Below are 124,741 nucleotides of genomic sequence, written 5' to 3'. Positions count from 1 at the left end.
TGCGCTCTATTTGCACACATTTCTTGAAGCTTTAAATTGTAGCACATCCTCACCAGTTCTTTCTCTGCTCTGTAATAGTGAGGCCTTCTTGGCCTCTTGGTTCTTTTTTTCCCATTTCTCGCTACTCCCTCTCTTGCTTTCTCTTGCTCTGTTAGAAGCATTTGCAAAATCTCCGCACTCCCAAGCTTTTCCCACACTGGCAACAAAAGGAAAGTGTCAGCACAAACCCTTTTAGTTGTGCAATGTAAACAGTTGTTGTATGGTTTCCAAAACAGCAAAAATTTTAAAAGATACTGTACAAGTTTGTAAAGCAGTCCCTTAGAGGTTTTTCTTCAGGTCTTGGGGGATTCTTGTGTTGATAAGTCTTGTCTAGCTTTCTTCCGATGTTTCTGCAAGCTTGATTTGCTACTGTGCTAAATTTGATTAGCAGGGAGAGTCCAAGTAACTAATTAAGCATGTGGTTCTGGGTAGGTTATGATGAGCCTGGGCTAGTGTTTTAACTTTTACTGGCAGCTTTTAACAGTGGATAACACCCCCAGTTTGTGTGGTGGAACAGCACCTTTTTTTTTAAAAAAAAAAAAAAAAAAAGAGAGGGAAGAAGATAAGACTGGCATAATTTGGTGCCTGGTTTCCTGCTGTTCATGTGGCTGGAGGTGCACAGCCGCTCCTCAGGAGTGACAAGGAAGGCGGCCCTGACTTGAATGACTGTTAAGAGGTTACTTTGTGTAACTAATGTGTGCGTTTTACATTCAGATTCAGGTTGCAGACATGCTCCAAATTTTCTATGCAGTTAATTCAGTGAATCTAAGAAGGTTGGAGAGGTAACAATGTTTCTTCCTACTAATTTGCACTTTCAAGGTACTGTCTCCTTGTACTTTACACATAACTGTAGTACTTTTAAATCACATTGATTAAGGTTCTGCTGTTAAGTAAAGCCTTTTAAGGTTTTCATTGACATCAAAAAGCCTTTATGAGGCCTTACTAAAGGCGGAAAAAAAGCCCCGAGCTTTTAACTGAAGAGACAATGTCTTGCTAAGATTTGTCAAGATAACAAACTTGCACTGGTTTTGTGATTTAATTCCTCTCATGATCAAAATGCAGCGCGTACTTTGTAATGAGACCATACAATGCTTATTTTTCAATAAACTCTCTTTTCTGTTAGTAACTCAGAGTTAATCCAGGGTGGTGAATAACAGACCATGCAACGGGATGATTTTGAGGTGCTTACCTATGGCAAAATCTTCAACAGATGCAGCAGAACTGGCACACTATGGATGTGAGTTAAGTATCATGGCTGGGAAGGAAAGTAGCTGTTTGGGGCGTTGTGGGTTACCGTGCTTTTCTTCTTGAACATGCTGTAACTTGGGAGAAACGGGAGAACTTGGAAAACGTGTTTGCTGAAATGAAGGGCTGCTAGCTGTCTGACAGGCCTATTGGAAGGAACACGCAGTCTCGTACTTCTCGGGAACCTGTAGTGTGCTCTCTGGTTGCATAGCGCATATGGGCTGGGTACACTGATGCTCCAGGCTGGAGTCTTGGCCAGATCGTTGGTGTTCAGGTGACTCCTGGATGAATGATTTGTTCTGTAGTTGCTAAGTCTTTATGTTTTTGCGTAGTTCAGGGATGTCCGGCTTTCAGTACTCCTCTGAACTCGTTTCAGGAGTCATGCATCTTTTTTCTTGCCAAAGTATAAGACAAGAGCTTCTAGCATGGATTGAGATAGCATGGAGATAACTAGGACTACCTAGAAAATATACAATATGGTAACTCGTGGACTAGATGAACATAAAGAGGCAGCAGCTTGTATGTGCCCAGAGCAAAATAAGGAGGGGACAGCCTGGCCACTTTGACCCTGGTCACTTGCATAAACAGAATGGCAATCTGAGACAAGATGAAAAGCTGTGTGACTGGAAAACTTCCAGATTATTTTGGTTCACAGATGTGGTCATGGTAAATATTATTGTGATGTAATTTGTTCAACTTAAAACTGCTCTTGATCCCAAAAAGGAATAACATCAGGTAACTCAACAGTTATTTTAATACAAGAAGTTATGTTCTGTGAACATATTTTTTTAAATGAAAATATGTCTGTTTGTATACTGATATTAATTACTTACTTTGAAAGGTCTCAAGTGTTTTCAGGACTTTGTGCCGTACCCTTTGCTCTTCAGATTAGAGACTCTATTTTCAGCACACCAGTTGCTGACAGTACGTTGTGCCAGTACATTGTCAGCATTCAGTGAAAGTAATAAGTTAAGTAGAACGGTGTATTTCCATAGAGAGATGAATAGGAGGCTCTCTAGGCATACCCAGAAGGCATAGCCAGAAGTGATTTTGATTTAATTGTTTGTAATTTATGGAAAAGGAAAGTGCTTAGCAATATCACAGAACTTCTGCAGGCACAGAAAGTGGTGCAGATGTGTGGATGGATGACCGAGCAGGCCTTTACTTGGGTTGAGGTAACTCTTAGCTGTGTCCCAGGGTCATACAGCCTTGCAGCTGGAGGTATTACGATTAGGTGAGATCTAGACCTCAAATCGTAACCATTGGAATGTAACAGCTTCTTTTCTACAGAGCAGACTTCACAACCCTAATAACTTGTTTGAGTCCTAATATCGGGCATAATAATTCCATATTATTATTTGGCTAAGGAATCTTTATATTCTGATCTATACCAGCCTACTCTCTCTGGACATTATTAAATAGCTTCTTTGTTCATGCTATTAAAAAGAAAATGGTTCCTTTCTGAAGTTTTCCCTGTAGGAGATCGATGTTTCATTTTGTACCCATCATGTTTAGAACTCTTTGAGATAAGAGGCTCTGCCCGTTTCACCGTGCATCCTCCTACACCTGGAGGTGGAGTGATAGGTTGATGACATGGAAAGCCATGAGAAATGAGTGTGCTTTGCTCTGCTGCCCATGACATAAGAGGTGATACTAAGCTGGCAACAAGGGAAAAAAAAGTGACTTTCCTGGGACAATGGTGTTGTAGCTCTTCTAGATCCAACAGCAGGCAGGAAGCTCCAAACCCAGCTCTGGTGGTTCTTCCTTCTAATGTGAAGCTGTTGCTAAACAGAGTTAGTCCTGTGTGAAGTCACTTGCTGTACATCAGGGTGAGGAGAGACCATAATTAATTCCTACTGCTGTATGTACTTTTTTCTTTATCCTGGGCTTATGACAACTGGTTTGACAGCGGAACGGAAATACTAAATGATCAGACTATAACGTTCACATGAACATGATTCGTTTCTGTGACTTCATTCTTCTATTTGGAGAAAGAGATTGCTGCCCTCCCTTACTTACTGACACAGTTGCCAAAATAACCGCTCTTACTAACTGGCAGCTTTAAAAGCCAGCCTGCAGCTGACTTTGAAACAGAAGGTCAGCAGACGGAGCAACAGACTTCAATTCAGAGCTTTAATGGGAGCCATTGACCACAGCAAAAGGCCCTGACTGGAGTGTCTAGAGTGCGCTTTGCACAGGCCAAAAAGTCACTTTCATACTCTTTGAACCTTTTGTATAAACCTATATATTTTTCACTCTGTGGATTTCAAGATGAATGTGCAGCCGTGTGCTAGATGTGGCTATGGGGTTTACCCTGCTGAGAAGATTAACTGTATAGATCAGGTCAGTTCTCTTTCTTTATTATTCTGGACTATAATAAATGTATGGATTGCCACTTTTAACACAGTGCAAATCTCCAAAAATTCTTTACTCATAACTGGGTTCAGAACTGAAATTGGTTTAAATAGACATATATTTGAAGAAGAATTCTTCATATTCATGAAAAGAATGTTAAGGATCAATACTGAGATTTAATACTCAACAGAATAATAATGGAATACAAATAATGTCTTTTGGTTTCTGTTTTCTGGTATTTCCAGACATGGCATAAAGCCTGTTTTCACTGTGAAGTATGCAAGATGATGTTAACAGTAAACAACTTTGTTAGTCATGAGAAAAAGCCTTACTGTCAAGTGTAAGTATATTTCCATTTACTTTTCTTTTTTTTCTATTTTCTTTTTATTTTTTTAAAACAAAAGTTTAAAATGCCAAGTCATTTTAATGTAATAGAAGATCACATTTTGGACACAGCCTGGTCCTATGTATGTTGTGCAATTATGTATTATTGGTGATTTTGTTCATATTTTGGATTTATGTGAATCACAAATGATGGGAAGCTCTTGTTACTGTACATAATGCTTCCTCATTTGTCCAGTGTGTTAAAAGATGCTAAAGTTCCCTTTCAGTATTGTGGGAAGAAAATAAACCCAACCATAAAATTCAGTGCTTTCCAAATGAATATTTAAGAGTTAATAAGGTTGAGCTAATCATCAGGAAAATGTATAAAATGCAGATTTTGGAGTTGGTTGTTGTAGGAAGGTTTATTTTATAATGATCAATTCCTGTCAAATTTGTCAGCAGAAAAAGGAGAGATGACAGTTGGTTTTTATTCTATTATTCTCTTTTGTTATTAGAAACACAGCATTGATATGACGATCATTAAAATTAATTTTGCTCTAGGCACCTACTCCATACAATAATAACTTCAATGTAATCTGAGATCTGTGTATGAGTGGGGGAAAAGTTATGTATAGAGGGGTGGAGGCTGGTATTGTGTTTTTGAGTGCTCAAAGAGAACCTTTATGATGGGCTGTCTGGTGCATTCCTGATATCCTTTTACACTTTCCTTTTTCAGGCATAATCCAAAAAACAATGCATTCACAAGCATATTTGAGACACCAGTAAATATGAATGCAAAAAAACTGTCAGAAGTGGTAAGTGAGGTAAGAAACTTGAAGCCAAATGTATTTAGGTTTGGTTTACATGTTGATATCATACTCATGTCTTGTTTTAGAAATGTATTCTTTACATAATGTAGATATGTATTCTTTACTTACCCTCCTGTTTTCTTTTAGAGCAGTAAAATTTCAGCTCGTGTTTGAATCACAATTTTTAAAATGCATTCACTCATAAGAAAGCAAGGTTTGATCTGAATTTTTTCTACTTTTAGATAGAAAAAGGGAGAGCACTTTCTTACCTGCCATATCTGATAATCTACATGGAAGCATTGTTCACATAAGCTGCAGGAGGTATTTTCCAGAGCTATGTAAACCTAGTAGCGAAATCAGGGGGGTTTATAGAGTCAATTGAAACAAGAATACTTGCTTATCCTCTCTTCTGAAACTGACACTAAAGGGCATGAATGAATTCTGTCTCAGTAGGATCTAGGCAAAAGTTCTCGTAAATACTTTGTCAAGTATTTCTGACAAACTTGAGATGGCATTTGGCTTTTGTGAGAAAATATGAAGTCCAGGGAACTTTACGTAGTTTTGCTGAAGATGTTTTGCCAGAGCATTTGGCATGGAATGGCTTTCCATGCCCTTTCAACTGCATCAGTCCTCTAAAAGGCTGCTGTGCCCCGGCAAACCTCCAGGGGTGCTCAAAGTCTTCTTTCTTTTCAAATGGCATTCTTTTCTCTCTTGCATTGTTTTCCTCCAGATACTTTTTAAATTTTTTTTTTTTTTCAAACTTGCATTTCTGAGAACTTAATGAAATGAGAGACTCAGTAGCGGCCAATAATTGATAGATAGCTCACTCCTATGTGTAATACTGTTTTCTTGAATGTCGTGTCTTTTGAAACTCTAAAATCACAGAATCACAGTAGTACTAATTGTGTGACTATATTTAGTAAGTAAACCAATGTGTTTGAATGTGATTAACCATCATTAAAATAAAAGAAGGAAGTTGTATTTCTTAGATTATAGTGTATTAAATTCATTCTGATGTTCTGTATTAGCTGTACAAAGTTAATGTACATTAATAGCCTTTATCAGACACTGTATCTTTTATTATTCTTGTACAGTATTCTTTTGCATCAGTTTTTGCAATATCACGGGCAGTAACTATTTCAGCAATGACTATTGCACTTACTTTAAACTGTGTGTGACAGATCTGGTCAGGAATGAGTCTGGGATTACTGCGGGTTCTATTTCTGGTTTTAGGCAGTGATATGAGACTCTGATACTTCCAGTGCATGTGAATATGCACGCCAGACAAATTATAGCTCAAAGATCACTTTCCCTTGTTTTGTACACCTAAGGCACCTTCTGTCCTTTTCAATCATATAATGAGATTCTGTTCCAGAGAGAAAATTGCTAAGGGTAGTGAAGAAGCTGATTCTGCAGTACATACTTAAAGGGAGTACTTCTGTAGAAATTTTGAGTGCAAGAAAACTTTTTCTTTGGCAAATGTGTAAAATATTGCTAACTCGGGAAAAGGTTTCAATAGCTATTGTAGTTCGTTGGAGTTTTTCAGGTAAGTTTATTTTTTATGTAGAAAATGTAACACTTTTCTTCGATCCTAACATGATCTCCTCACATAAGTTATGTTGAGATACTGACTGAAATGCAGAGATAAAAATTCAGCTCGCTCCCTCTACACAAAATTTCTATGTGAGCAGACAAATCATGCATGTCTCTGTACCTCTGTTCTTAATTTATGAAATGGGAATAATACACATGCTCAGTGTTTTTTCTGTCCAGTCAGTTTAGATTTTGCACTCTTTAGGACAGGGACTGTTATTTTTTGAGTCTCTAGAGTGAGTTGTATAACAGAACTGTGATTTCACTTGGATTCCTGTATGCTGTCATGATAAAAGTAAAAGCAGGAAAATGATGACCCAGGACTAAATCTAGTAGTCATTTAAATTTACACAGTCATGATACTTCATGGACACTGTGCAGGGAAGTAGAAGAGTAGAGTATTGCCCAGCAGGTAATAGTTACTTCGTCTAATGCTGCATTGGTATGTTCTGCTTAAGATTTCTTAGGGATTTCAATCTTCAGAGATTATTTCCCCAAATGTATTATCTAAACACTGAATGATTCTTTCAGAACTTCGTGCCAGATTTCAGGTATTATATTCTGCTCCTTTACAGATGTGCAGCTCCAGTAATAGCAGAAATCTTAGGTAGAAGCTGGATGTGGATTAGAGGTTTGACCTTAGGGCTAAATGCAATCTTCCATGAAAGCTCCTTTGCCAAGAACGGGTGGCATGGAGGAAGTGCTTAGGTAGTTTTTGCATGGCCGAGAGCTACAGGCTACATGACCTTTTTGTACATAAGCAGGGTGTAAGTGGTGTTTGTTGGCGAGGAAGAGAAGATGGAGAGTTTTGTAAGTTCTCAGGAGGTGGTTGGTATGTTCTTCTGGGCTGTGGAGATTTGGTGGATCAGGTGTGTTTGTAATAGTCTCTCGGTTTCTGCATAGATATATATACATATGTGTCTTCAGGGTGAATTTATTAGTTGGCACTGAAAAATAAGCTGGTCTGTAGCAGCTGGAGATATAACACAGAGACACAGACAAACATTATGACAGAGTAAAGTATCTTAAACTGAGTTGTGTTGATGCTGCCACCCACAGAATTGGTTCTGTGCAGTCACGTTGTTACTCTTGTGTACATATTGATGATTTTTGCAGTGAGGCAGATGGAGGAAATGACATAACTGAAAGCTAACCCAGCAAAAGCCTACATAGTAATTCTCTGATCTAATTTGCCCCATGGCTGCCTGTCCGATGGTGTCAGTGTTTGATAGACAAGAAGGATCACCCAGCAGGGCTAAAGTTGTTTTTGGAAGAAGCCTTCCTTTAAACTGGCTTAAGGTGCAGACAAAACTAGCAGGCACTGAAGTGGATTTGTCATGGCGGGAACTGTACTGCCTTTGTTGGTTTGTCTTGCATACATCTGTTTTTGTTGCTGCAGTTTATGCAGACTCCATATCACTGTGGACTAAGAGACTGTTCACCTTGTTTGTCTCACTTCTTGTGCTTCTCCTAAGAGGGAGTGTGTTAGTCTGTACTAATAAACTACTAATACCAAATCCTTTATTATATTTTTAGATAAAATATCGAGAAGAGGGTGAACAATTAAAATCAGTCTTTCAGTGGGATGTAAGGTCCAGAGAAATGGAAGCTGCCTATAAAGCCCAACAACTGGCCACCCAGGTAAGAAATATCCCTCAAGTCTCCAAGCAACTGGCCTGCAGGAAACTAAGGACTGGCCTTGGCATTCCTAACTGTTAGGGTTTTACTTGCAGCATTTCAAAGCTAAAAAACCCATTACTTCTCATTTGGCTAAACTTTTCAAGGCAGAATAACTTGATTATAGCTTAGGGTGCAAGAATGAGAAGGTGAGGAAGGAAGAATGTATCTATACAGTTAGCTGTCTGGACTGCTACGTGTACAGCCATAGTCAATGTGTCTTTTTTCCACTGGCACTGAAAGTTCAGAACAAGTGGTCTGATTCCCAGGGGGATGTTGTTTGAGTCTCACTCCAGGATCCTAGATCCTGACATCTTGATGTCAGTTTTTGTTATACAAGCTCTGCCCTGGCATTATGAAGGTATGTGGAATGTTCACTTGTATGTCTGCAGAGAGTAAATTTCACTTCCACAGCATTGTGCGTGTTTTCTTTTTTTCTGTCAGATCAGCTGTTTGTGTATTAAAACAAGGGCGAAGATTGATAGTTATTTAATTTTTGTTTTGTAGAATACTTACTATGCTGCCTATGAGGAGGGAAAATCATGGTACTCGGGAACCATCCCAGATCCTGAGATGGTCAAGATAACACAGGCACAGAAGACTCTGAGTGATGTAAGTGGGCTGATGTTTGGAATAGTTTATTTTCATGGGCTATAATATTCTGAAGGCTTACCAGTGCATCAAAGCCAACCTTTGGTAAGCTGTTACTAAAGGAGAACCTGACATGTTTATTTCTGTCAGTAACAATATTTAACCGTGTAAGTGGTTAAAGTCGCATAAAGATGCTATTGCCCATCCTGGAAATCATATATTTATATGTTTATGTAACTGAGAAGCACTTCAACTACTGACCGTTGTTGTCGGAGGTGACCTTGGTTATATCCTGATCTAGCAGGCAGTGCTGTTTCCCTCAGCAGAGTAGAACTCATGATGGAAAACCTGTCTTATTTGCTATGGAGTAGACCTTTCATTGACTGTATTTCCATGACTCAAGAAAATAACTTTTGAATTATGGCTGATTGTATATGCCCAAACAATGGGTTAGTGACTCAGTCAAAATAGCCAATTAACAGTGGATAATTAATATGAATGATGAGCATTTTCTGTTGTATGTAGGAAATGTTTCTACCTAAAAAATGTATAAGGTATAAGTTCTTTAATTTGATTACTTTTAAATAAAGTGATACGTACTTTTAGGAAGCAGGCATTAAAAGAGGAATCACATTAAACTACAGTGGGTTCTTCTGTAACAACAACCCAAAAAATGTTCATCTTCTAGTTTCAATATATGGAAGAATATGAGCCACGGAGAGGCAAAGGCAGCTTTCCCGCTATGATCACTCCAGGTTATCAGGTTGCTAAGAGAGCCACCCAACTAAGCAGTAATGTAAGTCTCAGGTGTTTTTTAATTGTCTGTTAGTCTTCTTAGGCAGTAGGTTCCACAAAGTCTATTTGTTGTGCTGTTAATCCTACTGAGTTAGAAAACTTTGACATGATGCAGGAAACAGGGTTAAGAAACTACTTGGGTTGGGAAGACAATCATAAGGATAAATGACAATACACGTATTTCCTGAAAGATGTAGCAACTTTTGCTGTAATTTACCACAACCTGAAGAAGATTGTGAATAATTCTAAAATGTTTGTTTAATTAATTACCTTTATTTTCACCTCATGGTATTATTAATCTATTCACATCTGAAGATTTTTGCTTTCTTTATTATTTGAAGTTAAATATGTTCAATATTGAATTTGATTAATATACCAGCTACTTTGAATATATGCACAGAAAATCACTTATTTATAAAAATAACAATTCAACTGAAAAAAATCAAGTAAAAAGAAATCATGTAGAAATGATTTTAAAGGATTGCATTGTTTTCTGGAAACACTGCATTGTCATTGCAGTATGATCTTAGCGTTTTGGGCCATTAATGAGTATTGTCATAATACTGTAATCAAATGTATGGCTCACATAAGTCTAGTGTCATTTGAAAATTTGTTTATCTGGGGCCATTTCTGTCTGCTTCTGACATGCACTTTAAGGAAACAAGACCTCAGGTATACTGATAGCTTGACTGTACAGTGGGCAGTGTCATGACTGCTGTTGGTCATTTTCTCTTGAAGCCTTCTGATAGAAAAAAGATATTTGCTGCTTATTATTTGTAGTATGTATTTTATATGTTTTCTCCCTCAGGTAGAATATAAGCGGGGACATGAAGAGAGAGTTTCGAAGTTCACCTCTGTTGTAGACACTCCAGAAATACTTCATGCCAAGGCTGGAGGACAGCTTTCAAGTGATGTAAGTGAAATAAAATAGGCTGACTTGATTTTGACTCTGTTCTTGGGACATTCATAAATCACTTCAACAGATGAGCATAAAGAAAAATAAAAAACTAGTATTTGAAAGGCAGACTCTTGAAATGTGCATTAACTTGAAATATTCTTGATACATTTTACCAGTAAGTAGTTAATACTTCCAATTATAAAGACTATATTAAGTTCTAGGTCATTTTAGGGACTAGCTGGCTGCCAGAACTGATGGCAGAGAACTGTTCTATACCCAGGAGGTGGGTGCCGTGCAAAGTAAAGAAGAAAGCTGCCTGACAGGCATCTTGCAGGCAACTTTAGTATTTTCTTTAAACAACTGTGATCCATCCTATACCTTAAATGAGACACAGAGGTCCTGCAAAAGATAGGTTGTGTAGTTAAAGGCTACATTGTAAAGATTCAAGCTTCATGTTTCATCTTCCTTTTGGGAGATGACAACCATTGAGTGCTTGACTTTGCAACTTTAAGAATTGATTATGTGTGCAATCAAGATGCATTTGATTTAATTGCTCCTGAACTGTCTTGGATTTTTACAGTTGAAGTACACAGAAGACTTTGAGGAACGGAAAGGGAAAGGCAGCTTTCCAGCTATGATCACTCCAGCTTATCAAATAGCCAAGAGAGCGAATGAATTAGCCAGTGATGTAAGTGTCCAAAGCAAAGTCTCTTTTCGGGAACACAATAATAAATTCTCACACAAAGTTTGGATTTAACTGCTTATTAGCAGAAATTCTGTGAGCGTTGTGGAGAGAGTCCAGTGCAGGGCAACAAAAATGATTAAGGGAGTGGAACATCTCCCTTATGAGGAAAGGCTGAGGGAGCTGGGTCTCTTTAGCTTGGAAGAGACTGAGGGGTGACCTTATTAATGTTTACAAATATATAAAGAATGAGTGTCACGAGGATGGAGCCAGGCTCTTCTTGGTGTCAGTCAATGGTAGGACAAGGGGTAATGGGTTCAATGGAACACAAGAGGTTCCACTTAAATTTGAGAAGAAATTTCTTCTTAGTAAGGGTAACAGAACACTGGAACAGGCTGCCCAGGGGGTTGTGAAGTCTCCTGCTCTGGAGACATTCAAAAGCCACCTGGACACATTCCTGTGTAGCCTCATCTAAGTGTTCCTGCTCCGGCGGGGGGATTGGACTGGATGATCTTTCGAGGTCCCTTCCAATCCCTAACATTCTGTGTTTCTGTGATTCTGTTATGCTAGCAGTACACTTCATACACAGATTTTCAAGTGACTGTCTTTTGCAGGGACAAAGTCGAGTTCTATGCACATAGAGAAAATTAGGCATTTTATTAGCAAATCAACACTGTGGATTTTTGTGGGCAAAAGCCTCCCCTGTACCAAGCCTTCTCTTACATACAATTGAAAAAGAAGAAAATAAGGAGTCAGGTAGAGGACTTTGATTTCATTCTGCCCAACCCAGTATGAGTTAGAGGGGCTGAAGTGCAGTTCTAATGTACACAGCCACAATATTTCTGGGTGACCTTGTATCAGGGGAGGACTGTGTTTGTAGAGCTCTGCTTTGCCATGACTTTCCATGCTCCCAGTGGGTCCTTACAGTTCATTCTCCTATTCTTTCTTATGTGTTGTTGCAGGATAAAGGCTTTTAAGAAAGTAACTTCTCGAATAGCAATTATATATATGAAGTATATACATATAAACACATGCATACATTTGACATAATTATAGATTTATACAATATACCTTTCTATTCCACTCATTTTGCTCTTCTTATTGTTGGGGGGTTTTTGTTTTGTTTTGTTTGTTTGTTTTTTTAACTCCTTGGTCTACTGATCTTTATTGGCTTTCTTTTCCTCTCCAAACAAAATAAAACCACAACACACATGTATTCTTTAAAAAACATTGTAACAGAACATCAGTATTGCTTCAAAATGTACAGTTGATTGTATTTTGTCATTGGAGACTGAAAGGAAAGCTCTTTTTGTTGGAGAACATATTGTGCTATCTCAATGGAAGTGAATTTATAACATTATTAAGAGTCATGGAGGAAATTAAGAAGTCTGTAATTTTGAAGGCAAAAGCAACTGATTCTAAAACATTTAAACATTTTTGTTTGCCTTTGATCTGTGGAAAAACCCTCATTCTTGTCAGCAAACACACATGGTGATTAAAGGGCAGCATCAGGTTATAGGTTATTGACTTCAGCAAAGATATTGCAAATCTTGGTCTAAACTTGAAGGTTGAGTGCCTAAAATTCCCTTGATCATTTGGGCTATCACATCTTTAAGAAACAAACCCATTTATTAATAGTGGTCAGATGACTCTGGTAAAAGAAGTGCTCTGTGGTAACCATGAATTTACATTACAATCAGTTCGATTTTTTTAACCTTCTGGAGCATAAAGGGTTAACCATGGACAACAGGGGGTGCTGAACATGCTGAACTAAAGGCCTGGTTGAAATGGCAGGTCCCATGTTCCTAGTGCATTATTAAAAAGTACACCACTATTTTTGGTTTTGTATCTTCAAGTGACATGTTTTACTTGTCTAGAATGGTGGCAATGGAAATTTTGACAATCCTTAATTATCAACATATGCGTGTCATTGATGATTATTTATTATGCAACATCTGTGTACCAGACCAAACTCATCCGGATGATTCTTTTCCTTTTCTTTTTTTCCTGTTAGGTAAAGTATCATCAAAGATATGAAAAGGAGATCAAGGGAAAAGCCAGCTATACAGCTGGAACAGATGTTACTTTAGCAAGAGAAAATGTCGATCAACATGGCCAGGTATGCAACATCTCAAAAATACCCATGCTGATGATCATGGCTATGGCTGATTGCTCAAGACTTTAGAAACTGCAGTGAGGCCTGTTTTCCCTTTGCTTTCCTGTATGAGAAGGCAAGATCTCAAAAGAAAAGATGGTGTGCAACAGCACCATGCTCTGAATGTGTAATATATTTGGCATTGGCACTTACAAGATGAGACTGCAAAGTGCGAGCACTGTCACTGCATGATCCTTATGGTAGGGTCACTTCAAAAGGTGAGCCCTACCTTGGCAAATTTTATCTGTGTACATGTATGCACTGTACATTTCTACTGTGGTGGTGTTATGCATCTCACTGAAATGTGTTTTCTTGTGGAAACTCCCATTTCATGAGAAAGAAAATGTAAATTCAGTTAGGAGAAAAAGTGAAAGGTCTGTGAAATGGTAGAAAGCTAATAGGTAGTTACACATCTTTTCCCTGCCAGTGTTTTTAGAAATCTTAGAAGCTTTGTAGTTCTAAATATGTGCAAGTTGCACTGAAGATCATACAAAATCTCTTAGATTTCAACTATTCTACAAAAATGGTATTGTAAGCTTGACAAGTTGTGGTTCTTCTTTTGTGGAACCAAATAGACTGTGGCATTAATTTTGCTTTTATTTCATTTTTAAGGGAATGCAATTATTTTTGCATCCAAAGTTCTATTCCAATTAAGTTAGGGAAATGGTACAGCTAAATAGAACTGAATAAAGCTAAAGGGAATTTGAAAGGAACTGAATAGTGGTTTTGTATAAACAAAACTGTATGATTAGTCTTAGATTTTTCATCCTACCTCCTCATGAGGTCCATATACTTTGGAGAAATTAAGGAAGTGCAAATACATTGTCCTAAAAGAACAGGAGTTTTTAGTTTCTTCACTTCTGTCCAATTCTGCATCTTGCAATGTGTGAAAAGCAAACCACCCTTCATGAAAATGAGCTTAGAATATGTAGCAATGAAGCCTTCAGTCAGTTGCTGTCTTTTGAACTACTACAAGTTTTTGTAAGAATAAACAACTAAAATGAATTTGAAAAAGTGCTAATTGCATTTTCAGGCATTGGAATGCTGCTATCTTTAGAATTAATTAAAGTTTTTTTTCTTTGAAAGTATCTTTGAAACATCAGTCACAGACTTCAAATTTAATTTGAGTTTTAATCTTCACATATTGGATTCTGATATTTTATTCAAATAAAATTGAGCCACTGAAATTAATGGATCTTTTTGAGTGAAGCATGACTTAACATGGGTAAAGGGATTAGATCTCTAACTGTTGAGATCATGATGGTACACCATACAGAGACATATATATATATAACATGAGACAATTTAAGGAATCTGACTGTAAAAATTCTGTGTGCTGAACACCTGTTTCATTCATGCTTAGAAATCTTAGAAGTGGCTAAAATTAATTATCTGCAACTTTGAAAATACTGTTTTGTAATATGAGCAATATTAGAAATTATATAAAAATGTATTTGAGAAAGTTAGAAGAAAAATAAAATGGCAAGTTAGTCTGAAGAATTCAGCCTCATGAATGGCATTTTAAAAAACTAACTCAGCTGATTAGTCAAGGATATTTTTCATTTTTTGTGTCTGTTTATCGAATAATTTAGATGCAATAACTATAATTACAATATATTGTTCACAAACTTATGACATGACCTATCTTATCATGTGACATCGATGATGCACAAAATGACCTACAATGGATTGTTTTGCATTGAGAAGTTACAAGAGAGGCCTAAAATATTTATAGTCCTTTCTATATGTGCTCTCCATGATATTCTTGACATGTCACACATTCTTTGCTCACTGAAACTGGCTCTTTGCTACAAAGGATTTACGAAATATTACAGAGAAGACACATTACACTATATCTTACTTGTTTGTATGTTTGCCATGTTCTGCAGAGATCTTGCCATAGAAAGCTTTGGGATGGTCATTGTATATTATTATTTTAGAAAAAGCTCCAGTATTTTGTTATTAAATTGTTATTAAAGGCTTTTCAAATTGTCAAACATTTACACATATACTTACCTGTAGACAGATTTAAGAGTATTAATCCCCAAAAGATTGGGTTTTTAGATCAAGCAAGTGGAACTCTGTGATTTTGTTCCCTAAGGAGTTGACCACTTTAATATCTAGGTATTTCTGCTTCATTAAGGAATCCATGTTCAGAATATATCACTGGACTAGAGAAATATTATTTTGGGTCAGTTTTGATGTGAGAAATGACCATGGAGAGATCAAGAGACTTCCGTCACATCACAGAGGAAGGCTGACCCTACATTAAACTTGGAAATCTCTTGCCTGCCCAGCCCATTAGGGACCATACGTTTTCCAGGAAAGCACATACTGACAAAGAGAAGTGCTAGTAGATGTCATCTCTGTAAGAACAGAGGTGAAATTAGAAGGATGTATATTGTTGTATACTCAAGTGTTCTCGTGATAACAGCTAATTACTACGTAATTTTCTCTTACAATGAAGAAAAGTAATTTTACAGGCATAGTTAGTTTAATGGGTAATTTTATTCTTGCAATTAGTCATTTTGTTCTCTTTATCTTAAAAAAAAAAAAAAAAAGCAATGAACTTTCCTAATAACAAGGAGTATGGAGCTTTGTGAAATCACCCAAGGCCCCACCTGCTCATGTATAATGAGTAAACACTCTGAATTGTCTTCAGGATTATATGGATGACTATGAAGAACACAGAGGGAAAGGAAGCTTTCCTGCTATGATCACTCCAGCTTATCAAAATGCCAAGAAAGCAAATGAATTGGCAAGTGATGTAAGTATGAAACCTGAATCAATACAACTCATAAACAATTAAAAGCAGCAGTTTGTCAGAGCAATGCCTAGGAGGAGAATGCTAAAATTACACTTGAGAAGTAAACAACAATGACATTTCACTGCATTGCTGGGAACTGGATAGCTCAGGGGATTAATAATATCCATTAATAGAAGAGGACACAGCTCTGGTTTGCATGACAGAGGGATGGATGTAGCAACTAATGGGGATCCCTACTGCTAGGTTAACCCTCCTGGCAAACCTGCACCTGTATTATTAATGAAACCTTAATCATCCTGTGGACTACTATGGTATTCCCAGTAGTGAATAAATGGAGGATGAATGAGCTGAACTGGTTTTGATATTTTGATGTATCATGCCTCTAGCACAAAGCAAGTAATGTGGAGGAAAAAAAACATCGAATACAACACTGTCACTTCACAAGCCTGAGCTTATTTCTAGGCTGGGGATTTTTAGTTTTGGGTGGTAAGCTAAAGAATTGGCAAAAAAGGTGGTGATGTGTGGGATTCTTGCATGCAGCTCGTTAACTAAAGAGCCTCAGTCCTATTTGAGTCTCTTTCTAATAGTGACAAAACATGGGTCAGTCTGTAGGTCACTACCCTGTTGCTGATGAGAAGGGTTCCTGCAAGTGACAGCCTTTGTAGTGTGGACACCTGTCCCCCATGGGGCCATCCAAGCTGATGGGCTCAGTCTGTTTTCTGGGGAGCTAACAGATGGTTGAGGGTTTCTGCTTCTACTAGCCTAGACTAGACACTGGCAGTAAACTAGAGTGAAAGGATCAGTTGTATTCTTTACTTGAGCTTATGACTGAGAGAATATAAAAACCTGGAACCTTCTGTGACCAATCCCCATTTTGATGACAAACTCAGGGATCCCCTGTTTAAACACAAAATATTTAACCTTTTGAGATAAAGATGGCAGTTTCATAGGTTTTAAAAATGCTAATGGTCAGCAGTTTCCTTAGTAATTTGTAAAACCTGGAGCAAAGAGAAGAGTTAGTTCATAGCAGTAACATTTTCACACTAGAGTGCTTATCAAGCTGCTTCATATCTTTAAAGCCTGAGAAACTGTGTGCAGTTGGAAAATGAAAGACCCAAACACTGCAATACAGCACATATAAAATAGTTTGTTATTTTGTACATTATGAATCTGATTTTCGAAGCAGTAACATAACATGAAGAACATAAGCATCTCCATATGCAAGAAATATTGAAATGTATTCCCAATAGGGTTTTTGCTGGACAAAGTTTGGCAAAAGGCCAATATAAGTATTCTCTCACTTCACCTATCCAAGCCCAATTTAAGTCAATCACCTGATGTCTAAATTAATTTAATATATCCCTTATTTAAATCTTGATTTGGTACAGAAATATAATTCCCCAAAACACTGCAAGTGCAAAAAGATACAGCTTTTTTAAAAAGCTGGTTTCTACAAAAGGAAAAGTTTGCAGAGCACTGGATGACTATCTGTAATTCTCTGACTAGAAGTCTAAAATCAAAGTACTGAGAATTAACTTCAGGAATAGAAGAGCACACATGCTCCAACCAGTCACTAGCCAAGAATCTGCTAATTATCTGTTCAAGCTATGAACAACAACCAGTGCTGTTCAATCTATGTAAAAAATGGATAAAAACCCCCCTCTGTCTAGTGAAGTGGCCAGACAGGGATTGTTAGGGCTGTGATTTTATATGTGGTTTATTTTGGGAAGTGACAACTTGCAGTATTTCAATTTAGCAAGTTCTATTTGCTTATCGAAACAAGAATGGGAAAAGTCTTCTGCTGACTGATCAAGCCAGTCTAAATAGCAATGGTGAAAAGGTAGACACTTATTTTATAATTTTCCCACTTCTTTTCAGATAAAATACAAGAAAGATCTTTCCAAGATGAAAGGTGCAGCTCACTTTCACTCCCTAACGGCTGAAGACAACTTAGTCCTTAAACGAGCCCAAAGTGTTAACAAGCTTGTCAGTGAGGTAAGGGATTGAATCGATCTGTTAACGAGTTCGAGAGCAGCTCGTACAAATGTTCGTGTCTGATGGGTGAGGACTACAAATAGAAGAAGCTGTTGTTCTTATTGCCCCGTATGTAACAAAAAATGATCTGTGTGTAGCACAGGAACTGCAGAGAAAGGTGCAGGAACAGGTCTTTGGGTACTGTTATCCAGCATTTCCAATGATCTGTATGAAAGTATGAGGAATGAACTCCAGAAGAGTAATTCTAATTCTGGCCACATGAAGAATAGAAATCTGAAAAAACCACCCTGAATTGTGCTCTTAATGTGCTGTGAACTTATAACCATAAATGCTTGAGGTTGACTTGGGTGTGTACCTTACAGTCTTTCAAAAAGGTTCTACTGATAATTAAAAAATAACACAAACAGAGCCAAAATTTGTACTATTCTGTTAGTGCAGGTTTCTGTTTTCTTCCATCATGTGAAGGACTGTGAGTTATGGATAATGCATTCTTCTGCTTGGCAAGGGAAGATTGCTGGGGAATTCTCAGTAGATTCTGAATTATTAATTTATTTATAGTGTAATATCAGCTATAAAGATATTAATAAATGTAAGTTTCTGGAGCTTCCCCATGGCAGTTTAAAAACTTACACTCTTGGGATGTCAAAGTATAAAACCTTCAATAATGAAAAACCCCTGGAAGTAGGACTAGGAGGGGCCTTCTGGGCCAGTGGTTCCTGGCTCCTGCTGTTTCGGCACAGTATTGTATAATCCTCTTCTTCTAATTTCTAACCTACGTTTATTCCTGTCCATTTTATTACTGTTGTGTTTGGTGCCAACATTGTCCTTTAGTTTAAAAATTTCTTTGCCCTGTGCAACTACCTTTCTGAGATGTTTACAAGCAGATATAGTTTTCTTCTCTCTGCCTTTGTTTTCCTAGACCAAGCAAGCCAAATTCTTTTAATCTCTCTCAGTCTTTAACTGTGAGTGTTCCTCACAGTAAGTGCATGTTCCTCAAACAGGAATAACTGTGAAAGCATATAAGTTCTTGATGAGGTCTTACTGGAACCTGGGACACAGCACACATGCTTCCCAGTGCCTGCTCAAAAGTCTCCTCTTGCTCCCACCTTGGACTGCATTTGCTTTTTCATGGCTGTGTTACTTTGGCATCTCACCATCTTTCTGTGGTCAGCCTCCATAGGAACATTCTTCTCTTTCTTAGTCTTTCCAGCTGATGAGCTCTTATAGCTGAATTTTTTATGACTGCTCCCTACCTGTATCACTCTCTCCATTGCTGAATTTAGTCCCATTTCTATTACTCCTTTTAATGTCACCCACAACATTTCTACTTCAGAGCAAAGGTACTTAATGAAAATATTAAACCAGTTCTGTATTTAAACTTTCTCACAAGAATTCTGCTGGTAAACTTCCCCCTGTTTAATCCTTCCTGCTAAAGAACACCCACTGCTTTTTCTGCTCTCCTTTGCTCCACACTCACCTTAAAATTCCTTCATAGATCCTTGGTTTTGTTAATAATTTTTCCCATGGCACTGTCTCGTACACTTTGCTGAGGTCCAAGTGGATGAGATTGCATTTCTTCTGCCTATAAAGTAGTAACTGAGTATATTAAAGTAGTCTTCATATTAATTTTCGTCATATGACATCTGATGAAAGCCATGTATCAAAATCTCTGAAGAGTGGGTCTGGCTGATAAAAAGTGTGTGGAGGAACTTGACAAAACCAGGTTAAGGTTTTACTGTATCTTTCTCTTGCGCATTTTTGTCTCTAAGGTGGAGTATAAGAAGGATCTTGGAAACAACAGAGGCTGCAGCATGAACTACTGTGATACTCCGCAATTCAAGAATGTGAGCAAGATCTCAAAATTCACCAGTGATGTAAGTTTTCAGTACCTTGCTTAATGCGTAGCTGCTGGAATCGCAGTTTATCTGTGTGTGTGTTTCAGATAAGCAAGCACTGGGAATTCGAGTGTAACTGATTTTACCACATGTCTGTCCAGCACCTATCCTAGTCTGTCCTTACTGATCATTTTATATAGGATTATGAAAACAGGTACCATGATACATGGAAGAGAGGTTACTTACAATGGACTGTTAATCTACACAAGCACCTGTCAGTTTTTACTGTTGTCTATTTTAATAATTACTTATTCCATTGTGTATGTCCATTTCCTGGCTGGAGAAGGAGGCAGAAGATACTTTACCAGAGTTAATGTCAGAGAGGAACATGTTTACTGCATGAAAGTAACCAATAAAATAAGTTGCGATAAATTACTACTTGCATCTGATGATACTGAAGTATAATTTTACTTTTTACTGCTTACTATCATTCTCTGAAATCCAGGAGGAGTAAATATTTTGCCATACAGATGAGATGGTAGAGTGGTTAATTTGTATTGTTGTTGAATTTCCTACTCTGGGCTTGGTGAAAACTGCACCAAAACACTCAAATTTTGGTAGATGATTATGTATTCATTTGTTAACATACAAATAATGCATCCCTGCTACTTCATTCTAATATTTATTACTGATGAAACAATATGCTGCAAAAGAATGTGGCGGTATCTCCCTTATGTGGCATTCAGGTCATCTGAAGAATACATAAGTGACATCTTTTAAAATAGGAAACCACAGAGGGTTTTAGTTTTTATTTCTTAAAGTACCATGGTTGTTGTGGACTCATGAGTTTCTGTAGTGGTGCAACACAAGTAGAACACAGCTGTAATAATATGTCTCACTGCTGTAAAATAGAAACTCATAGAAAAACTAAATACATTTTCTCAGAATATTTTTACTTTTTTCTTTCTTTCTTTTTTTTTTTTTTTTTTTGTACAGCTTAAATACAAAGAAACCTACGAGAATGAGATGAAAGGTCGTTATGTAGGTATCGGCATGGACAAACGAATGCTACATGCCATGAAAGTTGGCAGCTTGGCAAGTAATGTAAGTGTTTTTTAATCACACTTGTATGGTTTCTTACTTTCTTAAGTTTTTTCCAGAATTTAGTTGATAGAAAACTTTAGATCATATTGTACCAGGGATCTGAAGGATAGATCTGTTAAGGGGAAATTCTGGAAACCCTTTTGTACTGATTTATAGCTCACTGTGTGGAAGAAGTTAAAATAAGCAAATTCAGTGATCTGGCAACATACCGAGCTCCTTCAGTTTTCTTTGACATCAGTAGGATGCTGAAGGTTGCTTGCCACCACCCCCAGGGTCAGACCTTTGCTGAAAAAACAGTCTTTAATGAAGATTTCTGGATTCCAATTTAATTTACTGGGTTAGTCAAGAAGCTATTTTGTTACATACCATTCCTTCAAGTACATTATTTACAAATCTGTAAGAAGCTTGAGAACTAAGCAGAAAGATAAAAGAGATGTGTCATAGGTAGAAGTTAAGTTAATGCTCCCACTGTTGGCATTGGATTAATTGAGGAGCTGAAAAAGAATCAATTAGTGGCTAAACTATGCAAATAATTTCATTTTCTTTGTCACTTATGACACTGAACTTACTTTGTTTCCTGCATTTAATATTAATATTATTGTTTCTTCTTTCCTCTTGACTGATAATTATTCAAACAGATGACAGCTTAAAAAAAACAATGATTTTTTTTTCTCCTTGTGTTTCAGATAGCCTATAAATCTGATTACAAACATGACGGTGTTGACTACAATTACCCAGCTACACTAACTCCTTCATATCAGACAACAAGGAAGTTGGTTCCTTTGAAAGATGTAAATAATTTTATGATTTTTTTTTTCTATGACTTGCATGGCTCATCATCTCTCCATAGGACAGATTGTGATAGATTGCATGTGTCAAATGATGATTTAATCATGGGAGCAAACAGGTAGTGAGAACAAAGTTAAAGCAAAAAAATGCAGGGGGTCAAGAGGGCTCAGAGGAATACAAAGTGCTGCCACCTCCTGTCATTGGCTTCAGTTCAGCACAGATGGTACAGTGATGTGAAATGAGCAAGTTCTGCCCCATCTCTACTCTGTGTTGTAAAACGTCTCACCATCCTGTGCAGCTTCAACAGCATCATCAAGCACTGAAAGGACAGGGAGACTTAAACAGGCTTCTCATTCTTTGTGAATTCCCTGAAGATGATATAATAGGTGTTCAGATTTGATGGGAAGTTAATTGGTCACATAACCTTCTTTATGCCCGTGGTCCATGTCAGTGAGGTGCCCTCTGTGCTTGGGGCTGAGTTGCTGCTGCAACAATGTGAAGAAATTTGTGTACTGCTGTGGTTATATGTGCTTTACAGAGAAATGAAGGACATCAGGCTGTAGAGGATACCATACTCACCTCCCACGAGGATTGAAGGCTTGATTGATCTCATCTACCATTGGGAACTTAACATGTGCCTTGGTTAGGACCACAGGCATCAGGCATTATAAAATCAAGAGGAATACAGTAGCACCTCCACAGGGCATTTCTGACTATCTAAGATGTATATAACCTGTCTTTATCAGGGCCTAAATACCTTTTCCAAGAAAAAGGTGGTAGCATGAAGAGGTAGAATTGAGAACCCTGATGTTTTTGAGGAAGTACTTGATATACTTCAACTGTAAGATGCAGTATTGACTCTTGAGCAGCAATTTCAGCTTTGTTTTTGAAAATGCTTAAAAAAAAGTAAAGTTCACTGTTTGATTGCTTAGTGAGAGAGTTCTATTCTTAGAGTACAAAGTAAGCATAACTTCATGTCCAAAATGTACAAATTAGTTTTACCACTCTAAATATTTCATCACTACCTATGGCTCAAAAATTCATAGTCACCATCTGGGTTTGGAGCATGTCAATCGATGGGTTACAGAGACTCAGTTGCCCTAATCGTAATCATCATCTGCTAGTTTGAAACAGTCCCAGGGCTCATCTGCTCACTGATAACCAACGTGCTTACTTGGAACTCTGTAAGAATGCAACTCTCTCACACTCTAAGCAATCATGAGTAGCAGTAAATACATATTTTCAGTCCAAAAGAAATGATCCCTTTCTCTGGAAGTAAAATTCTGTCTCTGTAAAGAAGTAGATGAACTGTTTTAAGTACCTGATCACTTTGGAACTGTGGGATAATTCAGGCCTTTTTTTTTCTAGTTTTTGTCATTATGGCAGAAAAAAATAAGTTTACATGTGGATAGCTGAGATAAGAATGTTCACATTAAATAGTTTCAGTAACTCCAAGTCTGTAGAAATATCCTCTACTTTCCTGGAAAAAAGTGGCCTTAAGAAACTAGTTGTAAGCAATGTGATCTGCAATGTCTGTGAAGTGGTGATTAACTACAGTGAATATTATTTAAAACATACAGAGAATAGTAATTGTGTCCTGCAGTGTAGCACAGAGTCCTTTAGCAGCAACAGGTCTGAAAGAAAGCTTCTCCTTGATTTTTTTTATCTTGCATAATTTGGGGATTTAAGAAATTTATTTCATACCTTAGTATGTTAATGTGTTAAGAATTTAGTGGGCTCCAATCCTATATGTTGCTGACTTTAACATGACTTTTTTGTACCATAAATATATATTTTTCTTCTATCATAATCCACACAAAACTCTTACCACACAGGGCAATACTGTGGTTAATTATTACATGGTAAAGACAAAGTGTGAGTTCATTTTCTCTGCACAGCATTACGGTGGGCAGACCTCTTAATAGACAATGTTCCTTTATAGAGATAGTCTGATAAACATAAAAATAGTCTGAGTGATGGTTAAGGATATCAGTTTGATAGGAATGCTTTGTGGACAAGCTGAAACTGCATCTTTTAAATTATTTGTGGTTTTGAGGGGAAGGGGTGAATTTCATTTTCAAAGTGGAATGAAAACTGTGACCTCAGACTGGGAGAGTTCCAGAGCATTAACTCAGATCTCATCCAAGAAATCCTGGTGTTTTTCCTCACCTCAATTTATTATGGTTTAAGTAGTGATTTATCCAGGGTATTAGCTAACAAAACTTTGTCTACTCAATCTCATTTTCCAGTCTGAACTTTTCTTCCTTTACTAAATTTTTAAAAATTTTCTATTAAATTAGGTAAACTACAGGCAAAGCATAGACAAGCTGAAGTACAGCTCTGTTGCCAGCACTCCACAAATTGCTCAAGCCAAAATAAATGCACAGCAGCTCAGTGATGTAAGTTTTGTCATTATTAGGCATCATTGTTTATTAGAATGATAAGATAATTTTATTTTATAGCATTTGTAACTTAATTGTTTTTATTGTTGATAGTTCATTAGCAGATTTACAACCAAAACAATAACACAAATTGAATTAAATCACTTCCAAGAATGTGGCAAGCATACCAGTAGGTTTAATATTTTCTTCCATTTTTAAGAGTGGTCTTAGTGTGCTTTTTTTAGGAATTTATTTTCTGTGTATTTATTAATGCATGCTTTTTTAATAGGGTATTTTCTGCTTTTAGACAAGCAATACCTATTCTATTTGTATAATAATTATTCTACTTCCTAGTATCAAGGTAAAAATGATAATTGCTTTATTGCCCTCATATTTGAGTCAAACATAACTAAGAATGTATCTGTAACATATGGCACTAATAACCTGAAATTCAACAGCAGTCAATAAGTGTAATGGTCATATTTTTAGTGAGTTAAAAATAACTGAGTTTGTTGTTGACTTTTTCAACATTTGGCAGCTGAACTACAGAGCCCAGTACGAGAAGACAAAAACAAATTACACTCTACCACAGGACGTACCTCAGTTAGTCAAGGCAAAAGCCAATGCTGAGCTATACAGTGAGGTAAGCCAAGCAATGTGGAAACATTCGTATTCATGCTGCCATTAACAGAAATGAATGTAAAGATGATGACACTGTTTCTGGAAGCATTTAGCATTTACCATCGGTCTTCAGTAAACAGCGTGAGGTGTGGTAACTAGAAAAGAAAGGGATATGATCTCAAGCATGGTGAAGCTGATAGACATCTTATTTGCAAAACTGTTTCAGATTATTTGAATTGGTTTAGTAAATCAGCGTCCACAAAACTAACTGCTTCTGACGTGGCGTTTGTATGAAGAACCAACGTTTGCACAGTTCTAATAACTCAAAGCCCAATGGAAAGAAACACAATGACTTCTGTGAACTTGGATCAAGGCTGCTGTTGCTGCCATTCATAGTTCGTGACAAAATATAGTGATTTATTTAGAGACCCGTGTGTTAAAGTCAAGCACTTGCAGGAAAAGTTTAACTCCTATTCAATTTTTAAAGTATTTTTCAGGCCTCCATTGTTGTAGATAGTTTTGGAGGGAAAAAGCCCAACAGGAAAAATAAATGCAAAACCAGAAAAAAACCCCAGACTTATTACTGATGTGACTATTATTTTTGAGCCATAATTTTTCATGGGTTTGAGTTGACATTACTCAAAGTTTTTCCTGGCATATTTATACCTTGTGTTCTTCCCCTAAGTTTGAGTTGCATTGGTGAAGGGTTGTGGAGCAACACTCTGTGTGGCTATAATGTGTGGGATGCATGCTCATCATTAGATATTAGTAAAATATAACCATATGTAAAGTCAAATCTAGAAAACAGGGCTTCCTGGATACTTTATTAGGTGCATGCGTAGTATGCGTGAAGGCATACGCGATCCTGCCCCACCAGAATCTCAAGTGGAACCGTGAAAAAAAGCTTAAACAACTAGCACTTTAACTTCCATTAATTTTCAGAAGATAAGCATGTGATTCTCACATTTCATCTACGTTTGTGATATAGTGTGGCTCATGAGTGTGCTTTTGAAGCAAATCTGATCAGAAGGGTTGCTTCACTGAGCTTTGCTTCACATTCTGGGGTGTTCTCAGAGCACATGAGCTGGATTCCTTTTGAATGCAGCCCAACTGAAAGGTGCTCTCCAGCAGCGCTCACAAAGAACTGCAGCTACAAATAGATAATCAGTGCATGGGACCTGACGAGCTCTAGTTTGGTGGGGAGGAAGACAAAACCTGAAATGAGTGATGTCTGATTCTAAGCACCAGCTGTTCCGCCCTATAGATCAGCTTCTATTAATCTACAGTATTTGCGTATGAAGACATAACCACAGGCACTTTTGAAAAACCTTCCTTTGCCCACGCCTGTTTAAAGTTAGAGGAATATTGGTGCACGTGCTGGGATTTAAAGTCCCTGTAAACTCTGATAATAAAATTTTTGACTCAATCCTGGACGGTTAGTTAGCTCAAAATGATAATGAACTCTGACCTAAGAAGGTTCCACTTTGCTCTTAAGTCATTTTCATGTTCATTTGAAGATCTTGTGTGTATATGTGTCAGTGACATGTTGCTGTCTTTGCTTTCTCAGATTAAGTACAAAGAAGGCTGGGAGAAGAGTAAGGGCCGGGGCTTTGAAATGAAACTTGATTCTCTGCCTTTACTTGCTGCCAAAGCTTCAAGGGATCTTGCCAGTGATGTATGTTATATTTAATTACCTAGGAATTATTCTTTATATAAGTTGCTAAAGCACAGGGAAATAAAGCTTAGTGTGCTTCATGTGGATTTTTAAGTCCTGTATTTGGCTGTTCATCTTTCTGAGTGGCTGCTGAACAGTTGGAAGCTTTCTTAGACTCTGCTATGAAATTTCACTCTGTGAAAATTATTTTTTTTAATGCAAATGTACAGAAGGAAGCAAAATCTGCGAAGTGACAATGGCTCAATGCTCCCATAGTAAAATTCAGTGTTTGAATTGTTTATAGCTTCAAAAATGCGGTTATCATAAACACACATATATAGAATTTTTCCAAACAAACTCTTTCTAAACAACTTCTGTCGTGATTCTTAACCTGCGGAGAGGCAGAAAAGGAAGAAGCTTTTCCTACAGCTATCTAGTGTTCAACAATAATGACAGTTCCAAAATCCCATCTCATTAAGAAAAACAAATCTTGAATTCCTTGCTTGGGTTTTATATCATCGATTTTCTTATCTTTTGGTTTAAGAACAAGATAATTTAGCTAATCTAAAGACTTTGTAAGCATATCCACCTCAGAGGAGTGAGCCTTAAAGAATGAGGTTAGAGACAACAAAAATTAAACCAGCCTTGCCCCTTTGGGAATTTCTGGGAAAATCTGGGAAATCTGAAGTGGCAACCAGACTAAGCCCTTGTAAATTTTGACCGTCCAAATTGCCAGTGAAAAACATATTGCTTATCTTTTGCGTAATTGGAAATGTTCTTTACCTAAAGTGGTTTTTTCCACAGATTAAATATAGAGAAGAATATGAAAAAACAAAAGGAAAAGCAATTGGAACCAAAGATTCAAGACTTTTGCACTCTCTGCAGGTGGCCAAGATGAGTAGCGAGGTAAATTATTTATTTCTCTGACTCAAAAGGTATTTTTCAAAATTATTAATCTTTTAGCAACTATATGCGATCTACCACTGTTACTTCTTTCACTATAAGAAATTCTTTGAAGTATTTAACAAAAAGTGGTTTCCTTCCTCAGTCTGTTAATCTGCAATGATTGTATACTATTTTTGTTCTCATAGGGAATTTTGGGTTGATGATGACCTTATTTTGGGGCAGGAAAAGACCATCCTATTAAAACCCCAATATAAACACTTCTACATAAAATTTTAAAACAGATAAAAGTATGTTTAAAAGTAAGATGTACTGTAATAGAGAAGGTATCTCTAGAGTCTGCAAAATTCATCCTACCATCTGTTTTGTGTATCCCTCGTAGGACCTGATAGGACCCAAACAGGAGTGGAGATTTAAGATATCTTTGGCTCTGCAATACACTGATACAGACAATTTATTTTAATAACTTATATTTCTAGATTGCCTACAAAAAAGATTTTAAGGAGAGTAAGACCCATTTCCATCTGCCTATGGACATGGTAAACCTGAGACATGCGAAGAAGGCCCAGGCACTTGCTAGTGACCTGGATTATAGAAAGAGGCTCCACGAATACACAGTGGTTCCAGAAGATATGAAGACCAAATGGGCAAAGAAGGCTTATGGTCTCCAGAGTGATGTAAGATGTTATATAGCCAGCTTAACTGTTACAAGCAGTATAAATGTTTATAGACTTTTTCAGTTTGACATTATTACTCATTTCATCTAGACGCTGTTTGATTTGCACTATGACTTTTTAAAATGTCTTCAGAATGGGTTGAAACTAGAAAGGGTGCACATCTTCGCATGCAAACGTTGTACCTGTGTGCCTCATGCCAATAAATATAATTTTCCTCTACAGCTTCGATATAGGGCAGATCTGATGTGGATGAAAGGAGCTGGGTGTATCACAGAAGGAAGTCTTAATATACAACAAGCCAAAAAGGCAGGAGATTTAGTCAGTGAGGTAAGCAAAGTGCCCACGCTTCTGTCTGTTCTGTATTCAAAGCTTTATGCACTCTTATTCCACTAAATTATGTGGAATAGGTAAGGAATTCCTAATACAGAAAATCTGAGAAATGGAGAAACTGATGGACATTGTTTAGGTATTATACCATTTAGGATATCCTGGGTTACAGGTTAAAAATATGTTTCCATTATATGATTATTGATTTCAGTCAAGTTTGTGAAGCAGAAGTCTCCATAACTGTGCTTCCATCTCTTTTCATTCACCTACCCATTTTGCTGAGTAACACTGAAGAGAATCAGAAATTCCTATGGTACATGCTACACAAAATGCATAGAGTTTTAAGGAACAGTGCTGAAAAATTAGATATTTGTTAGCCATGTTTGGAAGTTTCCTAGGCCATTGGTAAAGATGGGATGTGTTTGTGCTGGTCTTTATTGCTTTCACGAAATTAATTCATGGTTTTGTGCTGCCATTAACCTTATGGAACACTTCCTCAGCTCCCTAGCTACGACTGAGTTGTCTCACTAGTGCTGGGAAAACTAGAGGACAGGTAGAAGAATAAATTAGGGGAAGTTTGACAAGAAGGATAAAATCCCACTTAGTGTTGGAGGAAGGAACAGAAGCCAGTTAGTTACTGGGTATCACACTCTCTGATACCTTGGGTCTCTGACATGCTCTCAGTACTCCTGCAAGGGGAAAAAAATACATCTTAGAAACAAAAGAAGAGCAGCTGCTCTCAGATCCAGTGTCTTGCTAGGGATAGACTGACATCTGCTGCTGTGGTCTGCTGTAGTAATAATCGCTTCCACAAATATTTAATCCATAATGATCTGCCTTTTCATTCCAGTGCTGTGTAAGGCCAAGAGATGGCTGACAGTCACTTAAGCTGGAGACTGGTGGATATTATTTTAGAGATCTCTATTGCCATACAGAGCCTGGCATTTTGTCATTTCTTTGCAGAATGTCACTACATGGTGTTCCATGCAATGTGACAAAACATGCTGTTTTTAATCTGCCTCCCTCCCTTCTGGTTCCTAAAATAAAGCAGTGAGCACCTCTTTGAAGTGCTGTGTGCTTTTTCAGCTTCTGTTTTGTGTTCCCTGAGCAGAACCACAGCATTAACTGATCTGTTCACCCATCAGTTCAAACAGGAGGATTTCTCTCCTCAAATGCCAGATAATGATAAAATTAATTTATACCTTTTCTAGGTGGAATGCCCCACTTCATAGGTGAACTGTTAGAATACAAATTCCACTAAAGTATCTAAGAAGTGTCTGCCTGGTCTCCTGTGTCGTACTGTGGTCTTGAAATAGGGTGCTGCATTTCCTTGTACTGTCTCAAAGACAGAAAGAGATGCTTCGTTTGCTCTCCAAGGGATGATGTAAAAGGCTCAGGCAATGACATTTGTTCAAAAGAGGCCAGATCCAAAGCCTGATTAAGTCAATGGAAGTTTCCCAGTCACTTTGGTGTGCTTCAGATGTAAAGTAGAAAGTAAGATGGACTAAAAGTAAGGGAAGTCTTTTTTACTAAACTAGAAATCTTATTCTCTATGCAAATTTGTCTGATAAAACAGATTTTATGTAACTACTAGTACCAGAGGATGAATGGAGCATGATATTTCTTCCCACATCCAAGACCTGAGCCTTGTGGAGGGCTCTCATAGCTCTTGCTCCCAGGAAGGCGTGACTGCAGTGTCCGTGCTGAGCTCTACTTTGAAAAGAACTGGGAGATGGTAGGGAATATTTTCAGTTAAAGTTGCTTTCAGGACACTGAAATAGCTTGTTATAATTTAATTGATTGATAATTTAGAAATGTCTTAATAATTTAGAAATATCACAATAACGCACATTCAGTGATTTGAACAACATGGGCATATGCTTGAGAAGTCTCATGTAGGAATATGAGATAGTAATACTGACTGTGTAGCTCATGAGCTCTCTTGGGCCCTGACTTAAGTCATACATAGTTTGTGAAGATACTCATCAGTTGGTGTGCAGCCTGGCCTTTGTATGGTGTGCAGCTATTAATGCTGGAGTCCTCCCAGCATATGTGCCAAAATTGTCTTGGATTCTGGCTCTATCAGTTGTGCAGTTTTTGAAAGCACTACATTTTTGGAGAAGGTAAATATTGTAGTAACATTTGTGTAATCTGCTTTAATTTGATCTAGAAAAAGTACAGACAAAAGGCTGATGCTCTGAAGTTCACCAGTGTGGCTGACAGTTCTCAGATCAAACATGCCAAGAAAAGCCAGGAACTGCAAAGTGATGTGAGTCTTTGACTGAATTTGTCTCTTTGCAAATAGTTCAGTCATAATGTGGTCATTCCTGAGATACATGCAGTGGGAGGTGGTGATTGTGGAAGAGGACCCAGTCATGAAATGTTTCGATATATGAAATTTATTGAGATTTATTTCTGAGGGTTTTTATTTGTTTATTTGACGAATTCTTCCATTGAATTCTCTGAACTAGAACAATAACAAAAAAGCAAACCACAGTACAAATGGAAATAAGCAAGTGAGGCTTCTCACAAATGATGTCAAAAGCCAGAGGGAGATGGGGATGCCCCTACAAGACAGTCCTGGCAGCAAACTTGTGGGTGATGCAGGCTGGATTCAAGCATGGCTGAAAAGCTGCATGAGAGGCTGCCTGAGTATTCCTGAGACATAACTGTCATCTACGTGAAAACTGGTTATCCATGAGGTAGTAAAACTGAGGAAGCAAGCTGGAGGGAAAAGACTATTCCCAGCTGATCCTCAGGCAGTGCTTCAAAGCAAGGTAGACATTAGCACAGAGACATATATGCGTGTGTGTATATATATATATATATATATATATATCTGTGTGTGTGTGTGTATATATATGTATGCATCCATCCCAGGTTCTGTGTTCCTCTCCACTGAGGGCCCTATCAGACTACTTCAAGCTATATGAGCCTTGTTAGACCACACATTCTTCAGCTGTTCCTGTCAAGGTACTTTTAACAAAATGATAAGATAGGCATATTTTCCCAGACTGGGTGCCTTCAGAATGCCCCCTGTTGTTCCTTGGGGCTGGGCAACCCTGGCAGGTGGTATTTCAGAACTCCTTGGCAGGACCTAGCTGACAGCAGCTCACTTCTAAGTTTCCAAAAGAAGGGGAAGCTGTTGTTAAAATTGCTGACCAATTAATTTTGGAACAGGAGTGACTTGCCAAGTTTTTTTAAATTACTTTCAATATGTTGCAACTTGAACTGAAGATACCATCATCTTCTCAGTTGTTATGTGAATGAAGCATTGTTGCTTCTTGATTGATCTTTTCTGGGCAGCTACCATGTTTCCTTTTTTTTGCTCCTCTGTGTCAATAAAATCCTGACACTTACTTAGATGAGTGCTGTCTGTCTCAAAGATGACACCAGATTGAATCAGAGGAGAACGCTGGTCTCCTATGTACTGGACAATGCTGCCTTTCTGTATGTGTGTTGAAGTCAGAGTAGTAACTATGGATTTAGAGTTTTATAGTAGGGACTTTTTTAAAAATTTCTTTTTCCGTGAGATGTAAGAAAAGCAACACTTTGTGAAATGGGACATCTTTCCATAGCTTTTTAACAGCTCCTCCAACAGCTTTATGGGCTTCTCACAGAATGGTTAGGATTGGAACAGAGCAGTTCATTTCTCTGTTGACGTTGCCCCAGGATATCAAGTGGAGATGTTTGCTACTTCGATCATGAAAAGTCCTTGATATTCTCATTTAAAGTTGGAATGTTAGTCCTCACTGGTGTATTATGTCAGCAATTACATTTAGGTCACAAATTTTCTTTGCAGATTCAATTGCTTAGTTTTCTTAATTTCATGCCTACAATTCACTGTTTCTGTGTCCTATTAAAGACTTTCATTCCACCTAAAAGTAGCTGCAGTTTAATATTGGATGAAATATATTCTTGCATACATCTTGTAGTGAATATGTATGAATGTCAGCTCTATAGCCAGATAAGTAGCTAAGTTTAGGAAAGAGAATTAAAGTACCCTGATATGTATGTTGTTTCACTGCTTCCCTGAAATTTAGCCATGAGTAATTTGGTCAACCTGACTCTGAGGGCCAGCTTTTAAATCAGATCTGGCGAGAAAAGCCAGGATGCTAAAGACTGCCTCACCAAATAAATTAACCCTAACAAATCCTTGAATATTCGGGTGTTTTAATCAGTATTCCTTCAACATTTAACACGTACTACTGCTGGTTAACCACGCTTTGCTTTCTGTGGGCAGGTCACGTACAGGTCAGGAAAAGAGCAGTTTCTTCACCAGTACACCATCAGCAAAGATGAACCTGTCTTCCTGCTGGCCAAAGCAAATGCTGCCAATATGAGTGAGGTACTGTGTGAGCCAAAGGTTGGGTTCCCTCACTCTTGTGAAGAGTTACAGCTCCTGTTGAAATTTTTGTTCTGTAGGTAAATGTTACGTTGCTTCTCTGAGAAGGTCCAAATGTCTTAGATCTAAAAACTTTACATCTAAATTTAATTACTTGCTCTCAATTAAGTACTAGTCATATCTGCTGTTCTGAAGGCTAGTCGCTTTTGGAGTTTGAAGCTGTGTATTTGCCACATGGTTCTGGAAGAGTGGCACATTGACCGGTTCATTGGAACCAGTGAGATAATGGGGTTACAGTATCCACAGTTACAGTACGTAAGTGAAGACACCAAGATCTGATGGTCCTTAGACATATGGTTGGTGTGTGGGCAGTGTTCACCAATCTGATGTTACTTGAGAGCTTTCACTGTGACTATAAAATGTACTGGTAGTAACAAAGAGACTGTGTTATTGTCATCTTTTTAGAAACTGTACAAGAGTAGCTGGGAGAAGCAGAAGGAGAAAGGATTTGTGCTTCGTCTGGATGCTTTGTCATTCTTGACAGCTAAGGCAAAGAGGGATCTGGCAAGTGATGTGAGTATGGACTTAATCAGCTTTCTTTATTCTTAGGATAGCCCAGGTTGCTACCAGAATGTTGGGGATGTGTCATATATGTCTCAGTGCCCTCAGCCAGCCTCACTCAATGTGTGCTAAGCAGCAAAGGAGAAGTCATCTGGATGACTGGTATTCCACAGTTAGTCAGAAGGTTTGCTCTGAGCAATTCAGAGTTTTTCCCCACATGCTGACTATGTTTTCCTATTCTCATTTTGACTCAAGGACAAATGTTGGAACTCAAAATGAAGTAGAAATCTCCTCTGAAAAATCGTAATTTCATACCTGAAAGAACCTTCTGACTTCAGTGCCGAAAATAAAAGATTTCTTATAGCTTTTTGTGAACATGTTATTATTGAGAAAGGGTCTGTTCTTCAAAAACACTTAATAATTTTTAAGGCATTCCGGTTCTCTTTTGGAAATGAACTTCTTACTTGCTTGTATGAAGGACCAAACATGTCACAGCACTGACAGGCAGTTGCTTTGCTACCAGCAGATCTGTCAGTTTGGCAGCTTAGAAGATTTACTCATGGTCTATTTTTTTCTTCACAGATTAAATATAAGGAAAGTTATGAGAAGATGAAGGGTAAGCTGATTGGAGTAAAGGCTGTGCAGGAAGATTCGCAGATGGCTCATTCCCTTCAAATGTCAAAGTTACAGAGTGATCTGGAGTACAGGAAGGGATTTGAGGACACAAAGAATCAGTTCCATATCCCCATGGATATGGTTAACCTTGTCCATGCCAAAAAGGCTCAGAATTTGGCAACAGATAAAGGATACAAGACAGTTCTCCATCACTACACAGCTCTGCCTACTGACAGGAAAGTGGCGTGGGCCAAGTGGGCCTATGGATTGCAAAGTGATGTAAGTCCAGAGCTTAATGTATTTCAATACCCTTTAATCCAACCCCTCAGACACTTAGAGCTGAGTTTCTTCAGATGTTGATGCTTTTAATGCCATGACATATTTATGCACCTAATTTTTCAACTATTAAGCAGTTAATATTAAAACAATAAATATTAACCACTTATTTGCTCAAGAGACATATTTAGGGTGCGCAGTGTTTTTGAGGAGTGTTATAATCCTGTTTATGAGGCTTCTTCAAAGCCTACTTCAAATGCTAATAAAACACTAGGATTCACGTATCATGTATGTTTATTATATATATACCTAATGTACAGGGAGGTTACATAATTTATGGTAATAAAATTGCTAACAAAATTTGATGTAGGGACCACATGCTCAGCTGTAACCATCAGATGAACTGTCTGATACTGTAAATGGTTACTGTAAGTCAGACCTTCCATTCTGAGGTTTTAAGTCAGAACTTTTCAAGAAGACTAAGATAGGTATGTGTACAGGTCTTGTTGAGCTATAGGTGCTAAAACCCTTCTGGCTTCTTTGGGAACCCCAGCTGTAGTGCTTGTATAAGCTTCTGGAATTGAGCAGACTATCGGTAGGAGAGATTTTGTGAGAAAAGTGCTCAGTACTGTACTCTTCTTCCTTAAAGACACATGGAAAAAACAAAACAAAATGCTTTCTCTCCATTATAATAACAGGATAGGGGTTGGGAAATGCTAAGTATAATTTTCTTATCATTACAAATCATTAATGATCTTTTAAAAAGTGCACTATGCACAATAAAACTGAAGTTTTGCTACATTAGAGTAAAAATTATGAACCACAGTAGGGTGTAGACCCATTTTAAAAATTGCCATGCCAGGCATATTGCACAAGTGCTAGTGAGTCCTAATACTTCTACTTCATTCTGTAATTTTTTTGCTTTCCTTGCAACTGTGCAATAGTGAATAAAACAAAAGCAGACACTAATTTGACTTGGTTGTTGTTCGTGAGATGTCTGAATCCTTTAATGGCATTTTAAGTATATGAACACCAACAATGGCACTTTTTTTTCTTTGTCAGAACCGATACAGAGCAGATTTGAACTGGATGAAAGGAGTTGGCTGGATAGCCACTGGGTCATTAAATGTGGAGCAGGCTAAGAAGGCAGGAGAACTCATTAGTGAGGTGAGATTTCATGACAGCATGTAACAGAATTTGCTGCATAATGTGTGCAAAATGTCTGTATAAAATTAAAATAATTTCTACTCAAAGGGGAAAGAAAAAGGCATGCTACATGAAAGCCCTCAAAACCAGGGATAGGACTGGTAATTAGAGAGACACCAGATACCAAACACACACCAGTAGGAGTCCATATAGCCTTTGCAAAAACAAAGTAGGTGACAAATGATATTATGAATAATAATGGCAATCAAACAGTGCTCAATTGCTACCCACTAGCCTACCTTTTTAATGAAGCAAAACAGGAGAGATGATGAAAAGATGCAGTCGTTGGACCCAGAACCTTCCTTTGTCATAGATACAGGTTCCTTCTTGCTCCTTTTTCATATAGAGTCACCTTAGCTGTAGAAATTCACATAGATACCTCTGTTTGTAGCTATCTATAGGCCCCCAAGTAGTTTTCATCCTTATTTCTCTCTAAAACCAATATCACTTGCAGGTAAAGGTGAGCTCTAGAATCCTTTGTGCCAGTTCTGTGAGGCCCTCAAAGCAGGCTGTGGTGGAAATGGTTAAAAGTTCATAGTATTCTGTTTCTATTATTTCAGAAGGAGTCTTACTGGTCAAATCTGCTGCAGTAAGAGACTGAATCCTGTGATTTTTTTAGTTAACCACTGGTGATGCAGGAATCATCTGTTAATTCACTCAATAACAGCATTAACCGCTGTTGTAGTGTCTCAGAAAAATACAGTCATCCTTTCACATCTGCCTGATTGCTAACACTATTTTTTCCCATGTAATCATCTACAATAAAGAAAGATTTTTTTTTTTAGGCACCATAACTAGATCCTCAGCTAGTGTAAAGTAAGGGAACTTCATAAAAGCTGGTACAGCAATGCTGGCTGGAGTAGTAACTGAGAATCTTTATGGGTATACCATTTTGAAAACTGCCAAGTAGAAATTTGACTTGCTACGTTGCTCATCTCTTCAGCTGATCAGGACAAAGCATAAACCAGTTTTGTCCCTAGTTAATCTTAGTGAGTTTGCTCATTTTTAAGGGATTTCTTTCTGCAACCAAAACATTTCTCATAAGCTTGTAATACACTAAAAGAGTTGCTGTGTTTTACATTGGTGTTTTGAGTCCCCAAAGAATCAGGATGTTGCCTCAAATAAACTCCTGTGTATCACAGCTCAATTTAAAGGAGAATGACAGGCCTTTAGACTCAAACGCTGAGATAGAAACAATTTCCTTAAGAGCCATGAACATATTTATTGACTTGGGGGTTGATCACAGGCACCGGGAAAATTTAGTGTGCACTATCTGGAGAAGAGATAAGAGTATTGATGGGTATAGGACAACTCATGCAGCAGGAGAAGCTTTTAGTGACCTGGCCATATGGAAAAAATATCATTTTGCCATCAAAGAGCCTTCATTTTAATTATGTGTATGTAACAAGAACTCTCAGAAGCTACTATGGGTCCTTTCAAGCAAGCAGAATTAATATAATTATCTAGAAAATATACCATAACAATTAGGCACAGTATTAATGACTGCACAGATTTGCTATAGGTGTTACGAGGAAACGTAAACCCTGAAACAATAAGTTAAATGGTTGCCATTATTAACACACTGGAATTTTATATAATTTCTTGCTTAAAGAAGTATAAATAAAAATATACTCATTCATACTGTACTTGAAGTAATCTGAAAAGAAGATTTTTTAAATCCTGAGTTCTGGAGTATTTATGTGGGCAGAATCTGATTTTGAAATGTTTCCCTTATATTTAGAGAGAAATACTTTAATATTAATCAGCAAAAGGTTATTGTTAAATTGAAACAAATATTAATCTGAAAGTACCTAGGACATAAAGATGAGGAAAGAGGAATAATAATTATGTTCACAAATTCACTCTAATCTCCAGCAACCTATGATTTTTCTCTTTCAAATAGCATGAAAGAGCAGCACAAAATTCACAGCTTTGATCTTTTTCTGCTCAACAGAAGAAGTACCGTCAGCATCCATATGCTTTGAAGTTTACCAGTATTAAAGACACTCCTGAGATGATCCAGGCTAGAATTAGTTATAACCAGGCTGTGGATGTAAGTTATAATGTATATACATTATGATTATAAGAGTGGTATCCTCTTTGAACGACCTGATTGAAGCACTGGCTTTCTCTCTCTTTCTTTCTCTGAGATTATCCTTGGGAACCAGGAAACTTGGTGTTCTGGTGTGGTGCATCTCACAAAGAACATGTTTCTAACTTGGAATGAGAAATCATAGGGATCCCACTGAAGTGAATGGCAGTTTCATGCAAAAAGGGCCTTCTGCCTGATTTTTTTTTTCAGAAGTAAAATTTAGGAGTAAGACTGACCTTTGACCTTTAGAGACATTTGGCCTTTTGAGGTTCATTGAGGAAGAACATATTTGGGGTTCTTTCTCCTTTTCAAAAGGATCTTTCAAATTTCACTTTCTGCATATTCTTTGGAAACAAAATGTAAGACAGCGTGACAAGGAAGAAAAAATAAATTATTTCAAGCTGTCATCCTGCTGAGAGAGAAATCCAGGAGGGGAGACCTTAAAGAGAAGAATTGAGGCTGTTTGGTGTTTAAACATGTTTATTTTTAATAGAAGAGCGATTTAAAAATATTGTAGACTTAACTGGGATAATACAGAAGTGAATAATAAGCAAAAGTCACTCAAAAAAGACAAGTTTCAAACATGAGAGGGTGTTTTATGGTGAAAATAGATATTTTTAAAGTGAAGAAGAAGATGAAAGACACTGTGTAAAACACATGCTATTGTAATACTTATAGTGTCTATGTCTTTGGTTTAATTAATAAGATCCAAAAGGCTGACATCTCAGGCAGGATAAATATAAGTCATTTTGTTCTGCTGAGCCACAGTCAAAGTCAGTCTGCTGCTCTACTTCTTCACTCGTGGAGCTCTCATTAATTTTTATCTTATGGAGCTGCAGTACAAGTGGACCTACTTGCTAAAGAAAGTGGCTACAGGGTGAAATGGAGAGGTTCGTTCACATCTGGAGGGTCTCAAACCCTCACACAGAAATATGAACCTGAGTAAGGCAAGTAAGGAGGCCAAGACGTGGATCGTATCTAAGGCCAAAAAAAACGGTGACAATCCATACTCATCTGAAAATAACGGTGTAAGAAGAAATTAGAATAAACTAGGAGAGAAAGATAACGTGGAAGAGGTGAACTCTGCATGGCCATTGTAGGGGAAGTTCCAGTTAACTGTGTAGGACTCCTCTTATGTGTCTGCAGACACCCAAATGTCAGCTAGTCCTGGGCCAACCCTATGTTCTTCCTTCAAGGACTGAGATGAGTAACCCACGTAGACACCTGTTTTAAGATGGGATCAGTCACCTTCTGGGTTTTTTTTAATCTCTTGCCATTGACTGTTGAGCACCCCTTTGCAACTAGCTCTGGAAATAAATTTGGAGTAATTGCACAGATAATTGTCATCATATTTGTCTGCTAAAAATGAACAACTTTGGAAAGATGTGTTTGGGAACTTCAGCTCCCCAGATTTCTGTGGAATTTCGAAGTGCTGTTGGGCCACTCGTGGCTGCACATCCTTAAGAAATGCTGTTTATTCTCCCTTTCCCTATTCATATATGTTGGAAGTCTTATCAAATTAATATTCAAATATCTGAATTTTCATATGCATTGACTTACACACTCAAAACTTCAAGGAGTTCCTCTCGAGTGTGCTCTAATTGATAGGTGCATCAGACTCCCAAAGCTTTTTTTAATACTTTTTGACTGATGCAATTGCATGTCTTTATTAATGCTTCTGTCACTTTTCTGTAGTCTTTGCTTTCCGTAAAACCTGTTTGTTAATGCTTTTGTCTGAGCTCGCGATTGAATGTGTAGTGAGTACTTGCTTCTGAAATTTGTCTCTTTTTGCAGAGGCTGTACAGGGAGCACGGTGAGAGTGTAAAGCATCAGTATACACCAACAACAGATCTTCCTGAAATCCTTCAGGCCAAATTAAATGCTATGAATATCAGCGAGGTATGAATCTGACCTTTAATATTTTAAAGGAAAGTTAAAATGTTGATAGTTCTTTGCTGTTTGTCCTACACAGGGAATCATAGTAAATTTCTCTCCTATCCAAAGTATATAAACATTCTATGGTCTAAATATTTCTGAAGTAATATGAGAAAACAAACTTCTTATTAAGCTTCTCCTAACTTAGAAAGATTAAGAATGAACAAACAAACACATTTTTATAATGGACGTTTGTAATGTTGTTTTTCCTGTTGTGTGATGATAGTTTAATTTATATTAGGCCTTTATGTTAGAATAGAATGAAACTAGTGTAGTAACATTGCTAGAATAGCAAAAAGGCTGCAGTGTCAACCCTCTGAAGAGCAACTTTGCTTCATTCCTCTTCTGTATTTCCTAGATTCGCTATAAGGAGTCCTGGGGAAAGATGAAAGATGGTGGCTATCAACTGAAACTAGATGCCATTCCCTTCCAAGCTGCAAAGGCTTCGGGTGAAATCATAAGTGATGTATGTCAACTTATTGCTGATATTGTCCAGTAGGATATGTCAGTCGCTCCAGACTGTTTCTGCTCTGCTGAGTGACTCTTGATGGAAACAGCGTGTCCAGCTAACTCTACATCTGGGAAACATCTGACCTCAATCTAGTTAGTTGTACTTTTGGAGGTGCAGACACAATAACGTGTTATTGGTAACTAAGCAAAGGGAGGTTTGTGAAAACAAACACCCATTAGCAAAGCTGACCAACTTCCCTGCTGTAGTGACTGGGCAATCACAGAGACTGTTCAGGGGCTGTCACCCACTGTTAGCTGGATAAGTTTTGGAAAAGGGAGTTTATTTAGGAAGCTCTGCCCTTCAGGGTTTGTCTTGGGTGTCCTTTACAGATTGTGAAGATATACAGATTAATTTCAAATGTAGGAGACTAGTCGTTCTGACTTTGCTAGAGAGCTGAGGTAAAGAGGCTCCTTAGAGGTTGATTCTGAGCTCCTGCACCAAGTTCTTTTCTTCCACCATCTGTGTAACAGTGGGTAACTAACTCAAGCTATCTGTAAGTGTTCGTTGGTGCAGTTTTTTTCCTCTATTTTCCTCTAAATAGGATAAAATTACAAAATGTTTGCACAGGTGAGGTCTTCCTAGCATCCACTAAATGTCCATTCAGATTTATTAGCATACTGAGTATAGCCAGAATTTATTGTCCACAGTTCTCTTTCAGCAACATGAAAATCCTCTTATTGAAGTTTTAACAATCTGACTAATACTTACTTCACTTCTATTCATGTTTCTATTGTCATTCCTTTTTAGCACAAGTATAAGGAGGCATTTCAGAAAATGAAAGGACAGATGGTTGGCTCACGTGGCCTGGATGGTGATATTCATATTGCTCATTCAGTTCATGCAGCTTCGCTACAGAGTGATGTAAGTACAAGCAAGAAGATGGGGGCATTTTGGAACTGGTTTCCTAACAGTGAGTAGGTCCTTATGGAAAGTGCACTTAGCTGTGGACTAGCTTACAGTTTAAAATTTAGGGCTTTCTCTCCCACTTTCCAGATGTTTTGATATAATCATGATCTAACTGATCTACCATTTTTTTACGTTATTTATGGTAACAATTATTTATCAATAAAAGAAAACTGTGCATTCTTGCACAATCCCCTGCTGCAGCCACTGTTGCCTAGCGTGGAACATCTTAGTCTGTAAAAGTATCACTCAAAGGCAGGTCAAATTGAGAATTAGTAGTGGTCTTTGTACAGAACTAAATTAAATTTGATAGAGGTACAAAGTTGTTTGGCAATTATTTTCAATTTACAGTAATCCTGAAAGACTAAAGGATGAATGAGTTTATTGACGTTTTTGTTGTGGCATGGTTCCCACTCGGTCTTGGGAATCACGTCATTTGTTCTTTGTCTATAAGAATTGTAGCTATTCAGCACATTTTGAACACTGTGGCTTGATCCAGAAAGCAGTCAAATATTTCTCTGAATTTAAGCACAGAAGTAATCCAAGAACTATTTATCTTCTTACCAAAACTGTCCCTAGTGAGCCTGATTGTGGATATAGACAGGAGAGTGTTCATGGGTTTCAGTGAGTGCTGGGATTTTACTGGGATTCTTCCTTGTGTGATGGTGGGCTTGGACATACAGGTAACAGTAAGGGTCTGAAGAATTCATCCATCAGGTTACTCTAAGTCAGTTTGATGATCATCAATAACTCTGGATGTTCATTATCTGGATGAACAGCCTGAACATCTCAAATTTGCATAATCTGATAGGGAAATGTCATACAAAAACAATCTTTGAAGATTTCTTTTCCCAGACAAAGACAAGCAGTGAAAAAAAATCCAACACTAAAAATAACATTTAAAACTATGAAGGGAAACTGGCCAAATTGATAGAGACTAACAAATATTTTGAGTGAGGATTTGTACTAATTCTAATATAAATACAGCTTTTTGCATTTTGTCCTCAGGAAGTAGCTTCACCTTTTTGCTGTGCTTTCTAGAAATGCAGTGAATTAAGAATTCATTAATCAATTTGATGATTTTATAGATTCAACATATCCAGTCAACAAAAATAAAATTTATAAATTTATCTCAGGTTAATTGGATGTAATGTAGATGGCTACTATTTATGAAGAATAGGCTGCCACATCTAAGTATTGATCATTCACAGTATAGTTAAACAAGTTAGGGAACTTACTTTTAAAAAAGAATAATTTATACTGGAAACTGGAAGAAATATGGAGAATGTCTCTTCTGATCAAAACCTGAATTCTTATTACCATGTTGTGATATCTGTGTGATCTGTTTTTAATTTGATAGGTGAAATACAAGCAAGGTTTTGAGGAAACAAAGACTCACTTCCACCTGCCACTGGATATGATAAACCTGGTACATGCCAGGAGAGCCCAGTCTTTGGTCAGTGAACAAGAATACAGACAGCTGCTCCACCAGTACACTTCTTTGACTGATGATGTGAGATTGCGCTGTGCCAAGAACGCGTACAAACTACAGAGCGAGGTAACTGCAAAACATCCCAGCAATGTTTCCCTGTTGGGTCTGATGCAAGATCGTTCTTTCCCAAACCATGACAGCTGACTGTATGTATTTGAGCAGCAGCTGAGGGATAAACAATGGCTCTTCCCCCTTGATTACATTCAGAAATGAGACATTTCTCTTATTGGGCAGTTGTACAACATCTGTGAGCACACTATACCAAAAGATAAGTAGTCTTTGATGATCGGGCATAGAAGTGTTGGCAAATGAGGATGATGGCACTGGTAGTGAAGTACTTTTTTTAAGATCTTGCTAATCATCCAGACTGTTTATCGACTGGTATTTGAGTTGTTTTGCACTTGGGTGAAATTCATGTGTACTTCCACAAGAAGTTTGTTAAAAATCTGATTTATAAGAGACTTATAAACTCTGGCCCAAGACATAGACACGGAAATTCTAGGAAGGGTGAGTTTAGCTCCCTGTGTAAACTTGAGTAAAAGCAACTGGATAATGCCTTACAAATTGAAGATTAGGATGTGTCTGTAGGCAGAGCCTTAAGCGAAGGAGTTTTAATAGATTACATTGCCTCCAGAAACTGCTGGAGAGGCTGTACCTTAAAAACATGTTTGGCCCTAAAATACTACTATATATCAGTTTAGCTCTTTCAGCCAGCAGTCTTAAAGGTGGCAAACTGTGTTCAAACAAGTGTAAAAATCAGCTGTCAGTTAAAAAGTTACAGACTTTTATTTTAAAATATTTTCAGACACTTTTCTAAGCTATATATATTTTTATATGTTTCTAAATTAATGTCTAGCTGTGATTTATGTATTATATGTGAATGAAGAAAAGTCGTGTATCTAGGAAAGGTTTTTACAGTGTTACAAATGGAAGTTAGGAGTCCAAGTATCATTTGGTGTCCATGAGACTTAGTGCTCCCTGGAATCTTGCACCTGTAGTGTAGATCGGTCAGGGCTGTTTGCGCATGAACATACACATAGACATAAGAATGTGGGGTACATATACATATGAGGTATCTGTGGTAGATACTAATTTTAATGGATTTATTTGAATACAGTTATTGTGTATTTTTGGATGAATAAATATAGGGTGTCTCAAATGCAAACTTGTAATCACTTCTGCTTGGTTTTCCTTAGAATTTATACCGGTCTGACGTGAACTTTATGCGAGGGGTTGGATGTATTACTCCAGGGGCCCTAGAGATTGAAGGAAGGAAGAAAGCTTCTGAACTCATCAGTGAGGTAACAAAAGAGGGTTTTGATTTCTCCACTACAAACAAGAGTTTGCCAGATGTCTTTCCATTAAACTGGGCTGGCAAAGTGACTCACTGGTTAATGCTGGTCTTCCTCCCCGTGTGTTTGATCATTCCATTCATATCCTAACTTCAAATGGATGAACCTGATGGAGTTCAAGGTTTTGCAGACTTTGCTAACTGTTTTGGGCAATCTTTTCTCCTGTGTTTCGGACCCAGGAGGTTGTATTTTATATTATTTATTTTAGATTCTAAATGATTGTTTTCAGCTAAAAATAAGGCTATGCCTTGTACTGTTTCTCCAAAATTAAATTGACCTGCAGAGTGCCCAATACATTACACTGTTCTCAGCTCTGCTCCTGATTCACAGTCTTTGTCTGTTTTTCACTTGGCACTTCTGTGTGGTATTACTTTTCCCCCTCTCTAATTAGATTTTTATTTCCTCTGTCATGTTCACTTCTTACAGTCTCTTCTGGTGTCAAATCTATTGCCCATAATCACACAAATGGTTTCAAATCTATTGCTCATATTGACATAGATGTGAAATTAAGAAAAAGAGAGTACTCTTCCTAGTTGTGCTCTCATGAATGGAACCCTGCTTGTGGTGATCTTGCAGTTATTTTGTTCACAGTTCTGATGCAGGACCACGGGCCAGGTGGAATCTCATTTTTCTCACAAAAAAATACAGTGGGCTTGTGCAGCACCTTCTGTCTGGATTGGGTTGCCTTTGCTGTAATTCCACTAGTCAGGGTTAATGACACCAAAGATGGAATGAATTCAGCATGGTAGTATTTTTTTTTACACCTAATTCCTATTTTAATTTCCCCTGTGAGTCTTGATTAAACTAAATTCAGAGTAGCAAAAAGTAAATTAGTCTAATGGTCAGTAGACACATACCCTTTGCAAAGTAGAGTTTTAAGCACAAGCAGCACTACTAGACCACTGGTATTGGAAAAAAGTCCCTTATCTGACAAGACAATTTAATGATTCCGTTCATTTTTCTTTGTGTGTGAACTCAGAGTAAATATCGTCAGCAGCCACATTCCTTCAAGTACACATCGGTGACAGACTCTCCTGGCCTCCTTCATGCAAAATTCAGCAATATGATTGCTAATGAGGTAGGCTCTCCTAACGGGAATCAGAAAAAATGCTTTTCAAAATGCAGCAAGCTAGGGATGGAGAAGTGGAAAAGAGACAACCCTGTTCTGAAGGCAAAATGCATCAAAGAGAAAGCAAGCATCACTGATTCGTGCTTTTTCACAGTTTCACATTCTATTATTTCCAAACATTTAATATAATTTTCAATTCAATTGCATTTAAAAAGCTTAAATAGTACCCATACAACAGAGTCCTGTTATCAGGTTTTTATGTGAAACAGAGCCTCAAAAGATCAAGTCTGTGGGGTGTTCTTGAGGGAGCTCATTTGTATGGTATGGTCCACTTTAGAGGGCTCCTAAACAAAGAATCACTTTTCTAATTTTCTAAAAAATAAGACAAAACCCATAGAAAATTATCAAAATCATCTTTAATAACAGGAGGAAATATCCAAGCTAGAAAATATATCCAGAAACGCCTGCCCTTTTATTTAACACAGATTCATGATGCCCTTAATGTTCTTAGGTCTACTCTTGGCCTGCTGGGAACATAACAATGCAAGGCTAAGAATGTAGTGGGTTGGCATCATGATATATGTATAAAAATTAATGTAAAACTTTTTTATGCCCACAAAGAAACCTCATGCAATTGCAATTGCAATGATATATTCTTAGCTGTTTTTTGTGCTGGCTGACTATAGTTGTCATAAGCATGAACAACTTAAGTAGCGCTGTTATATTATTGAAACAATAGAAAAGGTTAATTGCAATTGTCTTGTTGATCTCTTTCCCAGCGTCTATATAAAGCTGCGGGAGAGGACATTCAGCATCACTATACACCAACGCTGGGTCTGCCTGAGTTTACACGGGCAAGAATAAATGCAGCCAACCTCAGTGATGTAAGATTTTTTTCTCTATTTCTTATACTTATTTGGGATGAAGGATGAATTGTGCAGTGGCAAGGAAGATGGATAAGTAGAGGATTTTTAAGATCTATTTATGCTTTCCTTGATTTGATTACAATGATATTTATCGCCATTAACATATATACGGTTGTGAGTAAATTAGATCTACATAAAAAACGAGACATGTTTTGTCTGAGTTAGTAGGCTTTCCCAAAGATAATTTTAAAAAATCCTTTGATTATGAAGAATGAGACTGTAACGCAGAATAACAAATGAAAGAGGGTTCCTTTGTTTGTTCCTTTGTGCATTTAAAAGTAAACCAGCAATCTACATGTGCCTTTCCCTCTTTAGGCAAAATACAGAGAATCTTGGCATAATCTACGTGCTCAAGGCTACAAGCTGACAATGGAAGCGCTCCTGTTCCAGACTGCCAGGGCCTCCAGAGAAATTGCCAGTGATGTGAGTTGAATGATTCAACCTTCCTTCTTGCCTAATTTCTGTTAACTTCATGTAATACAATGTCTAAAGCAGGTTTTACTGAATTAAAGCAACTCCATAACCATGTGAGACAAGTGTGAGACAGAATATATTACTTATGAATGAGGTTCTTTGTGTGAATTAAAAAAAAAAAGACGACTAAGAATCACTGCTAATCGGGAACCAAGCTCTGTTAAATATCTTCCAGTGGGAAATAGCTGGTGAATTTCAGTATTTGCAGGCAGGCAAATCAGAGGATTCCCTTCCTTTCCAGACTTTCAGCTCCTCACATTAGAAAGTGCCCACTAATTCTGTCCACCTGGCTTTGAGCTGATTTTTGGAAGTGCTTAGTGCCCTGAATTGAAAAGAAGTCAGAAGAAGCTGAGTGTTCTTTGTATCTCTGAAAATCAGGACCTGCCTGTCTGATTAGGGAGTGAAAATCAGTGGATACTCCTGTAAATATGTGTCCACTTAATTTCTGAAACAGAGGAAACAAATCTTCTTATATTTAAAATTATCCTCTCGTTTGGATTGTTGTATACAAAACACTCAGACATGGTGGTATCCATTACTCAGAAAGCCCAAGTTCATCCCTTTCTCACAAGAAATTAAATAAATTCTAGGAAAAACTGACAATTAAGCTAAATTTAGTAAAAAAAGTATTTATTGTGTCAACATTTAGTTGCATATTTTATCTCTAATGTGATAAAATATGAATATATTTCATGCGTATTTGTTTTATGAAGTGACTATCTCTAGCTGTAATTTGAAATATATACTCAACCATATTTTGCAGAGTGCTTTTGGTTACAGCTTCAGATCTGCTCTAAAGGGTACAAGTCCATAATAGAATTACATCCACTTACAACAGATCTGAATTTGGCCCTTCATCTTGGAAGCACTTTATAAACATTAGCTACTGTAATTTAATCCCCACAAGTCTCTTGTGTGGTAGATAAGTGTTATTATCCCATTTCAACTACATTATGAACTCTTTAGGGCCCAGGCCTTCCCTTTAAAGTTCCAAGCACCCTGTTGATGCTGTATAAATAATCATTATCATCATCATCATCACTATTTCAGAGAGAGGATAAATGCAAGATCATAGGGAGAGTCATAGTCCCAGCTAAAATGAGAATGAGGGGTTGCTGGTGCTTATTCTTGTGCTCAGACCACCATCTTAGGCTTCTCAACATAGTTATTGATCCAGGAAAACTGAATTTACTCTTTAAAATAGCTGGGTGGCATTTGCAAATCTGAAGGCCACAGAGTGCATGATGTTTCTCTCTTGTATAGTTTTTTTTTCTTGTGTCTTTTGTTTGTTTCTCTTATGTTCTAATTCCTAGTGATAGGAATAATATTCTATGAGAGATAATAAAAGTACGTGATCTGAGGTTAAACATGATCAATGCTTTGGGAATATTCAGAGAATATATTGAGATGCACTTAACTTTAACGTTGCAACTACTGCGGTATTTAAATTTGAGAGCAATGAGAGATTCAATTATTTTCTAGTCCTGCGTACCTTGGCTGTTTTTACAGAAGGCATAGGTGCTCCAGTGACTTTTCCTAAGTTAGTTAGCTAGAATAGCCAGTCTAAATTTTGCACTTTTTCACTTTTATCCTTTTATTATTTTATAGTACCAGTATAAACACAACTTTGTGATGGAGAGAGGAAGGCACATTGGGGCCAGAAGTGTTTTAGATGACACCAGGTTGCTGCATTGTGTGCATGCTGCCAAATTACAGAGTGAACAGGAGTATAAGAAGGGATCGCAAGAAGTGTGGTCTCAGTACCATCTGCCCATGGACATGGTGAATCTTGTCCATGCCAGGAAAGCCCAGGCCTTAGCAAGTGATCAAGATTACAGAAAGAGGCTCCATGAATTTACAGCACTCCCAGAAGACTTGAAGATGAAGTGGGCCAAAAGAGCCCACATGTTACAGAGTGAGGTAAGGACTTGCCTTCTGTTAACAGCAAATTGAATTTAGCAATAACAAAGCTTTGAGTGATGGGCACAAATTGTATATTGACATTGGGCAGTGTTTTTCGAAAGGGCATTTATAAACTTAGGTATAGGTAGCAGCGAGATATCTGATTGCTTCTCACATATGGAATATATGTGAATTGCAGGTTCTCATGTTGTATACCTGACAGAAAATCACTGTGGTCCATGTTATTCTAGAGCTGAGGGATATTCACAATCATCTGTATGTGCTTTCAAATAGACATAGTTGTTGAGCACATGCATAAAAGCTGCATGGGTGTAGGCAGCTGTACTTTGAAAGTTTATGGTAAAGTGTCATTAGCTGCTCTGTAGCAGGAAGCTCTGTTTGGACGGTTTTTGTTTTGTGAAAAAAGAGACTGAATCATTCAGCAGGGAAGTGAAAAAGTTTGTTCAGGAAGTTATGCTACCTCTTTACAGGTCTTCAGAGAGCTGATTATCTACTGAGCTCAGGAGTTTATTATGAGACGTAGCAATGGGACATTTGTTGGATTCAGTCAGATCTGATGAGCAGAGATTAACACATATTCCAGCTATGAAAGTCAGTGGCAATCAAAGCACTAGAGAGCTTGTATCTTCCTTTTTTACTCCATGTACTTGCTACCTGGTATCCCAGATGTAGTCTCTGTTGCCAGACCTTTCTGGGGATATTCTTGGGATGGTATAGGAGCTGTTGCTAGATGCAGTTCTTTGCCTTTCCTACTCCCATTCCTGCCTTCTTCTGTAGGGGCTAACAGATGGCATACAGGTAGGTAGGTCGAGGAAGGCAGGACTTTTTACTATTTACTGATGTGAGGCAGTGACTCGCATGATGGGAGAGTGACATTTCCAGGGACTTAGTCCTAGACCTAGTCCTAGACCCTAACAGCATGCACTTTGGAGCTTACCTACAAAGGGACGGGGTAGGAGATGAGTGAGAACCTCAACACTTGGCTTTTTGCCTTTAGACCCCACAGGTTAAGAATCCTGAGAAACTATAAAAGTGGTTTTATCTGCTACCCTCTCTATCTAGTAGCTTGTGCTACCTGGCTGTTATGCCCTTTTGCATATAGGGAATAAAAATTGACCCTGAAAAAATGGATGTTTGGATTAAAGTCATAGAGCCACTGTCACTCTGAAGAAGAAGTCAGAATTGTTGGGATTTGGGCTGTTTACTGGCTTTCACTTTTTATTGGGTCTGCCTTGTTTTCTTTACTGGATTAGGAGGCAGAGCAAGCCTTCAATGTGAATAAAGAAAGAGTAATGTGTCCTCCTAGAAATGGGGTTAATGAAGAACCGTGCACCTGATAAAATAATTAGTATTCCTGACTTGAACTCACCTCAGAAAATTATTTCAAAAGGAGTTCTTTTACACCCAGTACAAACAGGTTATTACTTACTGCTCTGAGTCATACTAATTCACTCGTGGGGCCTTCTCTTGTAACTTGCATATGATACATTATTTAATTCCTAGTGGAATGAACAAATGCAAACAGTTTGGCTTTACGATGTGATATGTGCATGGCAAATGAAAAACCTCAAAATGTTAATATGAATCAGGGAGTCTTTTAAAAAACCTTAATAGCTGTGGATATAAAACTGATAGCTAACGATTTTCATTTTTAACAGCATCGCTATAAATCAGACCTGAACTTCATGAAAGGAGTTGGTTGGATGGCTCTGAGATCTCCGCAGATAGAAAGTGTAAAAAAGGCTGGAGAGCTCATCAGCGAGGTAACTGATAAATCTTTCATGGAGTAGCATGTCTGCAGGAATTGTTTACCATCAAGGCTCCTCGTTACATGACACTTACGAATGTAGCTTATCATTTCCTTTTGATGTGGGAGCCTGTTTATACAAGGTGTAAGTTACCAAGAAGCAGTATGGGAGATGCAAGTCCACTGTGTGACACCTGCTGAATATTTTCCATTCCAAATGAAACACAAGAGCATAAACAAAACATGTAGCAATAAATAAATGCAGTAAACTCCATTATGAAATTCTAAGCAGGTGGTTATGGAAGTGATATAGAAAGATACAACATTGACAACCACACTGAAGGGGCATTTGCCTGCTCAATATCATGCATTAATGGAGAAAAATTATGAGCTGTCAAAAGTGTAGTGTTCGAAGCTTTTTGCATGTGAATTTTCAGTGGGAAGTCCTCCTTGCACACACAAACCCAGAAGTTTGGTGCCTGGGTACCGCAGCAATGATGTAGCAGCATCCCTGTTCCCTAGCTGAAAGAGCAATGGAGACTTAAGCAGAATAGTATGTTTTTAATACCGTGGAGGGTGTTTTTTATGTTTTACTGTAGTTATCACACTCTTTGAATTGTGATATATCATTAACAGAAACATCCTGTGGGTTTTTTTCATTTGTTTTTGTTGTATCTCTCCCCATCTCAGATAAAGTACCGCCAGAAGCCAGAAAGTTTGAAGTTCACTGCCGTGGTTGACTCTCCAGATTTGATTCATGCTAAAAACAGCTACCTCCAGTGCAGTGATGTAGGTTACATTTTACTATAAGTGACATTAACTTTTGTTGTACTATAATGCATAAAAGAATTGATCTCGACATTGCTTCCAGTATCAGTACCATAACTTTCAACTCCACAGAGACTGTACAAGGCTGGAGACTCCGAAGCCAGACACAGGTACACCTTGCCTCCTGATCATCCAGATTTTATCCGAGCCCGCCAGAACGCATTTCTCATCAGTGATGTAAGTAAGCCTTTTACTTTGGGGAGTTGACTTGGTAACTGTCATCAAGGAAAACAAACTTGCTTGGAATTAAAAACTTTCATGTATCTGTAGAAGCCAGGTTCTCTGGGCCTGACTAAAACTGAAAAAGTCCGAGGCTGTGGACAGCCAACATGTTGCTAGGTTTGGGCTGGAGGGATCAAGAAAAGTCTGTTGATTTTTCTTTTGAGATTTGGTTCTACTTTCTAGGGCAGGAAGCTATTAAGGATTTCAGTCCTTCAGTATAGGTACAGTTAATTACAAGTTTAAGTATTTTTACTTGTATTTGGGTGAGGAGAAGGGGGAATCCTCTTTCTTTGACTATATAATCTACCTTCATAAAGGTGCAACACTGTGTTGAACTGATCTCTTAGGTACATTTCATCAACCTGGATGCAACTGAATCAGCAAGTGGAATTAGTTTAAAGGGATTTTGTTTCCCCATTATCCCTGACAGAGGCACTGAGTCTATTCCTAATGTACTGTTCCCTGATTAAATAGCTGTTGTCCTTCACTGTAGGGTCAGAGTGACCTTAGTTTGTAAGAAGCTTTGAATTGCTTGTTTGGTGATAGGTGCTCTGTAGGTGAAACAACCAACTAAGATTTATATTCTTTGAAGTGACAGAGGAAAAGGTAAAAAGGCAAAGAAGTGATTGCACACGAATGAACGATCAGACCTAGACCTGTTAGCAGGACGTACAGTACTGCTCGCATTGCTTCTACCCCAGCTGTCTTGCAGGATTTCTGACATCTCAACTTACCTTCTAACTAAGCATCACCTAGCACTAGATTCACCAGTAAAACGGAAGACGATCTTTTGAAATATGAAATGGATTTTGTGCTTGTTTTCATATGGTTACAAACCCCAGAAAGGGTGAATCAAAGTCTTACAGAAAGCAAAGGAATAAAATTGGAAAGAGACAGCCAGAAGTGTCAGCTAAAATACCATGGCTGTGTAGCAGGACCTGCAGACTGGTAGCTGTTTTAAGAAAGCTACTAATGGAAGAAGAACCAAATCTAGAGCGATTTCTGTTCAGGATATAAATGTATTTCACATCCTCAAAGTCACATTAAGTATGTTAGAACCGGCTGTTATTCCATATGAGTTAATGAAGCCACATGTGGCTGGGGATAGAGACAGGGATCATTTGAAAGGCTTGAAATAACTGGTATTGAAATTGTGATGCCATGAAACCCAAGATACTGCAAATGGATGCATCAAAAGAGAGAATAAGGGCAATATCAATGCAATATTGATGTGACTGATGCATCACAGTTTCTAATAGAAATTAAATCACATCAAAACCAACCACATTCAAGTACAAAAGGAAACCCTGGTGACACTTTTCAGATGAGGCATTTTATCATTATGGTGAATAGAAAAGAAGTTGAAGTGCTATGGAACTGGATCAAAACCTTGGAGATGGTACTGATGACTCTTGCTACAAATAAGCCCAGTAGGATAAAACATTTATTATTGCAGTTATGAAACTGCATTTAAGAAACTGCAGGGGGAAATGACTGTTTTGTTCTTTTCTTTTCAACACAGAAATTGTATAAAACATCGTGGGAACAGACAAGGGCATCTGGCTATGATTTTAGGATTGACGCCATCCCATTCCAGACAGCAAAGGCTTCAAGAGAGATCGCTAGTGATGTAAGAATTGTTTCAAACACTTCCCAACCCTCGTCCCATGCCACCCCACCCTATAAAAATGGGTGAATTCTGATGTAAGTGAACCTTGTTCTGTTTTGAAAAATTGGTCACCTAGAGAAACCAAATGCTGGTTAAGTGCAAAGATTTACAACTAAAGCCTTCCGTTATTAATGTCCAATACCATGCTGCTCTGCCTTTCTTCAAGGAGTTGTTCTTGGAAGGAGGCAGATTACGATGTAGTTAAACAAAATAGGTACTAAACTATGAATAGCTAAAGCATGGTCTAGACTAAAGTGAGTCACCTTTGAACACAGAAAACCGCGGTTGGCAAGAAAGCTGAAGATGCAGGAGCTTCATTGCTTGAGCTGTGTATTGGGGAGGACCAAGAGTGCAACAATAAGAGGAACTCTGTTTTTAAGAAATTAGTATTTTGGGCTCCCTAAGTCTCTCCACTCCTTTAAAAATTAGCACAAAGGGCATTCTCCTAAAGTGTTCTTGTTAGATTAGGAGATAGATAGGGTGTTTAAAAAAGATGGATGCATTTTGACCAGGATTTGCTTTGAAATTTGGTCCATCTTTTGAAACACCCTGTAGTTTGATATCAAAGAAACCCTTGGTCTTTGTGCACTACGGGAAGCATTATTGATAGCTAGCAGAGAGTAAGTTATATCATAACAGAATTTGAAGGCAATCTGAATGTGAAAATGAGATCTTCTTCTGCACTTCCTGCAGTACAAATACAGAGAAGCCTTCCTGAGAGACAGAGGCCAGCAGATGGGATGCCTCAGTGCAGATGATGATCCCAAAATCAGGCATGTCCTCAGAGTGGGGAAACTCCAGAGCGACAATGAATACAGGAGTGGATATGCCCAAAACAGGGCACAGTTCCGGAGTCACCTCAACCAGCCGGGATTCCTCCATGCTAAGAGAAGCCAGCAGCTTGCAAGCAATGTTAACTATAGGCAGCCTTTGCACCAATACACTTGGGATCCTGAGCAGCTCAATGTGAAACATGCAAAGCAGGCCTACAAACTGCAGAGTGATGTAAGTATAGCTGAGCAACACTGTCCTTCCATGTGCTAGGAGCTCTCTTTGGCAATGTTCTTTGCAGACCTTCTGTATGAACAAAATTACTTTCCTGAAAGAACTACAGTCTCTTTGCTGAAAATGAAATTTTTTTTTTATTATCAACCCTGTTGCTCTTTGTATGTCCTGTCTTGAATATTCAGGGCATGTCGCTTGATTAGAGCCAAACAAAATAATATATGCTAGTGTATGTTTCATTCTCTCAGGTAAAATACAAGTCAGACTTGAACTGGCTCAGAGGCATTGGCTGGACTCCCCCAGGGTCTTACAAAGTTGAAATGGCAAGAAGAGCTGCTGAATTGGCGTACCTTCGAGAAATGGGATTGCGAGGTGCTTCTGCTCAGTATGGACCTGGAGTTGTAAGTAGAGTGAACTGTTCTTCTCACAAATCCCAACAGCTCTGCTCTCCGTAAGGCGGGCAGGCACACATCCTCTTTAATGCTTTTGAATGCTCCCAGAACACTACATTCATCCTTCTTATTATTTGAACAGAACATGTATTGTTCCCTCATGAAGCTTTGTAGCTTTGTGTGCACCTTAATTCAAAGGAACCTCTGAGGAGAATTCAACACTGTCATGGCCGAGGAATTCCTGTAGGGACTAGGAAGTGCCATGAGACAGGATTTACTTATACTATGGGATGTGTTTCCCTTGGGGATGTTGTCACATCTCCAGATGACTCCCAATCTGCAGTGTCACAGCACAAGAAAGAAAAAGTCCGTACAGGGAACTTGCAGCACCCACAGTTAGGAAGCATTAAATTACAATAAAAGAGAAGCTCTGCACTTAAAGTACTTGTTTAATTTAAGTTTTAACTTCAGCAACAAGTCAAACAATAATTCAGCCCAAAAGAAACAGGACATATCCAGGATTTACATTCCCATCTGAAAAGTTACTCAGGAAATAAATTGCAACTATGGTTGAGTAATGCAGGCAGTGGGGACTGCAGGCAACATCTTCAGCCCTATGTGTGATAAAGATCTGATGGTCCCAGGGAATTCTACAGGTGTGCAATCTGCCTGGAACTCAGGTGTTGGCTGGTTTGCACTTTATTTAGGGCTCAAATTAGAAATTAGAACTTGAGCACATTCAGTCTTTGGACATACGTAGTATCTAACTTACATGAGCAGCTCCATTTTTTTGCACTTTTCCACTGTAAACATTTGCTCAGTGCAGAGTGGTGATTTAGATTTTGCTGGTTTGTTTGCCAGTTGTGATTATTAATACACAAATATTTTTATAGATTAATAGCTAAAACCTTCTCCGGTCCACTGGCTATCCTCACAATTTACTTGGGTTTGGTTTTACAGGACCAATTGGAGACAGAAGGATCTCAGCGGGTCACAGTCAACCCTGATGCTTCAGAAATTCTGCAAGTCAAGAGAAGAAAAATGCAGCTGTATCAAAAGTAAACACAAACACAACATAACATGTATTTTCATCTTGTCCTGCAAATCCTGTAACTTCTCAGTTTTCTAGGAAGCACAATAAATGGCATCTAAAAACTTTTTGTTTTAAAAAGCAACCTAAACATCATAATTTATAACTGATCATTTTATTTTTGTGTGGATACTTTGTGATTTATCACTGTATGTATTACTGAATCTAATATTTATTTAAAGCTTTGTACTACAGATGAATGAACCTGACTGGTAGAATATAATCTTATTCCATACTAATAATCTTTGGAGATTTGTATGTTCTTGGATTATTGGCACCATTGACCTAAGAGAATACAAAAACATGGTTCAGGTGGCTTAACAGATGAACAAGACAAAGGCCAGTGGAAGCAAAATTGTCATTGACTAACTAAGTGCATGCCTTTGAGCAGACAGCAGAGAATTTGCTCTTGGTTAACAGGATATATTCAGATCACAATTAGTTCTTCAGTCTTTTCCAAATCTTCCAAAACAAAAAAATCAGAATTAGGTTGTTAGAAATTATCACAATAGGGGTAGCTATTGATAGATTGGGTAGCTGCTTAGAGAAGATGGTGAACTGTGGAATTCAGATGAAAGAGACATTACTGTTTTGACTCTTCATAAACATGTCTATTTTTTATATCCTTACTTAATACCAGTCCCCTGTTTTTCATATCTCTCTGCAGAATCATTGGGCACAAATTACACACTTTGGCTTGCAAAACGTATGAAAACCCAAGAATTATCCAAAACCTTTAAACTCATATTTTTTAATGAGATTTAAGACTTCCTAGATCTCAGTGGTGTTGAAGTTAAGCAAATATATACCAATGTAGATCTGGAGCGTAGTAAGTAATTATCCTCTAATCAGGAATAAAGTAGATAATTCTAATATTGATTTTTTTGTTCTTTTTCAATCTAGAATGCATCACTGATGGTATTTGTGGCTTTTGCCCTACAGAAGTGCTTTTAAAAATAATTCCCCTGGCTGATCCTGCTTCCTCAGATACCAATGGCTGCAGTCTTGCAAACGTAGGCATATTATGATGTTCATGTATGTGAAAAACGGTACTGTCTTTAGGAGCACACACCGAGAGCTTTGAGGTGTCAGGGCCAGATGAGTGCAGAAAAAAACACACCCTAACCAGGGACATGAGGGGAAGAGGGAAAGGGTGACAGTGGCTGAGTCTGCAGAATTTTCAGAACTTGAAAAGCAAAACCAGAAACGTAGTCAATTGCAGCTCTGATTGATTTGGGGAAAAGCTGGAGCTGCTTTACTTTCTTATCTGTTTTGCCTACAAAATGTTGGCAAATTTCAAAGCCCCTAACAGGAAAACTGTCACTGACATTCTAGCACATGCTCTAAGGTTATTTTCAAGATGGTGATGAGGGATGGCCCGTATAGGCCATGAGGAAATGTCAATAAAGGCTTTCAGTCTGAGGCATAATAATAAAAATAAGAAAATATCTCAAGCTTACCAGTTGTCCTTCCAGAGCTGTCTCCTAATGAAGTTACCTTGACTCAGACTGGATTTTGGATTTAATCCAACTGAGAAATGTTGTCACCTGGGTATAGACTCCTGGCTTGTTTCGTAACCCGCACTCGTCACCCCAGCTCACAAGGCCATACACATAGTAGAAGCCGTTTACTACACAAGTTAATGGGCCTCCGGAGTCTCCCTGATGAGAAAAAAGTACACATGTTGAAAATATGAGGCAAAACATGAACCAAAACAAGAATGCTCCTTTCCCATCGTAAGACTTTGGAGCTGTAATGATGGGGTTTTTTTCCTGTCAGATGTGCCATCATATGCTGATGTCCCTGAGTAGGCTTGAAGTCCTGGTACCGGGTTAAACGATATCAGACTTTTTGCATGGACGTTTTTGGGTTTTTTTCAGGTCTGTGACATATATCTGACAAGGCCACATGAAATTTCCCAGGCACAAAAGTGCCAGGCGTTAAGAACCTGAGCTCAGAAAGATAAAGATGTGATCTTTGGCATAAATGAAAACACTCGATCTCTCCCACCCCCCTCAGAATAACTTTATTCTGAGCTGGTTGGTCTCATTTTTTGTTTTACTGGCGATTTCTATTGTGAAGTACGTTTGCAGTGGTAGTTCACACTTCAGGAAACATTGTGCAAACTCTTCCCTATCTTTCAGCAGTATAAATATGAACTTGCTTCACACTTGCACTTGCTGCAATGAAAAGAAATATCAGTCCCGACTTTCCCTGCAAGTCTTAGCTCTGACAGTGAAAATCAGATTAGAACTGGTGCTCATGGCAGAGGCTGTAATAAAACTGAGATAAAAAAAGGCAAGTTTGCAGGTTATTATGACAAATTGCCTCAAAAGCCAAGCTTTCCAGTCTAGTCTGTAGCTTCCACAGATCTGCCTGTGCCTGACAGTGACAACATCAGCTCTAAGGATACACATCTCAAAGTGTACCGAAGAAAGATGATGGCTGTTGAAATACACTGATGGGAGAAACAGATAAATATGCAGCACCCTGCCACAGCTATTACCCTGCACAGCCTGATTATTTACACAAAAAATAAGGGTTCAAATACAGAAAAAGCAACAGACCTGACAAGAATCAATACCGGGTCTCCGAAGATTTCCTGCACAAAACATGCTTTCATCCAGTTTGCGATTGTGTGCTCTGGGTTCATTGCATTTCCTCTGTGAAATCAGCCTGACACTGGCATCTAACAGCTGACTGGATGCTTCACCTATGGGATGTGCACAAAAAAAATGGAGTCACTTTTCTCCCAATGCTGTTACATGTTGTCTTTGTCCAAAATGGGAGCTTCCTTGCCGTTTGGATGGGAAGGGGGAAGAGCAGGGGGAGGGTTGTTCTAACTTGGGAAGAAAAATATGCCTGTCTGGAGTGATAATGGTGGAGGGTTCACTTAGGACATTGAGTTATTGCCTGAATAAAAGCAAAGTCAGGTATTCAGAATCTGGCCCCGATCAGCTCTATCCGTGTAATCCTGCTTTTCAAAGGTGCTGGTTGTCTGCAGCTCCCACGGGTCCCAATGGGACTGCAAGCTGCTCAGCACTTCTCAGGCTGGTGCCATTAGATGTTTTAACATGCAAGCTAATGAAACAGATGAAAACTGAAATTCATACAATATTTAAGGGCAATGATTAATTACAGTGAATCTAAAGACATAACTTGACATCTAAAGGCAATAGCCAGAGTTTCAAAGCACTACATCTGTAGATAATTAAAGGTGGTTTATAAGTTTGGTTCTGCTTGAGTTTCAGGAAATATTCCATTTCTGCAGTGATTTCCTGAAATGCTAATAATAGCTCTGCTCAAAGAAGGAGTCATCTAGTTTGAACACGTACAGGGTACTTGATATTCTTTGTTGGGGGAAAAAAAAAATCCCCATACCCTTTTTAAGAGAGGCTTTTTATTTGGAACTTTTAAAAAATGTCCATTAAGTTCTGTTGGTACATTCTGATCAAATGAACACACTTGTCTCTTGTGGACTTCAATGGGAGTTACATCAGAAGGGAGAATTTGGTCCTATGTATCCTATCAGGCTGTATCAGTCACAAAGTGCTAGGACACCTACTGCAGCCTCAGTGACACATTTTCCTTCTGCTGCTTTACAGCAACACATCAATCAGAACATGAGAAAATGCACTTTTCAGAAAATTGTCATTATCTTTTTTTAAGCATAGTAATTTCTCCCCTTAGGATTTACTGTGGGTAAGAAAAGTTTTGGATAGAGCTGGTTGAACTTGAAAAGCTTTGGATATTTTTCATATATATTTTTTAAAAAAAATTTCAGCGCATCTGAAGGTCCAGATGCTGCTTCTGAAAAGCTTTATCTGACCCAATGGGCTGGAAAACCCTGTGAAAGTTCTCGTCTTCCTTGGTCCTGTCTTGAAGCACATGAAATATACTATAGCCTCTCTCTTGATATATTCTTGCTTCTACCAGTGGCTTCAGATGAAAACATGACGTGATGGCAAGCAAGGGAAAAGAAATGCGCTGGGGATTTTTTCGGAACTCTGAAAGGCTTGGTTGGTCTAACAGCTGGAGATTTCTGCTAATGAGTAACTTCCATGGCAGGGTTTAGCTGTCCTTAGTTTTGAATTCCGTGCCTTGGTTTCACTAAGTGCATAGGTCCACGTTTGGGTTTGGCAACTGCTACTGGAAGTACCGGGCCCCCTTGCCACGGACATACCCACCGGCACCCGGGCAGCCCACCGGTACCTGTCTCTGTCACTCCCCATCCTGCGATGAAACAGTCAGTCCCGGCGGGAAGGGAGGAATTCGGCAGACACGCTGTTTTCACATACTTTGTTTCCACCGCACAGTGACCATTAACTGGCTTCAATTTAAGTAATGCTGGAGAGAAGATCAACAACAACAATAAGTGTTTGCAGCTAATGTTAATCTCTAGTCTTCCTTACCAGTGTGTGACCCAGCTCTGCAAAGCTGCATTTGCTTGATGTGCTATTTGCGCTACGTGCTGGATCTGTCACTATGTTTTTGCTTCCCCCTCACAGCAATTTCTCCCTGCCCATCACAATTCACATCCCAAAGATTCAAATGGCTCTAAATCATAACTTGGCCTAATTATTTCCAGAATATATTCTCAATGGGAGTTTTACATTGACTTTGGTTGGAGAGGGGTGCTTCAAACAACTGAGGCTGGAGGGGAGCCATGTGAATATTCAATAAAAGGAATTTACCAATATCATTGTGTGGGACATTGTTCTTCTCTCGGTATTTGTTATGCACGATGATCTTCTCCACATCAAATATTTGCTCTTGATTCTCTCTCTTCTCAAGGTTTTGCTTCCCAAGGGCGACTTCGAGATATCCTGCTGGCCGGCTGCAAAAAGAAAAGAAGAAAAAGTAAATTACATGCAGACACTGTCTGTCAATGGTGCTGAAAACTTGCATCTTTGGTATCTGGAAGTCAAGATATTGCTTCCTCTTGTAGAGTGTGGCCAGAAGATTTCCTAAGATCGTTATAGGAGTGCTTAGTCAAGGAAGTGGTGGTGTTGGAAAATACATGTTCTCTTAACTTGTCGCAGTCATGAAATAAAATGGTTTAAAGCTTCACGGATACTCTTTTCTTTGCATTTTGGGGAAGAACAACAATGAGCACACAGTCTGTTACTGTGGCTGTGGTGAAGAGTGCAATTGCTTGCTGTTGTCTGGATGTAAAAACATCTGTGCTGGAATGATCTCCAGTGTGTGATTTACTAATTTCCAAGGATAATGGTTTGCAACCTGTTCAGCAAAACTGTTAAAGGAAATGTCGTATTCTAACTAGCTGGCACATAAGCAAATGAAACCAAAATGCATATCTGGAGATCTTAATTATGATGCAATATGTGATGATGCTTATAGCATCCTAATTCCTGTAGTTTTCATGGAGTGCCTTCTTTCATACATTGCAAAACCCTGTTACATTCCTCCTCTTTTCCTCTCACACAACTATTTTAGCTCATTTTAGGTGAGTGGGGGGTAAGTTTGTTTTTTTCAGTAAGCACCATTTTCAAGTATATGTATATTTTCCTGTTTGTGTTGAATTTTTCATATATCTGTTTTCCTTTCAATTTGATTCCCAGCCACCGTTTGGATTGCAAATAACTTGGATTCCAAACTGTCTTTAATAACCATCCTGTTTTTTATCTGTTTATCTACCCAAGGCACAGGTCGTGCACCTACGTAATGCAGTGCGCAGCAGTGAGAACCCAGCACGCTTCAATGAGCACTCCACCACACTGATGTTCGCTGCCTTCTGCAGTCTTTATCTGCAGAGATGCCATCCAGGGATGTTTGCCAGCTGTAGTTTTAGCTCCACCATAGATCCTCTTGAGTGTCCTCTGAATTTCTGGCTGTCCACACGTTTTGAATATTTCATTTGCTCCAGGTGGGTCTGTGGGGCTGTGTGTTAGCCATGGTCTCTCTTCAGCTGTGTTGGAAGAGACAGCAGATGTATAACGCAGACATAACATCAGACTGGAGGAGTGAAGTAACAGGGAGTCACCTACTGCCCTGGGACACCTACAGCTCACTTCTAATTCTTTACCTGTTCTTGAGCAGGGTGAAACATCACAGAAGTCCCATTCCACCTTGTGATTTTTTCTGATGTAGCACCAGGGTTTTTCATCCTCATCGGGATTCCTGCAGGGAACAGCTGAGAGCATCAACCAGTGGGAAAGAGGAAATCTCCACGAAACCAGTGAAGGAGCTGAGGGTGCTTAGGGGAGCAGCCTCATGCTCCTATATGAGAGCCAACTTCCAAAGATACTCTTTCATAAGATTTGACAAAGAAGATGCCTGAGATAAGAGAGTGGGGCTTCTGGCATTTTACTATTCCCATACCTATCTTAACGCTAAGAAAAATGAGGGACCAATTCAGGGAAATAAGGGCTGCTTCTGGAAGCCTCACTTCAGTGTGGTGACTTATGGAATGCACCTCTAACATCCAGGTATTTTATAGACAGGCAGTGTCTAGAAAGATTTGAGATCTTACCATCAGTATACCAAATGCATGAGCAATTTGTCCTCAGTGCTCTTTCTGATATAAATCTCTACAGTTGCTTCTTCAAAATATTACCTGCAGAAGTTATGTTCACCGATGCCGTGAGACTGAGCATCCTCCATAAAGGCATTAATCGGGTAGTCCAAGAGAACTTGGGAATTCCAGTGCAGGCAGGTCTTGCCATTCACTGCTTGGTTCACTCTTCCTCTGTAGTTAGAGGAGGCCCCTTCATAACAATCATCTGATCCTGTAAGAAGACAGTGCTGATATAAAAGTGACTTTTGTCTTGTTCTTTGCTCAAAGTGGTTCCTCTTCCTTCCCTTCTTTGCCTTACATTCACTTTATGAAGGATCAGAAGGGCCTACTGAGTCATGTAATGATATACCTTATAGTACACAGGCCAGAAATCAGAGTAACACCTGTCCAAATTGAAGCTCGACTGACTTCAAATGCCTGAAACCTCTTTGCATGGTAAAGATCTAGCAGCTAAGAGACGTCTTAATGTCAAAAGCAGAATCTCTCCATCAGTGGCCGGGCAAGAAATGGCATTGGCGGGTGGCCTCGGTGTAGTCAGGCACTTGGTGACAGCATCAGTTAGTGTGGCTGTGGGGTAAAGCCAGCTCTTGACTGTCTGGAGGCTTCACCCCAGCCCTCTCCCCCAGAGCTGTGACATACCAATCTCGCAGAATCTCCCTCTGAAAGGTTTGGGGCACTTGCAGACAAATCTTGATCGGGTTTTGTTCCGTATGCAGATACCTCCATTTTTGCACGGGTTTGGTCTGCACGCTGAAGATGCTGTCAATGTGGAAAACAATGGACAGCCTTGTCACACTGCTGAACGCTATAGAGCCACTCGCGTGCCCAATGGAAACTGGGGTGAGCTTCCACTCAGGCTATTGGCTCCAAGCTCTTGAACTCTTGAAGAACCCTCATTACCAGGGTTTTTTCCAGTGACTGAACCACCACCCTGTAAATCAAGCTTAACTCATCACCAACCAGCCCCACAGGTGGGAGCTGTAGCAGACTCAGGCTGGATGATGAGGACAGGACCACCCTCTGAGGTGGGCTGCGTGTGATTTCCCACCACTGACCAGCCATGGTGAGGTGACCTCACTGTGCTGCCCCCACCACAATCCATTCAGCGCCCTGCAGAGTGCTCACCTTGCTGGCAGTTGGGTTGCTTGTAGGGATGATGGCAGCTGCACTGAAAATGAGGTGGGGTAAATGTAATCAGGCAGTCTCCCCTGTGGCACCTCTTCTCCTGACACATATCCTCCACTGTGGAAAACAGAGACACGAGATACTCCATCAACACTTTCGTGTTCACAAGAGCTGCCCCCTCTCAGGGATCATGGGAAGACACGCTTTCTCCTGACACTTCGATGCTGCTTTAATTTGGCTCGTGCCAACTTGGGATTTCACTTCTTGTCCATATTTATGGCAAAAAATCTGCAGGAACAATGAGCAGCTCACCACTTCCCACCTGGAAGGGGATAGAGGAATGTGTTCTGCACACCTGAAGACTATTTTAACAGATACTGCTTTAGACAGACCGTGGTCTGGATGAGGAGCTAAGTGTGAGAACTATGAACATGACTCTGGTGGGCTGTCAAAACCAGCAACAGAGAGCTTATAAAGCCCCGTGTTCACTTCCATTGACAGAGCTGTAACAGTAACATTAGTTGCCAAAACAAGGAGCATAAGCTGGCAAAATAACAATTACCTTTCTCACATGTAGGCCCAGTATATGGCTTGGAGCAGAAACAGCTGAAGCGGCTTCCTCTGTTTACACACCTACCGTAGTTCTTGCAGGGGTTGGAGGCGCACGGGTCTGCTGAGGTAAGAATGGAGATCTTTTAGTTTTACTTTCAGCTTCTCCACCTCCATCACCTGCTTTTTCTTGTCACGCTTTCTGACAGCAGAGGCTGCCTTCCTGGGCACAGCATCCCGTGTAACACGTACTGTGCTTATACATCAGCTCAGCAGCCACAGGAGCAAGTTGTAACAGCTTATTGCAAGCTGTAACAGCTCATGGCTTTGGGTCTAGAGCTCCTCAGCTCCCTTTGTCAAGTCTATGATGCAGCTATAATGGGGTAAGTCCCTTCCTTTGCTCAGGGCCAGTTTTGCCTCCATGGCAGTGGCAGAAGCAGATGCCGTAAAAGCCAGAGCTGGCCCTGAGCATCTGCCTTCACGAACTTAGTGTGGAGGTATCTGGATTTGGCATTGCCTTCATTACAACATGGCACTAAATCTCCCCTAGAAAAGCCAGCCGCTGCTATTACTCTGTGTAATATCCCTGGGTGGCTCTTGGTTGCTCCAAGGGAGGCAGGAACCTCCTGGGAGTCACTTGAGTGCTGGTCCTTACACCGTGCTCAACCTCTCCAGGCTGCCAGGAGCAATTGGTGCTGGGGACAGCCACACACCAGCTCCGCCTGCTTTGTACCAGGGGATAACCCAGGGGATGTTACAGGCAGCTTCCCTGTCTCTTCCTTTGTGTTCCCCGGGCAATCTCAAGGATCCTTTCCTGCTCTCCTGAAGTTTGGCAAAGCAGAAAAAGACAAAAAAAAAAAAAAAAAAAATCAAAAAAACCCAAACCCTGAAACTGAGAAAAGAAAAAAAAAATAAAACAAACCTGCTCTACATTTGGTTCTCAGCATAACTACAGAACATATATCCGATGAAAACAGCAATTACATCTTACAGTGTCTATAGACAAATAAGTCTGTGCTTTTTTTGTAGTAGCAATCAGAAATGTTCTGCATGATCAGAATCCATCCTGTGAAACCCAGAGATAAAACACAGGCTCCTTACAAGAGAAATACAAAGGAGAACACTGCAAACAACCCTCCTAACTCATCCCTTTGATGCAGGCGTTTTGAGAGGAGGCTGGCAGCCACGCTCCTGCTGCAAGCGCAGGGTTGGGATTTTACCCCTTCCTCGCCTCTCAGAGCTACCTGTGCTGGTATCGCTGTAGCCATAATAGTCCTCAAACCAGTCAGGGTCCTCCACCGCCTGCCGCCGGCTCAAGGAGTTCTGCTCTGGTTGTACGTACTCGTCATAGTACTCGTAGTCATCAGCCTCATCTGCAGGGAGGGGTGAGAAGAGGGTGGAAGAACAGAGGAATTAAAACTGCTAGAAGGAGAGAAGGTATGAAAGAACTTATTCCCTGGGATGGATAGTTCTTTCCTCCTTCAGTCTCTTTGGGATGTCTGTGGATCTAGAGCTTGCGTCATCTTGAGGACCAAAGACGCTGTTCAGCTCCAACTTGACGTGGGCAGAGCTCACTCAGCATGGCCACCGCAGAGAAGCGCTGTCACCCAGCTCTGCCCTCCCTGCTGCTCCTGAGGTGCTGGGCCCCTGGATGCTCAGCCGGCTCCTGTGGTGGCAGCCAGGACACCCCGGAGGGGACACAGCGGGGCTCTGGAGGCGCGGGCACGAGCACCCCGCTTGGCACCACAGCCGGGGAGATGCTGGTGGCTGCTCCCAGCACAGTGAGAAAAGGAGATTCAGATTCCTACAAGAAGAAGAGGTTTTCCTTGCATAGCTGCTTTGATCACCAGCACCACCGCTGGCACAGTACGAGGCACGACCTCTGGCAGGCGGGTGCTCGCTGCGTGTGGGGACTGAGAAACCCACGCCGAGGCAAATCGCAGGGGAACAGCAGCCCAAGACACCTGCACACCCCTGTGGCTCCCTGTCCTCAAAACCCTTTCCGAGGGGTGAGAACCTGGTGCAGCAGACACGTACTGGAAAGCCCATCCTCACCTCAGCCGAGCCTGCGGCCACCCCGCAGCCAGTGTCCTCCCCGGGACCCCCGCCAGCGGGACCCCCAGCTCTGCCAGCCCGCGTTTGGAGGGGTGGTTGATTAAAGAGGGCTGGCAGCTCCTCGCACAGGTACGGCTGCTGCTCTGGTGTTTCAAAGACAAGCTATGGTAATGAGCAAAGCTAAGTTACGTACAGAGACATTTTAAAAAGCTCTCCCCTAGGGCTGGACCGATGGCCCCATGGATAATGCTCTGCCTTGAACTGATTATCGACTGCATTATCTTAGTTTTCTCTCCTCATTCATTCGCTTGCAGCCTTTATCTTTATTCTTTCTTTGCTTCTGAAAAAAAAATCCACTTTTGTACAATGGGTGTTTTATATTTCATATTAAAATAGAACAGTCTTTTTTTTTTTTTTTTCCTACAAGCCAACTCTCATTTCTCACCAAAAAAAAAAAAAAAAGAGGAAAGTTTCACCTCATTTATTGCTATGTCAAGTCAAGACTCCTTTTCCTCAGCTCATTATTTCCACAGGAGCTGAGTCTCGACAGTGTGCAAGTGTTGCAGAAGTGTGTGCCGTGCTGAGGAACAGAAGGATCTCGCTGGAAGATAAGGACATTGTCTACCGTGAACAAAATTAAATTTAATGTGATGTAGTTAAGAAAGGAAAACAAAAAGAGGGTTTTGCCTGAAATTCAGCCTGCAAGCTCACTGTGTCGGAGGGGAGATTTTGCAAGCAAGCTTGAGTTTGAGGGAATTGTCTGAAGTAGTCTGATTTTGTTTCCTCTGTTTACTTTCAAAATCTTAGTGGGGAACGTTGGCTTTTATTCTACAGAGGCTTTAAAGAAGTTCTCTGAGGTATGGGGCAGCCCTTTTTATGGAGAACTATACCTGCTAAAAGTTATGAAGGACGAACAGGGGAGTTACAGCTGCCAAAAGCAGACTGCAAACATGCCCAGCGTGCTTTACAGAGGCTGGCGAGGACTCTCTTCAGTTGTCAGAAGAAAAACAAGTGCTCCGAATGAGCACAAATAGCTAAGCCATGGTAGAAGCATCTACTGTGATTTTTAAACCAACTGCTCAGCGTTCAGGAATGACAGCACTGTCACTTCATTTTGTTACATTGGCATTATTTCCTAGCAATGGATTAATCATTTATTAACTACACTTATGAAGTTACTTGTTGGCTCATTATGAACTGTTTCAAGCACATCTCTGTGTTAAAATGCAGGTGGCCAAGGTGCAATTCACATTTTGCATCTCTGGCGTTTCTACCAGGTGGAGGAGCACAAACCCCTGTTTGCACTGATGGGGTGGATGACCTCCGGGCAGTTTTTGGGACAGGCTAATGCACCCCTGAGGCCAGGCTGGCACCTGGCAGCATGTCTGGGTGTCCAGGGCTGAAGTCAAGTGGGCAGCACCAAGCGAACCCCTCACAGGGTGCCAGTTACCATTGAGAGAAACTTTATGACCAAGCCATGGAGTTAAGGGCGCATGTGTAAAGGGCTTGGGAAATGTCATCAGACCCTTTTGGGTACCCTGATTCCCATGTGCATATTGGGAGTCAAGAAGCTGAGCTGCTTGGCTGGGAGACCAGCCAAGGTGACACAAGAGGGCAGCCGACCTGAGAAATCAGCAGCATCCCTGCTTGCTCCATCGCCATCCCTCTTTATGAAACTATGAAACAGAAATAGCTTCTACAGGACACATGAGTGATGCTTCTCATCACCCAACCACACTGTGTCCTCCCCAGCTGCATGAAGCAGTGAAAAACAAAGAACAGAAACCCCTGACTTGGATATATGACATAAAACTAAAAGAAGTCTTCTTATTTATCATTGCTTCTACACTAAATAACTACTTGGCTTCCACATCTCTTATTTAAGAAGTGCTCCCATTCCATTTTTTTAATTATTCATAACAAGCCATAGGTTTAGTAAAGCAAAAACAACACTTTTAAAAATCTGAGCACATAATTAATGCACAAAGTCTGATACACTGGTTGATTTAAACATATTACTAAATCAGAGTGTTCACTCTTTGTAAGTGTTGGAAAACCTTAACATGCTTAAAAAAAGCAGTGATCTGACATTTGTCACTGAAATGTGACTATTACATGAAATTAAATTAGATATCCTGCATGCAAATTTTCAAAGAATAACTTTCCTCTGTGTAGTACAAAAAAGTCCCCCATAATTGATAGGCAGAGATTGACTTTTAAAGCTTCAAATCAGCTTTGAGGTCTGGGTGATCTTTTAAACTGCTTAAGCTTTCATCTGCAGTTTTTCACATTGCCAAGAGCTGTCAATCAAGTGATGGATTTCTGATCAATATCCCCTTGTTCATTAGCTTACACGGGCTCTCTGTTACGGAGAGAACAGATATCCCAACACTGGCAGTCACACTGTTTTCAAAACCTTCCCTGGATCAAGTCATGACTAATGTTCCGAGTGGGAAAGTGATGCATTAGGATGCCATCGAGTGACCTGCATGGCGAGGTAACTTTGTTGGACTGCAGTTGTCAAGATGACTGATGTGCAAAGTTAAAGCCTATTGCCAACACACATCAAGAGCGCCAGAAAGTACCCAGCGTTTATTCAAGCTCTCTGAACCTCTGGGGATTGACTGAAATCTGGCCTAATTTATACAGGATGAGTTTTCCTACCACTTTTCTAAATACTTTTTGTCTCCAGCTCTGAGAAAGATGTAGTGTTATTTTTATGAGGCCGAAATCCTGACTGTATTTTAAATAATGAGATGTCCCCCATTTAATTCTGCAGAGACGAGACCTCACAGTATTTCCTCCCTTCCACGCCGGATGTGGCTGGGAGTAGCTGCGACTTCAGAAAGAAATTGCGAAAGAAGAGAGACCAGCCAACAACAAAGCCGGCAAACCTTTCAAATAGTTTTGCGGCTGTAACTTAAAAGCAGTTTTGCAGCGCTTTTCCCTCAGAGGGACGGCGCTGGGAGAGGTGACCGATGACGGCTCAAGGAGCGGGGAATCGAGGGAGGACGGGGAGCGGGAGATGGCAGGGAGGGTGGAGGGTGAGAGGTGAGGACCTCAGAGCATAGGGGAGGGAATGAATTAAGACACTGTGAAAACTCCACCACTGAAAAGAACATCAGCCAGCTTGCACAAGGCTCGTGCATAAAGCCTGAAGCCAAGTGCACAGACTCTGTGGCCAGATACTTGCAGAAGCCAAATACTGAGCTCAGATGCACAAATTATTTGGAAATTTGTTTTTTGCACACATCTTGTTAGAAGAGCAACATTGATTTGGTGAAAGAGGCAGTGCTGTATGAGCTATGAGGCAGCTGGACTCACAGGTTTGAGCTGGGAGCCAAAACACCACTGGAGTGAACAGGAACGTGGCTGAATAACGAGTGCATGGTAAAAGCCACACTTTTTTTTTTTTTTTTTCCAGGAAAAGGAGCAAAATTAATGTAATACTTCATTAGCTATAAATTATGAACTCAGATCTAAGAGCTACTGAGATTAAGAGGAGGAAGAAATACTAAAATACACAAAAATACTAAACTTAGCAATAAACCCATGATCCTCCATGTGGACCAAGCAGGCTGCAAAAGGATATAAAAATCCTCACACAATAGCTACAGATCCTCACACAACATTGATCACAGCTTTTCTCTTATCAACATCTTAATGCTACAGAGCTTTCAATGATTTTTACTTGCATAAGCTTGTAAACACTTTTTGAATCTTCTTGCACTGTGGACAAAACCTCGCAGAAATAAGTTCCACAGTTAGATCTATTTTGCACGGGAAAGTTAGCCTTTGTTTATTTGACCTTCAATTTGCGCACACAGACAGGCTCTTTGCTTATCCTTCTGTGAGGTTTGCAGCCCAGCACTATGACTTGTCCTCCAGCCCATGACCCACCGTGTCACCCACAGGTCCCCAAAGCTGTGTTGAGCACAAGAGGCACAAGAGCACAAGAGGTCACAGAGTGTCAGGAAAGTCCTGGCTTGGCACAGGGCTGTGAGTTACAGGTGCAGTCTAGCAGCACCCCATGATCAGCTGCAAATTGGTACTGCTGCTGGGGCTCTGGTTTGGGCTCCAGGGTACCAGACACACTCCCGGCTGGGACCCAGTGCAGTATTGTCTCCTGCACCGATGCAGAGCACACGTAGAGGTCTGAAAGTGCTCACCATATTGCTTGTCAAACATCAAACAGACTTTCTACATGATCACAGGCTTGATTTTAAGCTCAGAAAACCTGTGCGTGAAGTTATTAAAACTCAGCGCTGGACACTAGCAAAGGCTATCGATGGACCAGGTCACCAGCCTCCCAGTTTTGTATGCAGGAGTTAAAATTAAGAAGTGGAAACCACTTACCCGTCAGCAGGTCGGGCAGGGAGAAGTGCCAGGAAGCCTGCGTGAGATAAAAAAAGGCAAAGAGTCAGTATCTGAAATCAAAAGCCAACACTGAGCTTGGTCTATGGCGTAGTTTCCAGGTGCTGGACATCCAGATAAGCTCGTTACCCAATTTGGAGATAAGTGGGCTGAATTTTAAGAGTTCTTTCAAAAGACTATCAAGATGTTTTTAAAAGCCCACAACCCGTGCAGGATCTCTGGCTTTTCTGAGCATCCAGCCCAAGTTGCAGGGCTGATGTGCTTTGGGAAAAAAAACCTGTCCTGAACAAGTTAAATTGCCTTTTTGCTTACTAAGTGACCACACACACCAACTATTTGTCCAGCTTCTCTGAGATACCAAGAGAGGCCATGGTCCAGCTGGCTGCCCAAGCCAGAGGCTGGGACAGGGCAGAGATGGGCACTGCGGCACAGGAGCCTACGCCTGGTGCAGCTGGTGGGACCTGGACCTCTGAGCTGGAAGGTTGTCAACAACCTTTGCACGGTGGAGAACATCTCTGGCACTTCCCATGAGGAAATGCCATGTGTCTGACCTCCAATGTGGGGCTCCAGCCTTTTCTGTTTGGCTCATGACCAAGGGCAAGGGACAAAAGGGGACAGAAGAAGAAGGAAAACAGCTCTCAGGCTTTGAAGAGCATGAGTGATGTTTGTCTGAAAGAAGATGCACTGACTCCACACTGGGACACATCCCTTGTATGACGATTTCAGCTCATTTCCCCTCTTGCTCTAAATGCCAGCTGCGGACAGGATTACCTGCCTGCCATGAGAGTACACATGCCAACAGCAGGTGTAAAAGAGATTTGGAGCTGCTATTCTTCAACCCTTACATGATTTGTGAGAAAAACACATATTTCCAAGCAATTTAACACATGTAATAAAGACAGCCTACATACACACACATTCACACATGGTCATTATGTGCACCTATGCACTGATACAGGTACAATTAATTGTAAATATACACCCTCTTTACTTGTGTATTACAGATCTATAAACTATACAGGAGAAAGACATTCTCAGTTAACTCTGGTTGTGGCTAAGAACAAATGAATCAGAAGCAATGAATAAGAAACAGGACAAAAAAAAGCTCAGAACTCACATTTGTGAATATTATCTGGAATATATAAATGAGCTTTTGCTTCGGGCACATTTGTGTCCCTCTCGTGTTTGAGCCAGGGAGAACAGACACTCCAGTACTCCCTTTCCCACTGACTTTAATGAGAGCAATGTCCCCTGAACCCCTCAGCAGAGCCCCTTTCCAGGTGCACTTAAGTGAGCCACACACAGATAACTAAATCCTTTGCAGCTGGGAGGACACACACACTCACACAATTGCCCCTCCAGAGTGAATATAGAGACAATGGTAAATGAGAAGGCTGTAAAAGCTCTGCCCTTGCTGTAGCTATTTCCTGAGTGCAGGTACAGGGTTTGTCAGATCCTTTGCCAGACTCCAATGGAGACTGTAGAAGGAAAGGGTCTAATTGCTCCATTTACAATTAGTGGTAGTGTTCGTCCATAAACACAGACCAAAACAAACCCTGCAAGTGTACTCCTCTCTTTTGGATGAACAGATGAAAGAACGAACTAGGAAGCAGGATGAAGCAAGAAATATTTCATCTCCCTCCCCAGCTCTCCGAGGTGCCCTGTTGTGTTGTTTGCCTGATGGGGTCAGAAAGGGTTTGGGGGCAGAAGGGTTTGACTTCAGTGAGATCACGAAACCTTCCCTGCACTCAGGGCACCACATGGGAATGTCAGTGGGTTTCAGTCCAGGCAGAGTGAGGTGTGGGGCATGACTGCATCATGTTCTTCTGCGCCTCAGTTTCCCTCAGCTGTAGATCAGAGATGATAGTCTCACAACGCCCAAGGGGATGGCTCACACACTAATGAAAAAAAAAGATGAGAGACCTAGCACTCTCTTACACTACTTTCTTTTCCAGGTCACTCACCTACCCCTTCCATCCAAGTGCTCCTGCATAGGCAGAGCTGACTGTGAAAGGGCAGATACCCTAAACTCCCTCTTGCAGTAAACTGGTGCCCTAGAAACATTCAGGTTTCCAGCAACATCCTTCAGAGCAGGCAGTGGCTTGTACTCTAGGGCGGCTGAGTCCCAAATGCTGATTCCCGCTTTTGGATGAAAACCTCTATCTTGATGCCACAGTACAAATGTTATTGGGAACAAAATCTCCTGGAGCACCTGGGACTGAGATTCCAGGAGTTGATCTTTATTCAAAGGCTCTCGTGTCCCGTTTTGTCCTGGAGCTTTTCCCCTTCATGTGCCTGTCAAGAGCTCCAGCAGCAGAGCCATGGGGGATATAAAACCCCAGGCAGAGCCGATCTCTTGGCATGGAAACTTCTCCCTTCTGAGGTCCACTGGACCACTCAGCAGCCCACAGTAGTCTTGAAGCATTTTCACCCCTGCTAGCCAGCATAGGGCCAAATTTTAGCCTTTTGGTTCCCTACAGGAAGCTTTCCATGGTGTTGTGCAGCAGAGGAGGGAGAACTGCTCGCCCCTTCCCTCCTGCCTGTTTGAGCTCACCCTTTCCTCAGTGCCTTGAGGGGCTGTGGGATGCAAAATGCATGATGAGGGATGCAGAATGTGGGATGGGTGATGTGGGATGCAAGAAGCAGGATGAGGGATGCAGAAGGAGGTTGTTAAGAGGGGGACGCAGGTTGGGGAGTGCAGGGTCAGGAGTCCAGGAGGGGGCTGCAGGAGGGGTACAATCAGGGGCAGTGAAGGCAGAGCCCCCTTCTCCTGCCGTGCCGTATTGCTCATGGCCAGCAGAGGAGGATCTTGTCCTTCTGACGAGGTGCAATACTGAGCCCAGACAGGAGCAAGATTCAAACAAAAGGAGGAGGAGAAGGAAGGAGGGGAGAGGAGAAATTAGATTGTGAGGCTGGTTTCACCAAACAGTCTCCTTGCTCGACACTGATACTTTGTGTGCTCTCTCAAGAGGGAATAAAATCACTGGATCCTGTTCGTAGCAGGTCCACAGAGACAGGGGATGAAGCTGGAAGAACTTGCAAAGAGCAATTTTAAATTTTATTACTTTGGGCTCATAAAAAAGGAACACTGAAAAAAAAAATATCAGGAGAGACATTTTTAATGGGTAGCAGTGCATTGTTGTGCATGGAGTAGATTACATTTATAAGGCTCTTTTAAAAAATGGTGGAAAAATGGCTGAAATTAAAAATATCCTAATTTCACCTGACCTTTGTTGCCATCATCATAATGATTAGCACTTCACCAAAGCTTCATTCCTCCACAGAGCCATCAAAACTCTGCTAATTAGGCTTTGTACCAAGGTTAAACACTGCAGATACATGATACTCTCCGTTTTTCCATTTCAACTCCTCAAGAAAGAGAGACTAATGAAATGTAATAGATTTCAAACAGTAATGCCAGAACCATGAGCTTTCTTGGTCTCAGGACAGAATCCTACATCTCTCTCGGACCAAAATGTCCAGTTTATCTCTGGCAATTCTTTCTGAATAAAGCCAGGAAGATTTGACCCCAAATTCAAGAGAAATCATTTACAGCTGCCACGGGCATTCTGCAGCTGAACTGTTGATTGTGTCTCAGGTACATTTTCTACCCCTTATAACAATCAAAATGAATAATTAAAACACAAAAGCAGGTAGAGAAACAGCACAAAAGCAACAATGCAGGGTAAGGCTGTGAATTTACATCTGTGCAAAACAGAATTCCAGAGAAGACAGTGTAGCTACTCAAGCTGTCTTGACAGACGGGCAGAGGGATGAAAACTAACTCTACACACATACACACCTTACAACAAAGCACTACAGGTGTTCAAAAATTAAACTGCATTGATAGGAATTGGCCTATTCACTTAATTGCACTAAGTTGTGCAAATTATCCTGCAACCTGCCGCAAAGTGGCCTCCACAGCAGCAAAACAAATATTTCCCCTTTCACTTGTTCTTCTCTACAGTTACAGCTTTGTAGCCGAGAAGGAGGTGGGATGGGGATGAACTGGAGAACAAGCATGGATATTTGATCAACTTCCATCCACGACTGACATAAGGCGCGAAGGAGCCATGAGGGCAGGCACAACTCCTGCCTTTTCGTAGTGAACGCCTTGATCCCACTGACAGCTCTCAGTGGGAACCTTTGTCTGGGCTTCTCGCCAAAGGAGGAGGGAATCGACAGTTCTGATGCTCTTACAATCGGCCAGATTTTTGCCTGCAACCATCTTGGATAGTGACAGTCTTTGAACTTCAAGGGAAAGTGGCTTTTCCAGCAATGACATTGTGTTTCTCAGCCAAAGCCATGGTTGCAGTATAATGAAAGCAGGGTATATTATCATCTGGAGCACACATGCAACACATGTTGTATTTTTAGCCTGGGAAACCATTCTCTGAAAGGATTCCACCAAAACCACTGAGTTCTTCACCTCTCTGCTGGCAAGATATCTCCTGCTTCCACACTGTACTGCAATGTGTGCCTCAGAGTAAATGACATGTTCTTTAGTGACTGGTCCCAGGAGACCCAGAGAAGTTCAAATGTAAACTCTTTATTTGACTCGTTATTCAGTTGTGAACATTTCCATGGCAGCATGTGATAAAAAACGCATGGGGATCCAGGAAAGAAGCAGTAGCCCTTAGATGTGCTGCTGAAACCAGCTTGGTTCATAGAATCACATAATAGTTTGGGTAGGAAGGGACTTTCAAAAGTCATCTAGTCCCATCCCTGCCATGAGCAGGGACATCTTCACCCAGCTCAGGTTGCTCAGAGCCCTGTCCAGCCTGGTCTGGGATGTCTCCAGGCACGGGGCATCTACCACCTCTCTGGGCAACCTGGGCCAGTGTTTCACCACCCTCATTGTAAAAAACTTCTTCCTCCTTTTTAGCCTGAATCTCCCCTCCTTTAGCTTAAAACCACTACCCCTAGTCCTGTCCTAACAGCCCCTGCTAAAAGTCTCTGCCCAGGAGTTACCTGCTCCTGTTTTCCAAGAGATCAAAGTTTCCAAGTTAATCTTTGCACCGTGAGAGATGGCTTTGTAGCAGCTGGCTGTTTTTAAAGTTGCTCACTGGTAGATGAGGTGTGCTTGTACTCCCAGGTGGAAAACTGGGTCAGCCTTGAATGCCACAGCAAGGAGAATCTACCAAACCTGTGTCAAGGGGGCTGCAGGAGCCAGCCTTGTCACACTAACACAAGTGCGCTACGCTATCAAACACTTTTGCAGCCGGTGCTGGGAATGCAGGTTATACCACTCGACTTAAAGCTTATGCAAAGTCATTAAGTGCCTTTAGTTACACGGGATATCAACCTGCATGCTTCAGGGCATAAGCTGATTGCCTTCGGGGGTCAGCGAGGAACGCTTCCCTCTCAGAGAGTGCCGTGCACAATTAGCTGGGGGCACTCCCAGGGCTTTGTTGCTTTCCTGCTGCATCAGGCAAATTTAGGCGAGCGCTGCAGAAGGGCATTACACCTGATGGGCCAGAAATTGAGAAGGGCTTGACAGCATTCACTTCTCTTTGCGGTGATCGGCTCGTGATGCTATGGAACATAAAACTCTCTCGTGAGCGGCGCAGCACTGCAGAGAGGGTGAGGGGAGCAAAAGTGGGAGTTTGATACAGAAACAGATCTGTTGATGGGTAGAAAAAGATGTCAGAGAGAGATCACTTTGGGATACCCTCAAATGTTGGTCTCCAAGCACATGAGGCAAGGAAAGACCTGTACTGCTGGTAACAGCTTCCTGTCCGCTGTGGGCCACTTGTCATAGGCACTGATGATAAGTTTTCTTTGCAATTGTTTGATCTTAAAGTGATGCTTTAATCCTTCCCTTTTCCGCTAGCCAGTGCACATGCTTATTGGACTGTGAATGGCTGGTCACTTCAAAACACTTTCCATCACAATGAAGCCAGCATCAAGTTTTTGAAGTTCCAAAATATTTGGTGAAGAGCCACCTCTGCTTCTCTGACTCCGGCATTCCTTCCTCTCTGTTGATTAAAATCGCTGTTTTGTTGTGGGTTTTTGTCATCGTTGTTGTTGTATTTTTTCTTTTTGTTTGTGTTTTGGGTTTTTTTTGGTGTGTGTTTTTGTTTTGGTGCTTTCAAGCGTGTGCTTGAAGCACATTTGGTAGTTGTTAAACAGGAGCTGCAGCCTGGTGTACAAGCAGCTCTTGCAGATTTCTCTAGCCCAACTCAGCACAAGGTTTAAGCATCCCATTTAAATCTACGTGTGTTTCAGAAAAGTTGTTTCAATACAAGCCCAAGTCAGGGAGGACAGGTAGCTGAATTGCTGTGTCTGTGTGCGGATACAACTTGCTCCAGCAGAGCTGTTTGGATTTCTTTTTGGCACAGGAATACTTAGCAATACAACAGCTTGTGGCAGGTACATTTCCACTACAGTATCTTCCTGAGTAAAAATGTATTGTTTTCTCTAAAAGTTCCTGTTCACATGACTTTGATGTGTGTATCAGTGAGCACCTTCTATAATTAAAAGAAAAGAAGGGAAAAACAACACCACCACCACAATCTGAGAAGACCTGTCATGTCTGAAGACAATCTTTGGTGCAGTTGCATCATATATGCTAAAATAAAGGATAAAATTTGTTCTCCCTTGCACTCATAATGAAACTTCCTGCCTTTTATGGAGTTAGTTTGGATTCATACAGGTGAAATCAGTTTGTCTTCAGGTAATACAAAAGAACGAAATGGAAATTTTTGCCTCAGGGTCCTTCTCCAAACCCTCCAGATGCATGAATGTCTCAGTGCTTTCCTCTTCTGTTTTGACTGACTCAATATGAGCTGCTCCCTAAATCTACATTTGACTTCTGTATTTCACCAATAACACATATTAAGCAGAGTGCTACTTACCAAAACTCCCAAAAACAGATTCAAACAAAAATGAGAATGATAAAGATAGATACTTCAGGGAAAGGATGGAAATAGGATTTTAAGGGTGCTTTCCATGGTTTCAGCAAAGTGCAATGTCTGTCCTTTCTTCATTCAAACTATTTCAGTGCAACTTTTTCTTTGAAATGAATCGTTAAGGCAAAAATGTCCTCTCATAATGTGTTTGTCATGCAATGGTCATGTCACGGCGACTCATTCCCCTCTTTTTTTATTCTGGGATCCATGCCAAGTGCTAAGCCAGAAAACCTTGTTATATTAATTATGAAGTAAAACCATGTTTTATTAAAAACTAGCCTGCTGAATAATCTGTCGTGCTGCTTTTCAGTGACAGCAGAATTGCTTTTGCATTTTAACAATGTTAATGAATTTTCAGGGGAGGAGGGAGATATGCACTACATTTTCCACAGTGATATTTAGAACAAAGTCAGATTAGGATTGTCAAAGCTAATGAATCAATCTAACACTTAGGACTAGTTAGGAAAAATCTGTGCAAGACTTCGTGTTGTCTAAGACTGCACCTACATCTTCCTCACTAAGTGCAAATTAACACAACCAGCTTATTCATATTAGATTGGGTTCTCACAATGTCTGTAAAACTGGCATTGAACTACCCTAGAACTGATGCCCTCAGTAAGCTGCCACATGCTCTGGTGGATCAAGTATGGAATATCCACTGCCATCAGCAGACAGATAGTCCTGATGATACACTAATTAATAAATACCTTATTGTGCTGTGAAAAATCACTGATTGCAAATCCAACAAGCTCTTCAAAAAGATCCATAACCCATTAAAAGTCCTTACTATATATTTTTCATAAAGGACTCAATTTAAACATGTCAGCATCTGAAATTTTGCAACGCATTTCAGTAAATGTAAACCTGCGCACACAGGATCCCTCGATGAGAAAGCAGAGGTTTGAAAGAACCTCAGATTACTTCTTAAGAAATTCTACTTGATCACAGTGCTTGGAGGAACAAAATAAATGTTTAAAAAAATGACTTTTAACTTTGCTTTGGTTACGAGTAATTCTTTCAGTCCTCTTTAAAGAGGAGATGAGTAAGTCTGGGTAGGTATATCAAGCTCTGCTGGAGCAAGGCTCTGGCCATCTCTAGCTGTGTTGAATATTTTGCTGTCAACTTTCCTTCCACGTTAGTGGCAATGATAATTCAGCCACCCAAAACATATGGCTGGGGTAAATTTTACCTTTGATGAAAGAGCTGGCAAAACTGCCAAGCCAGCTCATACCCCTGGCCTGTTTAATCTGATACCTGGTCCCATCAGTGTGAGAGGAGCAGCCCACACTGCAGCCCCAACGTGGCTGGTCACAGCAGCAAGGTGGCCATTGAGCACACCCAGATGGCCCATTCTTTGTCACTGCAGATGTCTGCCCCCCAAAAACATGGAGCGTCCCCCCTTATACAGCATTTCACTCAAACATCTCACTTGTACCGAAAAGCAGATCCTCAGATAATGTTCCTGTAGCTGGCCCGTGGCAAGAAAAGGAACAGAAAAACATACTCACGCACAAATATATGTTCCCAAGAAAAACGACCAGTGGAAGAACCTGAAGGGCCGAAGCACTGTTCACCATCCTTATGCTTGATTTTACTTTAAATTAGCCTTTTCTTCTTGCCTACGTTTTTTCAGACAAGACACAATCATTCGAGGGTGAGCTAATTCAGTGCAAATAATTAACCATGCTTCAAATATTGTTTAATGTTCAACGGATTGCCCTGATCAAATAAGTGCATCCTGTCCAGATAATCACTGCATTGACCACTGGAAAATGTTTCAAATCAGTAAGTATCAAAATGGGAATAGTATAAATTAACAACGGAACAAAGTATTTTTCTTGTATTAGAATTATTTTTTTATTATTATTGTCAATTGAAAAAAAGTATGAATTAGACTTACTTTTCTGCCTTCTACCTGAAAAAAATAGTGAGATCTAGTTAGAAAATGTAAGGCTTTTAAAAACATGAAAGTGTGCTTTTTATTATTTTCTAAATTTCAAACATTAAGGTTCATGTTCTCAAGCATTTGTCCACAAATGTGAGAACCCAGAATCCTTTTTTTAATAAAAAGTAAGAATCTTGGGTAAGCTCCAGTCTCCAGAAGCTGAAGTATTTGTAAGAACAGCAACAACTGAGAAAATTACAATATTATTGCCAGAATAAACAACCCTCTATTGTGGAAATGCTGACAAACTTTACTGATCGGATCCTGTTTGTGCTACATGTTATGAAAACAAGTGAAAGGATTTTTTTTTGCTCCTAGATCATTTAGAGCTTGAGTAGGAAAAGGGAAGAGGGCGACAGAAATACAGTCTTTTCAGATCACAGCCCTAATTCACAAGTAAGTCCCTAGTAATTTGTTTTCCTCTATGGTTATAAACCAGATAAATAATATAATGCTGAGCACATTAAGCAACATCAGGAGGAAAATGAATACAGTTGTCTGCTCAGGAGGACCTGAATAGTGTAGAGTAAATAAGATGGGTGGGAGGGATGTCTACACATTGAAATGTGAGGAAGAAACCAGTGAAATCACAAGGGCCTCACCTTTCCCATCCTGAATGGGTTTTTCTGGTAGAAAAGATGCGAGTACTTGATTACAGGCTCTGTGACAAGTGCTGAAATTTGGATGTCAGCAAACCTTATTTCTGATGATTCCTTACTTTGGGACCTGAATGTCCTAAAGGAGATTTCATACATCAAAAAAATTCACAAAGAATTTAGGTATTCTAATTATGGCCCACGTGCATAACTTAAGCAAGTGTCTACAAGCAAAATGTGTGTGAGATTTAGTGTGTTGGTGGTCACATATACAAGTTTAAGAGATTGCAGATTCTTTAACTAGTTAGAAACACAGCAAGATAAAAGGAGTTAGATAACACATGACTTTATGTAATGTGTCCTTGAGTAAGCTGATTTGCACTGAATTTTAATAGACCCCTGATTCATCAAATCTCAAACAGAATTAAGGTATGGACTGGATCCTAATAACATCATGCTTTATATCCATGAAAGATAAATTAAAGGATGCAAAACTGCTATTGACAAACATTGATTATATGTACTTTGATGGACTTTGAAGTTGTGCCAGATGCGTCTTGTCAGCCTCCAAAGTTTTCTTTTAAATCTCATTGCATAAGGCTTTTACTTTTTAATTATTTTTTTCCTTCAGCCTCTTTGATCAAGAAAAAATGTAGATCATATTTGCGTGATGCTATTTCCTATGCATTTTATTTAGATATGCCCTTGTGCACAGCTCATGGTATGTAAAAAAGTTACATGGCACTTAAACCATCTTACCCTGTTATCCTGGGTGCTATTTAACACTTAATTGACCTTCTCAAGCTACTGAGTGAGATCTCACCATGTGCAGAGGGCTAGCACAATGCTCATATCTTTTTGTGCTACATAAATTTATAAATCTACAGAATAAACCATAAACAACAAGGTTGCTGATCTCTCTTTGTTTGAAGGAGAATTTTGACCAGTGAGAATGTTCTATGGATCCATCTCATTCTGACCTCTGTCTGTGGCAATGTGGTCTTCACATCGGACCCTATGGAAAGGCAAACCTGCTTGCAACTTCTGCTGATTTTAGAAGGTGCACCAAAGTTCAAACATGTGAAATTCCTTCTTCCTCTTTCCTATATGTAGAAATGTCCTGTCAGGAGGGAGCTTCAAGAAACTGAAAAGAAGATTTGAAGCTGTTTTGATTCTTGAAAGTTGCGAGTCCACATAAACCATCTTGCTTTCCTTGTCCATCAGGATATGGCCAAACCTTTCGGGGCACAGGAGTGCATTAACTATGTTCCTGTGCATGGCAAAATTCTTTAAAGGTGATGCAGGATGTGTGTCCAGATGTTCTTTTTTGGGAGTAGACCCATTCCCTTCATCTCCAAGCCCATCTCAGTGATGATGGCTTGCTCATCAGACATGACACACTTCTCTGTGACAGTCTAGGTGTTTTCAAACAATAAATATGGAGAAAAAAATAGAGGATAATTATCAACTCCTTTAAAATTGAGAATAAATAGAAGAAAATAACTGGTTTAAGTACTGGAACAGAACTATGGTGGACTGGGGGTTTCTGCAGAGCTGTCTACACTGCTTTGAACAAATTATTTGCTCTCAGAATTCCTGCACTTCCCACCTGAAAAGCGTGGGTAGTACCTTCTCTTTCACTGTGCCTTGCCTGTTTAGATAATAAACTCTTCTGGCTCAGCAGTTTTTCCTATATTAATGAGCAGTTCCAGGCACAAGAGGTGCCCTGCCTTGTCTGCGATGTCTAGTATAAAAGAAGGAAAAGAAAAACCTAAAAGACTGTAGTCTCAATGATTTATTTGGAATTACTGTCAAGTATTGTTCTGTATAATGATTGAAGAGTTTTTGTTGCCAAAATAAACAGCATAAACATTTTTTTTTTCTTCTCTAAAATGGGAATTTCCACTGAAAAAATATTTCCCTTGGCCATTTTTCTGCTGCTGTGCACAACACTTGAATTCTGATCCCACAAAGCATTTCAAGGCCTTCCTGGCTGATAATTCTTCTCTATCCTCCAAGACAAATTAATATTCTGTACTGGATCTACCTACGTGTGTCTAGTGTGGGGGGTTATTACGGAGTTAGATACACTAACTGCAGATCAGGTTATTAACACTGGAAGAAACAAATCAGCATAGCTGTGAGTGATGAGAGAAAACTCCTATGGTAAAAGAGGAATAAAAACATCTACTACGCAACTTTAATAAAAACAATAGCTCTAGAGATTCTTGCCTGCATCAGCCATCAGCACCATGCCCACAAGAGCATAAGCCAATCTCTTGAGGGTCAGGACATCTTTCTTCAGACACAACAGCAATGCCATGGAATATAAAACTTTGGCCTTTTCCACTGCTACCATTTTGAGACTTTCTATAATTAACCTAATAATTATATTATTAGGAAGCTTATGCTTCCTTTTTAACATTCCCACTATTTCCATTAAATACAAGCCTTTTTCAAACAGTAAATGAAATAAGAAATCAGAAGCCATATTATTCCTCTTTAAACAGAAGGATGAAGTTGAGTGAGAGCATAGGGAATTGACTTTTAATATAAAATCTGGGAAGGGGAGGAAGGCTATTCTCTTTGTGAAATTCATCTTGGTGCAGAAAGCCAGCATGAGGTCTAGACACCACTTAAATCAACATTTAAAGTGTTGCGGTTGCATTTTGTTTCATAATTCTCTTTAGCAGCACATTCCCAGCGATGGTTTCAATTCTTGGGCTCAGATCAAAAGCACAGTAAAAATTTAAAGATAAGCAAACAAACAAAAACCAGAGTAAGTGCAGGCAGCAGAAAGTTCTGTTGGACGTGCAAAAGGGCTCTTCCCTCTTTCCTGCTGCTACAACCCAGAAGTAACTCTTCAAAGGCTTTATACAAACTCAAAGCTAGTGCAAGAAGAGGCTCAGCTAGTTAGGAAGAGAGGCAATCCTGCTCCAGCAGTACACATCAGGACCAGCAACCTCTCTCTAATGCTGATTTGGTACCAGTCTCTTCCTCTGAAGGTGCATAAACACCACGGAGACCTTGAAGAGGAACCTGCCATGGTGGAGCTTTGTTCCTGTCCTCAGTCAGAGACTCGTGTATGCCCAGGCCAAAAGGTTTTCTGTCCCTTCATGGCCTCTTGGGTGTTCTTTTAAATCTTTCCTGTCAGAGCTGTGGATATTCTTGTTAGCTGAGTAGCTTTCTGAGCCCATTTTTGTGTCTTGGAGCTGCCTGCTAAAAGCATTAAAATTGTAAAGCGGTGGACAAAGGAAGACAGTTTTGCTTTCAAGCTGAAAAACATGCATCAAAGCCCCTGTAGTAGATTTACAGAGTATTAAAAACAAACAAAATCTGACCGTAGGGTAACATCATTTTAGGAAAGATGCAATGGCCTACCTCAAAGTCTGCATTTAATGTGCACAGCTCTCACTTAAACTGCCTAGGCTACAAATCCCAAGGGCCAAATTCTGTCCAGCCATCCTGAAACAGAGATTTTTTTTTTTATGTTGCAAAGGTAGAGCAACTATAGTCTCTCTTCTCTGGTTACCCATCTCTCTTCCAGAGACTCTGTTGGTCTTTCACCAGACAAAGCGGGGAGCAGGGAACATGTACAAGCTGTCCTCCCATCAGGTAATCTCTGATGGGGGAGGGCTACAGTCAGGGGAGACCTGGCAAGAGCTGACAGTGTCATCCTGCTGCTTTGGGGGAAGAGATGAGTTTTCTGAAAGGTGCAACATTTGGCTTTTAACCTGACAACAACAGTAAGAGCATAGGAAAGAAAGGAGAAGCTGTAACAGCAGAGACCCAGTGATGCTGCTGCACCTGAAAGAACGTGACAGTAGGACCCAGCAGCACACCCATGAGGATTTTTTTCTCTAGGGGTGATGAGCAGCAGCACAAAGGGGTGGCTGGGCTTGGTGGGGCACCAGGCAGCAGCTTGCACAGAAGTGTGCAGACCTACCCCATGATGGTCAGTGCCAGGAGCCTCCAAAACACATCAAATAGCAGCTGGCAAGTCAACTGAAGGCAGGAGCCTCCGCTACCCTTCTGAAAGGTGACCCTTGTAGTACAGTGGCACAGACCAACTGCTGTGGACCTCAGCTCATCCTTGGTCCCTGGACTCATGAGCTACAAAGAAAAAGATACAAAATGAGTTTAGAAAGAGGTGCATGGACTTCCAGCTCCATCTCCTTTCTGTACTCTAAGAAAGACACAGACCCCACTGGGCACCCAAGTTTGCAAAGCTGTAATGTCTGCAGCCCCAGTGCTCCTCCAGGAGGAGCTTCTGCAGTCTTGGGTGCTGCCCAGCTGCAGGAGATGTCACACATCTTTGTACCACTTCATCCAACATCTGTGTCTTTCTTCCTCTCACACTGCAGTATAGATGACACCACCCTCATTACTGATTTATTTTTACAATCCCTGAACAAGCTGAATATATGAACATTAGGGTAACTACATTTTTCCTGTTGAAGAAGCAAAGCCATAACAAAGTCTGACCCCCATACTATTTTGCATGCAAGCACAAAATAGGCAACACTTGGATTTAAAAACATATACCTCCAAAATACATCTTTAAAAATTATTGCAATTTCTTTGATGATTTTTGGTTTTCCCCATTCACCACAGTGTTGTTACTTTAAAAGCAGTCACACATTTTTCAGGGGGACAGTGAGATATCGGTTTACAGGAGGAGAATCTAACAGGAGGTCATACAGTAACATATACACTAAAAATGTGGGAAATCTTTGACAGAATAATTTAGTAGGCTGTTCAATTAATTGTCTAAATGACTAAAATAACAAAGACAAATAACTTCAGGTGTAACTATGCCCAAGTGTTATATGTACAGCTATGCAGTTCTGATAGAGCCAACAAATCTTACTTGGGTAAGAACGTACTTTAATCTCTTTGAGCATTTACTTTTCCTTGTGCAGCATTCTAAATAAGAATATACAAAAGATTTTCAATTTTCATTTATTTACTAACATTCATTACTACACATTGACAGAGTGAGACATCTGAATAGCCAGCTGAAAGGGTGCAGAACTGTACCAGCACATGGTTGTAGCCCTTGCCTTACCTCCTTGGTTCTCATACGTGGAGGTGACGAAACGTACAACAACTTTAGTACTTATGTTTATCTTGGCTCTGTGTTTAACTTGGCTGGCCTAGCGTGATAAGCAGGGCCAATGTGGTTAAGCATAAAGATGTTGACTTCAATTCAAGCCCAGCTTCCCCAGGTCATGAATCCTATTTTTGACCCATTGTCTCAGATCTATGCGCTGTTCCTGGATTTTCTTTCTCAAAAGTGATGTTCCTATGGACACTTATCCAGTATTCAAGCTCATTTTTTTAAACAGTTGAGGCTGAACAAGTATTTTAAATATTTGAGTATCTGAAACTGATAACGGCAGTGTTTGCACTTCTCTACATGTAACAGTGGTGACCACAAGTAAAATTGATCATGGTTTTTATAAGACTGTCTGGGATAAGAAAGCTGTCTCTTGAGCAGCAATACTAAATGTGAGCTCCAGGTCAATAACTACAGGGCTCATAGGTTGTAAATTAGTTATTGGAACTGTAAGCAGATCCTAAGGGATTTTGTGTCCTGCTCCTGCTGAATCCCCTCTTACATGCCTTTACAAACCTCAAGCAATGTTCCTTGTTCACTCCTTGTTCACTATGTTCAGCACTATTTGGCTGCTTCCCTCCAGCCCTCCGTGCTGGCCCTTTTTTGACTAAGCTGCTCTGAAAAGTATTTGTTGCCTTCTACACTGCCCAGTTTCGGTTCTCTTCACTGCAGTCAGACCAGGTTTGCAAGCTTAAAAGTTATGCTGATGGGTGAGTACGCAGAGCCAGACCCAGGAAAAGTGATGTGAGCAAGATGTTTGCAGCCCAGAGGGTTTCTGCACCCACACCACCAGGGGAGCCCCCAAAGGGCCAGACTGGGAATGGACAGACCCAGCACCATGAAATATCAGCCTCTGGGGTTTATAAAGAGAAATGCAAGCAGAACTTTCTGGGTAGATGGTGACATTTTGTGTGGAAAGCAGCACTTTTTATACAGTATGTTTAGAGAGGCACCTAACTTTCCACTGCAGATTTTGAATGTTGAGATGCTGATATGGGTGGCAGCATGTATCAATGTTTATGTTAAAAGTAATTACAGTGATATTATAATCATCTCTAAGCCAGGCATTGCAAAACTGAATAATTTATTGTTAAACTTAATTCAAATGTGCTCCAAAGTAGAACTGATTCCTGAAGAGCCTGAGGTCACCTCTGTAGTGACATCCTGAAGCCAGCAAAGCAATATGGTTACATTAAAGTCTGTGGTCTGTGCTTAGAGTACACCATTTTGTTTAAATGTCTATTTATTTCATCTTTTCCCTTTGCCATCCTGCTTCCCACAAGCACAAGTTTTCTCCACCCTGACATCCATTCCCAGACATCCTCTCTTCTCCCCTAACTGTCCTGGCCCATGCTAGTGCTCTCACTTGTGCACCTGAGTGGGACCCAAAATGTGAAAGCAACTGACCCCCAGGAGGGAAGGAGCTTTGGCACCATGCAGAGGATGCTTTGGGAGAGGAGGCTGCAGGCAGCAGGACAAGCTGGAAAACCCAGCAGCCCTGGGGCTGTTCCTCAAGCCGAGGTTCCCATGGGAGAGCTGCCCAAGTCCTGGTGTCACATCCAGGAAAGGTCTGACAGACCCTGCACATCAACCACCTCTGCATGTCTTTGGGACCATCCTTCCAGCAAGCCACCCCATAGACTCTGTGCTAAAATAAATTCCTGGGGAAGGAAAAAGTGTGTATGAAGCTACCCCTTCCTTTTCTTTCTCTCCCCTTCCCTTCCCAAACAGATGTATCCATTCCATAGCCCACATTTGCAAACTTTTTGCTTCTTCGAGCAATTTTTGTACTCTGAAGCAGCATCATTGAATTTTGCTTAGTTAAGGCAAGACGGCTCATGTCAGAAAATGTTTGCTAGATTGGGTCTCATTTTGTAACATTTTCCCTCAAAGGATCATTCAATGATGCATCTTAGAATCAGATTCCAGAGAGGGAACTAAAAGAAACATCAATAAAAAAAAAGAAACTGTGAGGAAACTAAATATAGAACAGGCCAATATGAATTAAACAACATCCTAGAAATCTTCACACAATAATTGATTTGCTCATTTGTACTTCTTTCTATTCTTTAATCTTTCAGCAGGGCTTCAATCCTCCCCCCATTGCTTTTTTAATATTCTCTGTTCATCTGTTGTCTACAATATTGTTTCTGATCTCTCTCATCCCATCAATCATCTATAAAAAGAGACTAGTCCACACACTCTGGTCTCCAATCCTAATGACTGTAAAGAACTAATCACCTAAACTGAGTGATGTTCATTGTTGTAAGTGTCTCTTTGATTTATTAAACATCTCCGTATAAATTCCTGCATGTTTTGCAAGTTGTTTCCTAGAACCTGTATGAAGGCACTTTGAAATCCTAAAACTGTCTGCTTATGGGGTTTTTGGTTCACCTAATAAATGGATTCTTGTCATGAAAAATGAGCTTCTACTTAACTGAAAGGACCACTCAATTCCAAATTCAGGTCAGATCCTCAGTTTGAGCTTTCCCTGAATACACAGCAAACTTACAAAGGCCACTCATACGCACTTTATAATAATTTGAGAATACTGTGTGCATCAGTTCAGCACGTCTTCTTGCTGAAGGAGAGCCACAGACAGTATGGAAATACTCCTAATGATGGCATTTTCTCCAGCTGTCACTTCCACATGCTGTTGCAAGCTCTTCAGTTGAGCAAGGAGACTTCTAATCTGATTTTTAAAAGTTTAATAACAGAAAATGTTCACACTCTGTCCTGGTCAAAATGACATATTCAGTACCATGCCATCTGTGTGCAACTATTCCTCACAGGGACAAGGTTTGATTTGATTGCTGATGCTCTTTGACCATAAACCAGTCGTGAGGCCACTAAATACTCACCAAAGGATCTGGGTGACACTAGATTTGAGGATTCTCAAAGGGGTGCAAGATCCAGGTTATGCCAGTCACAGTGAGGACTGCCTCCTCATCTCTCCTGGTCTCACATGAAAGAAGAAGATCCTAAGGACAGAGCAGAATTCAACATAAACAAAGTGTCTCTGAAGACGGCACGAGGCTTTTGAAAGAGATTTACGTGACATTCTCATGACCTGATTGTGAAAACCCTATGTGGGCACAGCTGTTGGTAGAATGAGACTCAGGGGTCAACACTGAAAATGGAGGAGCAGTTTGACCGACAACTCATCTCTGGGTCCGCCTTAAAACCTGGGCTATTCATACTTTTCACCAGCACCTTAAGGTGCAGGACTAGAAAGAAAAGGTACGGAATGTTTGAATTATGCCATTCTGGAAAAGATTCTTCATCAATGAGGTGTTTTAAATTTCCATTCCCCTTTCCCATTCTGGATTTGCACAGAATATTGAGTGCCTGCTAAAAATAAATGCATTTTCCTTAATGTTCATGACACTCTTTACAGCAGTTCCTGCTAATGAACCAGCTACTGTTACAGGCGGGTGAGTTTCATGCATTGATTGCCTTACTGCCTCATACTAAGTAAAAAAGACGTTAATAATCTTATTATTACAGAAACATCGTGGAAACTCATAAATATAGATTCAACAGTTAACATCACAAATCTGTGAAAACCCTTTTTTCAGCACAGTATGGGCATAGTTATGTTGGCAGGGAAAAGAAGTGGGGAAAAATTATGTATAATTTATTCTATAGATTTGCCCACTTTTTCTGTTTACAAGATGTGCACTAATACCTTGCAGCTTTGTGTTCTGTAACCATTATCAAAACAGTTTCTCGCAGCCCTCTGGTAAGGGTGGATTAAGCCAGGCTGGTAAATGTTGGTTTGGTGTATAGACCTCACGTGGTTTTCCCTTTCACTGCCTGATCAGCAGGTTGTCTCTTAGAATGTGATTTTGTTTCCTCACATTCTTTAGCATTCAAAATTTGCTTTCTGTGCATAGCTCAGGATCTCATGCAGACATCAATGTTTTTGTAATTACAGTTGTCAGCTAGAGTAGCCATAGAAAGGGATGAGCTCTCCCTCAAGTGCACACATTCAGAGAGGGCTGCAACAGAGAAACACAGCCAAAGAGGGTCTTATCTTTCTCTATTTTTTTCTCTCTGTTTTGTTAAGGAAAATGTGGCAGTGGTGTTTGGGGGGAAAAAAAGATCCCCCAAATTACTGAAAAACAAATAGAGAAAGTAGATTTAGTTTTCTGTTCAAGTGAATGTTCATGCAACTGCTTAGTGAAGTTTAAAATGTCCCCATCATCTGTGCTCGAATACATAATGCTGCTGTAAAAAGATATTTCTATTAATATCAGGTGAGAGAACTCCATTACCCAGTCATGAGAACATAAATAAATAATAACCATCCACAACATTGGTGTCAGCATCTTTATCATAGATGCTGATTTGGGCTAGATGATTTCCAGACTCTCAGGAAGGGGACACTCATTTCTGTTCTGAAAGGGTCCTCCTCAGAGGACCATCAAGCAAAGGGACAGAGATTAGGAACAACCAACAATTTCTGCACATGTGGACTCACTGCATTACAAAAAGGATTGCAGAGAGATATATATTTTAAAGAGCTTAAGAAGTAAAGCACAAGCAGGACAGAGGCTTTACGTTGTGGAAGGAAAAAGGCACAAACATGACAGTTGAAAAAAAAACACAAAGAACTTCACCCCTAACCAATTCCAACCAAAACATGTTCTTAGAGTCTTATCATACCAGTCTGCAGTTGGGTCACCTATATTGATACTGTATACTTAAAATATTTGCTGATGACAGAGTTTGTCTACAAATTTGGTATCAGTGTTTTCACTGGGAAGTGATCTGTGATTTTTGGTGTGCGACAACACTGAAAGTTTAAAGTCTGTTATCTCACAACATAACTTGGGCTTAAAAATGAGCTTTTGCTCTCTTCTCAAACAAATGATTCCTAAATCTCTGTAGGGTAAATATGGTGATGATTTTAGCTATTCTACAATCTATTCAGCTTTAAACATGTCAGCTCATCTAAGAATGGATATTATAAATTTTACAGCTCTGGTTTGGGAGAAAATCCTACAGCTTGAAGAAAAGGAATAGAGGCTTTCCCATTTTGATTTTTTTTTTCCCAATTTTGTTTTATTTTTCCCAGAAAGATGCTTTCAGCTCGAGAGGCACTGAGCAGTAAAGAAGGCTGGCAGTAGTTAAGTCTTGGTGGAGGTGAACTGTACAGTTAGAGGGCAGAAAAAGAGGTCAGAGGTATATATGATCAATACAATATTGCACAGGAATTGCCACAGAGGACATCTCACACCTACTTTGTGTGTGCACTTATAAATACCTGTCTGTATCGCCAATCCCTGGCTCAGCTGCAAAAGGTTCTGTATCTTTGACGTGAGGCAAGAAGATCTCCATCCCCGCAGTTCTACTGAGATTACTCAGCTGTGAACAGATAACTCAATACAAAGAAGAGGAAGAAAAAGCAAGGAAAAAAGTAGAAGCAGACGATTTCATAGAGCCCAAACCAGACAAGACTCTCTCTGATGACCAAGGGAAAAGCTTTGATAAACGGTAGGGCAGCTCCTCAAATCCAGGTCTCTGAAAGTAGGGGTGGAACACTGCAGGAAATAATATGAGAGTCCCTGCTGTGGGAGTCAAGGGAGACGGGGAAAATAGTTCAGGTAATAAAAAAAATGTTAATATTACAAGAGTGGAATGCATCTGAGTATAATTCCAGACTTTTAAGTTCAGTTTTCAAATCTTGGAGAAAGAAAGAGACAGCCCGCTGCCATCTCACTAGTTTGTCACATTGGGTTTAAGGTGTGGAATAAATCAAAACTTTTTTTTTTGGAACATGGTACAAAGAAATGCATTAATAATACATGAAAAATGTTCATCACGTTGGTGTGCATCAGTGGAAACGTTATTTTAAAGAAGCTATGAGCAACACATTAAAAGACTTGACCTAGGTTTCACTTCTTGATGTGCCGGGGTGGGGCAAGGCAATAATTTCTTTTACCCACTGATGTGCTATATCTGTGACTTCCCACTTGGGTAGAGAAGTTGGGTTCCCAAAGCAGGGACAATTCTTTTTCTTCTCACAAGTAAGCAAGGGAGTTTGAATCCTCTGAGCCATCCCCTCTAAGCACATTCAAGAGGAACAGAGAGAGAAATAAAACAAAACCTCCCAGCTAAGTGGTAGTTGCTATGCCTTTTCTCCCTCTGCATGCTGAATGTTTAAATGCCTAAAGACTCCGATGTTTGCTGAGAACAGCAATCATTTTTGTGCTCAGGTCTGCTCACTGTAGTACAGAGGACCAGGATACATGCACATGCCCACATCCTGTGCCTTTCTCAATGGTTTGGCTTTCCTTCCCTTACCTTCCAGATCTGCACTTCAAAACAAACAAACAAACAAACAAACAATAATAAAAGTTGTTCTGATTAAAAGTATAAAATTGCTATTTATGGAAGAGCATAGCTGCAATAAATACTTGTTTCTAAGCTAGCTGAATCTATTAGCAATCAGAGTGTGGGAAAGATCAAAGGGAAGATAAACACAAAAATGACATTCATGATTTGGTAGCGCCCAAATGCTCCACACAAAAACGAGACCTCCTGTATTCAATGTTGTACAGTCACATAGTGGAACTTTCTGGTCTTCTGAAGTACTGACAGTCTCAATACGAAAACTGTACCTAAGGGGGATGACATCAGATGATTTCAGATAGTGACCAGAATGCTCATTTTGCTAGGGTGTCTCTCCTCCTGGGGTTAATTTGTTTTGCAAGAGCTGTGGGCACCCTCTTCCCAGCTGGTGATAGAGATTTGAGTCCTGCTATCTCCATGGTGCTCTGCACCCATGAGGGAACCCTTTGAATACTTTCTACTTCAGTAATGAAAGAGCTCCACTTCTACCGTCTCTTTCATGTCCTCTCAGGGCTGGTCAACTGCAGTTGAACTGGACAATTTCCTTCATCTCATGGACAGAGAGAGTGTGGAAAATCGATGGTCACTCCATCACCTTCCTCTGCCTTTGAGGAGCCCAGGGTTAAGCATGGTTGTTGTCAGGCCATCTCACAAGCCACTCTTGGAGATGTAGCCATAGGACCTCTTTTCAGTGACATGCTGGTGGCCATGTCCCCATCATGGAGCCAGCAGAGCAATCCTCAGCAGACTCAAAACTCTGAGTGAGCAGTGTCTCCGCATCCGAAAATGATCCTGTCTTTCCCTGCTGGACCCTGATTTTCAGGCTGAGGGTAGGGGAAAGAGGGAATTTACTGCTCCAGAAGACTCTCACTGCACTCCTAATATATGCCTTAAGCCTGTTGTCACCATCTTCATTTGTAATTTTGTGAACTACTTTTACCTTATTTAATAGACTCTCACAACAGGAAAAAAAGACCCTAAGGAAAGAGAATAAAAATTGTTACTTTGCTAAGACCTTGCCTGGCAAGTTTCAGCTCAGAAACCCCAGAGAATGCAGAAGAGATTAATGAAAATGCTGAGAATCACCATAATAATTCCATCTACCCACACCAGTGTCAGCAGGCTCAGCAGGGCCTGTCATTAGAAAGCCCTCTTTTAAAATGGGTGTCCCTCCTATTAGTTAAATTATCTAGACTGTGGTGAAGAATATTCCAAGGTGACAGAAATCGGAACAGTACAGACTGCTAAAAATGAAAATCAGATAATTGCTCATAAATTACTTCTGGGGTCTTTCAAGATCTTTCAGTCCTGCTGACTGAAAGCAAGTCATTTGGAATGCAATAATTAAAATAAAAGCTGCAACATACAGGAAATGTAGTTGGAAGGAAGATATTAAGAGATATATTGTACCTGCATAAATTATCATCTGGTTTTCAACAGCATCCTGAATTTGCTCTTATTCTTCTTAAAAGGCAAGTATGGGTGAAAGCCTTGGCATGGAGACCAACCCTGGCTCTGGTCCCCAGTCCCCCCCCTGGACTCCACACATATACCAGCCAGGGGGAAAAAGGGATGGATGATGATGTCCTCCTTCACAGTTTTTCCCCAGTGCTATGTCTGGTTAATACTCAGTGACAACCACCCTTGACACAGGGGACCAACAGATCTTCAAGGGTGGCACAGCAGCCCCCAGGTCCTCTCGTGTCTTCAGGAGAGAAAGACTACCCTAAAGGGACAAACCAAAAAGTCCTCCCTTGGGACGGGACCTTGAGACTTCTCCAGGAAATGTTTTTAACAAAAGGTCTTTTCTCCTAATCTGCCACATCTGAGAGTAAAATTAACGTCACTTGGTGTTCAGAGCAGCCACCTCCATATCAGGTGTTTTCAGTAGTTTCAGTTGAAAGATGCTTAGAGACAGAAGGGGTGCTCTGGTGAGCTCAGAGCCAAGACATAGTCACCTCTTCAGCTGTGTTTACTCTTCTTTTTCTGATCATCCCACACAGCTACCAAGTGTTTGGAGGAGGACAGCAATAGAACTGCAGAAAATGTCTGTTAAAAATCCCTTTGACACTCATTTACTGCTGACCACGTTTGGTCTAAAAACATTAAGAAATTATTTCACCCCTCTTGGCATTTATTGGACTACACAGAGATGTTTTTTTTCAGACTTTTTTTTTTTTAAGCCAGACTATACTTTCTTAGTTGCCCAGAGGATTTAATGCATGGGCTACTCTATAAATAAGTCTTATTATCCCCCAGTGACAAATGTGGTTTCTTTCTGAGAAGTTGCATAATAGCTCAAGTGGGATAAACAGGAATATTCTGATGGTGTTAAGTTTCACAATTAAACAGGGGATAGTTCCTGCTGTAACAGGGATGGCTAACTGTTTTTTAAATGACCTTTTTATTTGGTAGTAAAGCCAGCAAGTCCTCTGCCCATGAATTACAGCTGGGCAGTGAGAAGGGGAGGACACAAGCCACCAACTTGTAACTCTCTGTGGCTCCCCAGAGATAAATTTGGTTGTCACAACTAAATGTATAGCTATAAAAGTCTGCCACTGGGCTGGCACCATTCTGCTGGTCTCAGCAATGCCAAGGACAGTACCAGCAGCTGAAACACCCCGTGCTGTTTGAGGCGAGGCAGGAGGCGATCGTGTGACAGTGACCCCGCAGCGTGAACGACACAGTCTGTTTCTGGGAAGGAAAATGGAGGATTTCTGTCTTCAGGGCTGCTTCTCTTGCACATTTTGCCAAAAATAAATTAACCCCATGAACATAGAACAAACGTACATATATTAAGGGGTTTCTTTCATGAATAAAGGATGCCGGGTCACCTAACCTCCATTCAAATAAGCAGCGCAGGAAGGAAGAGAGAAGTGAAGGCAATTTGAAGTTACACTGGGGGGAAGAAAGAGGTTTACTCACAGCTGAATCATACAACAACCCAATCTATCAGAAATCAGCAAAGAATCACACAAAATTGCACAATCTTCGTCAATCTGTCCCCTGCCTGAGTCTCCTCTAGCCATATCACAGAGACCTTGCATGGTGGAGGCACGTCAGCCTCCCAGCATCGCCCCTTCCAGTGCAAACCCTCCTGCAACACCAGACCACAGGGCAAAGTAAGGGTCAGGGATGATTTTTACAGTTATGACATAATTTCCCCACAAATTATGCTTTTCCCCAATCCCATCACCTAAAGCTCCCTTAACACCTGGTGGTTTAGTATATGTTCAAAATTTCCATTAGAATGAATCTTTACCATTCTTGCTGCTCTTTAGGCTTAGGAAATACTTTGCATAGGATTCAGGGCATGCAGGTGAGAGTGTTCTTGCAGGCTGACCTTTTTATAATCTGTAATTCTCAGTACTCACAGTTTCGCTTTTATCTGGAAATTTATAGGAAAAATTGTCTTTTGGAACAGTGAGAAAAGGCTGATAAACCCATCAGTTTCTGGGATGTGTGAGAAGAGGGAGGGTGATCATCCCTTACTGAATGCCTGAAATCAGCACTCAAAACCAGATAGAGCTCATAATTCTATTTGATGACTAGATGTCAGCATTACATTGAAGTGAACCCAGCAATACCAGCTGGTACCCTGGGCCCTTCAGAGTTTGACCACAAAGACACCATGGAGCTGTTGCTCAGATGCACCACTGAGGCGTCTCCAGCATGTGCGTCCACTCGTAGGCGTGTTTAGGGGGACAGGTGTCCTAGCTAAATCCATTAAGATGGAGCACATACTGTCATTAGGTATGAAGTATGTGTGTGCAGCTCAGAAGATATCAAATGCATTTGTACACAGGGGAACACTGAAGGCTTTCAGTGCATAAATCCACTCGAGAGCAGAAGGATATCTGGCTGTAGTGCTGTTATTTTATGGCAGGTCTCAGTTCCGGCATCACCATTCTCACATGCTCCTCTTAAATGACCCTGCTGCTTTACCACACTGTTTATATTTACTTACTATTGAAAAATACTTACATGAAAAACATTCAAAAAGGAGAGAGGTTAACAAAACTGTCATTTGGGCTGAAAATATTAAGCAAAGGTTTTCCAGCCTCCATGAAGTAATAGATTTCTAGTGCTGCTTACCCGAGAGTTCTAGCAGGCTGCTGTACTCACCAAAAGGTGCTTTCTTAGCTTATTTTATGCATTAGCTTCCTGTGGAATAATTGTTTGCTTCTGTAAGTGAAGAACATGCATTTTCTGATGGAGATTGCCTACCTCAAGGACAAACTGAATGTAGATCTTCAGCTTGGAGAACATTAACTTTTTGTGCAGTTTAGCTAGCAAATGTAAAAACATGTTTACTCTCAAGCTGAAGCAGATACATCCTCAGACAACACTGTGAAAATGTGTTGACATTGAATCTGAACTCAAAGATGAGTACGTGAACACATACTAGCCCAGGTCTGAATGCTCCATTCTCACATATTTTTTGAGAGGTAGACCTTCACATTCATCTCTCTACTCTAACATGATTCCATTTTTCTCCACCAACAGCAAGAACTCTTCCTTTTCAGATAAGCATCCAGCCACCTAAATCTCTGCATCTCAGACAGACATGCAGTAATATTGAGACTGTTCTGGTTGCCCTCTTATGAGGCAGTGCTATGTTTTCCACCTACACTGCTTCTGTCCGACTGATTAGGACTCATCCTTAGACCCAAATGAACTGGGACATATTTTCTGGCAAGAAACAGTGAAAATAGAAGAGTGGGTATCCCACTGTGCTGGCTGAAGGAGAAGGAATAGGGGAAAGAGAGGGAAGAGGGAGGGAGCAAAGCTGCCAAATGCAGCTGCAACACATGAGATGGGGACAACCAGAAGAGAGGGGACAAGTACTGGTGGGATGGAGCAAATTATGCAGTTTGTTTACTCTGTGGTGCTGAAATAGAAAGGTCAGTTTCTATACGCCCTAGCATATACGATTCATATATATGTATTTTAAGTCTCCTATATCTCTCCAGCTCAGGCTGCCAGTCGTTTCTAGTCTGCTAACAAGCAGGCTTTTGAACAGCATTCACGCTTACTTTTTAAGTTTCGAAAGAATCGTCTCTTTCTGCAGAGGCTGCTGCTAATGAGAGATGAGGCAAAGTGAGGAGATGGCACTACTCTAGGTAGTCTCTGTGCTGTGCCGTCCTGCGCTGCGTGAGCAGATGATAGCGATGCTCTCCACCGCGCTGGTCAGAGTCTGTGTTAGCACACAAGTAACCATTAACCTGGCCTTTGTCACTGGCTTCCAAAAACGCTTCTGAGCATTCACCTCTTGTTCTGTAAATAACAGTTGCATTCAAGGAAATGTCAGTGAGCGACAAGGTAGGGCTTACTAGAATAGGAGTCACAGAAAAGCAAGGTCGTGGCAACAGACTTCACTCTAATCTGGACAAATAAAGAAACTCTCTCTCATGAGCTTGATCTGTGTGAAGTGATTTGCTCGGGGTCTGGCAGAGCAATGGAGCATCTGCACTTCAACTTAAAGCTGCAGGAATGGGCTGCAGTCACAAATTGCCTCCATTTTTCCCACCGCTGGGCACACACTTGACGTTTGAGTGACATGACCTGCAAGTTTGCCTGGTCTGCACCACAAAGACCTATTGAAATGGGTGCTCAGCATCCCTGAGCTCTTGGCCCTTTGAGATTGTATTCACAAAGCAGAGGAGTAACTCCTCTCTCCAGCCACATCCACTTCAGACTCAATACTAGAGGCATTTGAAATATTGAGGTCTGAAAAGAACGTATTCTAGTATGTACATGAAAGTGTATCTCCCTGTTTCATGATTCATAAAATACAGGATTGAGAACTACACATGTACAGTATTATTATTAATGGATGCAACAGGGCTGTCTGGCCAGGGTTGTTGGATGGTCCCATTAGAAGTTTTGCCTGCTCCTGTAGCCCCATCTGCTCCCTATCACCCTCTTCAAATATGTTTCTTTTTCACAGGTCTGCCAAAGCTCAGGGCTTATGAAAACAGAAGAGCTGACTACTAATTCTTCTCTTCTGACCTGCACCTGCCCAGATCTTTAAGGTGTGGACCCTGTCAATGTTCCTCAGTCCTGGTGTTTGACCCCTTCACCAGTTCTGCTTAGCAGCTCCTGCTGAAAGAGAGATGGGTGCCACCAATCTCTAACTCCCAACATGGTCTGCATCTCTGCTGTGGCCCCCAAACTCACCAGCATCTCCCTTAATGATCTGTCTCCAGGAGCAAACCAATCATACAGTTTTGGGCTTCTGACAGAGAACAACACTGTGAAGGTGCTGGAGGGGCTTTGCTTATGACCTTAACCCCAAATTTTGGTTCCTGCATCCTGAGATGAAAACTCTGCTGAGTTCTACTGAGCAAAAACCTGGTGCAAGCCAACCCTGCACAATCCCAACAGAAGGGACAGGGAGGAAAGCAGATCACCCTTTTCCACAGACATGACTAGCAGTGTAAGCAGCGAGCCTGACACATATGAAGTCACCTCAATTTTCTCTCTGAGCATCCCAGCAGAGCTGAGGAGGGTGGGAGTCACAAGCGCAGCACCGGGACCTCTCCCCCAGTCACCCTGCGAGGAATGGGATTTTCCTCTTGGAGAAGTAGGCAGAAGTGGCACCTACATGCAAGTCACTGCTGCTGTCAGGGTACCACCTAAGGATGCCTCCAGCCATGCCTCAGTTCCACCAACACTTTATGATCCCTAACCAGTAAGAATGAGCACATGCACAGATTTCAATAACTCTCCTCCTCTGCTTTCCATGAACATCTTTATAAGAAACCTCCCCACACCAGGACCATCAGTTCAATATCAGTAGAAGATAAAACCAGTGATGCAGCACCATCTTACTGCTAAAATTCCCACACCTTCGGAGGACACCAGTAACAGAGGAAAAACTCTACCCAGACCAGGTCTGATTTTGATTTACTGTGTCCCTCAAAATGAAAAATTATGTCTACACAGTCTCCCAGAGACCTGAAAAACAGAGGAATGATGACTCTTGCTCAATTAAACTTTTTCCAAAAATCAACAAGTGTTCTCTGCCTGCTGTCTCTTCCTCAGCATATGGCTCCAGGGGCTGGGCAATGCACTGCTCAGTGAAACCATTATACTAAACATTGAACAAAAGCCCTTCTCATTTACAGCTCTCCTACCTTCAGCAGTGTTACAGCAGGGATCAGTTTTACCTGTGATACAGAGCTGTACAATTTATACACCCTCCTCAGTCTTAAAATTCCCAAGCTGCACCGTACAAGCAAGGAAACAATGAAAGACGTGGTGCACAGACAAGACTTACAGCCTGCAGTCGTTTCTGCTGCTGTAAAAAATGCCTAGTGAAACAAAGATCTAAGTTTCACATCATTTATTTAACTTTCAAACATCATATCCTAGGTTTTGTGGTGATGGGCACTACAGAAAACACAATGAGAAATAGATGGGTAATTATAGTGGTGGTTTTGACTTTTACCATCATTTAAAACTGTAGTAAAGTCAGAAGACACAGGTTTATGCTTCTTGAGATATGTGTTTAAATCTAGTTTGTGTCATAAGTAATCTGAATGTAATGGTCACAGCTTGACTCCTAACTGAGCTTAGATAAGTGACTTCAATTTGGAATTAGATGGGTTTTTTCCTGTATCAGAGCACATATACCACGTGGTTTGGTACAAATCAGCATGACTGGCAGCACATTTTGGGACTAGGAGGGAGCAAAAACTTAATTCCTACAGGAAAGTTGTAGACAGTGACATGCGAGGGATGCTCCCTTGGCAGCTGCCCATAACCTGCATGTTCCTGAGCCTGCAGCCTCTCACACCAGCTCTGAGCACTGCACTTTGTGAGACACTGCTTCATTTGGGAGGAAAGGAAGGGGCAGACAGGAGCAGCTGCTGAATAAAAATGTTAGAGGAACAAAACTGTCAGGAAAGATATTTTAAATGGCATGTACCTATAGATCACAGGGGAAGTCTGAAATGCACAATTAGGCATTGAAGTGGCCCTGATACAGCCTGTAACCCCTGACTGTTACAGAAACCCCACGCAGGCAGGCACCGCTCGGTGCAGCATCCTTTGATGCCCAGGTTCAGGACAAGAGCGTGAATCATCGCACGGCGAGAGGCCAGACAGACCAGAGCCGGTCCAGAAATGGGGTCAACAACAAGTACCCCCTGCAGACAGTGGTGACAGCCAGCTCATCCTCCCCAACGTGGGTGGCCCTGGCCCCACAGGGTTGTGACCCAGGGCATGGGGACCCATGTGGGACTATGGCTGATCCACACCAGCCCATGTGGCCCCACAGAGATGCTGGCAATGCCCACGCAGGGCTGTTGCAGGGAGTTGATGCGACCCAGCTCTGCCAAAAGCACAGGGAGGGGATGTGGGGTGCTGGGGTTCCCACTCGGGGGTGCTGTGTGGGGACAACCCTGGGTGGCAGTGTCCCTGCGTGGTGCTGCGTGTCCCCCGTGTCCCTGCGACGTGCGAGCCACGAGAGGGCACTGAAACATAACCGAAGTGCTGGACCACGCTCGGGCTCCTGCGCCGAAGGGGTCTTGTCTGATGCCGCTGCCTTCCCCGTAATTATATCTTTAGATAAAATTCCAGAACAAAGGACCGACACAAGGATATATTCATTGCTGTGTGTTTCAACTGTCCATTATGAGGTCTGAAACAAAACCAGGGTTCATAAATACCCTACAATGAAATGCATCATGCGTCGGGAGCTCGCACCCTGAAATACGGATTTCTGTTGTAGTTGTTTGTCAGGCTAAAACAATAATTGTATTGAAATTCATTTCTAATTAAACTGTTCGCTGTGCTCTGGGAATCTGCACTAGCATTTATGTAGTGTCCATCATTGCTGGATCGGTGTGTTTTATCTGCACAATCAGTTAAGCTTAGTATATTTTAATTGAAATTCTTTCAGTCTTTCAGCTATTACTTCCCCCTTCAGATTATCATTCATAATATAGCTGCATTTCATGCTTATCCTATACTGAGTGATTACAAGAATTATTCTGCCATTATTTTTAGTTCTTCCTTCCCCCCTCACTTTCACAATCTCTTTTTACTATAAACTCTTACTGTTATGAGGGAATTTGGTGCAAATCATTTCACACATATTTTTTTTTTTAAATCTACAAACCAGATGTAAGACGACCCAGCATTAAAAACATGCAGCACTGAAAGGCTGTCATTCTTCAGAACTCAAAATATGCCACTAAGATAATATGAAATATTTTCAAATGCAACTGGAATATGTAAAATATAAGCACTGAAATAATTTTAATAAAACATATTCTTAAAATTTCCAGGAGACAATCTCATCAAAAAAGGAATGTAAGGAGAACCTGTTACTGTCTTTTTTACACAACATATTTTTTTTACTTCATGCAAATTAAGTTTTTTAAAATTTTTGTTGTAATATTTTTAGCTTATGTTGCTAGAAAAAAACAGGAAAAAGAAAACAGGAGATTCACCAATTTTTTGCAATAAGAGAAAAGGCTAAAATCAAAATTATTTGAAGAAGAGAGGTTTTGATTCATGTTTATCCAATAATTCCAATATATTAACTTAGTTCAAAAATAAGTTCTGCAGATAGTTAAATCAATTAATACTCTCTTAGTAGTACATTTTTTTTGAAGCCCCTGGAAATGTATTTCATTGTCTCTCATCTCACCAGTATAGCACTATTTACAGTTTAAGTGTAGCAGCGTTAGTGGTAAAACAGCCTGATCCCGAACGGCCGGCATTCCTAACCACTGTCAGAAACAAAAGAGGCAGGATGCAGAGGGAAGCTCGGAGGAAGGAGCAGCATCAGAGTTTGTTTTTACTTCAGTGGGAAGCGTCACATAAGTAAGAACCATTTCTGTGAATAAGGTTTCACAGGACCACAGTCCACATCCGATGCTGGCAAGCGAGAGGACTTAACCTAATATGCTATTTCCACATCTAACTACCATAAGCCTAAGTAACATCCACCATGTGTAGCCTGGACAAGGCATATATTTCAACTTCGGAGGGCTAAATGCTTCCCAATTGTAACAGCATCATTCTGACACCCCACATGGACCCGCAGCTTCCGATAGCATCTGTGAGGGCCCTGGGAGCAAAGCTGTTCTGAATAACCCACGGACACACACTCAGCAGGATTGCAGGGGATTTTGCCATTTGCTCATCAAACCTTTAGACCTCATGAGTTTTTATACATCTGAGTCCAGATCACTTATGTGAATGTGTGTCTGCCAGCACAGCAGTGGAAAAAAAAACCCTTCTATAGGAATCTGTATTGCCTGGTCATGTTTCTCTCAGGAAAAAATAGGTTTTGTCCCAGCTTGTGCTGTATTTCAGAAAGCACACACTAAGGCAAAAACTCAGAGACACCTCTTTGCGGTTTCAGCGTGAGCTGTGGAATTTTTTTTTGTTCTTCCAAACAGCTGATTTGCATCCATAGCGTATTACTAAATATAGAAGAAATATACAAACACACAGGGAAAATTCTGCATATATTGGAGCAGTATATATTCTATAAGATTGTCTTATATATCTGTAAATGTATGCATGCACGGAAATTCTCTCTACTGCAGAGTGGGAACAAAACACTGAAAATGCATCCTTATTTTGATCTGGTAAATTCCTGGTTATATTGATTAAGGAGAGTAGACGTTTGTCTGGCTCCCGGGCAGATGACCAGTCTGTAGTATACTCTGTATTTTCCAGCTTGAAATCTCCCATGGCCCATAAAAAGCTTTGTGAGATAGCACAGTTAACTACAAGAAACACTTGCAATGCAGGCAGAGCTGATGTCTTGAATGATTTCTCCCCCCTCTTACCACCAGCAAAGCAAACCTGACATCAGCACACCCATCCGCACACACTTCTGTTTTGCACCCCTGGGAGAATATCGAGTGATATTCTGCCTGCCGGGAGCAAACAGCAGCCCAGCAGCACTCGAGACTCACTCTGCTTCAGGGAAGGGGGGAGGAAAAGGGAAAAAAAACCCTAAAAATTCAAATTCTTTGGGAAGATTCAACTTTCTCCCCCACTTTCTTTTTTCTCTCCTCTTTTAAATGTCAGACTCCTACACAGTTCCTTTGAAAGTTCGAACAGTTAGTTAGCTCAGTCTGGAAACAAAACAAACCACAGCACATTTCACCTTTTGCAGAACTTTGCAAGAGACAGCATGCATTTCAGAGCAGTGACTATTCAGCACTCAGCTCTCTGGGGCTGGGGTGTAAACCTAACATTCAAAACATTTTTTTGTACATCTGTGTTGAATCAGGGCTTATTTTTGATTAAGGTGGCTGAATTCTTAATATTAAATTCTTTTTTAAATTGATCACTGTTGTATTTAGGGACATCAGATGGAAGTGGATGGTTCTGCTGTAGCATTGCTCACTCTGCTTAGGATCCAAGTTAATTGGGTTGGAAGGTTTCTGATTTTTCCTTCAGCTGTGTTTTGCTTGAGGTACAGCCTGTGACCACACAGCCCAGACTCTGACCTACTCCTGGCATTTTCTTTCACTGCGTGCACTGCAAGATGCTCAGGCTGCTGCACTTTCCCTTGTCCTGATGCTCAATGAGAGTTCATCTCCACCTCTCCATGCTCAGGGGAGGCTGGCTGCTGGAGCATCCAAGGCTGATGGTACATGGAGCATAGCTGAGATAAGGCTTCCCAGGTAGTGAAGTACTATGGAAGAACCCTGAGCTTTGGAGCTGAGTTGTTTCTGCCTCCAGCTTGCCATGAGACCCCAGTCAGAGCAGCAATCTCACCATCTAAGTACTGGGAAGAGTGAGGGATACAGTGCAATCACCCCATCACTCATTGTCAGAGGTCTGTAAGCAGCCAAACCCACCCAAACACAGTATAAAGAAAAGGAGACAGAGGATAAAAACAGGTTTGAGTTCTAAGTGAACCAGGTAGTAAGAGGAGCTTGTGTTTCCCTGTCTTCCATACCCAAGAACCAAACTAGCAGCTAGCTACCTGCTCAAGATACCTCTGCTATGCACTGGTTTTGCATATGTGTCACCACCCCTGCAGCATCAGCCAGAGTGGTCCTTGAAGCTTTTGGGGATGCACAAGTGGACACTGCTGTGATAAAGGTACCTCACCAGCAACGGTGGACCTGAAGGGCCCAGATAACGATGCGTGGCCGAGGCAAATGATGCTGCCAGCTTGCAGATCATACACACAGGCAGTGGGAAATGCCCAGCATGATGTTCACCATGTTTATGCTGTACTCAGGAATCAGAAGGATAATGTCTGGGCAGCAGGTCGGGAAGCAGGCTTACACGGTCCACACTGGAAAAGGAGTGGGCAGCAGCACTGTGTGCCCAGTGCGGCTTGTGGAGTGCACAGGGCAGAAGAAGGTTCTGCCTCCCAAGCCAAGTGAAAGCCCTCCACTTGGGAGTAACTGAAGAGGGGTTGACGTTGACAATGGTTTGGATTTTCCAAGACCTGTCGTTGAACAACTGCTGCTATGGCAGCTGCCTACTGAAACCAGGATGTGGGGGGACAAAACTGCCTCTGCCCTTCTGTCCCAGCTTCACAGTCAAAGCCAGTTTGTGCCTAGAGTTTATGGTACAAATTTAGGCGCACTGAACAGCAGGAGGTTGCTGTGCCAATGTTAATTGTGTTCCTATCAAGTTTCTACAGCTAAGCTTATGGTGAGGAAGGTGAGGGCATTGGTGGAGGCTGGCAGCAGGCAGGCAGCATGCTGGGGAGCAAAGCTACTTTCTGACAGAACCACTTGGGTTGCCTGGCATGGTGGGAAGGTGGGAAGCGAGTGACAGTGATGCACATCACATCTGTACAACATCGGTAGTCACAATATACTACAAGTCACCTCTGGCAGCACTGCTTGCCTGGAGATGGTGGCTGAATCCACCTCCCCAGTATTTTCAGACTGTTCCATGTCTGGTGTTCATATGTGCTTAGATAAGAATTACTTTTTTTTTTTTTTTAAAGGAATGCATCATAAGCCTAAACAACCTAGAAAAATATAGTGATTTATCTATCTGCAGTCACTGGATTTGCCCACCCCATGTCAAACTTTGTTATTCCCCATCATCATCCATCATGCAAATGGAATGGCCAAGGACACCCTCTTCTTAGGCCTCAAGCCTAATTCTGTGGCAGCGTAATGTTTCATCTTAACTCTTTGCTCTCCAGATAGAATTCCCTCACCTCTGAATTAAAGAGATGACAGAACACTAAAAAAAAAGGGTCCTTCTATAACAACTGTGACTTCAGAATAAGTGGTTTCTTCTTTGCAATATTAGTAAGACAGAAGCACTCTCACCACCAAGCTCAACCCTGTGTACAGTTTGTGTGTAACCTTTTAAACAGCTTTTGCTGTAAAACACAAGTCTCTGTTTGCTGTAACAGCAGCATTTCATTCCTCATAGTAGAATAAAGGAGTTTGCTGAAAGAGAAAGGGCATTGCAAGTCCCCGCTTTGTGCTCTGAATTCTTTTCCAGCATCTTCCTTTTAATAGATCGCAAAAGGGGGGAGAGAAGAAAAAAACACACATTAAAAAAAAAAGTGTTTTAGAGTGTTTGCCCAAGAAATATCACACACTGAATTGAAACACCTTATCTACAAGGAGGTCCTGGTGGCAAGTGCAGAAGCAACACAAGAAAAAAAATCAATACAGCCTGCAGAGATTAAAAACATACTGGAAAAACATAAGAAAAATGCAACAATTAATGCCAGTTGTACATATAATATGTGAAAACAAAGCAGAGAGGCATTAGTGTCTACACACAGATCTATTGGATAGGTAACGCTTTTATCTCAACTTGAAAATGGAAGCTTTATTAGACTGCTTCCCATCAGGAGGCATCATACCAAGAAGAGTGTAAAGCTCTAACTAGCTAAAAGCCTCTTTCCCCCACACTTTCCAGCCCAATCACTTTGCATACGGGTGAAGTTCACAAATGGCTCAACCTCAGACTGCTGTCAAACACTGGTTCATATTTACCAGCTTGGCTGAAATCACACACTCCCACTCCAGTGGAAGACAAACCAGCCAACCAAGATGCCTTGTAGAAGCATTTGGTCTGTGATTTTAAAAGCCCCTCCATGAAGTTACACCTAGAGATTGTCTTATTATCACATTGTGTTAGGCCGTATCATCTAATACATACACCTGACTTGAAGAAAGTATCTTACACAGGTTTTAGCTGTTGAGGGTTTTGTAATAAAGATGCTCACACAAAAAAATAAGTAAATATTTAAGGTGTGGCTCAGTGGAATGCTGTCTCAAATTTTTCTCCAGCAGCTTTGCATCTGTACAATAATTAGACCAAATTTTACCATTTCACCCAGTATCTGAGTGTAAGGCTCAGGAAAAGGCATCATATCAAACTGCTCTTTCTCACTCTACTGCCTAATGTTAAAGTACATTGTAAAGCCTAAGTATAATAGAATATCTGCAGCCTTAGTTTTCTTAATCAGCTACAATGAAGAGGAACATCCCCCTTTCCACAGACACACACAACATCAACACAAATTTCAATAAAACTACACAAGACCAGAGCAAGGCTAGATAAGAATAAGTATCAGATAGCTTTGCAATACTGGAAGAATGGAACTGTAACCTTCCTTCTGCTACAATCCCATCAAAACAAAGTTTAAACCTTTCATTTTAAACCCCAGAAAAAATGACTTATGGTTTACTCATCTCCTTCCCGACACCAGTGAGTAGAGAGGTAGATATAGACTCACATACATGCCGGTGGCTTGTGTGCAAGACAGCATAAAATGTTCAGGCCTCTAACCAATGTTTGGTACAATTTACACCCAAATACATCCACCATATTCTCTGCATTGCACAGAGATCAGCAATATAGAAGCATCTTTAATGGAAATCTGCCCTGGGCAGAGACCAATAGGCACAACACACAGAGAGCTATGGTTACACGCCACTGCAAAGGGAGGGATTTCATGGACCTGGGACCTGTGTTTTGTGTGGATTTCACAAATGGCTTGCAGAGCTAAGCTCCTATTTTGTCCTAGCTTTTTGTGATAGGGGCACCTCATGCTTTGGCCAGGCTCCCATTTTAGCATCATATAAATCCAAATGGATAAAGAACATACTTGGGCACTGGTGTTCCCACTACGAACAGGCTGCTTGCCAGCATGGATAAACAAAAGTACTTTTCATTTATTAGTTACTAGATTTCATTGAAACTCCCAGAGGGCTGATTCTTTTACTTTGGACCACATCCCGTGCTTCCACTGAAGCCAGTTGCATGATTCTCCTGACCATTTTGAGAGAAGATTCATTTGAAAAGCATTTTAAAAGCTCAGCTTTGCCATTCTTACACAAGAAGGTGTAAAGCAACTTCAACGGGTAATTCCCAAGGATGGCTTTCACAAGCCAAATTTGCAAGATTTTAATGAAAAGACCACTAGCTTTTTTTTTTTTCTTTCAGTAATCCTGTCCGCTCTCAGCAATAACTAATAAACATTCACAACACCCCATGAGGCAAGAAGTTATAGCTGGGCCTACTTAAAGATGAATAAACTACAGAAACACTAGTAAGGCTTCATAGTGAGCCAACACCGTAGCCAGCACTCTGAGTGCAGGCAGTCCTGGATCTTAATGCACATATGAACCTGCTAGTGCAAAGGTTCAACTTTGTCCAGTCAGATGTCTTGAGTGTTTACTAAATCCAGATGGTCTGAGGAAATCAATGAGATTAAAAACAATCTGTTTCATTCTCACACTTCCCAAAGCCCTCTGTGAAGTATAGAGTTGCTACAGACAACGCATGTATGTGCAGGCAATGGTGCAACCACTATGAACATACTGAGGACTTCATTTAACTTGCCCTCAGCAGAGCTTAAAGGCTTTTAACACCTCCAGACACATAAAGAAGAGGAACATTACATTCTGCCTTCTCTGTTCATTTTGACAAGTGCTGCTTAATCTCTGGTTTTCAACTGTATGGCACCTGGGAAACATTTTCACTGACATCTCCAAGAGTCCTTGGGTAGCATTTCCCAAAATGGGAAGGATGGGGAGATTCTAACCGCTTTGGGGGACACAGGAAGGAGACACAGAGGACATCAGCTCTGCTTGATGGAGAGATAGTAAGTGGAAGCACTTGGGGTCAGAGACTCCCCACTCACGCTCAGGATACACCAGTATACAGATGGGATGGAACTCACCGGAACTGCCTAGAAGTAGAAAAACACACATTTGCTTAGTCTAGCTTGAAATAAAAAGGCAGGGCAAAATCTTCCACATTTGAAACACTGTTACAAAAAAAGGATGAGTGACAACCCTCTGTGTTCCTCAGGGAGGTACAGAAAAGTTGAGTTTGGGCCATCAGAGCCCTGGAGCAGCAGGAAACTGTGGAATACCCTTGAGGCAGCTGTTAAGGAAGAGATGAGGAACAGGTCAAGTCAGGAAGGGCCCAGGAATCCTTGATCCCACCTCAGTGAGGGAGAAGAACAAAACAGCCTCCTGAGGCTCTCCCACAGAGTGCATGGAGTGATGAAATTGGCCCTGCTGCCCTGTACATGGGGTACAGAAAGAGAGATGGGGAAATTTGCAGCCAGTCTGTAAACAGCACCTGGCCACGCTCCATGCTGGCCCCCGGGAGCCTGACATTCAGATGTGTGCCCTCCAGCAGAGAACAGTGCCGGGCAGGACCGACTGCTGCTGTGCTGGTGGGCACAGCTGTACTGGGGTGCGAAAGCACCAGGGAGGCACCCGGGGTGCCAGAAGAGCGAGGAAGAAGATGCAGTCAACTCGCTTGTTTCTTGCTTGGTGTCTGTGGGCACAGGCTGGATAAGAAGGTCATCTTCATAGCAAAGATGTGCGAGATCTTGATTTTTCACTTTCAATAGCTACCCTTTACTTGCAAGCCCTTCTCCAATCTCCTTCCCTGCGATTCTCTTCCTTCTTCATTTTAATCGGATGAAACACTTCTCTCTTTGTGAGAAAAAGGCATCAGGTTGAGAGCTCCGTATAGAATGAGGGGGCAGGAAATGTGCTTGGGGTAAGGGGTTGCAACTTAGGGAAGCCTAGATCACTGCTGCTAGAGACTTGGAGAAGTCTCCTGCTTGCTCCCCACTTCAGCTCACTGCTTGCAAGTCAGAGATAACAGACTTCTTTTCTTCCAGCCATTTGTCTGGGAAGATTTGGGGTTACTGTACAGCCAGCAAGAGGTGGCCTGGGCCTCAGTGGAGATGACAGCACTTTACCGTTGTACAAACAATAGCACCTCTGAGAAGCAAGCCTTTGCTTTGTATATTTACTTCGTTTCTTGTTAAAGCTTTGTTAGGGAACCAAGGCACTTAGGCTGGTTACTAAAATAAAGAACTGCTATAAAAAGAGATCAGCTCTTGCAAGGAAATCCAAGCCACAGAAACATGAACAAAGATCCATTGAAAGGCAGGGTTAAATAAATACAAATTAATTTTGCATAGTTCCAAAGTCCTTCGGTCAATACACGCCTGTTCTCATTATTATTCAATAACATTTAGCTAATATATTTGGATTTGCAAGCCCAGCATTTTCAAACATTTTTTTAAATTAGCACAAATCTTCTGCTTCGTCTTTTCTTCATCTACTGTCAGTGGAGCAAATAATCAGAGAACAAATAGATACATATTCTGCTTATAAATTCTTCTTGCCAAAGACTCAACCTCTAGAGACTTGACTTCACATTTGCTTTCCTGTAGAATTTAACAAAATTAGTCAAGTGCGATTTGTTGCATGTTTGTTTCTTTTCAAATGACGGCAAAGCTCAGAAATGTCTAGCTCTTGTGATTAAAGGAAAAAGGGAGATTTTATTAATAATGCTTAAGTGGCAGGATATTAGGATGCCAGAAATACCTATTAGCATCTTTCACCTGTAGGTAAAAGCTTATAAAACTTCATCTTCGGTCAAGACTGAGGTCACATCCCACTTACTGCCACAAAGGGACAAACCCTAGCCTCGGATACCTCTGCATCTTCCTGGTTGGGCTGTGGGTAGGATAGGCAAAATATTAGATTTCATAACAGAATAACGTGCAAAGCACCTGTATGACGTAGCCCTACCCTGAGGCACAGACAACCTGAGATGATTATGTATCATCAAAAGCCCGTCCTTTCCCCTCTCCTCATTAGAGCCAGAGGAACGTGCTCTGGCTGAACCATTCCCTGCATTCGGTGCAAGGATGGGCATGGGCATCTGCATTTCAATAGGATACTTGTCAAGGTTGACAGCAGCTGGAGAGCTACTTGTTATAATGCTGTATACTCAAGTTGCCATAGCCCTACTGCATGTCTGGTTACTGCAAGCACACATTTGGAGGTCTTTAAAGCATGTGGCAATGGGGGCTCAAACACCACAGAAATGTAGGAGAAGGAGAGGACGTGGCCAGCTTCTTGAACATGTTTGTGCCTTCATTTTTATGAATTAGCCCTTCTGGTCTCGAATGATAATAAATGGAGGGTTTGGAGATCAAAGGTAATTTGATTTCTGAAAGAAAACTAACTGTGATAAACATGCTACCTGGGTACATTTCAAGTCAGCAACTTCAGGGAAATTATTCAGTTACTGCACTGATGCTTCACTCACAAGAAAAGAAAAAAAGTCAGAAACTGGTAGTCCTGCTCTGTTCACTTAGTAGGGGTTGTGCAAGTCAACTCACACTGGCCAAAAATCAGCAGAGCAATGGGGAGGACACTTCAGAAGGGTCTCAGCTTTCAGCCTCTGGCAAGAAACGGTAGATGCTCACCAAATGATAAAGAATTACTAATTTTGCTGGAATAGAAATCATGTCTAGAAAATTCATATCAGTTACAGATCTGGCCTTCTGCACTCTGTGTTCATGGTCCAATGCAAGAACTCCGTATAACAATATTACTTCTTAACCCAAAAAGATTGACTTTGCAGTCACACCACCTCTGGCATGCCACATATAAATCGAAGAGGATTCAGCCAGTATTTTGGTATTTCCAAGAGACAAGACTACCCTGGAAGTAGACCTAGTCTCTCTTTTTGCCTGCCTCTGACTTGGTACTACAAGGGGCTTCAACATGACATGACGATACCCTGGATGACTAAACCCTACAAGTTTTGCTTGAACAAGAGTCACTATGATGGAAAACACCACCATTCACTGCCAGATTAGAGCTCAGTGGGATCACATGCCATTTTTCTCTATGAAACTGGAAAAAATTGCTTCATTCAAACCAGCATTAACTCTTGTGCTTGGTGAAAGCAGTGTCTGAAACCAGTATCCAAACCAGCAGCTGTAGTCAGTTGCTCTCCGCATAACTGCAGCAGAATGGCTAATAAAGTCTCTTCTGGAAATACATCCTAATACCAATCATTTAGTACCAGCTGCCTCACTACCCATCTTTTCATCTCCATTTCATCCATCTTCTCACCTGCTCACCTCTTCTTATACCCTTATGCCCTGCCTTTCCTTTTACCCCTTGCTTTTTTGTTACTTTTCCAATCACCGCCTTACAACATTGTTTGTCCCCTTCTAATTCCACTCAGGGAAAAATAAAAGTTCATGAACAACATGCCTATAGATTGCTTCGAATATGGCTTATCTCAAGTGGCACATTCACCTGTGGGCCATTAAGTAATACCTTTGCAAGCACAGCAAATTCACTCTCTGAAAGATAGAATATCTGAGGCAAGAATACAGATACTGTCCTCTTAGTGCATGTCCACATCCATGGGCAGCAAACTCAACAGGGAAGGCTGCCCTGTGGGTAAGCCCACCCAGGCAGGACATGCACAGCATTCTGCTGTGTTTCTTGCACTTTACTTCTTCTTGCGTCTGACTACATGGAAGTCCTTGGACTTTCCAAACAGTGATATCTGTAGGTGACCATTCCTTTGTTTGACATCAACCCTTCTTTCTTTATGGAATCATTCCTAATTTCCAAAAGTTGTATAAAGAAACAACCCCTCCCCTTCTCAAAAAACAGAGGGAAAATAGACTTCTTGTTGTCTTCAAAAGACTCTGCTGAGCTGCTGATGGGACAAAGAGTTGGGGTCAGCATTACCCAGATGGTAACCAGTAAGCTGGCAAAAACCCACGCTTTTTTACTCCCCATCAAGATAAGCATCTTGTTTGAACAGACTTGAGCATTTAAGAGTCAAATTATGGGAGCACCTGCTCTTGTGCTACTTGGAGAAGCACAGACCTGGATAATTATTTGCCATAGCCAGTTCACTATGCCACCAGTAATTCAAAGACTTTTCTTTGAAAGACAGAGCACAAGACTCACTTGCACAGTGAAATGAGTCTTCCTGACAGTAATCCAAGAGTCGAGATGTGTTGGTTGTTATATTCCACACCTGCAGCCCAGCCCTCTCCAAAGATACAAGTGCTTGGTGCAAAACAGGTGGCTCCCAGGTACAGCTGCTTGTGTCACCTCCATGACCAGCAACATCCCTGTGTGCTGGAGCATCTGGAAAAGCTGCTGGAAGGAGGAAAACAAGCACAGGAGCTCAACTATGGCTTCACTGATCCTCTTGGATATTGGGAAAATTTATCAAAATCAAGTAAAAAAGCAACAGGAACCTTATCATCCAACAAGCAAATCCCTTGGTGCAGACACAGCTTTTTCAAACACAACTGGTAGTCCCCAAGACAAGGTTTATGGGCCCTCCTTTGCTTCTCTCAAAGCTCTGGGATTCAGCAGTTGCCTTAGCCTGAAATTAAGTCATAGGTTAGCCCAAACCTGCCTTTTGCTAAGACCTGAATAACTGGGTCTTCAAACAACTCCAGTACCATAACACAAATAAAACGTTCGAAAGCATTTCAATAACTTTCTGCAGCTGGAAGATTAATTCACATTAGTGGTTTCAAGAACTTCACCCCATGTTTCAGGTAAATTCAGAAGTTATGGGATCTTGTTGTAATCAAAACAAAACTTTGAAACTGGGACTATTTCCACTGGTCTCAGCAAGCCTTGGCTCAGACTGACATTTATGTTTGAAATAACATTTAAGAGCCTGTACTAAGTGAGTCTGTTTTGAATATTAACCCAATCATGTGTTTATATGGAATTATTGGGCTCCTGTTACTTCACTGAGCATCCATTTATGACAAAAACAGTCCATTTTTAATGATTGAAGCTACCCAAGTCCTCATGGTAGACAGAGGTACCTCTTAACCTAAGAGGCAGTTGCAGATGACCCAGAAAAGATTGAACTATTCTACATGTTTTCCTTTCAAGGATGAAAATCACTTGTCCTCACTCTTCTAAATACAAGCACTTTTTTTGTTGGCTTTTGTTTGTTTGATTCCTTTTAATGGCATGATTGGCCTTCTTTATCCTTATTAAAACAAACAAACAAAACACAACAATAAACCAAAACAAAAAAACCCACCAAACCTCAAGTTTAGAGAAAAAAACCAAGATGAAATAACCCACTGTAAGCTTCAACAAGCATGAAAACCCCAGGGGCTCAGTCAGCTGCTCACAAGGAGTTAAGCCTGCTTGGAAGAAATTCCTAAGCACCTTCCAAAATAAATAAATAATAAAAATAAACAAATAAAAAGTTTGTGTCTCTTAATCTTTTGTGTTATCACTGTGTTTGCCCAGAAAGCTTCTGTAATTTTAATAATGTGAAAAATAATTTCTTTGTCCTTATGGACAAAAACCTTTTTCAGCTCATTGTAAACTGGAAAAATATCAACTATAAGGTGCTTTGTAATTTAGTTCTGATATACACCTTGGCTCACAGGTGTAATTAAAAATCCATTATAATCATCCAACGAGCAAATCAGAGCAGTCCCGAGAGAAGCTGAGCTGTGAGAGCCTCTATTTATAAAATCATATTTAATGTAGTCTTATCTCTACACTGAAAAAAACATCTGTTTAACATACTGTAAACAAAAATATTAAGGTTCCCTGGCCTTTTTGTCAGAATGACTTATGACATGATCTGCAACACATGCAATTAAGGTGTAGCAGAAGAACTGCCTAATTTCTATGGAAACAACTACAAAAACATTGTATGTTTGCTCCTGGTTGATACTTTTCAGCTCAAGAGTGAGAAAACAAGGGCTGATATGGGAGAGGGGGGAGCTGAGGGGATTTAAGTGGGGCTTGGTCTTATTTTGTCTTGAGACTGCAGGGAAAAAAAACCCAACACAAAACAAGGCAACACGTTGCCTCAAGAGTTAATGAGCTCAAATTAAAAAAAAAAAAATACAAACACAACCAACCAACCGCTACCAACACCATAACAAAGTGATAACCATATTTGCATAATCCACTCTCTCCCATGCATTTACAGATAACCATGTCTTATATTCAGAAGATGAGATGCAGTTTGTTCTACCATGAGGATAAAAACGGGAATCTAAGCACTTTATTATTTAAGAAGTTAAACTAAAATAACACAAAAATACTAACGAAAATTGGCCATCACCTATTGTCAGTGTCATTCTAGGAAAGTCAAGCATGAAGTTAAAATACTTTCCCTGGTGAAATCATGTCCCCAAGAGAGGGAATTTAAAATCAGTGAATAGACACTAAGCTGAGTGCCAGGATCAGGACGGACTCTGGTGAGTGGTGCTGCGCTCAGACGCTGCTCTCCCTGGGAGCAGGACAGATCCTAGCAACAGCACACACCAAGGTCTTCTGCTTGTTAGTGGGAAACGCACCAGCATGGACCAGAGTGGGATATCACACCTGAATTCACGTGTGCAGCAAAAAACAGAATAAGGGTGAGTGCTTGAGCTGGCCATGCTCTGAGTGGGCAGACTCCAGCACTGCTGTCACAGGCAGGGTTGGATAGAGCCATGCTGACAACACCATGAAGCACCCATTGTTTTATGCTAGCCCGGACCAGTTGCATCCAAACCTGGCGTGTGGGTCTTTTTTCCAGTCCACATGTAGCAATTATCTTCTTGCTTCATTTTTGTCCCTTTGTTAAGTACTCAGAGAATCTCACTGCAGCTTCACCCCTAGAATGAATGAGACTCTCTTTAGGGATGAAGCTCAGCTTGCATGGTTTATTTACTAGAGAGAGTGCAGAGGAGGTGACGAAGCTGGTGAGGGGCCTGGAGCACAAGTGTGATGAGGAGCATTTGATGGAACTGGGGCTGTTCAGCCTGGAGAAAAGGAGGGTGAGAGGAAACCTTATAAACATCTGCAATTGCCTCAACGGAGGTTGGGAGCATGGAGGGTGTTGGGCTCTTCTCCCAAGTAGCAAGTGATAGGACAAGAGGAAATGGCCTCAAGTTGCACCAGGGGAGGTTTAGATTGGATATTAGGAAAAAAAACTCTTCACAAAAGGAGTTGTCAGGCATTGGAACAGGCTGCCCACAGAAGCAGTGGAGTCACCATCCTTGGAGGGGTTTAAAAGGTGTTTAGATGGAGTTCTTAAGGACATGGTTTAGTGTTAGAGTTAGGTTATGGTTGGACTTGGTGATCCTGAGGATCTCATCCAACTGAAATGATTCTATGATTCTATTTTGGCCAGGCTCCTAGAGAAGTCAACATTAAATGCAGCAATAATTATGTTTTTGAGTAAACAGATAATTGCCTATGATTACATGTTGGTAAAGCACAAGATGCCAATGAACAGCACCAAGAACCTGCAGAAATCAGATCAGAAAAGCCTTCGCAGCAAGGACATTGCTAAAGACAGAAAAAGGAACCAAGACATTCCACACTACCCTGTTTGTTTGCTTCCATTTTCCACTTGGAGACAATATTAGGTTATCTGTATGGTTTCTGCTTGCTAGAGACACTTTTGTGTGTTAACCATGCCAGCATAACAAATAGGAAGGCTCTCATATGAAAAATACAGAAAAAAACAGCGGCACTTTCAGAAATGCCCAAATCTGGTAAATGTGTAAGGTACACAATTTTTTGCCTGGGCAAAAGGTGTCCTTGACCTCCAGCTTTCAAGATCATGAAGTTCTGTATTAAATGAATAAAACAGGAAACCAAACCCAACACAGGGTAAGGCAGCAGCATGTACCCATTCATTGGGGAAACATCCAATTGTAACCTTCCCGGAACCCAACAGCAGCAGGTACACTGTGCTATCAAAGCAAGGGGTTGATTATGAAGAGCTAAGTGCACACAAAATCATAGCTGAAACTCTGGGGTTACTGAAATCCATGAAAAATTTCTGACCCATGTGATGGCAAAGGGATCTTGTCCAGCATGATGTACCTGTGTTAACAAAACATCCCTGTGCAGAGGACTGTTAACTGTCAACATCCGCTCCCATGGTGAACTGGTGCAGAAGGTATCTTAATTCAGATGGAAGCAACTGATAATTTTTGACTCTGGAGGTCTCGTGGCTGATCCACCTACAGCAGCAGAATTACATGTTCATGTTCATTTCTAAATGGGTAAGCGGGCAAACAGCATGTGGCTTGCTTGAGATTATACAATTACAGTTAAGAGCAAAATATACATAGTTAATAGAAATTACAGGACAATCCAGTTTCCAAGTGCCATTTTTCCTTTGAAAACACTTCCGTCTCTAGCTACAAAACTGAGCCATTTCCCTGCTCTTCTCAATAGCACAGCTGAGTGAAAAGAGAAGGCTTCTTCTGATAGTTACCTGAGCCAAAAAACCCAAAATCTCAGAGCTGAATTTACCACCCTTTTGCAACAAGTAAGTATCAGAAGGGACTGTCTGAGATCACAACCAACACACAAAAATTAATTTGGTGTTGACACTTCGCAGTGCTTTGAGCTTGTAAAACAGAGGCTGCTTGGCAGGTGACAAACACCACCTCCCTTAAACACAGGGACACAGCAGCCGAGGAGACCTTTCTGAGTCATCAAGCACAATCCCCCACTATCATAGATTGTAGCATCCAACATCCCTGCTTCCTTAATAGCCCTCATTATCACAGCAGCTAAGCATCTGGCAAAGTACACAACACTGGCACTGCCCTCCCACAATGATCTGAGCCTGTGTGCTTGCTAAGAGGAAAGAGAGATTTGTTCATACATTTTATACATCTGTGAGCTCCTGAAACAGACAATAGTCACTTATAGTCCAATGGAAACCTGGACAGTAAAGACTTTTGAAGTATTTCTCAGGTGGCTCAGAAGGACAGAAATAAAGCAAATTATCCTATCCCACTCTTATATCTGGAAGGGTCAGAGTATATTTAGGCAACACATTCTTTCCATGTGCAAATTTACTCCCAGGCATTAAAAAGAACAAATAAATCTTTCTAGTCTTAAAAATGACTGTGTACTCAGCTTAGATGGGCACATGGCAGTGTCAAGTGGAACGTGTATTCCCTATGATGATAAATCTCATAACGGAAATCAAAGCCAAGTTGAACTGCATGTTAGGCATTAAGTGTCCCAAACTGCTCATCTCACTAAACCTTCATAATAAAATAACATTACAGTCTATAATTACATGGCATAATGATACCACAGGAGTAAAGCTCAAGAAAAGCTTAATTTTCCAGGCTTTGTAACAAGTGTGAATTGGTGTGAGGCTTAAAGCCAATCCACAGTCTGGATCCAAGCCTAGGTGCAAATAGGACTATCATATGTGACATAAACCAGACAAATGGTATGAGTTCATGCTCAGAGTTGCTAAGCAAGCACTGGGAATGGAAGTTCCCAAAAGCCACCCCGATTTATTGGTGCAGCATTGCAGCAACTGCTGCCTGATGCATCTATGGTGTTGTTTCTGACAGGTCTGAACAGGGGGATCCAGAAAGGCTGAGAGACTTTTTGCACTGTTGCTTCTGGCAAACTGTGAAACAACTGCAGCTAGAACTGGGAAACAAAAAAAAAAAAAAGAATTTCAAAAATACAAATTTTACATGTAAAAGGATCTTTTTCTCCTGAAGTCCCCCAATGCAACCATTTATATTTTTGAAATGCAGGGCACTTTTCCAAGTTTAGAGAACCTCGAGACTTTTTTGGCCAACAGCAATCTGGTACTCAGAAACAAAACTGCAGCCAATTACCTGTAATTACCCTGACAGCCCATGTTGGCACTGAGGGGTTTCCAGCAGCCAAGCAGCCACCCCAGGTCCTGTGCTGGAGTGGCCTGCTTCTACTGCAGTGATTCAGCCACTTCCCAGGCAACACATCCTGCAAGTGAATTTGTCTTCCCCTTTTTCTTCCAAAGTGAGCAATCACCCAAAATTTTCAATCCTGTCTCCTGATAGTCTCAAAAAAAAAAAAAAAATCAGTCACCTGAGTGTTCATTTCAAACCTTAATGTCATAAAATAACACTTTTAATTACTTGCTTGAAAAAAAGATATGTGCTTTTTTCTTAGGAGTGTGTTATAGTTAACTGAAGGTCTAAATGCTAAAAGAAATGGATCACCTCCCATTAAAGCAGCAGTCTTAGGGACAGGATCCCGTTTTGGCCACGCAGACTGGCTGCTTAAAGAAAGCATAGTGTTCAAGTCTGCTGAGAAAAACTGGAGGGACATGCTTTAGTATTACAGAATAATTTAGGTTGGAGACGATCTCTGGCAGTCTCTAGTCCAACCTCATCCTCACAGCAGTCATCCTCAAGAGGTGAGTTTGCCCATGGCCTTACCCATTGGGTCTCCAAGGGTGAAAATTTCCCATGCCTTCTTCTGGTGTTTGAACATGCTCGCCATGCAAATGACTTTTCCATCCAGCCCAAAACTTCCTCTTGAGGCTTCCAATCCAACTTGGTAATGTTGCCTCCATTCACCATTGACAAAGATGGATAGTAATCTCCATTCTAGTGGAGAAAGCCCACAGCCAACTGCTTCAACATAGGACAAACCATCTCCTGGAATGAGGCTTCTTTTTATCAGTGCTTGCAGAGAGACACCAGAGGATCTGCACAAAATGTTCAGCTTTCAGACCACTAAAGTTTAGTTAAATCAGTCCTTTTGCTCAGCTTTTCCTCCACCTTCTCTTGAAACTTCTAACCCATGAGATAGATACTCCACCATTGTGAAATCAATACAAGGTGTTGAAATATCCCCAAAAAGCTCATGGAACAAATTGTTCAGGAACAAAGCCAGAAGTAGTAAAATGTTTAATTTCAATATCTGACTAAAACAATATTTTGGGGATTATGATAACATCTAATTTTTCTTCTTTCACTGACCTGAAATATTTTGAATCAAGACATGCCAAAACCAAATTAGATCAGTATTGTACTACGCTGAAATAAGATGTCTTATTTAGACTCTCCAAAGAGAAGACAAGCCTTTCAAAGGAAATCAAGATTTTTCCAATCATTTTGATTTTGTAGTAGCATCACCTTCCCATTAAAATGATCTTCAGAGTTCTCTGTCGAGAGCTGTGGCACTGTGAGATGCTGAGGTTTTAGTCACTTCTGCAGATTTTTACTTTCATTATACCCACAGATCAGAATTTAACCCCGAAGTCCCACTCAATATAAAGTACCTGTAAGTATTTCAGTAGCCAACTTTAACATCAGAAGTAGTTTGTTTGTTTTATACTGGACTTAAAAGTTTGCTGTTAAAAATGCAGACTTTGTTATACAGAGCAAAAATATAATAATAGAAACAGATTTAAATACCCATACTTATCTATGATGTAAAAGTGCAGGAATTACACATAAAACAACAGGTTTCATTTGCCATTTGGATGCTTCCTGTGTATCCTGCGCTATTTTTCTATACTAAACTTCTTGAGGAATGGGTGCAGAATAAGCAGCAGATCCAAAAGATGGCCAAGATCTGTGCTACAGATCAGAAAGGATAATTTCAGTCTGCCCTGCTAAGAATGACAGAAAGACACCACAACAAAGAACAGAGCATCAGACCTAAAGGCTGAGGGTTTGAACCCAGGCTGCAGGGCTGGAGGAGCCATGCCTGCCTTGTCCTCCAGCAAAACCACGGCAGTATCACCAATCTGCCTCCCTCAATCTGTTCAAGACTTGTACTAGCAAGAATGAACAAAATTTTTTATGTGTTGGGGTGATCTACAAGGCAAAAGTTGATAATGATTTCTGTTTGGGGGAAAAAATTCAGACAGCTGAAGTTTCATTAATTGCTTATACAAGTTACAGTGGAAGTTGTATCTCCTGTGTATTGACAGAGACACATTATGCAGCATATTTGTAAGGCTCTGAATGCTTTTTATGGTAATCACTCAAATGCTTAAGTACTTACTTACGATTTGGGTTTGGATGCAGACAAGGAGTGCACCAAGAATTTGTATGTCTATTTGTAAATTACATATAAGGATGTTTTTAATAGTGATTAGATTCACCATTCCTCAGTTCCTCTACAGTGGTTGCTGGTTTTCCTTATGTCGCATTAGAGGTACAAGCTGGTGGATCTCTTAGCTGGATTGGGGTCATAGTACTCACCTGGTTCCTTGCTCTGCCTAGTAATGACTAAAGGCACAGGCGGACAAAATCCTGACCTTAAAAAGTCCATTATAAAAAACATCCATTGACTTCAAAAGGGCCAGGATTTCACCTCTTTCTTTCCCGTGGTGCTCAGGTATTGCCGCAAGCGCTCTCAGACATATCCAGGGACCCAGGCCTCTTGAGCGCTAGTAACTATTTTATTTACAGACATGTAAGACCCATAAGGGTCACATAAATAGCAACAGGGGAGTGAAAAGGTCATGGCTCTCATACAAAAATTCTATCCATTACTGGGAACATGGCATTAGGTCAATCATGGGGTCCCCTGAGCCACGTGGGAGCTGCATCTAGGTGTCTGTACAGCTTCCTCACATACTCCGGCTGGGCTGGAAAAACTACCCATTGTAACGTCTCTATAAAGGCTTTTGTATAATAGGTTGACTATAAGAAGTTTCCCTATGGACTTCTCTGATACATTCTTCTCCTACCCACTCTTCAGATGCTTTTGACAAACACTAGTGAAAACAGACTCTTGAGGCATGGGGTTAATTGTTCTCCCTTTTCTGTTTACATATGTATTCTGCAGACTGAGAATTGCTGTTTTCAGAAATATACAAATCAATTAAAAGTTTTATATCCCCACCTCATGGATAATTTCAGAGCCTGAATCATCTGGTTTGCAGCAATTAAAACAAAGGATGCTTGTTCTAACGCATTGTTTTCACCATAGAAAGCCCAGTCTGCCTTCAGCTGTCTTTACCAACTAGGAATTCAAGAAGAAAGAAGCTATTAAAGTTTCCTCTACCCAGTTTAAATGTGGCACAACACACATTCCTGGCCAACTTTTCAGACTAAACATCTTAGTAAATTCTTCCTGACAATAGTTAGTGACAAGCATGTCAAAAACAACAAACTCAGTCACATATAAGGCTTATCAATAATTTAGTCTTTCCCCCCCATGAGAGACTGTGTGTTTTGCAATAATGAAATATATGATTTTAAAAATAAATAATAGGCTGTTGTCAGGCCGATTGTAGCTAGAAGTTATGAATTTGATTGATTGATTGAACATTTGACTTCATTCTCTCTAGCAAGATCAAAGAGAAACTCTTCCATTTGCCCAAGGCCACTTGCAATTTATTTAGAGATTGTGTTCATATCCCAGCAGGTAGCAATATTGGACTGAGGTACACAGAAAATCAGCTCTTTGAGGTTTTTTCTGAGTCCAAGGGATGCAACAAATGAGATTTTTTTAGTTCATTAAATCATTAACCACTTAATCACTAAAAACCACAACATTAGTTGCATTTTCCCTTAGCTAGGTAAAACAAGGAAGTAGTCATGGTGTTGAAAACCTCAGTTTTAACATCAGCACCTTTGTCAAGTATGACAAGCCTGTATTTTCTATTTGTATGGCTATTTACCCTCCCCCCTTTTTGTTTAATTAACATGGCAGGAGGCAATGACACCCAAAAGCGACAGGCATATGAATTGGAAAAGAGACATACATGTGCATAAAAGCACAAAGATGTTTGCATAGCAAATATTGTAAATACCCTAGGTAGAAGAGCCCCAAACAAGTCATCCCAGACTAAGGTGAAACCTTCAGTCACCATGAGACATAGCCAATATCAGCTGCTTTCTTCCCCCCTCTCCAGATACCATTCACATGCAGACTACAGACATTTGCGAGGCTTTCTTGCCAAAAAAAGAATCATTCTTTAGCTGTCCTGTATTTGTCCTACATAAGATTTGGGGATTAGCAGCATTAAAAGGAACAAAATCCAAACCCAACTGAGAAGGGTCAGTTCAGGCGGCCAAGCGACAGTTCTTTGGCAGCGATGCACAGGGATGCAAATCAGCTGCGGCTGCACACGTGGGACCTCAGCAGGGGCTGCCAGCAGAAAAGACCCAACAGCCCCAGAAAGCCTGAACAGACACCACAATAAGGATGAATGAATCAGCGAAGGAGAACTACCAGGATCCAAGTGAATCCACCTCAGAAGGAGGGAGAGGGTCCATAGTAACCATAGCAGGTCCAACCTGCGCCATCAGTAGCCAAGAGGAGCGCAACACTGCAAGTGTTCAGGATGTCTGGCTCAAGTCAGCAACAAATCATTAACTTGTGGTCTTAATGCCTTTTGCCAACGGGTAAGTTGCAGAAAGACACCTCTTGCACTGGTTGCAGATGGGCTACTCTAGACCGGGGAAGGTGTGTTGTCAAGGTTTATCAGGGAAAAGTGACAGCTATTACTATTATCTGCTCCTGCTACCTGGAAAAAGAGGGAAGAAAAAGCAGAACAAACACAGCAGTGCCAGAGGGGTTTCTCACAACCAGTAGCTCTAATATAAGTAGGGAACTAAAAGTAACGAATAGAGAGTGAAGGTTTTCTCAAAAACCAAATTTCATTAAAGTGTCCCAGCACACACCAGTACCATAAGTGGACAAAGGTTCAGCCAAGTAACACATCAGGGGAGACATACAAGTTATTCACCAAAGAATACACGGGCTCAACACAAAGTACAGCTCCTCACAGTGATCACCAGTCACTAGAGGGCATTTATGTCCATGAAGCTGTCAGACCCAATTTTTTCACTGAAGGTATGATTAGTTAATGAAGCTTGACAGTTCCTAGAATTCAGCTAAACATAATCACATGGAAGCAAACACATAAGCACAATTAGCAGAGTTCTTCACTGACTTGCAGAAACATTGACGGTGAGTTACAAGAACAAGCCTGGCTGGTTTTCGTTGTCATACAGCCTGAAGGTGAGAAAGACCAAAAGGCTTCAGGGTGTCAAGGCAGAATTAGTGAAGGTACAACTCCTCCAGGATAAAGGAGTAATAGCAGAGACTCAATCTGCCTACAAAAAATACCTGAAAGGCTGCCCAGCCCCTGATTCAGAAACAGGAGCCTATTGTGAAGAACAGAAATAGACATTTGGACCTCAACGTGTCTCTCTGGGCACTTCATCAGGTAGGAAGTTCATCAGCAACTTACATGCATGTTCCAAGGTGTTATGACTTGGATATAAATGCCTCTTGTATGAATCAGGTTCTATTTAATAACAGACGAGAAGAACAAAGCTGCAAGTAAACTCAGTAAAAGCTTAAGAACTATCTAAGAACTGCCTTGAATAATATGATGGAAGCACAACAGAAGCATGCCAAAGTTATCACTTTTATTAAAACTGTATTTCCATGCCATCCAATCCGCAAGACTTTTTTTTTTTTTTTTAATAAATACTAATGCCCAGGTGATTAAGAGAAGAAAAGGAATCAAACCAGATCACTGACACCCTCTGGGACATATGAAGAAACTAGATATGTTTAGAATAATTGATGGAGAGCTAGATAACGTGTTTTTTCCATTACAAAAATAAAACAAATACCACCACCACACTTCTCCAAACACTGTCTTCCCACCATTAAGATAAACCACGGTTTGGTTCTAAACCCTTTGCTGGCTTCAGTGGCAGATTGCAAAAAGGCATGAAATACAGGCTGGTCTTCTATACCAACTCAGATGGTGAAGCAAGTATTATAAATCAGAGTTTGAGTCACGGAACTGCAGGGACTCATTCAGAAAGTGAACCTTAAGGTAGCAGGCAGAGCAGATGCTATCTTTTACAGAGAGAAAAACTAGTAACTTAGCCTCACAGAAAGTGATGGAGTGACCGAGCACATCTCTATGGAAGACTCCAGCATTCTTGCCATTTGTGCTGGAAATACAATTGTTTAGGTTAACAAAAACATTAAACAAAATGTTCTAAATACACCAACGGTCTTCAATGAGTGTTTTAAATTAGCTCTCAGTCTTATTAAACTTGATTATCCATTATTTGTTCAAATATGAATAAATATTCTGAGTATGGAGAAGGAAAACAACCAGTGAATCATGCAGCAAATCTGAGCAAAAACCCTGTAGAGCCTTCAGTCACCACCTAACTAATGAACAAAATAACTAAGGTCTTGCTAATGACAAAGGATTAACATCATTGTAGTCCTGCTAGTCTAACAACACAAGCAAGACAGCGGCAGTAAGGAAAAAATTTGCTTTATGTGATGCCAAATGGTTTTGCCTCTCCTTGTAGACCTTGCTTATACTTAGTAAGTGACAGCTACAGCATGGAAGGTGAAGTCCACCATCTGAAAGGGTGACTACCAAACATGAGACAGACTGACAACATCTGTTTTTTAATTAGTTTACTGAAAAGATTTAGTTACTACCACTAATAACACCTTATTAATAGCACAATGTCCTCTTCTCCAGCTGGGTAGTTTTACTCTCATTCAATCCAGTTTTCAGCACATATGTCTCATGGCAACAGCAGGAAAGTTTGGGGTTCTGGATTCCATGCCCAAGTCTGAAACTATCTATAAATGCAAGAAATAAAAAAGTTCCAGTGCAGAGAAGGTTTTACTGTCACATACGAACAGCTGAAACTACACAATGGCTGTTCAGCATTTGATGCCCAAGAATGTGCATACAAGTGTAAAACAGAACAGAAATAAATGAGACCATTTCAATAAAAAAACCACCCACGCAGGCTTAAGGCCTGATGGAAGTTCCTGAGTAAAAAGATAATTTGAAGTTTTTCAACCGAAAAAAAAAAAAAGAAAGAAAAGTCACACTGCATGTCAGTGAGGTGGAAGAAAGTTCTGGTTATCTACATTGGCAGGGAAATGGTAATTAATGACAATCATGCACATTCTCTGTCTAATGCCAGAAATGGTTGACAAGCTAAAATTGACATATAGTGATAACTTGGAAAATGCTTCACGTATTGGCAGATCTTACTTTTCCTATGTATTTTCCGTTTTAGAGATTTTGGATTTTTCCACCAGTCTCCTGTTGTTGCTTTGGTACTGTAGCACGGTGGGGTCCTAACATAAGTTCCCAGGCATTTAAAAATGAATAAATAGAATTAGTAGTAGCTGTACTGGGAGGGCTAATTCAGAGTAGCTATTCATGTTTATACAGTGACAACAGCTGGATTTGCTTAAGTAGTCATCTTAAGTCATGGTGAGACAACTTGGAGCTAACTCCACAAAGAAAATTGGGTCTCAGAGCTGAAACTACTAAATTCCTAACCATCTAATGAAAACAGTAGTCCAGAGCTAAGCCTGCAGGGAACACTACCCGTTTGAGAGCATGAACCACCAAAATTAGGGCTGTGATTGTGAGCCAGTGACAAGTACCAGGGAAAGGTAGAAGAACTCTATGTAATATGGTCAAGGAGTATTTCAGAGGATTACTTCACCTATGTAACTATATAGGTTTGCTTATCATTTCCATCTGCACACTCTATATCTTTCCTATTTCTCACCCTACATATCTGCATAGTTTTCTTTCCAAGTCACACAGCTGCTGGTGGCTGCTCCTCCTAAGAGCATCTGGAGATGTGATAGTATGAAACTTCATTTATTGGTTCAACTCAGAGCCACAAATATAGCTTTCTTGAAGGAAGCCTGTGTATATGTAACAGAGCCAAATTTGCCTCTTAACATCCATAAAATGCCCTAGAATATTCAAATAAAAGGCTTTACAGAAGTTGACAGAGCAATAATTAAAGCTGACTGCTCCTATCCCAGCCAAAGACAGCCTGACCTTTAAGTTCAGGGTGGAAAAGCTGATAGTCAAAGCGTACCTAGATAGGTGCTGTGCTGACTGTGAAGCCACAGCAATGTGTTACAACAGCAGAGCCCACAGTGGAGTTAAAGGGTTTCTCCTTCCACCACATTGTGCCACATAAAGCATGTGGGGCTGGAAAACCAGCCACCGTGCTTGTGCTGGAGACCTGAAAGGTCAGCGACAAATCACCACGTAGGATACAGCTCCTGTCTCTCCACTTCTGCTTTGTTTTCCAGAGGACACTGAAAAGAAATCAGTGAACCTACAAATGTGCTGATACGACCTCTTACATTGTTCCCTTGGGCTTAGACACTGGTGCTGCTATGAAGCAGCTCTGTGCTGGCATGGCATCGTGGCATTGACATGCAAATAAGCAAAGCCAATGGAATATCT

General features: G+C 40.6%; 2 protein-coding genes across 11 annotated transcripts; one reads left to right on the top strand and one right to left on the bottom strand.

Moving 5' to 3' along the window:
- Positions 1-3,382: 3,382 nt before the first annotated feature.
- On the top strand, positions 3,383-55,091 carry NRAP (nebulin related anchoring protein). 10 transcript variants are annotated; one of them, XM_082054775.1, is made up of 42 exons: positions 3,383-3,627; positions 3,885-3,979; positions 4,700-4,778; positions 7,902-8,006; positions 8,550-8,654; positions 9,322-9,429; positions 10,237-10,341; positions 10,907-11,014; positions 13,023-13,127; positions 15,826-15,930; positions 17,809-17,925; positions 19,695-19,799; positions 20,757-20,864; positions 21,551-21,655; positions 23,954-24,052; positions 24,573-24,677; positions 26,223-26,330; positions 27,114-27,215; positions 27,692-27,889; positions 28,112-28,216; positions 30,387-30,485; positions 32,460-32,564; positions 33,027-33,134; positions 33,705-34,016; positions 35,076-35,180; positions 37,174-37,272; positions 39,106-39,210; positions 39,605-39,712; positions 40,505-40,618; positions 42,021-42,218; positions 43,349-43,453; positions 44,484-44,582; positions 45,353-45,457; positions 45,815-45,922; positions 47,582-47,893; positions 49,555-49,659; positions 50,334-50,432; positions 50,544-50,648; positions 52,216-52,323; positions 53,056-53,367; positions 53,616-53,768; positions 54,720-55,091. In XM_082054775.1, exons 1-42 carry the CDS (start codon positions 3,556-3,558, stop codon positions 54,819-54,821), a joined length of 5,205 nt encoding a protein of 1,734 aa, XP_081910901.1. In that variant the 5' UTR covers positions 3,383-3,555; the 3' UTR covers positions 54,822-55,091. The 10 variants fall into 10 exon arrangements, with proteins under 10 accessions (XP_081910901.1, XP_081910899.1, XP_081910906.1 ...); XM_082054773.1 differs by having other exon boundaries at positions 4,700-4,787; XM_082054780.1 differs by lacking the exon at positions 7,902-8,006.
- Positions 55,092-55,867: 776 nt separating this feature from the next.
- HABP2 (hyaluronan binding protein 2) lies at positions 55,868-77,978 on the bottom strand (the record flags this gene model as incomplete). Its single annotated transcript, XM_082054783.1, has 13 exons — positions 55,868-56,510; positions 57,417-57,562; positions 59,062-59,196; positions 59,544-59,686; positions 60,532-60,778; positions 60,896-60,990; positions 61,427-61,598; positions 62,027-62,146; positions 62,513-62,629; positions 63,075-63,182; positions 64,306-64,434; positions 69,473-69,509; positions 77,910-77,978. 13 exons carry the CDS (start codon positions 77,976-77,978, stop codon positions 56,343-56,345), a joined length of 1,686 nt encoding a protein of 561 aa, XP_081910909.1. The 3' UTR covers positions 55,868-56,342.
- Positions 77,979-124,741: the final 46,763 nt, after the last annotated feature.

Source organism: Streptopelia decaocto (genome assembly GCF_964273445.1).
Source record: "Streptopelia decaocto genome assembly, chromosome: 5".
Taxonomy (NCBI): Eukaryota; Metazoa; Chordata; class Aves; order Columbiformes; family Columbidae; genus Streptopelia; species Streptopelia decaocto.
The sequence above is the reverse complement of the archived record's forward strand: the minus strand, read 5'-3'. Positions and strand labels throughout refer to the sequence as shown.

What these genes read in the sequence shown, in the direction of transcription:
- NRAP (XM_082054773.1), top strand. Translation starts at nt 3,556, where the DNA reads ATGAATGTGCAGCCGTGTGCTAGATGTGGCTATGGGGTTTACCCTGCT. An exon ending in ATGCTGAGCTATACAGTGAG is followed by an intron (nt 24,678 to 26,222) that starts GTAAGCCAAGCA and finishes TTGCTTTCTCAG; the next exon opens with ATTAAGTACAAAGAAGGCTG. An exon ending in CAGCTTCGCTACAGAGTGAT is followed by an intron (nt 40,619 to 42,020) that starts GTAAGTACAAGC and finishes TTAATTTGATAG; the next exon opens with GTGAAATACAAGCAAGGTTT.